Below are 138,014 nucleotides of genomic sequence, written 5' to 3' on the forward strand. Positions count from 1 at the left end.
AGGCAGAGGCTTTTATCCATTGAGCCACCCAGGTGCCCCTTTAAGATACTTTCAAAGGGAAAATGAGTTTTCCACGTTTGGCAGGGTTTAATGAGTTTAAGAGGATCAGAGGAAACGTGAATCATGTCAGAGGACCAGCACCTCACACTCTGTTAGCCAAGAGTTAGAATGACTTTAGCTTCAGTCACTTCTGTTATCATATAATTTTTCTTTTTAAGATTTTATTTATTTGATACATACACACACATGGAGAGAGCATGAGCAGAGGGAGCAGCAGGCAGAGAGAGAGGGAGAATGCAGGACAGGATCCCAGGGATCCCTGGGATCATCACCTGAACTGAAGGTAGGTGCTTAACAACTGAGCCACCCAGGCGCCTCATCTAATGGTTTGGGCAGACAAAAAAGACAATTGGTAAAAAATAACACCTGACTGAGTAGCAAATATAGGAATTTGCCCATTTCATCTAAGATAACTTAGTTTCTTAGCATATAGAGGATTGATATTTGTCTCTAATTCTGTTTATAGTATTCCCTTTATAATCCTTTTATTTCTGTCAGGTCAGTAATCCTTTCTTTTATTCCTGATTTTTGTAATTTGAGTCTTTTTTCCCCCCCCTTGGCTAAAGGTTTGCCCACTTCGTTAACCTTTTTAAATAACCAACTCTTATTTTTCTATATTCTTTATTATTTTTTCATTATTTCATTATTCATATCATTTTCATTATTTATATATTATGCATCTATTTTCATTTCATTTCTTTCACTAATTTCTGCTCTGATCTTTATTAGAAAATACCATTATTTTTGTCCTTGCCTTTGAATGAATGTTTACCTGGCAACAGAATTCCAAGTTGATGGTGCATTTTTAAGTTACTATTCCTTTGCATTAAGCAGTTGTCGTGACTGATGACAAGTGAGCTGTTAGTTTGACAACCTTTCTTTGTCAGCTTTCACCTTTAATCGTTGCTAAGATTCTGTCTTTGGGGGTTCTATAGTTTTACATTACATTGAGAAGTGAATGTGCTTTTCTTTAGCCTCAGGTTCTTCAGGAAGAGGGTTGATATTTGTCTCTAATTCTGGAAAATTCCACCTTTATATCTTTCATATTTTCCCACTCATTCTTTCCCCTTTAAACTGCAGGAGCTCCTATTAGACGAATACTGGAGCTTCTCATTCTCTCCGGTCTCATTTCTTGCATAGTTCCCACTTGTACCTCTCCATGCTGCCCTCCCATTGACTGCACTTGTTCCTCTCACCAGTCTGAGCCAATCTTCACGGTGATGTTTCAGCTTGTGGTTCTTCCACATGCCAGTAATACAAATTTAGACTACGTTTACGTGCATGTGGCCCAGGCTTTGGGCTTTCTCACGAATGCCTGTTTACCCCAAAGTTCCTTGTTGCCACCCCAGGATGGTTGGCAGGGTCTCTTTCAGGATCCAGCTCTCTTTGTTGGGGGTGGCAGGGGGAGGGGGGAGGAGGGGGGAAAGACGCTACTTTTGTAATCCAGCACCTCACAGGCGTCTTCCATCCTTAACTAGAATGCAAATCCTCAGTGCTCTTGCCCCTGCACTTTTGTCCCTAACCCTGGGAGCTGTGTTTGTCATCATCAACTATTACCTCTCTGTCTTCCCTTTCTTTCTTGTACCTCTGTATTTTCTTTCCTTCTTCCTTCCCTCCCTTGCTTTTTCCTATTTTGACCAACATTTGTCAGTACGGTCAATTCAGTCTGATATGTTGCCAGACATCTCCCTAGTTTACTCACTTAAAAACATATATTTTAGAGCAGTTTTGCTCAGATTGGTGAGTAAAACTGAGTGGAAAGTAGAGATTTCCCATGACACACAGCTTCCCCCACTACCACCATCTCCCACCAGAAATGGCTCCGGTGTCACAACTGTCAAACCCACACTGACACATCATAATCATCTGAAGTCCATAGTTTACATCAGGATTGATGCTTAGTGTTTTTCATTCTACAGTTTAGATGAATACAGGACATGTATCCACCATTACAGTATCATACAGAATAGTTTCATTACCCTAAAAATCCTCTGTGTTCTGCCAATTCATCCCTCCTTCTCCCCAACCCGGTTTTTTCACTGTTTCCTTAAGTTTTGCCTTTTCCAGAATGTCATATAGTTGGAATCATACAGCATGTAGCCTTTTCAGATTGGATTTTTACTTGGTAATAAACATTTAAGGGGCACCTCAGTGGCTCAGTTCTTAAGCATCTGCCTTCAGCTCAGGTCATGATTCCAGGGTCCTGGGATTGAGCCCCGCATTGAGGTGGGGGAGGGGGGGGTCCCTGCTCAGCAGGAAGCCTGCTTCTTCTCCCTCTCCCACTCCCCCTGTGTTCCCTCTCTCTGTGTCAAATAAACAAAATCTTTAAAAAAAAATTTTTTTGAGTTTTCTTCATGCTTTTTGTGGCTTGATAGTTTTTTTTTTTTTAAATATTCCATTATCTGGATGCACCACATTTTATTTACGCATTCACCTACTGAAGGACATGTTGGTTGCTTCCATGGTTTAGCAATTATGAATAAAGCTGCTATAAACACCTGCATGCAGGGTTTTGTGTGGACGGAAGTCCTCAACACATTTGAAAAAATACCAAGGAATGTGATTGCCAGACAACATGGTAGGTTTAGACTTTGATGAGTCTGGCTAAAGGTTTATCAATTTTGTTGGTATTTTCAAAGAAAAATTCTGGTTTCGCTGAATTTTTTTTTTTTCCTTTTTAGTTTCTATTTATTTCTGCTCTAATCTTTCTTATTTCCGTCCTTTTACGGGTTTTTTTTTCCCCCAGTCATTTAGGTATAAAGTTATGTTGTTTGAATTTTTCTTGTTTCTTAGGAAAGGCCTATATTGTTATAATCTTCCATCTTAGAATAGCTTTCACTGTATCCTAAAGATTTTAGACTACCGTGTTATCATTTTCATTGTCTCTCCAAGCATTTTTTTAATTTCCTCTTTGATTTCTTGGTTGACTCATTCATTGTGTAGTAGTGTGTTATTTAACTTCCACATTTTTTTTTTTTTTTTTTTACGATTTTATGTATATAGGGGCGCCTGAGTAGATCAGTCAATTAAGCATATGCCTTCAGGTCAGGTGATGATCCCAGGGTTCTGGGATGGAGCCCTGCATCGGGGTCCCTGCTCAGTGAGGAGTCTGCTTCTCCCTCTCCCTCTACTCCTCCACTACTCAAGCTTCTTCGCTCTCTCACTCCCTCTCTCAGATAAATAAATAAAATCTTAAAAAAAAAAAAAAAAAGATTTGGGTCACCTGGGTGGCTCAGTGGGTTAAAGCTTTTGCCTTGGGCTCAGGTTGTGTTCTCAGGGTCCTGGGATCAAGCCCCACATCGGGCTCTCTGCTCGGCGGGGAGCCTGCTTCCCTCTCTGTCTCTGCCTGCCTCTCTCCTTGTGATCTCTCTCTCTGATAAATAAATAAATAAAATCTTAAAAAAAAAAGACTTTTTAAATTTATTTCCAATATAGTGAGTGTGTGTGCGAGAGCGGAGAAGGGGCAGAGGGAGAGAGAGAGATAGACAATCCCCCCTGCCAGCAGACTCCCCACTGAGTGGGAACCACTGTGGGGCTTGATCCCATGACCCTGAGATCAGGACCTGAGTGGAAACCAAGAGTAGAAGGTTTAACTGGCTGAGCCACTCAGGCACCCCCATGTATTTGCATTCTTTCCAGATTTTTTCTTTTCTAGTAATATTGCATGTTCAGAAAAGATGCATGGTAGGACTTTATAATCTTTTTTAATTTGTTGAGACTTGTTTTGTGGCCTAACGTGTGATCTATTCTGGAGAATGTTCTCTGTGCACTTGAAAAGAATGTGTTATCCCACGGGAATGTTTTGAATATAGCTGTTAGGTCCATCTGATCCAATGTGTCACTCAAAGTCACTGTTTCCTTATTGATTTTCTGCTTGGATGATCTATCCATCGATGTCAGTGGGGTGTTAAAGTCCCCTGCTATCATTATATTATTATCAATTACTTCCTTTATGTTTACTATTAGCTGCTTTATGTATTTCAGTGCCTCCATGTTGGGTGCATATTTACAATCGTTGTATCTTCACAACGGAGGATTGTACCCTTTATGATTATATAGTGTCTTTTTTTTGTTTTAAAAAAAGTTTTTAGTAGGCTCCAACAGAACCAATATGGGGCTTCAACTCACAATCCCGAGATAAGACCCAAGCTGAAACCCAACAGTTGGATGCTCAACCAACTGAGCCACCCAGGTGTCCTTAAAAAATTTTTCAGGCATGCCTGGATGGCTCAGTGGGTTAAAGCCTCTGCCTTCAGTTCGGGTCATGATCCCAGAGTCATGGGATCGAACTCCACATCGGGCTCTCTGCTAAGCAGGGAGCCTGCTTCCCCCTCTCTCTCTGCCTGCCTCTTTGCCTACTTGTGATCTCTGTCAAATAAATAAAATATTAAAAAATTAAAAAAAATTTTTTTTTCAGTTGGAGTAAAGTTGATATAACCTTTGCCACTTTAACCATTTTATTATTTTAAGTAATCTCTACTCCCAAAATGGGGCTTGAACACATGACCCTGAGACCAAGATTCTCATCCTCTACCAACTGAGCTAGCCAGGCACCCTCTTTTATCTTTTGTTAGTCTTTCTATTTTGTCTGATAGAAGTATTGCTATCCCAGCTTTATTTTCACTTCCATTTGCATGGTAAATGCTTCTCCAACTTTTCATTTTCAGTCTGTAAGTGTCTTTATTTTATTTTTTAAAGATTTTATTTATTTATTTGACAGAGAGAGATCACAAGTAGACAGAGAGGCAGGCAGAGAGAGAGAGAGAGAGAGAGAGGGAAGCAGGCTCCCTGCTGAGCAGAGAGCCTGATGCGGGACTCGATCCCAGCACCCTGAGATCATGACCTGAGCAGAAGGCAGCGGCTTAACCCACTGAGCCACTCAGGCGCCCCTGTAAGTGTCTTTAGGTCTGAAGTTAGTCTCTTGTAGGCAACATATAGATGGGTCTTGCTTTTTTATCCTGTCACCTTATGTCTTGTGGAATGTTTGTTAAAAAAAAAAAAAAACTGCCAAACTGTCTTCCAAAGTGGCTGTACCATTTTTGCATTCCTACCAGCAAGCAATAGAAGTTTCTTTTGCTCCACATCCTTGACAGCATTTAATCTTGACAGTGGTCTGGATTTTGGCCAATCTAATAGTTGTGTAGTGGTATCTTGTTTTAATCTGTAATTCTGTAATGACATGCGATGTTGAATACCTTTTCAATATGCTTATTTGCCAACTGTATATCTTTGGTGAGGTGTCTCCTCAGGTCTTTTGCCCAATTTTCTTTTCTTTTCTTTCTTTCTTTCTTTTTTTTTTTTTTATAGATTTTATTTATTTATTTGACAGACAGAGATCACAAGTAGGCAGAGAGGCAGGCAGAGAGAGACGGAGAAGCAGGCTCCCCGCTGAGCAGAGAGCCTAATGCGGGACTCGATCCCAGGACCCTGGGATCATGACCTGAGCCAAAGGCAGAGGCTTTTTAACCCACTGAGCCACCCAGGCGCCCTCTTCTGCCCAATTTTCAATCAAGTTGTTTGTTTTCTTTTTATTAGGAGTTGTTTTATTTAAGGTAAGTCTTTTATCAAATATGTTTTTGGCAAATATTTTTTCTCAGTCTATGGCTTCTATTCTCATTTTCTTGATTTTCCCCATTTTTTTAAAGAAAGAAAATGAAAACGTACTAAGAAACTCATAGAAAGCTAGGCATGGATGGGGCACCTGGGTGGCTCAGTGGGTTAAAGCCTCTGCCTTCAGCTCAGGTCATGATCCCAGGGTCCTGGGATCAAGCCCCGCATCGCATCAGGCTCTCTGCTCGGCAGGGAGCCTGCTTCCTCCTCTCTCTGCCTGCCTCTCTGCCTACTTGTGATCTCTGTCTGTCAAATAAATAAATAAAATCTTTAAAAAAAAAAAAAAAGAAAGCTAGGCATGGAGCCACAAAGTGAAAGTAGGGTCTTCTCCAATAATCTCAAAGCACTGAGAAATTTCAGGCACAAATTTTGTTTTTAATATAGAAAGACAGTCTATTTATAAATCTGCTTCCTTTTACATACCATTCAACAAAATGTTGCCCAAGTAAAGGGCCCTGCAACACTGTATAGAAATTAGGTTCTGTCTAGGGGCACCTAGATGGTTCCGTTGGCAGAGCACGAGACTCTTCACCTTGGGGTCATGAGTTCAAGCCCCACATGGGACACAGAGCCTACTTTATTTTATTTATTTATTTGAACCTACTTAAAAAAAATTTTAGTTTCTATCTAGAATGAGTTCAGGGGTACCTGTGTGGCTCAGTTGGTTGAGCATCTGTCTTCAGCTCAGGTTATGATCCCAGAGTTCCAGAATCAAGTTCCACATCTGCTCTTTGCTCAGTGGGTAGTCTGCTTTTCCCCCGTCCCTCCCTGTTCTTGTGCTCTCTAATAAATAGATAAAATCTAAATAAAATAAAATGAAATAAAATAGAATGAGTTCAAGAAACACTATACCATCTCAGAATGGAGTTTCTAAATAAATACAAGGAGATGTAGTGGTGAAGCAAGCAGCCAGCATGCTTTGGGAAGGTATTTTTAAGGGTTACAGAAAGAAGGGCAAGCATTATTAGAAAAAGGGGAACGGAGAGGCCACTCTTCAGGCCGGCTCTCACATAGGTAATAGAAACTGTCTGATGGGAAAAGAGATTTGAATAACAAGACAACACACACACACACACACACACACACACACGCACATCCCTCTATCACTCCAGAAGACTGTTAGTGACTTTTTCGAGAAATCTTACTACCAGGTCCCAGTGAAATTACCTTGCTACTAATACTGGAGCTGCATCTTGCATACTGAATAATAAACTAATAATTCTAACAAGTGTTGCAGTTCTAGAAAGGAAAAGAACTATATCAATATATCAACAGCACTATCTCAAACACAAATTTACATTCATACAAATTTGTTTTTATTTATTTCCCACACCACAGCCCAATCATTTCACACTGACACTGAAAAACAAGGCAAGAAAACAGGAATAAAAAGTGAAGAAATTTTTGTATTATATTCAAGCATTTGTCTTTTCTGATTATATAAGAGAAAATGAGTATTAGGAAATCCAACTTCAAAAGAGAAATTCAAAATTCAAAATGCTTCTGAAGAGAATCAGAAAACTGATCAGTTAAGCCAGAGACCAGTGATCCAATTTGTTTGATTCAGTGGTTTTAAATTCCAGGCCTTAGCCTTACCCTGTGTCCTACCCTCCAAAAACACCAGAAGTGCATTTAAGGACTATCAACACTCAAAGTTCTTCAACACAACCTTGAAGCAGAGGCTGGGCACCACAACAAACTGAAAACTTGCTTGGTTTTCTTCTTCTAAGGAGTTTTTTAAGCTAAACTTTGTCTTCTCACACACTGTCATATAAAATGGGAATTTCTGCTTTGTCCCCTCCATGCCATCACACCAAAATATAAATAAAAGCAAATTCAAAAAGGTTAAATAAAACTAGCTTTTAAAACCAGTTAAAGCAAGTTAAAACGGAATTAACCCCAAAGGGGTTAGGAGATTTTAAAACAGGGAAAAATAAACACAAAAAAACCCACAGGCAGAGTGACAACTTTCTAAGCTGAAATGGCTGGACTTTGGCAGGAGTGTCATGTTTTCCAAAGCTGACTTCTGGAAATCTTAAGCTGGATTCAGAAAAATTCCTAACAAAATGAGCCAAGACCCAGGAATAGATTATTGAGCAAGGAAAATGAGTGATTCCATTTACAAACACATCAACGAAAAGAAGGCACATCCAGGAGAAAGGTTTAAGGAAGGCTCACTCTGTCATAAACCTTCCTACCTGTTGAATTTCACCATGTTCTGATTCTTAATTTAAAAGCTGAAGCTTATTAAAGATCAGTAACAGAGCAAATGTGTGTCGGGGGTGAGGGGTTTAAGAAGAAATCAACATGGGACACTGTAAAGCAACTAAAATATACAGAAAAAAACTATCTGGCCTCTCTCAGGAGGCTAATGAGTGGTTCAAGGCCCCTTTTGAAAGCTTCAAAGCCAACTCCTTCACAGGTGTCATAAACTCTGTCCCCAGACAAGATTAGGTCAGAAGGGCCTGACTATGCCACCAGCTGGTTTTACTACGTGCCTTTCACACTTGCCAGCAATAGCAGTATCTTGAAAAACTTTGCCTCACAGGCCTTTTTATTACCTTTCTCAGTTGCCCAAATAAAGTAACTCTCTACTGTAAGAAACCTGAAATGACTTCATTCATTATCACCTCTGGCGCCAGAAATGGGAACTGCGTAGTCAGCAGAACTTCTGAGGTGTAAGTACTGCTCCCACACGTCTGCACAGGGCACGCTGGCTGCAGAGGCTCCTCGAGGCTCCCCCGCATCCACCTCTCCATCTACGCAGGAACAGTGCTGCCTGCACTTGCTCTACAAAGACCACAAGGCAATTTCCAGCTGATATTTAGAATGGAACTTATTTCTTGGTGCGATCAGGTATAAAAGAGAAAAAAAAAGAAGAAAAAATATCTTATTCTACTGGATCGATGAAAAAAACCCACCAACACAAAAACCCCTTCAGTCTCTGTTGCTCCTGCAGGAGTCGCCGCCAAGTTCAGAACTCTAACCTCCCTAACCAGCCCACAGCCTGGTGGTCCAGTCACAGGAAGAACAGGTTCTCGCATAGTTGGATGGCTGGTTCGTGATGCAAGATTTGTCCTGACAGGAAAGCGAGCTTATGGGCATACTTGCAAGGAGCTGGAACTCTGATGGTGCCAGGCCAGTTCCAGTACATGTGGCACAGTTTGAAAGTCAACCTGTAGGCCAAGAAGAAAATATGATCTGTAGGACTCTCCACCTTCAATCTGGGACATGATTATGAAATGGGTGTATGACACACAGCATACTTTTCAAAAAACCAGGGTACTGAGAAATACATGATGCAACTTTGGGGAATCATTATTTTTAAGTGGAACTATTTCCTTTCCACTATTTATAAGTTAAGAGGACAGGGGTAACATGGGTAAATTCCCTCACTTTAGGTGCCCCGCTTTTAGATCAAAACAAGGTGGGGCACCTGGGTGGCTCCATCATTTAAGTGTCTGCCTTGGGCTCAGGTCATGATCCCAGAGTCTAAGTCTGGCATCGGGCTCCTTGCTCAGTGGGGAGCCTGCTTCTCCCTCTGCCTGCTGTTTGTCCTATTTGTGCTCTCTTCCCCTCCAATCCTCTCTGACAAATAAATAAATAAATCTTAAAAAAAAAAAAAAAAGGTTAACAACAGAACTTTTTTCCTCTCAGTAAGAGGCTGCAGAAGGTAAGTACCACCCCAGCAAACTACTGATATAATCTGAGCTCAAAGACATTGGGTCTCAAAACTTGCTTTATGGGGGACCCTGGGTGGCTCAGTCATTGGACTTCTGCCTTCGGCTCTGGGATCATGGTCCTAGGGTCCTGGGATCCAGCCCTGCATCAGGCTCTCTGCTCAGCGGGAGGCCTGCTTCTCCCTCTCCCACTCCCCCTGCTTGTGTTCCCTCTCTCTAATGTGTGTCTCTCTCTGTCAAATAAATAAATAAAATCTTAAAAAAAAAAATGAAGCTCTTAAAATAATTTTAATGTGCACAAGACAGACCAATCCACCTTCAAAAAGATACCATTATTATGAAAGATAAGAAGAAACTCAAAGGGTCAATATTTGGGGGGGAGGGGATTAACCCCATCTTAGCTAGCTGGCTAGAACTAATTACAAGAGAGAAAGAGTAAATGACAGGTCAGCTCACCTCTGCATGTGATCAGGGCTCAGGTTTGCAGTGTTGAGAACACAGATGTAGTGGGTAGGAATGCCACAACCCTGCCGTACGTGATGAGCAAGAAGGTAGAAGTCTACCCTAGGAAGGAAAAAGTACAAAGGAATGATACGGTCAGATCTGGCTACAGAAAGCTGGAAGAGATCTTGGTGATCATTTTGGTTCCTTTACCTAAGGCTCAGAAAGGTCAAATGACTGGATCAAGGACACACACAGACCACCATGATTACAGTTCAGGTTTCTGGATTCAACAGGCTATTTAAGAGTGGTAGTAGGAACTACCAAAACTGTGAGCAGAAGATTAAAAAAGCATGTACGACCTTAGGAAAAGAATGTGCATTCAGTATTTTATACTGAATATTTATAAATACTTATATTTATTTATATTTATTATATGCATTCATATATTTACATAAATATATTTATATTCTATATACATATATTTTATATATAAAAACTTATACATTTATAAATAACTATTTTATAAATACTGAATATTTATATTTAAGAGGTAAAAGCTTTATTGTTGTTTTCTTTTTAATCCTTTTGAAAATATTTTATAATAGCAAAATCTCTGAGGATTCCATTCCATGTCTCTCTAGGCAACCTCCCCATTCCAATACCCAGGGAACAGATAACTCTTCACACCTAGTCTTATTGAAATATAATGTTTTCCCCCACTTACCACTCACAGCTTGTTATGGTATGATCTACCACAGTCCCAGGGGAGGGAGTCACAAAGTGCTCAGTAGCAGCCAGGTACAGATTAGTGCTGATTTTCTTCTGAACTACAAATACTACCATCTTGGGCTGATAATTCTCAAAAGCTTCAAAACACTTCTGTAACTGAGGAATCTCGTAGTTGGCAACTGTCTTTAGTTGGCCATCAGATACTCCATCACGGTACACCACGATCTTCTCCGGGAGACAGTGATTCACCTGCAACGGACATCACGCTGAGGTGAACTGTGGGGTTAATGACCATAGGCAGGAAGAGGCTCACTCAGTACACAGCCCAGAGATCTGGCAGCAGATCCCTCTGATGGAGGGACCAAACCACCATGTCAGAAGGGAAAGGAGAAAAGATTCTAGTCACTTCTAGACTTCCTCAGGGTAGTAAAACAGACCTGGTACAGAGAAGGTGTTATAAAATATGAAAGCAAAAATAAGCCAGTGATGAGTCACATACTATGGCACATACTCAAAGTTAAAAGGAATGGTAGGAAAATTATGGGGTGAATCAATCTTCCTATGATTTGGATTTAACATGAATTACTGTCTAGGCAAAGAACAAGGTAAACTGGTAGAGAAATGCACATATGACTGCACATCCAACAAATCTACCATTTTCACATTTTTTGTATGTAAGTAACATCCGAAGTTGCTAATTAGTGAAAAGGTCCTTTACTAAATATTATCCTAAAGGATAACATTAAACATAAAGGTATAACATTAAACATTTTTAAGTAATTAGTTGGCAAAAAGTCATGGTAAATTGTTTATGGATCCAAATCAAATTTGGATGCTGGCTTGAAATCAGTTTGAAGAATAATATGCTTCCCATTAGAGAATATAATTATGTTCTAGCTGGATTTGATTTCAACGGTTCAAGAGAATAAGCTGTTCTATCTTAAACTAGAAGTTCCCTGAAAAGTGCTTTAGTTTGACTCACAGTAAGTGGCAGTTTGATTCTAATCGCATGGTATAGGTTATTCACAATTCCCCTCAAAAACCTAAATTACTGAATTAAATATACACACAGACTATACGTTCTTTTTTTTTTTTAACACTATTCATTCTTTATACATTACTCTTTTTAAGTTCAATTCAAAGAATACTCTTTAAACATAATCATTTAGAATATTTCTGGAGTTTAAGTTCAGAACTTCAAATATTTTATAAATGTCCCTTTCTTTCTAACACACCTCAAGTATTTCATTTACAAGTGTGTACTCATCTTCACAGTCCAAAACGGACATTAGTGCTCCAGTTTGTACTACTTTTTTTGTGTGTTATCTTTAGCTGTCCAGCATCTATTCTACCTTTTTTGGTAAGAACATTCAGTTTTCTCTTACCCCCTAAAGGATAAGTCTGGGAGGACTATTAATCCAGGTGCACTCCCCTCCCCCAAGGTTTTTTAGCACTCCTGATCTGACGGGGCTAGATAATTTTGTTTTGCAGGGGCTGACACTATAGGATATTTAGCATTCCTGGCCTCTACCCATTAGATGCCAATAGCAATCGCCTCCTGTTTTAACTAAAAATGCCTCTAGACACTGCCACTGCCCCCAGCTGAGAACCACTAACCAAAGGACATAAAGATGACTCAAGTCACATCAACATTACGTTCCTCCTCGTTCTGAATCTTGAGCAGAGAATGAAAATCACTTGGGGGACTCCTGGGTGGCTCAGTCGATTAAGTGTCTATCTTCAGCTCAGGTCACAATCCCAAGCTCTTCGGATCAAGTCCCACATGGGGCTCCCTGCTCAGTGGGGAGTCTGCTTCTCCCTTTGCCTGCTGCTCCCTCTGCTTGTGCTCACGCTCGCTCTCTCTGACAAATAAATAAATAAAATCTTTAAAAGAAAAAAAAACAGAAGAAGAAAACCGCTTGGATTTTGGACCCTCTGTGGTAGTATCTCTTTAGGTCCTTGCTTCTGGAACTTTAGGAGCTACCCTGGCTCCTGTCCATTTCCCAGCTTGATGCTAAACCTTCTCAGCCGTCCTGAGACTCTCTGTAATTTTATCAACTAATTCCCATTTTGCTAAAGTTAACACATTTCTGTAACTTCTCAAAGTTAAAAGGTGTGTTAAAAGGTGGATACCACAGGTATCAGGAAAAAACTCTCAATTCACAGGTAAGGAAACACAGAGGAAGGACACTGGATCTGGGGTCAGGAGATCTGGGACTGAGTCTGATTCTCCTGTCCCTTGGCTATGATCTTGAACATTGTTTCCTCAGTTGAAAAATGGACATACCACTTTACCTTGTCAGGGCTGTTAAGAGAGATAAAGTAAAAAGTATATATAGTTTACTCTTGAGCAACACAAGTTTGAACTGTGTGGGTCCGCTTATACATTAATTTTTTCCAATACAGTGCAGTATTTTAAGTGCATTTTCTCTTCCTTATGATTTTAACATTTTCTTCTCTCTAGCTTACTTTGTTGTAAGATTACAGCATGTGATACATTTAACATACAAAACGTGTTAAATTTACTGTTTATGTTATTGGTAAGGCTTCTGGTCAATGGCAGGCTATTAGTAGTTAAGTTTCTGAGAAGTCAAAAGTTATACACAGACTTTTGACTGCATGGTGGAGGGAGTTGATGCCCCTAACCCTTGTGTTATTCAATAGCCAACTACATTTATTTATTTATTTTATTTATTTTTTTTTAAAGATTTTATTTATTTATTTGACACAGAGAGAGACAGATCACAAGTAGGCAGAGCAGCAGGCAGAGAGAGAGGGAGAAGCAGGCTCCCCGCTGAGCAGAGAGCCCAACGTGGGGCTCGATCCCAGGACCCTGAGATCATGACCCGAGCCGAAGACAGAGGCCCAACCCACTGAGCCACCCAGGTGCCCCAACTACATTTATTTTTAAAAGCTACTGAGAACGAGCTAGATCAATGAAATACAGGTATTCTGAAGCACAAAGAAGGGACATAATGAGATCAATGGAGTGAAAAATAGAAACAAATTCATCTGAAATATTCACTGATATCACCTCTTTCTTTAAAATTTGCTAACCAACCACTGAGTGTGAGATACTATACTTGGCCCTATATAAGCTGGCAGTAGAAGTGAAAAGACATGATTCCTGTTATCAAGGAGCTTAAAAACCTAATAATAGTTAACAATGGTAACTTTTCTAGGTCATCTAATCCAGTCTCCTCATTCTATAAATGATGATTATGGTCTAGACAAGGGTCAGGACATAAGACAAATCACGTTTTTTTTAAAAGATTTAATTTATTTATTTGATAGAGAGAGAGCACAAGCAGGATGAGCAGCAGGCAGAGGCAGAGGGAGAAGCAGGCTTCCTGCTGAGAGGGGAGCCCAGTGCAGGGCTTGATCCCATCCATTCATTCACAGAACACTCAAAGCCACTAAATACAAGCAATTGTGCTAGTCTCAGAAAATTAAAAAAATTACTTTGATACAACCCAAATATTCATGGAACCCAAAGCAAAACTGGGGAGACAGACATATAAAGTAAATGCTAGTGATAAATTATAAATAACATTATAAAGGTGTAAGCAAAACACTGTAAGAATAGAAAAGCATAAAACATTTGTCATCTGGAGAGAGAAAAATGAACATTATGCCTCAGTAAAAGGTGTAATGAAAAATCAGGAGAGGAGTGCCTGGGTGGCTCAGTGGGTTAAGCCGCTGCCTTTGGCTCAGGTCATGATCTCAGAGTCCTGGGATCGAGCCCCGCATGGGGCTCTCTGCTCAGCAGGGAGCCTGCTTCCTCCTCTCTCTGCCTGCCTCTCTGCCTGCTTGTGATCTCTCTGTCAAATAAATAAATAAAATCTTTAAAAAATATATATATATCAGGAGACAATTCAGACAGCAGAGAAGGATAAAAGGATTCCAGGTAAAACATAAGCAAAGGCCTAGATTACAGCTGGAGAAAGGGTAAGAAAGCTACTAGAGACAACTATATGATCAGTTACACATTGGAAAAACTACTCAGGCAACCATCTGAAAAAACAGATCGGGGCCTAGGTGGCTCAGTCGGTTAAGCATCTGCCTTTGGTTCAGGTCATGATCCCAGAGTCCTGGGATCAAGCCCTGCATCAAGCTCCATGCTCAGCAGGGAGCCTGCTTCTCCTTCTCCCCTGCTCATGTTATCTCTCAATAGTTCTCTCTTTCTCTCTCAAATAAATAAATACAATCTTAAAAAAAAAGTAAAAAAGATCAAAGATGATTAAGAATGGGTATTAGGACTAGAACATTTCAAGTTCAGAATGTCAAAAGACACCAAAACCTTCATTCTTACGGTACCACACAAAAAAATCAAAATATAAAAATCACACTCCCAGGGATGCCTGGGTGGCCCAGTCAGTTAAGTGTCTGACGCTCAGTTTCGGCTGGGTTCATGATCTTGCAGCTGTAGGATTGAGACCCACACTGGGCTCCATACTCAGCTTGGAGTCCTTTGGGTTCTTTCTCCCTCGGCCTCTCCCCCTGCTTGCACAGGTGTGCACACAGTCTCTCCCTCTAAAATAAAGAGCAAATAAATAAACTCCTAAAGGGCGCCTGGGTGGCTCAGTGGGTTAAGCCTCTGCCTTCAGCTCAGGTCATGATCCCAGGGTCCTGGGATCGAGACCCGCATCAGGCTCTCTGCTCAGCAGGGAGCCTGCTTCCCTTCCTCTCTCTTTGCCTGCTTCTCTGCCTACTTGTGATCTCTGTCTGTCAAATAAATAAATAAAATCTTAAAAAAAAAAAACCTCCTAAAAAAAAAATCACACTTCCATATGGAACTATCAAAGACCAGCAGATACAAGAAAGCCTTGATAAACTGACTTGAACAAAGAAGAGCCTTCACAGATGAGCAGTGAATCTCTGAAAGATCCAAGAGACAAACGCCAAGAGCGAGTGTGGGTAGCAGGAAGAGGAGGCCCGAGGCTGGAGAAATTGTTATCCAAAACAGACCAGACTGACAGGATTCTTGGGAGGTGGTGGAGGAGGAAGGATAAGGAATTTGTCTTCCCCCACCCCTCCTTAACAAATGCACTAGCAGAATCCCCCTGATGTAAACGGTTTTAGAGTTCATTGAAGGCTTGCAACTTCTCAGGAAGACTTGGGACAGTGAAGTGCAGGTTATTTCTACTCTCAGTATAAAAGCAGCCCTATCGGGACGCCTGGATGACTCAGTTGGTTAAGCTGCTGCCTTCGGCTTGGGTCATGATCCCAGGGTGCTGGGATCAAGTCCCGCATTGGGCTCCTTGCTCAGCGGGGAGTCTGCTTCCCCCTCTCTCTGCCTCTGCCGCCACTCTGCCTGCTTGTGCTCTCTTTCTCTGACAAATTAAATAAATAAATAAATAAATAAAATCTTAAAAAAAAAAAAAAGCAGCCCTATCCCCATGCTCGCCCACACTTCAGGGCACTGTCCTTTCAATCCCAGGATCTGTGCTCTGATTGCTGCTTCTGATCACGTGCATGCGAAGAGGCAGGCAGCCATTCTTGCTACATCTATCTCTCCAGCAAAAGTGACTTCCAGAGGCTTTAATGGGTAAGTGCCATTCATTTTGCTCTTTCTCCTCTTTTGGGGGTCAAACACTGAAACTAGACATTCAAAAACAACTGCATATATGTAAATAATCAGGAAGTGACAATGCATTCCAGACACAGAAATGTGCAAAAATGAACTTAAAAGACCTTAAGTCCCAGCATAGTCATAACCTGTAACAATCAAAAAAAAAAAAGAAAACTAACAAAAACCAGCAAAGCCCTGAAGAAGGGGAAGAATCTGATTTCCAAAGTTACAACATTATTAGATTCAAATGTCCAGTTTTCAACAAAACTCACAAGCCAAAAAAAGAAAGAGGAAAGTACGCCTAAAGGAAAACATTAAATCAACAGAAACCGTTGCTGACAAAGACCTCATAGCAGTTATGCTGACCAAAGACCTTAAAACAATGGTTTTAAAGATGTTCAAAGAACCAAAGGGAGATGTGAACAAAGTAAACAAAAGTGGAAATATTAATGAAGAGAACACCTAAAAAGTAACCAAAAATAACTTCTAGAGTTGGAAAGTACAATAAATGAAATGAAAATTCCCTAGACAGATTCAAATGCAGATCTGAATAGGCAGAAGAAAACAGCAAACTTGAAGACATGCCACGCAAGAAATGCTCAAAGAGTCCTAGAGGATGAAATAGAAGAATACCTGATAGTAATGTGTAGCTGGGCGAAGAAATAAAGATTTCAATAAAGGTTAAGTATTATTGTAATGATGGTTGGTACTACATTTAAAATTTTTCTACATGATTTGTAAGACTAGTAATTTAGAAAAGAAGTATTAGTCTACAACCTAGTGCCATTTACCTTTGGTTTATAACTCTAAATCTTGTTTTTTTACAAAATTTAAAGACAAAGGTATTTAAAAGGGTTATCAGTCTACGTTTTGGGGTATATTTATTTATTTATTTATAAATAAAGATACCTGTATTTTTTTACATCAAATGTCAAAATATATAATAAATTTTAGATATATTTTTTATCTATCTATACTTATATATAAAGAGCTAGAGACAGACCTGCAAGGATCAGAGCTTTTAATATGTTATTGAAGTTAAACTACTATACATTCAAATTAGAGTGTTAGAACTTTAGGATGTTAAATGTAATCCCCATGCTAACCACATAGAAAATAGCTACTAAACATACATAAAAGGAAATGAGAGCACCCCCAACAAAATCAACCCAAGGAGGTCCATATCTTGGTGTGGATATGTAAACCCCATCAGCTGATTTTTCAGCAGAAACGTTGCAGACCAGAAGAGAGTGACGTGAGATATTCAAATTACTGACAGGAAAAGACCTCCATACAAGAATACTCTACCAGCAAGGTTATCATTCAAAATAGAAGGAGAGATAAAGCGATTCACAGACCAAAAGAAACTTAAAGAAGTTCATCACCATTAGACAAGCCTTATAAGAAGCATTAAATGAAATTCTTTGAGTGAACAGAAAAGGTCATAAGAGCATAAAGAGTATTATGAAAGGGGGATGCCTGGGTGGCTCAGTTGGTTAAGCCACTGCCTTCAGCTGAGGTGATGATCCTGGAGTTCTGGGATTGAGTCCCACATCAGGCTCCCAGCTCCTTGGGGAGTCTGCTTCTCCCATCTCATGCTCTCTCTCCCTCTCTCAAATAAATAAATAAAATCTTAAAAAAAAGTATTATGAAAGGAAAAAAATTCAAAGATAAATGCAAACATATAACACAAGCAGATTAATCACTTATAAAACCTGTATGGAAGTTAAAGCACAAAAGCGATAAAATCAATTATACCTATAAATATCAGCCAAAGGAGTCAAGAAATAAAAGAATGTAAAGTAAGACATCCTATACATACGCTGTGGTTGGTGGGGGGTGGGGGATAAAAATTTAATGTTTTTGGAATGAGTTCAAACCTAAGCAAACCATAAGATGTTATATACGAACCTAACAGCAATGACAAATAGATACACAAAAAAATAAAGAAAATGGAATCCAGGCATATCACTGAAGAAGGCCATCAAACCATACGTCAAAAGAGCAAGAAAAGGAAGGAACAGAAAAGAACTATTAGAACAACCATAAAACAAGTAGGGGCACCTAGGTGGCTCAGTTGGTTTCAGTCAAGGTCATGATCTCAGGGTAGTGAGATTGGGCCCACCAGACTCAGCACCGAGTCCACTTGAGATTCTCTCCCTCTCCCTCTCTTTCCTCCCCTCTGCTCCTCCCCTCACTTGCACACGCATGTGTGGCACACCCTCTCTCAAATAAATAAAATAAATAAAATAAATAAAATCTTTAAAACACAACCATAAAACAAGTAACAAATGTTAGGAGTACATACCTATCAATAATTACTTTAAACTTAAATGGACTAAATGCTCTAATAAAAAGAGACAGTGTAACTGAATGGATAAAAAAAAAAAAAAAAAGACCCATCAATATGCTGCCTACAAGAGAATCACTTCGGACCCAAATACACATGTAGACTGAAAACAAAGAGAAGGAGAAGCATTTATTAGGCAAATGGAATTTTAAAAAAAAAGTGGAGTAGCAATACTTATTAGACAAAACAGACTTTAAAATAAAGACTGTAGTGGGGCGTCTGGGTGGCTCAGTGGGTTAAAGCCTCTGCCTTCAGCTCAGGTCATGATCCCAGGGTCCTGGGATAAAGCCCCACATCAGGCTCTCTGCTCAGCTGGGAGCCTGCTTCCCTTCCTCTCTCTCTGCCTGCCTCTCTGCCTGCTTGTGATCTCTGTCAAATAAATAAAATCTTTAAATAAGATAAAGACTGTAGCAAGAGACAAAGAACACATATAATGATAAAGGGAACAATCCGAGGAGAGGATATAACAATTGTAAATAGTTGTGCACCCAACATGGGAGCACCTAAATGCATAAAGCAACTATTAACAGACATAAAGGAAAAACATGATAATAATACAACAATAGTAGGGGAATGGAAAGACATTCCATGTTCATGGGTTTGAAGAACAAATATTGTTATAAAAGGTCTATACTAGCCAAAGAAATCTATACATTTAGCACAGTCCCTATCAAAATACCAATAGCATTATTCACAGAGCCAGAACAATCCGGAAAAATTGTATGGAACCACAATAGAACCTGGATAGCCAAAGAAACCTTGAAAAAGCAAAGCAAAGCTGGAGGCATCACGATTCCAGACTACTGTAGTAATCAGAGCAGTATGGTATAGAAACAAAAATAGACATATAGATCAATAGAACAGAAAACAAAACCCAGAAATAAACCTATAACTATATAGCCATTAACCCTTGGCAAAGCAGGAAAGAATATCCAATAGGAAAAGGACAGTCTCGGGGCGCCTGGGTGGCTCAGTGGGTTGGGCCGCTGCCTTCGGCTCGGGTCATGGTCTCAGGGTCATGGGATCGAGCCCCGCATCGGGCGTTCTGCTCAGCGGGGGGCCTGCTTCCCTCTCTCTCTCTGCCTTCCTCTCTGTCTACTTGTGATCTCTGTCTGTCAAATAAATAAATAAAATCTTTAAAAAAAAAAAAAGAAAAGAAAAGGACAGTCTCTTCAACAAATGGTGTTGGGAAAACTGGACAGCAACATGCAAAAGAAAGACACTAGACCACTTTCTTACACATACAAAAAAATAAACTTGTAATGGATTAAATACCTAAATGTGAGACCCAAAACCATAAAAATCCTAGAAAAAAGCACACGCAGTAATATCTCTGACATCAACCATAGCAATATTTTTCTAGATTATGTCTCTTGACACAAAGGGAACAAAAGCAAAAATAAACTATGGGGGCTATATCAAAATAAAAAGCTTCTGCACAGTGAAGGAAACAATCAACAAAACTAAACAGGAAACTATGAAATGGGAGGGGATATTTGCAAATGACATATTCAATAAAGAGTTAGTATCCAAATATATAAAGAACTTGTAAAACTCAACACCCCAAAATAATCCAATCAAAATGGGCAGAATATATGAACAGACATTTTTCCAAAGAAGACATACAGATGGCTGGGGAGCCTGGGTGGCTCAGCTGATTGTCTGCCTTTGACTTGGATCATGATCCCAGAGTTGTAGGACTGAGCCCTAAGTCCGGCTCCCTGCACAGTGGGGAGCCTGCTTCTCCCTCTCTGTCTGCCTACCACTCCCCCGTTTGTGCTCTCCTCTCTCTTTCTCAAATAAATAAAAATAAATAAAATCCTAAAAAAAAAAAAAGACATACAAATGGCTAACAAATCCATGAAAAGATGCTCAACATTACTTATCATCAGGGAAATGTAAATCAAAACTGTAATGAGATATCACCTCACACCTGGCAGACTGACTAAAATCAACAACAGAAGAAACAGATGGTAGAGAGGTGGAGAAAAAGGAACCTTTGTGCACTGTCTGATGGGAATGCAAACTGGTGCAACCACTGTGGAAAACAGTATGGAGCTTCCTCAAAAAAGTTAAAAATAGAACTACCCTACAATCCAGCAATCGCACTACTGGGTACTTACTCAAAAAATACAAAAACACTAATTCAAAGGGATACATACACCCCTATGTTTACAGCAGCATTATTTACAACGGCCAAGATACAGTAAGCAGCCCAAGTGTCATCAACTGATGAATGGATAAGATGTGAGATAAAGAAATTTGTATTAAGTTCTTTAACATCACCCATATTTTTTCTAGATAGGTCTCTTCAGGCATGGGAAACAAAAGGAAAATTAAACTACTGGAACTATAGCAAAATAAAAAGCCTTTGCGCAGTGAGGGAAACCATCAACAAAACAAAAAGGCAACCTGCCGAATGGGAGAAAGTATTGGCAAATGATACATCCAATAAGGGGTTTAAATCCAAAATATATAAAGAACTTATAAAACAACACTAAAAAACAAATCATCCAGTTAAAAAAAATGGGTAGATGGGGGTGCCTGGCTGGCTCAGCTACTAGAGCATATGACTCATGATCTCAAGGTCATGAGTTCACTCCCCACACTAGGCATGGAGCCAACTTAAAATTTAAAAAAAAAAAAATGGGCAGAGGATCTGAATAGACATTTTTCCAAAAAAGACATATAGATGGCCAATGGACACATGAAATGATGCTTGACATTACTATTCATCAAGGAAATGCAAATCAAAAACACAATGAGATATCACCTTACACCAGTCAGAATAGATAAAAACAAAAACACAAAAAATAACAAGTGTTGGTAAAGATGTGGAGAAAAAGGAACTCTCATGCACTACTGTGAGAATGCAAAGTGGTGGAGCCACTGTGGAAAACAATATGGAGGTTCCTCAAAAAATTGAAAATAAAATTACAATATGATCCAGTAATTGCACTACTGGGTATTTATACAAAGAAAGCATAAACATTAATTTGAAAAGATATAAGGATGCTTATGTTTATGGAAGCAAAATAGTCAAGTTACAAAGCAATCCAAGTGTCCACTGACAGATAAAGAAAATGTGGTATACACACACACAGGGACACCGAACATGCTGGATTATTACTCAGCCACAAAAACAGATCCTGCCGTTTGCAACAGCATGAATAGACTTAGATGGTATTATGTTAAGTAAGAAATAAGTCAGTCAGAGAAAGACAAATACCTTATAATTTCATTCACAAGTGGAATTTAAGAAACCAAGCAAATGGACAAAGAAAAAAGGGAGACAAACAAAAAAATAGACACTTAAATACAGGGAGCAAATTGGCAGTTGCCAGAGGGTGGGTGGGTGGGGAAGATCATTGAAAAAGTAAAAGGGGATTAACAGCACACTTAATCTGATGCACACAGCATGATGTATAGGATCGTTGAATCATTATACTGTATGTTAATTATACAATTAAAAAATGAAATGAGAGTCTCCCAGAGTCAAGATGGCGGAGAAGTAGCAGGCTGAGACTACTTCAGATTGCGGGAGATCAGCTAGATAGCTTATCTAAAGATTGCAAACACCTACAAATCCAATGGGAGATCGAAGAGAAGAAGAACAGCAATTCTAGAAACAAAATCAACCACTTTCTGAAAGGTAGAACTGGCGGATTCTGAAAGGTAGAACTGGCGGAGAAGTGAATCCAAAGGGACGGGAAGATAAACCGCGGGGGGGAGGGGACGGCTCCCGGCAAGCTGCGGAGCAACGGAGCACAAAATCAGGACTTTTAAAAGTCTGTTCCGCTGAAGGACATCGCTCCAGAGGCTAAACCGGGGTGAAGCCCATGCGGGGTCAGTGTGGCCTCAGGTCCCGCAGGGTCACAGAAGGATCGGGAGTGTATGAGTGTCGCAGATCTTGCAGGTATTAGAACGGGGAAGCTGGCTACAGAGACAGAGCCGAGGACTGACTCTCAGCTCGGGGTTACCTTGAACCGGTCGCAGGCTCGGTGAGCTCGGAGCGTGGCTGGAGGCCAGGCAGACAGGAGTAATTGGACGCTGTTCCCTGAGGGCGCACTGAGGAGTGGGGCCCCGGGCTCTCGGCTCCTCTGGGCTGGAGACTGGGAGGCCGCCATCTTCATTCCCGTCCTCCGGAACTCTACGGAAAGCGCTCAGGGAACAAAAGCTCCCGAAAGCAAACCCGAGCAGATGACTCAGCCGGGCCCCTGGTAAGGGCGGTGCAACTCCGCCTGGGGCAAAGACACTTGAGAATCACTACAACAGGCCCCTCCCCCAGAAGATCAACAAGAAACCCAGCCAGGGGGTGGGTGAAGTGAACCCAGCCAAGTTCACTTACGAGGAGTGCAGTTTAAATACCAAGGAGAGCAGCGGAATTCCAGAGGAGGAGAAAGCAAAGCACGGAACTCATGGCTTTCTCCCCATGATTCTTTAGCCATGCAGTTAATTTTTTTTTCTTTTTCAATTTTTTTTCTCTTCTTCTGCTAAATTTTTTAACTTTTACCCTTTTCTTTTTTAACGTTTTTTAACTAGTTTATCTAATATATATATATTTTTTCCTTTTCATATTTTTTCATTATTGGTTTTCTTTTTTTATTTGTTTCTTTTTTCTTTTTTCTTTTTTTTTTCTTTCTGAACCTCTTTTTATCCCCTTACCCCCTCTCACGATTTGGGATCTCTTCTGATTTGGCTAAAGCATATTTTCCTGGGGTTGTTGCCACCCTTTTAGTATTTTACTTGTTCCTCCATATATTCTTATCTGGACAAAATGACAAGGCGGAAAAATTCACCACAAAAAAAAGAACAAGAGGCAGTACCAAAGGCTAGGGACCTAATCAATACAGACATTGGTAATATGTCAGATCTAGAATTCAGAATGACGATTCTCAAGGTTCTAGCTGGGCTCGAAAAAGGCATGGAAGATATTAGAGAAACCCTCTCGGGAGATATAAAAGCCCTTTCTGGAGAAATAAAAGAACTAAAATCTAATCAAGTTGAAATCAAAAAAGCTATTAATGAGGTGCAATAAAAAATGGAGGCTCTCACTGCTAGGATAAATGAGGCAGAAGAAAGAATTAGCGATATAGAAGACCAAATGACAGAGAATAAAGAAGCTGAGCAAAAGAGGGACAAACAGCTACTGGACCACGAGGGCAGAATTCGAGAGATAAGTGACACCATAAGACGAAACAACATTAGAATAATTGGGATTCCAGAAGAAGAAGAAAGAGAGAGGGGAGCAGAAGGTATATTGGAGAGAATTATTGGAGAGAATTTCCCCAATATGGCAAAGGGAACAAGCATCAAAATCCAGGAGGTTCAGAGAACCCCCCTCAAAATCAGTAAGAATAGGTCCACACTCCGTCACCTAATAGTCAAATTTACAAGTCTTAGTGACAAAGAGAAAATCCTGAGCAGCCCAGGAGAAGAAGTCTGTAACATACAATAGTAAAAATATTAGATTGGCAGCAGACTTATCCACAGAGACCTGGCAGGCCAGAAAGAGCTGGCATGATATATTCAGAGTACTAAATGAGAAAAACATGCAGCCAAGAATACTATATCCAGCTAGGCTATCATTGAAAATAGAAGGAGAGATAAAAAGCTTCCAGGACAAACAAAAACTGAAAGAATTTGCAAACACCAAACCAGCTCTACAGGATATATTGAAAGGGGTCCTCTAAGCAAAGAGAGAGCCTAAAAGTAGTAGATCAGAAAGGAACAGAAACAAAATACAATAACAGTCACCTTACAGGCAATACAATGGCACTAAATTCATATCTCTCAATAGTTACCCTGAATGTTAATGGGCTAAATGCCCCAATCAAAAGACACAGGGTATCAGAATGGATAAAAAAACAAAACCCATCTATATGTTGCCTACAAGTAACTCATTTTAAACCCGAAGACACCTTCAGATTTAAAGTGAGGGGGTGGAAAAGAATTTACCATGCTAATGGACATCAGAAGAAAGCAGGAGTGGCAATCCTTATATCAGATAATTAGATTTTAAGCCAAAGACTATAATAAGAGATGAAGAAGGACACTATATCATACTCAAAGGATCTGTCCAACAAGAAGATCTAACAATTGTAAATATCTATGCCCCTAACGTGGGAGCAGCCAACTATATAAACCAATTAATAACAAAATCAAAGAAACACATCAACAATAATGCAATAATAGTAGGGGACTTTAACACTCCCCTCACTGAAATGGACAGATCATCCAAGCAAAAGATCAACAAGGAAATAAAGGCCTTAAATGACACACTGGACCAGATGGATATCACAGATATATTCAGAACATTTCATCCCAAAGCAACAGAATACACATTCTTCTCTAGTGCACATGGGACACTCTCCAAAAGAGATCACATCCTTGGTCCTAAATCAGGTCTCAACCGGTATCAAAAGATTGGGATCATTCCCTGCATATTTTCAGACCACAATGCTCTGAAGCTAGAACTCAATCACAAGAGGAAATTTGGAAAGAACCCAAATACATGGAGACTAAACAGCATCCTTCTAAAAAATGAATGGGTCAACCAGGAAATTAAAGAAGAATTGAAAAAAGTCATGGAAACAAATGATAATGAAAATACAACGGTTTGGGGCGCCTGGGTGGCTCAGTGGGTTAAGCCTCTGCCTTCGGCTCAGGTCATGATCCCAGGGTCCTGGGATCGAGCCCCACATCAGGCTCTCTGCACAGCAAGGAGCCTGCTTCCCCCTCTCTCTCTGCCTGTTGCTCTGCCTACTTGTCATCTCTGTGTGTCAAATAAATAAATAAAATCTAAAAAAAAAAAAAAAGAAAAGAAAATACAACGGTTCAAAATCTGTGGGACACAACAAAGGCAGTCCTGAGAGGAAAATATATAGCGGTACAAGCCTTTCTCAAGAAACAAGAAAGGTCTCAGGTACACAACCTAACCCTACACCTAAAGGAGCTGGAGAAAGAACAAGAAAGAAACCCTAAACCCAGCAGGAGAAGAGAAATCATAAAGATCAGAGCAGAAATCAATGAAATAGAAACCAAAAAAAAAAAAAAAAATAGAACAAATCAATGAAACTAGGAGCTGGTTCTTTGAAAGAATTAATAAGATTGATAAACCCCTGGCCAGACTTATCAAAAAGAAAAGAGAAAGGACCCAAATCAATAAAATCATGAATGAAAGAGGAGAGATCACAACTAACACCAAAGAAATACAGACAATCATAAGAACATATTATGAGCAACTCTATGCCAACAAATTTGACAATCTGGAAGAAATGGATGCATTCCTAGAGACATATAAACTACCACAACTGAACCAGGAAGAAATAGAAAGCCTGAACAGACCCATAACCAGTAAGGAGATTGAAACAGTCATCAAAAATCTCCAAACAAACAAAAGCCCAGGGCCAGACGGCTTCCCGGGGGAATTCTACCAAACATTTAAAGAAGAACTAATTCCTATTCTCCTGAGACTGTTCCAAAAAATAGAAATGGAAGGAAAACTTCCAAACTCATTTTATGAGGCCAGCATCACCTTGATCCCCAAACCAGACAAGGATCCCATCAAAAAAGAGAACTACAGACCAATATCCTTGATGAACACAGATGCAAAAATTCTCACCAAAATACTAGCCAATAGGATTCAACAGTACATTAAAAGGATTATTCACCACGACCAAGTGGGATTTATTCCAGGGCTGCAAGGTTGGTTCAACATCCACAAATCAATCAATGTGATACAACACATTACTAAAAGAAAGAACAAGAACCATATGATACTCTCCATAGATGCTGAAAAAGCATTTGACAAAGTACAGCATCCCTTCCTGATCAAAACTCTTCAAAGTGTAGGGATAGAGGGCACATACCTCAATATTATCAAAGCCATCTATGAAAAACCCATCGCAAATATCATTCTCAATGGAGAAAAACTGAAAGCTTTTCCGCTAAGGTCAGGAACATGGCAGGGATGTCCGTTATCACCACTGCTATTCAACATAGTACTAGAAGTCCTAGCCTCAGCAATCAGACAACAAAAAGAAATTAAAGGCATCCAAATCGGCAAAGAAGTCAAACGATCACTCTTCGCAGATGATATGATACTATATGTGGAAAATCCAAAAGACTCCACTCTAAAACTGCTAGAACTGGTACAGGAATTCAGTAAAGTGTCAGGATATAAAATCAATGCACAGAAATCAGTTGCATTTCTCTACACCAACAACAAGACAGAAGAAAGAGAAATTAAGGAGTCAATCCCATTTACAATTGCACCCAAAACTATAAGATACCTAGGAATAAACCTAACCAAAGATACTAAGAATCTATACACAGAAAACTATAAAGTACTCATGAAAGAAATTGAGGAAGACACAAAGAAATGGAAAAATGTTCCATGCTCCTGGATTGGAAGAATAAATATTGTGAAAATGTCTATGCTACCTAAAGCAATCTACACATTTAATGCAATTCCTATCAAAGTACCATCCATTTTGTTCAAAGAAATGGAACAAATAATCCTAAAATTTATATGGAACCAGAAAAGACCTCAAATAGCCAAAGGAATATTGAAAAAGAAAGCCAAAGTTGGAGGCATCACAATTCCAGACTTCAAGCTCTACTACAAAGCTGTCATCATCAAGACAGCATGGTACTGGCACAAAAACAGACACATAGATCAATGGAACAGAATAGAGAGCCCAGAAATAGACCCTCAACTCTATGGTCAACTAATCTTCGACAAAGCAGGAAAGAATATCCAATGGAAAAAAGACAGCCTCTTCAATAAATGGTGTTGGGAAAACTGGATAGCCACATGCAGAAAAATGAAATTGGATCATTTCCTTACACCACACACGAAAATAGACTCAAAATGGATGAAGGACCTCAATGTGAGAAAGGAATCCATCAAAATCCTTGAGGAGAACACAGGCTGCAACCTCTTTGACCTCAGCCACAGCAACATCTTCCTAGGAACATCGCCAAAGGCAAGGGAAGTAAGGGCAAAAATGAACTATTGGGATTTTATCAAGATCAAAAGCTTTTGCCCAGCAAAGGAAACAGTTTACAAAACCAAAAGACAACTGACAGAATGGGAGAAGATATTTGCAAACGACATATCAGATAAAGGGCTAGTGTCCAGAATCTATAAAGAACTTAGCAAACTCAACACCCAAAGAACAAATAATCCAATCAAGAAATGGGCAGAAGACATGAACAGACATTTCTGCAAAGAAGACATCCAGATGGCCAACAGACACATGAAAAAGTGCTCCACATCACTTGGCATCAGGGAAATACAAATCAAAACCACAATGAGATACCACCTCACACCAGTCAGAATGGCTAAAATGAACAAGTCCGGAAATGACAGATGCTGGCGAGGATGTGGAGAAAGGGGAACCCTCCTACACTGCTGGTGGGAATGCAAGCTGGTGCAACCACTCTGGAAAACAGCATGGAGGTTCCACAAAATGTTGAAAATAGAACTACCCTATGACCCAGCAATTGCACTGCTGGGTATTTACCCTAAAGATAGAAATGTAGTGATCCGAAGGGGCACGTGCACCCGAATGATTATAGCAGCAATGTCTACAATAGCCAAACTATGGAAAGAACCTAGATGTCCATCAATAGACGAATGGATAAAGAAGATGTGGTATATATACACAATGGAATACTATGCAGCCATCAAAAGAAATGAAATCTTGCCATTTGCGACGACGTGGATGGAACTAGAGGGTATCATGCTTAGCGAAATAAGTCAATCAGAGAAAGACAACTATCCTATGATCTCCCTGATATGAGGGAGAGGGGATGCAACATGGGGGGTTAAGGGGGTAGGAGAAGAGTAAATGAAGCAAGATGGGATTGGGAGGGAGATAAACCATAAGTGACTCTTAATCTCACAAAACAAACTGAGGGTTGCTGGGGGGAGGGGGGTTGGGAGGGGGGGTGGGGTTATGGACATTGGGGAGGGTATGTGCTATGGTGAGTGCTGTGAAGTGTGTAAACCTGGCGATTCACAGACCTGTACCCCTGGGGAAAAAAATATATGTTTATAAAAAATAAAATTTAAAAAAAAAAATGAAATGAGAAAGGAATGTAACCATTTTACAACAAAAAAATGAACTAAACACAAAAGAAGATACCAATACAGTAAATGGAGGACACAAAAAGCTAGAAGGCATACATAGAAAACAAACAGCAAAAGGACAAAATTTCTCCCCTAATTAGTAATTACTTTAAATGTAAATGAATTAAACTCTCCAATCAAAAAAACCGACACCGGCAGAATAGATTAAAAAAAACACATGATCCAAAAAAACCCCCCAAAAAACAACAAAAAAACCCCCATGATCCATCTTTACACTATCTACAAGAGACTCACTCTAGATCCAAAAATACATGTAGATTGAATGTGAAAGAATGGAAAATTATATTCTGTGCAAATAGTATTAAAAAGAAACTGGTGGGGGAGGCGGGTGGGAACCTGGGTGCCTCAGTCAGTGAAGGATCCGACTCTTGATTTTGGTTGAGGTCATGATCTCACGGTTGTAAGATCAAGTCCTGTGTCAGGCTCAGTGTTAAGTGTGGAGCCTATTTAAGATTTATTCTTTCCTTCTCTCTCTGTCCCTCACTACCCCACCTCCCCAAAAAAGAAAGAAAGAAACTAGGGATGTTTATACTAATATCAGACAAAATAGACTTGAAATCAGAAAGAGTTACAAAAGGCAAAGGACATTATACATTAAAAAAGGTTCTGGGGCACCCGGGTGGCTCAGTGGATTAATGCCTCTGCCTTCAGTCATGATCCTGGGGTCCTGGAATCGAGCCCTGCATCAGGCTCTATGCTCGGTGGGGAGTCTGCTTCCCTTCCCCTCTCTCTGCCTGCCTCTCTGCCTACTTGTGATCTCTGTCTGTCAAATAAATAAATAAAATTTAAAAAAAATAAAAATAAAAAAGGTTCCAAAACTGCAAGATGATGTAACAATTCTAAGCATTTATACAGCTGGTAACAGAGCATCGAAATATGTGAGAAGGACAGAATTGAAGGGAGAATTAGGGAAATGCAAAATCAAAAGTACAGTAATATATCACTTCACATCCACTAGGATGGCCAATATAAATATATATACATACACACACACATACACACACACATGCACAGACAGAATAAGTATTGCCAATATGTGGAGACATTGGAACCCTTGTGCACAGTGGGATTATTAAATGGCACAGCCGCTGTGGAATACAGTATAGCAGTTCTTCAAAAACTTAAAAATAAGACTTACCATATGATCAAGCAATTCCATTTCTGGATACAGAGAGTGTTGAAGAGATTTTTGTACACTCGTGTTCACTGCAGAATTATTCACAATAGCTAAAATGCGGAAGCAACCCAAGTGTCCATAGACAGATGTATGCATAATCATAATATAGTATATACATACAACAAAATATTATCCAGTCTTAAAAAGGGAGAAAATTCTGCAATATAATACAACATGGATGAACTTTGAGGTCATTATGCTAAGTGAAAAAAGTCAGTTACAAAAAGACAAATACTGTATGATTCCACTTATGTGAGGTATTTAGTCAAAATCAATAGAGAATAGAACGGTAGTTGCTCAGGAGCTGGGGAAGGTGGAGAATGGAGATTTATTGTTAAATGTGTACAGGGTTTCAGTTTTACAAGATAAAAAGAACTATGGAGATTGTGGTAGTGGTAACTGCACAACATTATAAATGCATTTAAAACCATCAACTGGGGGCGCCTGGGTGGCTCAGTGGGTTAAGCCTCTGCCTTTGGCTCGGGTCATGATCTCAGGGTCCTGGGATCGAGCCCCACATTGGGCTCTCTGCTGGGCAGGGATCCTATTTACCCCCTCTCTCTGCCTGCCTCTCTGCCTGCTTGTGATCTCTGTCTGTTAAATAAATAAATAAATAATCCTTAAAAAAAAATAAAATAAAACCATCAACTGTATTAATAAAAAATAGTTAAGACAGTACATTTTATGTTATATGTATTTTACTCAATTAAAAAAAATTGGGAAAAAAAAAAAAAAAAAAAAAAGAAGAGGCCAGGCAAACTATGGGCAATTGTGGTTACAGGAAGGGCAAGCTGATGTCTGGAAGATTCCTCCAAATAATAATCACTTGCTGGAGTAAGCACTCCACCCGAATCTTGTCCCAATTCAGCTGAGAAAAGAGAAGTGAAGATGGAACTAAAAAGCAGAAAGAATCCACATTCACATAATCTACAGCTGCCTGCAACTTTTCATTCTAAAGGAAATTCCTTGGCCCTCCCCACTCTAAAGTCAAATACTAGCAAAACTGGTCTAGCCCTAGGTAGTCATAGCAACAGTCAGAACCACATCAGCAGCAACAAGGTTGATCAGAGCAGAGTTCCAGCTTCTTAAGCTTAGGCTAAGTAACTGATGAACTTATCATGTGGTGAATACTCATCATGAAAGATAAAGCTGAGTCAAGTGTCAAGAATGTAGTTGGGGGGCGCCTGGGTGGCTCAGTGGGTGAAAGCCTCTGCCTTCGGCTCAGGTCATGATCCCAGGGTCCTGGGATCGAGCCCCACATCGGGCTCTCTGCTCAGCAGGGAGCCTGCTTCCTACTCTCTCTGACTGCCTCTCTGCCTACTTGGAATCTCTGTCTGTCAAACAAATAAATAAATAAAATCTTTAAAATAAAAACACACAGCTGATGTTTAAAAAAAAAAAAAAGAATGTAGTTGGATTTTGATTTTCACACTTGAGTAGAAGGAAACACTGGAACCCATACTCAAACACTAGGTTTCAGTGGCCCCTGAAACACCAAAGTAAAGAGGCCAAACAGAGAGTTGGAGATAAGTCTAGGAGCTCAGATGAACAGTACTGACTATAGAATGTGTCCTTTTGGGTCCCATGTTTCTCTATTGGCAGTCCTTGGAACATTCTAGGAAGTCCATGAAGTCAAAAATATTTTTATACTACAATACTACTACTACACTACCTGTCATTTATCACTGTAATTCTCTCATAAATTATATACTAGAATTTTCCAGAAGTAAATGACACATGACATCACAAAAGACTAAATATAGAATATTTACTTGCATTTTGCTAACCCAAACATTAAAGCCATTTGCAAAAATGTAAAACAATGGCTCTCTTCTCACTAAACATTTTGGTAGTAGTTATCTTTAATTAAAAATGTTGTTATTGGGGGCTCCTGGGTGGCTCAGTGGGTTAAGTCCTCTGCCTTCGGCTCGGGTCATGATCCCAGGGTCCTGGGATCAAGCCCCACATCAGGCTCTCTGCTGAGCTGGGAGCCTTCTTCCCTTCCTCTCTCTCTGCCTGCCTCTCTGCCTACTTGTGATCTCTGTCAAATAAATAAATAAAATCTTAAAAAAAAAAAAATGTTATTGGGGCATCTGGCCAGTGCAGTCAGTAGAGCACGCAACTCTTGATCTCAGGGTCGGAAATTCAAGCCCCATGCTGGGCGTAAAGGTTACTTAAAAATAAGTAAAGTAAAAACAAAAATGTCATGTCATTAACATATACTGAGTTTATACTTATCCTATTTTTTACTAGAGTACAGTTGACATAGAAGACCAGTTTCAGGTGTACAATTTTAATTATTTCATATTTATACATATTGTAAAATCATCAGCAAAATCCATCTTGTTAATATCCATCACCTCATATAATTATAGTATTTTCTTCTTGTGATGAGAACTTTTAAGATCTACTGTTAGTAACTTTCAAATATACAACATACAGTATCAACTATAGTTGCCAACATTACATCCCCATGACTCATGTAATTTTATAATTGGAAGTTTGTACTTTTTGACCCATTTCAACCATTTTGTCCACTCTTCTCACTCCCCAACTCTGACAACTCCAATCTGTTCTCTATGAACTTTTTTTTCTTTTTTTTAAGATGACACGTACGGGGTGCCTGGATGTCTAATGGTTGGTTAAGCTGGTTAAGCTTCATGTCCCACACGGGCTCCATGTTCAGCAGGGAGGCTGCTTGCAGATTCTCCCCCCCACCCCCTCCCGCACTTGTGTGCATGCACTGTCTCTTAAATAAATATATCTTTAAAAAAAGACAACACATACGAATAAACTCATGTGATATTTTTCTTCCCCCGACCTATTTCACTTAGCACAATGCCCTCAAGGTCTATCCATGTTGCTGCAAATGGCAAGATTTCATTCTTTTTTAATGGCTGAGTAATATTCCATTATAATATATATACCACAGTTTCTATATTCATCCACTGATGGGCAATTAGGTTGGCCCATCATATCTTGGCTATTGCAAATAATGCTGCAGATACCATTTTAAGTTAGGGTTTTCATTTTTCTTCAGATAAATAGCTAGAAGGAGAATTGCTGAATCATATGGTAGTTCTATTTTTAATTTTTTGAGGAACCTCCATAATGTTTTCCATAGTGGCTACACCAACTTACATTTCCATCAACAGTGCACAATTTCTCTCCACATCCTTACCAGCACTTCTTTTCTTATTTTAAAGTACACTCAAAAACATTAAACATTTCCTCAATTTTAACTCTGAATATGATAAATATTGATATATACTACTTAAATAAAAACTCACTAATATTTAAGAATGTAAAGGGTTCCTTAGACCAAAAGTTCAAGAATGGCTGGACTAAAGATATAAATCTAAATACAGACATGAAATCAAACCATGAATGAGATTAAAGCTTGCCCGCAAGATGTGACACTTGAGACCAGGGATTCTGAAAAATCTTACAACTGAAAAGCTGGACAAAGGACATACACATTAGGTGAAGGCCTTAAATCCAGGCAACATCAGCAGAAGAATGGAGGCGGAGACAAATGAACCAGAGGATTTTGTATCTGTTTCTCCCATGCCATCAGTTGCTGGTTTTGCTGATATCACAAGAGCACCTAAAAGGCTAGGTTTGGAAGTGCTTTTTTTTTTTCTTTTTTTGAACAGTTTTATTTGCTTTTTAGTTTGCTATGCCTTAAGGTCACTCTTTTAAAGTATAGAACTCAAAGGTTTTATATTCATAGAATTTTGCAACCTTCAAGAGTTATCTACTTTTTTTTTAAAGATTTTAAAGAACGCTGCTTAAACTGTTTAAAGAACCCTGTGTTCAATCTTTAAAGATTTTATTTGAGAGAGAAAAAGAGTGTGCATGGCTAAGTACACAAGTAGCGGAAGGGCAGAGGAAGAGGGAGAAGCACAAGCAGACTCTCTCCACTGAGCAGGGTACCTGGTGCTGGGCTCCTTTCCAGGACTCTAGGATCATGACCTTGTACATGGATCATGATGTACTCCCTCTGCCCCTCCCCCATACTCATGCTCTCTCTTCTCTCAAATAAAATCTTTTTTTTTTTAAATTTTTGATTTTTTTTTTTTTTTTAATTTGAGACAGAGAGAGAAAGCACAAGTGGGGAGGAGAGTCAGAGAGAGAAGCAGACTCTTCGATGAATAGGGAGTCTGATGCGGAGCTCCATCCCAGGACCAAGATCATGACCTGAGCCAAAGGCAGACACTTAACAAACTGAGCCACCCAGGCGGTCCTCAAAGAAATAAAATCTTTATTTATTTTTTAAAAAATTTTATTTATTTGACAGAGAGAGACACAGCAAGAGAGGAAACACAAGCAGGGAGAGTGGGAGAGGGAGAAACAGGCCTTCTGCTAAGCAGGGAGCCTAATGAGGGGGTCCCATCCCAGGACCCTGGGATCATAACCTGAGCAAACACTTAACGACTTAATGACTGAGCTACCCAGGTGCCCCAAGTAAAATCTTAAAAAAAAAAAAAATACTATTTTTAGACCATTTATAAGTTCACACACACACAAAAAAACAAAACATGAGATGGCAATACAGAGTTCCCACATAACCCCTCTCAACCTACAGTTTTTCTCCAATACCATATTAACTATTAAGGTAGTACATTTGTTACAGTTAATGAGCAAATACTAACACATTGTTATTAACTAAAGACTATATTTATATTAGGGCTCACATGGTGTTGTACATTCTTTAGGCTTTGAAAAATGCATGACATCATGTATCCATCATTACAGTATCACATAAAATAGTTTCACAGCCCTAAAAATCCCTTGCACTCCCCGTTTGTCCTTCCCTTCCTCACACTCCCAAACCTCTGGCAACCACTGATCTCTCTACTGGCTCCACAGTTTTATCTTTTTGAGAGTGTACTATAGTTGGAGTCATGCAGTATGTAGTCTCCCAGATGGGCTTTTTTCATTTTGTAATATGCATTTAAATTCATTGCCTAGATACACTGCAGTTTACTTTTCATTTCACCTACTAAAGGAGATCTTTGTTGCTTCAGAGTTTTGGCAATTGTGGATTAAGCTGCAATGAACAACTCTGTGGAAGTTTTTGTACTGCCATAAGTTTTCAACTCATTTGGGTAAATACTAAGTGCTACTGCTGGATCTTATGGTGAGAGGGTTATTTTTGGTTTTTTTTGTTTTGTTTTGTTGTTGTTAAGTAGGCTCCATGCCCAGTGTGGGGCCTGAACTCACCACTCAGAGATCAAGAGTCACATGCTCTACTGACTGAACTAGTCAAGCATCTCAAGAGTCTTTTTGGGGGTGAGGGGCACCTGGGTGGCTCAGTGCGATAGGCATCTGCCTTTGGATAAGGTCATGATCCCAGGGTCCTTGGATGGAGTCCCATGTTAGGCTCCTTGCTCACCAGGGAGTCTGCTTCTCCCTCTCCCTGCTACTCTCCCTGCTTGTGCTGTCTCAAATAAGATATACTTATAATATATAATCTTATACTAAATAAGATATATTTATAATAAATAATCTTACAATAAATAAGATAAATTTATTTGAGACAGAAAGAGAGAGCGCACTCATGCACTGGGGGAAGGGTAAAAGAGAGTGAGAGAAAATCTCAAGCAGACTCCATGCTGAGTGCTGGGCCCAGTGCGGGGCTTGATTCCACAACCTTGAGATCATGAGCTGAGCTGAAAACAAGAGTCAGGCGTATAACCACATTGGGCTCTGCGCTGGAAGTGGAGCCTGCTTAAGATTCTCTCTCTCAATCTTCCTCTGCCCCCACCCCACCCTCTCTCTTAAAAATAGAGTTTTGAAAGAATCTGCCAAATTGTCTTCCAAAGTATCTGCACCATTTTGCATTCCTACCAGCAAAGATGAATGAGAGTTCTTTCTTCACATCTTCACTGGCATTTGGTATCATCTGTGTGATACCAAAGTTTGGCCATTCTAATAGGAGTATAATGGTATCTCATCATTTTATTAATTTATAACTCCCTAATATTGTATTATATTTTCATATACTTATCTGCCATTTAAAAATCTTTTTTGGTGAGATGTCTCTCAAGTCTTTTGCCCTTCTTTTAATGAGATTGCCTTCTTGAGTTTTAGGAGTTCTTTGTATATTATGGATAACAATGCTTTTATCAAATAGGCACTTTGCAAATATTTTCTTCCATTCTGAAACTTTCCATTCTCTTAGTATCTTTTTCACAGAGAAGTCTTTAATTTTTCAAAAAGTCCTGTTTATTTCAATAATCTCTACACCCAAACCTTGAGTTTGGGGGCTCAAACTCACCACCCCAAGATCAAGAGTTGCATGCTCTTCCAAATGAGCCAGCTGGGTGCCCTGAGAAGTTTTAACTTTTAATTAAGTACGACTTATCCTTTCTATTATGGATTGTGCTCTTGTATCTAAATAAGTTATCGCTGAAACTCAAGGTCACCTAGATTATTTTTCTGTTACCTTCCAGAAGCATTACCATTTTGTATTTATTTATTTAAAGATTTTGTTTATTTATTTGACAGACAGAGATCACAAGTAGGCAGAAAGGCAGGCAGTGAGAGAAGAGGAAGCAGGCTCCTCAATCCCAGGACCCTGGGATCATGACCTAAGCCGAAGGCAGAGGTTTTAACCCACTGAGTCACACAGGTGCCATTTATTATATTTTACAACTCCAGAATTTCTGTATGGTTCTTAAAATTTTTAAAAACATCTTGTTATTGAGATATAATTCATATACCATATAATTCACCAACTTAAAGTATAAAATTCAATTATTTTTAGTATATTTATAAATATATACAACACCACATTTAGTACATTCACAGATAAGTACAACATCACCACCCCATCCACCTTTCTGTCCTCTCAGCCCTAAGCAAACACTGGTCTCTCTAGATTTCCTTCTCCTGTATATTTTTTATAAATGGGCTCCGTGGTCTTCTGTGACTGGCTTCTTTCACAAGGTGTAACATTTTCAAGATTCAAGGATTGCATGCTATTTTTGTCTCAGCTGTTTCACATTCTTTTTTTTCTTTCCTTTTTTTTTCTTTTTAAAGATTTTATTTATTTATTTGACAGGCAGAGATCATAAGTAGGCAGAGAGGCAGGCAGAGAGAGAGAGGAGGAAGCAGGCTCCCTGCGGAACAGAGTCGGATGTGGGGCTCTTTCCCAGGACCCTGGGATCACGACCTGAGCCAAAGGCAGAGGCTTTAACCCACTGAGCCACCCAGGCACCCCTTTCTTTCTTCTTTTAAAAACATTTTTTATTGTTTTATTTTCTCTCATCTTGATAGCTATATACTTATTATTTAAGGCCTGATCTAGAAATAGATCTTCAGCAAATCTAAGTGTAATATAAATTATTACTTTCATCTTTTACTCAACAATTCAAGGAACAGCATTAGAATTAGAATTGCATTTACTTCTTCTTAATATATGTACTATTGTCATTAATTGAAATTTATAGACATACACAAATACATATCCATTCAGGAATTATATTATTTTAGATAGTATGTATTCATTCAAATTTATCCCATACTTGCCACTTTTATTCCTGTAACTACTTCTATGTTTCTCTCTAGGATAATTTGCCTTCTAGATGCAGAATGCCATTTATTATCTTCCTTCACTGTGAGTTTGCCAGTGACAAAGTCTGCCAATTTTTTGTTTGCCATGGAATATCTTTATTTCACCTTATTAGAAGTCATTTTTCTTTGATACTAGATTCTACATTGTCAGCTCTTTTCTCTTCTCTCTTAAAGAATCTTTTTTAATCTCTGCACCCAGTGTGGGGTTCAAACTCACAACCCTGAGATTAAGAGTTCCCAAAGCTATTATTTTATTACCTGTGGTTTACACTTTTTCTTTTGACAAGTTAGCTATTGGTCCATTTGTTGCTCTTTTAAGGTAACCTTTTATATTCCTGACTAGTCTTAAGGGGTGTGTGTGTGTGTGTGTGTGTGTGTGTGTGTCCAACAGTTTTATTTATTATAATGTACCTCTTTTCAGATACTTCTTCTGTTCTATACCCTCTTTAACTTCCTTCTGGGCCAATTGTGCCTATTTTATATTTTAACCCCATACCTCCCATGTTTTTGTACCTCAATGCTTCAGTTGTTTGTTTTTTTTTAATCTTTCAGTTGACTTTTTACTTCCTCGATTAAGTCTAAACTACTGTTACCCATTTTTATGCATAGAGCTGTTTCCCCAAAATTTGTATGTTAAAGTCCAAACCCCTAGTATCTCAGAATGGGACTGTATTTGGAAATAGTGCCTTTAAAAAGAGGTTATTAGGTTGAAATGAGGTCACCAGGGTAGGGTGACCTACCTACCTAAATATAAATATGACTTGTGTCTTTGTAAGAAGAGGATATTAGGGCACAGATACACACAGGATGAAGACCATACGACAGAGAGAAGACGATCATCTACAAGACAAGAAGAGAGGCCTCAGGAGAATCCAGCCCTGCCAACACCATGACCTTGGACTTCTCGTCCTCCAGAACTGTGAAGAAATAAATCTCTTTGCTGTTTAAGCCACCAGGTCTATGGTACGTTATGGCAGTCCTAGAAACCTAATACAACCATCCATTGAGTATTTAATTTTGGTTGGCATAAATTTCAGTTCTAGAAATTCCAACTTTTTCTTCATAGTTCCCAATTCTTTGCTAAAATTCATAATGTCTTTTATCTCTTTAAACACATTAAGTGTGGCTATTTTTTTTTTTTTTTTTAGAAGAGGGTAGAGAGAGAGGTGGGAAGAGAGAGGGAGAAAGAGAATCTTAAGCAGGCTCCATGCCCAGCACAGAGCCTGATGCAGGGTTTGATCTCACAACCCTGAGATCATGACCTGGGCTGAAATCAAGAGTCCAATGTTTAATCAACTGAGCCACCTAGGTGCCCCAAGTGTAGCAGTTTTAAAACACGTCTGATTACTCAATTATCTGAATCCTATGTGGACCAGAATTAATCATCTGGTTTTTTTGGTTGTTTGTTTTTAGTTCCTTCATTTTCTCTCCTTGTGTTATTAGTTATTATTTACTGACTGGTAGGCAATGTGGAAACATTTGGATGCCTAACATAATGTTACTCTTCTTCAAAGAATTTATATTTGCTCTGACAAGTGGGCCATGAAACTAGCAGTAGAGTTCACATAAATTCATATTCAGGGACTGACATGATTCAGAATCAATCTACGTATGGTTCTTCTTATTCCTAATCTGTAGCCTTTTAGATTCACAACCCAAAGCATGGGAAGTATACTCAGGACCACAGATTTGGGGACCCTGGTCTCCTGTTTTTGATTCTTAGAGGCTTTCAAAAGTGCTAAAGCTTTTCAACATTTTAGCTGCCGCTTTCAGAATTAGCACATGGCCCTAGGCTCTAGGCCCTAGCCAACCATATCTTGGCTTTCTTACTCTTTTTTCTTCATTAAGTCTTCAATTAAACACAATTAGATTTTATACACTCTCATGTATGCATTTACATATATGTATGTCGATTTATATATGTATGAATACATATATATGTATATATAACTATACCTACCCATACATGCACGTGTGTAAACATGTACATATGCATATATAATAACATATAATATATTCCTTTCTCAGAATAGTATGCTAAACATAGCATTTATAAATAGTGTTAATAGAAATTAGGTGAAGCCTGCAATGATATTTCAATACACAGAAGACTTAAGTTTGTTTCTTCCAGAAGTCTGTAGTATTAGTGCTCTGAGAAACTAGGGAACACTAGTATTCTGGGTCATTGTATCTGATTTTGGAAATAGTAATAATTCAAAGATGAGCTGTAGTTTAATCTAAGGGTTTACATACCACTCCCTCACCCTTATTCCTATGATGTAGCTGTTTAGGGCACCAAACCAAAATGTTGGAGGTTTCCTAGTGTCATCTACACTTAGTGAGTTCTAGACTCTAATCACCGTCCACCTGGAAACTGCAAGACTGTCAAAAGTACTCCTCAGGAAATTGAAAGGGAAAGAAAGGACCTTGAAAAACCTGCTCCTCCATCAAAGTAACAAGTACACTGCAAAAATGGTCAAAATCAAACTTCCTGGAATTGTGGATACTAACCGGAGGTTTGCAACAATCTGAGTAGCATTTACCCAATGAAACCAGCTGACTCTCACAGCTTTACGGTGTTTTAACTTGCTCTAACTCACATCTTCCTTTCTCTGCAGTAGCTGCAACAAACATCTGTAGCCTCACTACTATGATAATTGTGAAAATAATGTAGCAGTCACTGAAAGGGGCAGAACAGGCATTCAATGAAATATCTGTCCAGTCAGTAACTGATCACTAAGTTAACCAAGGGGAAAAATTTTCAATGCTACTCATAATCTAGATTACGGAGATTATAGAATCAGGCCAGGAAAACCACCAAACAAAGAATAATAATTCCTGGGAGTGGAGATTTAATTTGAAGAGCTGTCACGTTATATTAAAAATGTCTAGTTTCCAATAAAAGCTTATGAGACACACAAAGAAATAGTAAAATACGGCTCATTCACATAAAAAAGTAGTCAATAGAAACTACCTGAGATAACCCAGTTGATAACTTTACTGAACAAGGACTTTAAACCAGTATTTTAAATACTGTTCAAAGAACTAAAGAAAACCACATCTAAAGACCTTAAGAATTGGAAATGTCTCACCAAATAGACCATCAATAAAGAAACAAGTTATAACCAAGAACCAAATAGAAATTTTGGAGTTAGAAAGTGTAATGACTAGAATGACAAATCACACTAGAGGGGCTTAACTGCAGATCTGATCAGGCAGAAGAAATAATCCATGAACTAGAAGATAGGTCCCCTGAGATTATCCAGTACAAGAAAGAAGGAAAAAGAAAAAAAATGAACAGAGCCTCTGAGACAGTAAGATGACATTACACATACCAAATACAAATAACTGGAGTCTCAGTAGGACAGATGAGAGAGAAAGGGTCAAAAAGAAAGCTGAAGAAATAGTGGACCCCAAATTACTAAACTTGGTGAAAAATTTAACTTATCCAAGAAGCCTAAGGAATACAAAGTAGGAAAAACTCAAATTTGATCTGCAACATCAGCTATTCCCGGGGACTTCAGCCTGCTGGCCCCTCTGGAGATTTTGAACTTGCCAGCTTCCATAAATTATGTGAGTCAATTCCTTAAAATAAATAAACCTCTCTCTGCATGCACGAATGCAAATGCGCACTCATATATACACACACACACTCCTGACTCTGTTTCTTTTTTTTTTTTAAGATTTTATTTATTTATTTGACAGAGAGAGATCACAAGAAGGCAGAGAGGCAGGCAGAGAGAGAGGAAGGGAAGCAGGCTCCCCACTGAGCAGAGAGCCCAATGCGGGGCTCGATCCCAGAACTCCGGGATCATGACCTGAGCCAAAGGCAGAGGCTTTAACCCACTGAGCCACTCAGGCACCCCCAGACTCTGTTTCTTTAGAGAACCCTAATACAGAATTAGCACACAAAAAGAGGACGAGAATAAAACTGTATAAGAACAAAGTTTTTTATACATTACTGAAATTAATTTGGTATTACTATGAGTAAGTTTTATAAATTAATATGCAGAAAAAGCATTTGATAAAATCCAACACGCTTTCAACATAAAAATGCTCAACACCTGTCAAAAAAAAAAAAAAAAGAGAGAGAGAGAGAGAAATGTTCATCAAATTAGGAATAGAAGGAAACTTCCTTAACATAAGAAAGCATCTGCCTTCGGCTCGGGTCATGATCCAACGGTCCTGGGTTCGAGACCCACATGGGGCTCCCTGCTCAGTGGAAGGCTGCTTCTCCCTCTCTCCCATTCCCCCTGCTTGTATTCCCTCTCTCACTGTGTCTCTCTCTGTCAAATAAATAAATAAAATCTTTTTTTAAGAAAGATTTTTTTAAAGATTTAAGATTTTTTAAAAAAAGATTTTAAAAAAATCTTTTTTAAAAAAGATTTTTATTTATTTATTTGACAGAGAGAGATCACAAGTAGGCAGAGAGGTAGGCAGAGAGAGAGAGAGAGGGAAGCAGACTCCCTGCTGAGCAGAGAGCCCGATGCGGGACTCTATTCCAGGACCCTGACATCATGACCTGAGCCCAAGGCAGCGGCTTAACCCACTGAGCCACCCAGGCGCCCCATAAATAAATAAAACCTTAAAAAAAAAAAAAAACGAGAAAGCAAATTTATGGAAAACTCACAGCTAACATATACTTAATAGTGAAAGACTTAAAATTATTCTCCTACAAACATCAGGAATAAAATAGGATGCCTGTTTTCATCATTGCTATCAGTGTTGTACTGGAAATTCCAACCAGAGTAACTGTGCAAGAAAAAGAAATGACAGACATCCAAATTGGAGGGGTACCTGAGAAGCTGACTCAGTTAGTTAAGCATCTGACTCTTGGTTTGGGCTCAGGTCATGATCTCAGGATCACGGGACAAAGCCTTGCACTGAGCTTCATGCTCAGCTCAAAGGCTGCTTGGGATTCTCTCGCTTTACCTCTCCTCCTCCCCTCTGCCTCTCCCCCTGGCTCATGTGAGCGTTTTTTCTCTCTGAAACAAACAAACAAACATACAAATAAAATCTTATTAAAAAAAAGTAAAGTATCCAAGTTGAAAAGGAAGAAGTATAATTTGTCTATTTGGAGATTCCTTGATTCCATAAATAGAAAATTTCAAGAATTTTTGAAAAAAGAAAAAGCCCTAAACCTAACAAACTCAAAAAAGTGGTAAGGTTAAAGATTAATACATACAAACCAGTTATGTTTCTGTATACCAGAAATGGACAATTCAAAAATGAAATTAAGGGAACAATTACATTTATAATTGCATCTAAAACAATAAAATCCCTAGGAATAAATTTAATCAAGGAGGTAAAATATTTATATATGGAAACTATAAAATGCTGCTGAAAGCAATTAAAGACGACCTAAAAAAATAGAAAAAATATTCTCCGTCTATATATTATAGGACTAAATATTATTAAGATGGCAACACCTGCAAAGCAATCTACAAATCCAATGCAATCTTTATCAAAATTCAAATGGCTTTTTTTTTCAGAAATGGAAATTTCATATGAAATTCTAAGGGGCCCTGAACAGCTAAAACAATATTCAAAAAAGAAAACAAACCTGGAAGACTCACACTTCCAGATTTCAAAACTAACTATAAAAAGAAACAGTAATCAAAACAGTCTTATACTGACATTAAGAATGACAGACATACACGGACAAAAGAAAAACAGATAAATTGGACTTCATAAAAATTTAAAATTTTTATGCATCAAATTAACATTATCAAGAAAGTGAAAACATTCCACAAAATGGGACAAAATATTTGCAAATCATTTATCAGACAAGCATTCTGTATCCAAAATATGTAAAAAACTTTACAATTCAACAACAAAAAGACAAATAACTCAATTAAGAAATGGGGAAAAGGGGCACCTGGGTGGCTCAGTCAGTTAAGCTTCTGCCTTGGCTCAGGTCATCATCCCGGAGTCCTGGGATTGAGCCCAGAATCGGGCTCCCTGCTCAGCAGGGAGTCTGCTTCTCCCTCTTCCTCTGTCCCTCACCCCACTCAGGCTCTCTGTCTCTCTCTCAAATAAATAAATTCTTTAAAAAATGGGGAAAAGATCTGAAAGGACTTCTTCAAAGAAGATATACAAATAGACAATAAGCACATGAAAAAGATGTTTGACATCGTTCGTTATTAAGGAAATGCAAGTTAAAATCACAATGAGATACCACTTCACAGTGGCTACAATTAAAAATGGAAAACAAAGTCTTGGCAAGGATTGGGGAAATTGGACACTCTGTACATTGCTGGCAGGAATGAAAATGGTGTGGCCACTGTGGAAAACAATTTGCTGGTTCCTCAAAAAGTTAAACACAGAATTACCTTATGGTCCATCAATTTCACTCCTAGGTATATACCCAAAAGAAATGCAAAGAGGTACTGAAACGAATACATATATAAGCATATTTACAGCAGTATTCACAATAACAAAAGGTAGAACAAGTCCGAATGTCCATCAATAATGGACGGATTAACCAACTGCAGAATACACACACAATGGAATATCATTCATCCATAAAAAAGAACAAAGTAGTGATATATACTACAACTTGCATGAGCCCTAAAAACATGCTCAACAAAAAAAGCCACACATAAAAGGTCACATATTTTGATTATTTCTATAAAATGTATCCCAAATCAGTAAATCCATAGGGACAGAAAAGCAGAGTAAACATTACCAGTAAATAGAGTAAATGGGGAATAATTACCTCCCTCCCAAACCAAAAAGACATTGGACATGGCAAGTAGATATTTTGCTGTGCTTGCTTGAGGTGAAACCTGGGTCCATGAAATGAACGGACACTGGAAGACTGCAGCAATGCAGAAATGGATTGAATCGACATTTCTCTTGCACACTCTGAAGTGCACACCAAGAATTGTTCTGCCTGATAAGAGGAGATAACAGAGAATGCAGATGGCTCTGGGATAGATTCCCTGAAGGGAAGGCCCTGCACATAGGTGGCAAGTTAGACTATCCTGGTAGCTCCTGACATAAACAGACATCTATTGTGGACTGGGCTATGCATACCTCCTGGTAGATATAAATGCTCAAAATACTAAAAAAAAGATCTACAACAAAAGATACTGTTTCAATTTGGACTGACAACTCACATTTCCTCAGATCGAAGAACACATTTTCATCCTCAGAGTAACAGTTTGATAGTGAACAGAATGGACAACTGAAACTTTTTTTTTTTTTATCTAAAATGCAGAGAATAAAGGCATGAGGGTTGACTTGCAAGATTTCATGAGTGTGTACAGACACTCAACATGAACAGGACCCAGAGGATGTCTCTCCCTTTCTCTGGGAGATCCAGAGAAGAGAGGGTGGAGAAAGATGCTGGTATAACAATATTTTTTTGTTTTCCTCACATGACCTCAACACTTTTTTTCCTACTGGTTCTCAGACCAGAACTGCAATTGCAGATGCCCAAACTGGGATAAACGGTATATCCGTTCTCTAGGGCTGCATACCAAAGTACACTAACTGAGTGGCTTCAACAACAGATAGGTATTGTTTCACAGGGGTGGAGGCTAGAAGTATGAGATCAGGGTGTTGGCAGGGTTGGTTCCTTCTGAGGGGTATGAAGGACAATCTGTTCCATGACTCCTTCCTAGCCTCTGGTGGCCTCAGGTGTTCCTTGGCTTCTACACGGCGATCTCCCTGTGTCCTCACGTCGTCTTTCCTCTACGTGTATCTGCCTCTGCGTTCAAATCTCCTCTTTTCATAAGACACAGTCATATTAGATTACGGCACACTCTAATGACCTCATCTTAACTCCATCATCCACAAAGGCCCTATTTCCAAATACAGTCACATTCACTAGTACTATGTGTTAGAATGTCAGTAACTTGTGTGTGTGTCGGGGGAGGGTATAATTCAATCTATAACAATCTCTAAGCAAAAAACTGTAACTATACTTTTAAACCTTTATGATGAAATTCCTAAGGGTCTGATGGGGTAGATCAGGCTTTCACCCCTCTAACAAAATTGAGGTTCACAGGAAATGCAGCTAAACTGCCTAGTGGTCAAGAGAGCTCACTAATTCTGTACCTGTGTAGCCCTCCCTATATGAATGGGGGAAAGCACCTACCACACTAGAATTGCTATCAGCAACCTATACCAGCACAGGGGCCAAACCTAACATTCCTTCCAAAGGAAGAAAAGTTAAGGTATAAATGGAAAGAAGGAAGAATGGTAGCTGAGGATAAAGGAATGAATCAACAGTTATGCAATGAAGGGAATCCAGTATTACATTCATTGGTATCTCAAAACAGGCCTAGAACAAGAAATAATAATACTGCCTGTAGCTTAAGTGTACCACATGCCTGAAAAAGTAGAGCCACGCTGTTGAGACTGTTCTTGCTTTTAGAACCTGACAATGTCAAATGAAAGCCTGCAAACAAGTGGCATAGTTCTGGGAGATCTTTTGGTCATGTAATATGACAGTGAACCGGAATAATTACTCATGCCTGAGTGGAGCTGTAGTAATGCCTCAGTATCTTCTGATTAATATTTCAGGTTGTATTTACTACCATACTGCAATGTGATGGGACACTAACCTTGTTGGTTAAGAATCAGTTCTATTACTTAAACAAGTATTATAATAATACTGATGTTGACAGTCAAGTATATTTGGAAACTGGGTTAATGCTTCTTCAGGATATAATACTGATGCAAGAATGAATGGCCTGGGGCACCTGGGTGGCTCAGTGGTTAAGCCTCTGCCTTCAGCTCAGGTCATGATCTCGGGGTCCTGGATCGAGTCCCACATTGGGCTCTCTGCTCTGCAGGGAGCCTGCTTCCTCCTCTCTCTCTCTCTGTTTGCTCTCTGCCCACTTGTGATCTCTGTCAAATAAATAAAATCTTAAAAAAAAAAAAAAAAGAATGAATGGCCTGAGAAAGAACTGGATTAGTTAACCACCAGATAAATTGTATGCTCAAGAGTTCTGCACAAATTTAGTGGAAGGAATAAACAGTGGCAAATCGAGGGGGAAAATGTAACTAAATTAGTATAAACAAATGAAAATGTATGTAACAGTTTTATAGGCAGATCCATTATTTAAATCTATCCCATCCCCACACTGGATCCTCCAAATATTAGGCATTTTCATACTGAGACTACTGGACAAATGAAACGCAGTGAAAATGATACTGCATGACTTTCAAGGGTATGGTATAAAGGCAATGTGATTTCCACCTGGCTCTAGTTTCTTGGAATACTCACACCTTGAACTGTGTCCCACCATGCTGTGAGGAAACCCAAACTAACTCATGTGGAAAGACCACATGAGGGGCACCTGGATGGCTCAGTCGTTAAGCGTCTGCCTTCAGCTCAGGTCACGATCTCAGGGTCCTGGAACTGAGCCCCACATTGGGCTCCCTGCTCAGAGGGAGACCTGCTTCTCCCTCTCCCACTTCCCCTGCTTGTGTTCCCTCTCTCACTGAGTCTCTCTCTGTCAAATAAATAAAATCACAAAAAAAAAAAAGAAAAGAAAAGAAAAGAAAAGAAAAGAAAAGAAAAAAGAAAGACCATATGAAGAGTCACCAGAGCTGACTGCACCCTGCGCAACTTCTTGACTTCTTGACTTCAGAATCCTAAATGCTCACTGCATGTCACTAAGTTTTAGGGTAAATTTGTTACATGGCCATCAATAACCAAGCAGTGCTCAAGTAATTCACAGCCCAGAGAAAGATAAATAAGGATACAAGGTAAACAAGGGGACTTGGAAAAAATAAACAAAGGAAAAAGGGGCCTTGGAAGAGGAAGGAACATAAAGAAATAAGTCTAAGGTATGGAGCACTGGGGAGGGGGTGCAGAAAAGGCTTCAAAGAAGGAATCTTTGAAAATCTAGCACCTAACAGAAGACCTTGAAGGAAAATAGTGCCAACAACAAGAAAAAGGAAGGTGTGGTAGGACTTGGTGACAAGGTAGTATATATATAGATCTCCTTAGAGACAAAATTCAACTTTTTTTTTTTACATGATCACAAATATTCTTTCAGTAAAGAATATTAAACTATTTGAAGGACAGTGTAGGAAACAGTCTAAAAAGAAACAAGTTGGCGTTCTATTGACTGTGATCATATGAAATAATTAAATTTCTTGCTGTTACTCTCCATGCAAAGGGCTAACTCTGACCCTAAGACATGAAAACCACTTATCAGCACTTCCTTTGATGTACTGGCCAAGGTAAAACCCAGTACTTTGCTTGCTCATTGTGCCAGACCCAATATCAGTTTAATGACAGCAATTCTCCACGGTTAGCATTCCTGGGAGTTCTAGGGGTGATTTACAGGGAGGCATTTGTCTTGAACCGAAATGAAAAGTACCTAGTAATAGCCATAAAAAGCTGAGTAAATTCATAAGCTGCTTTAATTGCTGAAATTTACCCCCACTTTCCTGATAAGGGCATGAAGATTATGTCTACAGACATCAAGCTGACAAACTGGGAATAATCATTACTTACCAAACAAAATCAAAGTATTTATCTCTTGTATAAGTAGAAGCCTGAAAGCAGTCCCTTTGAGATGCCTTTGCCAATTGCCAAAGTTGCCAATGACTAACTTTTCAGTCTGTTTAGGAGATACCTTCAATTTGGGACCCCTCCCACTAAGTCAGACTTCCTTTTAAAGTGGTCAGATAGGCAGTCCTTAAAAACCCCAAACTTTATAAAATTTCTGTTCTGGAACACCTGAGTGGCTCAGTCAGTAAGCGTCTACCTTCAGCTCAGGTCATGATCCCAGGGTCCTACTCAGCGGGGAGGCCTGCTTCTCTCATTCCCTACCACTCCCCCTGCTTGTGCTCACTCTCCCTGTCAAATAAATAAATCGTCAAAAAAATAAAGAAATAAAATAAAATTTCTGCTCTCCTCACCTCATAAAACTTTTTTAAGGAGCCCACCAGGCACAGCTTCAGGCTATCCACAATCTCCTGATGAGGCATCTGGAATACCACTCGTGAATACCATTTTGTGAGAGTGCTGGGGAAGAGGCAGTAAGAGAGAGACAGATGAACACACACTCGCAGAGGAAGGTCCACAATCTGAATGTCAGTACACACAGGCTCCTCTATGCACCAATACAAATACCTAGTAAATGCATTTGTGTTATAGGTAAAAACACATGGCAATACAGGGAAAAATATATGCCACATATAGAATGTAAAAATATAGACATAATTGTGATATTTGCTACAAAACCACTTCCAGCTGAAAAAATTTAACCACCTAGATAACCACCAACAGAAGACTAAATAGTGCTCTAGCATACAATAAATTCCATGCAGTAGTTAAGAAGAATTGGTTGAGATTTATTTGTATGGGCATGATGAAATGTCAGCAATATATAATTTAAGTACATAAAACAAGCTAAGGAATAGTATACACAATAATATGCCATTTTGTATACATATATACACCACCTATATGTGTTACTATGTGCGTAAATGAGAATCTAGAAGTATATATACATCAAAATTTTGGCGATAGTTACTAAAAGATGGCCCATAAGTTACTTTCACTTTGTAAATTTCTGTAGTTATCTGCATGAGCATGCCTTGTTTTTACAATCAGAACAAAAAAAATTCCTCATTCCTGGGGGAAAAATCCACTAAGACACAGCCCCCATTTTGAAGACGATTACACCACAGCCAGGGGAACAAACTTACAGATCTGACAAGTCTGGTAAATAGACTAGATAAACTAATAGGAAGATAAAGGAGGAAAAAGTTAAGTATACTTTCGTAAAGTATACCTTTACTATAATACAAAATATTAGAAAGCATTCCCTGGATTTATAGTAAGACTGGCATCAAAATGAGGTAACTGAACAAAATGGCACACTATAAGTAGTACTTACAGATTGATGCTTGCAACGAAGCCAACCACAGATCGCATGCCTCGGCTAGGATCATGGTAAACATCCATCCCAATCACCATTAATTGTTTCTGGGTTAGAAAACAAAAAACAGACCCCAAACAACAAGCAATCCATCACCCCATCTTTTTGTTATCTGTACCCCCAAAAGCAACATATGAAAATAAGTTCTGGGAAAGGAAGAGAAAGACTGACATCAACTTGACATTTTTTTGAACACTATGAATGAGTCAGAGATCTAGAACAGGATCAGCACACTTCTTCTGTAAAGGACTAAACAGTAAATACCGTTGGGCTCTATGAGCTACACAGTCTCTGCAGGAACTCTCCAGTTCCATCTGTCGTTACAGTACGAGAGCAGCCGTAGCTAGTCTATAAAGAAGTATGGTTGTATTCCATTAAAACTGCACTTAAAGACACTGAAAATGGATTTTCAAATAATTTTCATGTGTCAGGAAATAGTAGTCTTATTTTTATTGGTTTCAACTGTTTAGATTTATAAAAACCATTCTCAGCCTGTGGGCTATACCAAATCAGGCTATGAACCGCTTAGACTACTAAGCATGGAGAATAAAGATAACTCTATGAGGAAAACAACTAGGTAGGAGTCTCTGGAGAGCTAAATTGAATGAAGACACATCTCAGCATCACTCACCAGAGGAATATCCACTCCCCAGAGCTCACCACCCAATTTACAATTAATCTGAAGTAAAATTTTCTGCGCCACACTCCGAAGCCTGGTTGGCTGACCAATGGTTCGGACATTGATGACCTATAACAAAGGGGTGTGGGGAAAGAGGACACTATCAGCTTGTCAGACAATGTAAACAGGCCTAAAGTAAACACTACATTTGTTTAGGAAACGCCAGTTAGCAGATAATACACTTTGACCAGTTCTCTAATTCTAGGATTTCTAGGCAGGCGTTGCACTCACACATACACGCTCCCCACAAACACAAAACAAAACAAAACAATAATCAACTAAAAAACAAAAACTTTCAAAAGAATCTCATACAGGATGATTTTTTTTAAACCTACTAAGGAAAAACAGCTTTCCCCTTTCAGAGGGAAGCCTATACTCTCAGAACCCAGTCATGTGAAACCACCCAGCAGCTCACCCACTGAACCAGCAAGAGTAACTCATTTGGGAACAGGAAGGCAGCATTTACCAAGAGCATCTGCTTTTAACCAGGTTACTCTAATAAGGGGAATGTTCCACCAGACAGCATACACATATGGCTTCTAATAGTTACTTCAGTCTTTTTGAACACCTGTATCCCTCTTTTCAAAGCCTCAAGAGAGGCTAGAGTTTCCATCTGTGCCTTCTGCCCACCTCCCACTCACCTGTGAGGGCACAGGAGCCTGCACACAGCACAGCTTTTTAATGGCCCCATAGAGATCGTCACGTGTGCCCATGATGATGCAAACAACCATCTGTATCTTCCCCTTGAGGAGATAAAGTACATAAGTCAGGCATTGAAACTCTCAGGGTTGGGGCGCCTGGGTGGCTCAGTGGGTTAAAGCCTCTGCCTTTGGCTCGGGTCATGGCCCCAGGGTCCATGGGATCGAGCCCCGCATTAGGCTCCCTGCCTGCTTCCTCCAATCTCTCTCTCTGCCTGCCTCTCTGCCTCCTTGTGATTTCTGTCTGTCAAATAAATAAATAATTTAAAAAAAAAAAAAAAAAGAAAAGAAAAGAAACTCTCAGGGCACCTTGATGGGGCTCCAGCTGGGGGCAGTCTAAGAGCCTGCAAAATCATGGGACCTTTAAGGCGGAAAAGTACTGAAACAAAGACGGTAGACATTCCAACCCCAAACAGGTCTTTGAACCTTTGCTGGGTTCAGGGCTTCTTTGCACAGATATGGAATATGATACCATAAATTATCTAGAGCTGGTCCTGACCAACTGACGTCTTTCTTAGGACACTTAAGATGCCTGGAAAAGGCAGGCTTGAAAATTTGCAAGGGTTACTTAGTTGCTGCTTTCAATTCCCTATAATGCTTTTTACCATTCTCTTCAGTAAACTAACCACCTTATTACATTCATACCACAAAACTGAGGAAACATGGAGTACAATACCACAAGAAACTATTAGGAGCCGAACACAAACAAATGAAGCTACAGCCAAATCCGTAAGTGGCTCTTCCTTACTCTCTGGTTACAAGACAGTATAGTATCGCCAGCAGAGTATCTCATACAAGCATCCTTGACCCCTTACTGTTTAATAAGAGTTCCAACACCGGAGGGGCGCCTGTGTGGCTCAGTCGTTAAGTATCTGCCTTTGGCTCAGGTCAGGATCCCAGGACCCTGGGTTCGAGCCCCACATCGGGCTCCCTGTTCATCGGGAAGCCTGCTTTTCCCTCTCCCACTCCCTCTCCTTATATTCCCTCTCTTGCTGTCTCTCTCTGTCAAATAAATGAATAAAATCTTAAAAAAAAAGAGTTCCAACATTGGAAACACAGGACCTTTCAAAGTCTGAATAAAGAAAAGTGAAATGAAGGTGAAAGTGAAATGAAGGTGCTAATCCTTTATGCCAGAAAGAGGTACTAATGGCAAATCAATAGTATATTATTCCAAATCAAGATTAGTATTAGATTAAGACCTCTCTGAGGGACGCCTGGGTGGCTCAGTCCGTTAAGTGCTTGCCTTTGGCTTGAGTTATGATCCCAGAGTTTTGGGATCAAGTTCCACATCTAGTTCCTTGCTCAGTGGGGAGCCTGCTTCTCCCTCTGCATGCCTCTCCCCTTGCTTGTGCTTGCACTCACGTGCTCTCTCTATGACAAATAAATAAGCAAAATCTTAAAAAAAAAAAAAAAAAGACCTAAGAACACATTCTAGTAATCACATCAAAGAACTTCCAAAGTCACAGAGAACACAGGCTGCACATGGGAGCCTATGGGCTGGACCTACCAAACATGTAGCTTTTTAGTCCCTACAGTGACTTACATGTGTTGTTTTTTATTAACATTTTTTACAGTTTATTATTATTATTATTTAAGATTTTATTTATTCGTTTGACAGAGAGAGACACAGCGAGAGAGGGAACACAAGCAGGGGGAGTGGGAAAGGGAGAAGCAGGCTTCCCGTTGAGCAGAAAGCCTGATGTGGGGCTCAATCCCAGGACTCTGGGATCACAATATGAGCTGAAGGAAGAAGGTCATCGACTGAGTCACCCATGTGCCCCTATCATTTTTTTTTTTTAAGTAGGCTCCATGCCCAGTGTGGGGCCTGAACTCATGACCCTGAGATCAAGAGTCACATGCTCTCCCCACTGAGCCAGCCAGGTGCATCCCTCCCTTTTTAAACTAACATTTAAACACATAAGGAGGGGCACATACACACAAATCCAGATTTTCTTGCTTCTACTGAAAAAGGAGTAAATTAAAAATTAATTTGATAATGCTGTGCTTTTATAAGCAGTCATAGGGTTTACTCTCTTTAGTTCACTACAATCCCCTCCCAGCTCATTTCACTTGCATTATTCACCTGGCTCCCGCAGACATCTGAGTTTGAGACCCCTAATAAATAATACAACAGCATGCCCTGAAGACAACAGAGACAAGACCAATTATGAGTTAAGTTCGGTAAATATGATGAATGAACATCGTATCCATGCTGCATGAAAACTGATAGCAGTATACTCTCCTAAAGAGAACGTGGCAAGTGGTGTGATGGGGGAGCTGAGGGTTAATAACACAGGGTTATTCTTTTGAAAGCAGAGCAGAATTATCAATGATCAGGCGTAGGGGGAGGCCACACCAGACTACAAGCGTGGGAAACCAGGAAGAAATTACAAAGAGAGACAGAACACAAGGGTGCTGCTCTGAGTGATAACTTAGAGTGGGGAGGGGCAGTGATAAGAGAGATCCCAAGACAATCTCATTCCAGTACTGCTCTCCCAAGAATGGACTCTTCCAGTCAAAGACTAATTACTTTTGTTGAGGGCCCTCCTTAAGCTTCTTCCTGTTTCATGTACAAACAGGTAAGAACTGCAGGCCTGAACTATAGAGTTACGAGTGCTGTGACCTGCTCAGCTCCAGTGGTCCTGATCAGCTGTCAGGACTGAGCTGATGGGCCAGGTGCCAAGTTCATTGCCAGAGCAATTCAAATCTTAAGCCAGACCAGACTGTGACAGCTAAATACTGAATCGTGCAAAATGGCACTGGGCCCAAAAAGTTGCTTTCTGAGCACAACATGTTCTATATAGATAACGAACTAAAGTTAAGTCAGCTATTCGGTCTATTATGTGAAAAAAGAACACAAGAGTGAGGCTGCCAACATAGAATGAGAGCAGCAGAATTAACCAAAGGGCATAAAGACTACTTAGTTCATTATTTCATGTGTACATGAGTAACAAACTGGTTTCTGGGCATCAAAAACAGTAGACTGACAACCAAGATCATTTAAAATCAAGTGTTCAAGTATTTTAAAACAGGCATTCTATAAATATACTCAAATTAAATTAATTTATTACCTCAACTCCTAGCATGGATTGAATGGTTCTGACATAGGTTTCTATTCGATCATCCTTTAGTTCAACCCAGGCCGGTGGGCTCATGCGCATACCAATGGGGCCAGCTATCTTCTCCAACATGTTAACCAGTTCTCGGGCCTGATCCATTGCTCTCTTTGGATAAAACAGTGCCCAGAAATGCATGGGGACCTAGGAATAACCACAAGCTATTTTTAGTACTTCTCATAACTTAAGACACTCCAGAGTCACACCCAGGAGGTATTATTCTAGAGAATAAATCACTTTTAACTCTCTCTGCTTGAATCTTTTCTAAGTCCTGTAACTAACACAGATGTATACAATTAAGTAAACTCGGGACTACTTTCACAGTGGAGTAGTATGCAGCAATGAGAATGAAAGACCTACAACTATATCTAACAATATGGATGAAACCACCAATCAAGGCTAAAGAAATTAAGCCAAATATAAAAGAATATATACTGTATGGTTTCACGTATACATCAAGTACAAAAAGCAACTGAAATAAATCTATGCTGTTGGATAGTGACTCCTCATATTGTTTTTAAGGTTGAGAGGTAGGTAGTAACGAGGAGCATGAGGGATGGCTTCTGGGTGATTGGTAAAGTTCTCTTTCTTAACCCTTGCTGTGGATTCCATAGGTTTATGAACCTTTGAAAATTCCTCAAACTTACACTTGTAAATACACTTTTTCTTTAAACATATTTCAATAAAAAGTTTTAGAAACAGATGTGTGTATTTTCCACATGGCCCAAAAACATTTAAAAATAATTATATACCATTTTGTTCTTTAGTTCCCTTGGTGGGGGCTGTTTTAATTACACTTCTTTCATGGATAAAAACATCCTTCCCCAGGGAAAACCGGGGAAAAATAAAGGAACATAAAAGGGAGAATGGGTAATAGGCTGGCACTGTATGAGTTACCATAGCAATCTATTTCCTTTTCCTAATTCTATAGCCAACCAAAGTGCTTACCTCTAACAATTCATCAATTTGCTCTATTTGAAGGACCCATTTAGTAGATAATGCAGGATAGGAATTCAGGTGGTACTCTCCCTCCAAAAGAAGACACTGAATCCTTCCTGCTTCCTAATTTGCATACTTATAGGAATACTGGTCCTCTCCTCACCACCTCAAAAGTCACTTACAGTCAAGATGGAAAGGTCCCTGGTTACTTCCTTAATCCAGTTTAGTTCCTGAGATGTGATAAATGAAGTATTTCTTAAGTTAATTCTTTCCATTGGGAGAACACGTCCTTCGATCTAAATACAAAACAAAGTACCCATGACATGAGCCATCTGCAAACACTATTTAAGGAAAGAACAATGATACTGTTCTCTCTTGGGCCAACTCCACTATATAAACCTGTCCAGGTTATAACCTCTTAGAATGGCACAAAAATGAAACTGTAGCAGTGAGTCTAGGCTAATAAAACCCTGGACAAATACAGGTAAAATTTTTATAGGCATGGCTCTTTAATTATTGAAGCTTCCAACATGGTCTCCCAAGAAAGGGATTAGAAAGCACTGCCTCTTTAAAAGTAGAGAATGCATGTAAAATAACTACATTTCAAGATAAATACTAAAATAATTTTTAAAAATATTTTAAGGGACAAACTGAAAGTAGAAAATTAAAAGTAAAATTTCTTAATAAGGCTGAACATTAACTATTACACTTTAAAATGAAAAAACAGGGAGGAAAATGCATAAATATAATGAAAGAACAAATTACCATTAGGAATAAGTCAATCAAATCTAAATACCCAAAAATAGGAAAATAATTAAGTTGATATAACAACATGATGGACTATTTTGCAATCATTAAAACCACTTTCCAGGGGCGCCTGGGTGGCTCAGTGGTTAAAGCCTCTGCCTTCGGCTCAGGTCATGATCTCAGGGTCCTGGGATCGAGTCCCGCATCGGGCTCTCTGCTCAGCAGGGAGCCTGCCTCCTCCTCCTCTCTCTCTCTGCCTGCTTCTCTGCCTACTTGTGATCTGTCAAATAAAAAAAAAAAAAAAAAAAAAACCACTTTCCATCTAATATGATCCTGTTTTTACAAAAAATAAATAGTAATATATGCATCAATAAAAACTGAATGAGTCTATATTTAGTGGTGATTATCTCTGCAGATATGTAATTATAGAGGATTTTTACTTTCTATGATCTCTACCATTTGTTTATTAAAATTAACAAATACTGGGGCTCCTGGGTATCTCAGTTGGTTAAACACCTAACTTTTGATTTTGGTTCAGGTCATGATCTTGGGGTTATGAGATGGAGTCCCATGTCAGGTTCCATGTTCAGCGAGCAGTCTACTTGAAATTCTTTCCTTCTCCCTTCTGCCTCCCACCGCCCCCCGCCTTTTGCACATGTGCTCTCTTTCTCTCTCACTCTTGCTCTCTCAAATAAATCAATCTTTAAAAAAATACTTATTTTATCTATAACCAAAAGAATGTAATGAGTTTATTAACATAAGTAACAATTTCCATATTAGCAAGAAAAAGGAATCAAACTCATGATATGAAAGTAAATTTTTAAACCTTTTTAGAGGGCAATTGGCAATATACAACAAAAGTACTAAAAACAAATGTCCTCTGACATTTCCACGTCCATAAATCTATGAAAATAAACAACATTACAAAGACTTAGTTACAAGGTCGTTAACTGAGTAACTACTTCTAATTAAAAAATACTAAATTCTGGGGCATCTGTGTGGCTCAGTGGGTTAAGCCTCTGCCTTTGGCTCAGGTCACGGTCTCAGGGTCCTGGGATCAAGCCCCACATGGGGCTCTCTGCTCAGCAGGCAGCCTGCTTCGCCCTCTCTCTCTGCCTGCCTCTCTGCCTACTTGTGATGTCTGTGTCAAATAAATAAAATATTTAAAAAAAAATACTAAATTCTTGGGGCACCTGGGTGACAGTCAGTTAAGCATCTGCCTTCAGGGGTGCCTGGGTGGCTCAGTGGGTTAAACCTTCTGCCTTCGGCTCAGGTGATGATCCCAGGGTCCTGGGATTGAGCCCTGATTCGGGCTCTCTGCTGAGCGGAGAGCCTGCTCCCCGCCCCCCCTCTGCCTGCCTCTCTGCCTACTTGTGATCTGTCTGTCAAATAAATAAATAAAATCTTTCAAAAAAAAAAAAAAGCATCTGCCTTCAGCTCGGGTCATGACACCAGGGTCCTGGGATCAAGCCCCGCATCAGTCTCCCTGCTCAGCGGGGAGCCTGCTTCTCCCTTTCCCACTGCCTGCTACTGTCTGCTTGTGCTCTCTCTGTCAAATAAATGAATTAAGTCTTTGAAAAAATACTAAATTCAATTTTAATGTGAAAGAATAGAAAATTGTTAATAAACTGTCTTGTGGCCATTAAGATACTTAGAAAAATATTAAATTACATAGAAAAACATTCTACATATACTGAAGGGGAAAAGGAAACTATCTGAATACATGCCATGTGAGAATATGCATAAGCACGCAAGCATGCCCATGTACACACACACACAAATCCACTGAAGGGTATGTATAAAAACGTTAACAGCGGTTATCCTGATACAGAAAGATGACCTTTTGGGGCACCTGGGTGGCTCAGTGCGTTAAGCCTCTGCCTTCGGCTCAGGTCATGATCTCAGGGTCCTGGGATCGAGCCCCACATCGGGCTCTCTGCTGGGCGGGGAGCCTGCTTCCTCCTCTTTCTCTGCCTGCCTGTCTGCCTGCTTGTGATCTCTCTCTGTCAAATAAATAAATAAAATATTTTTTTTTAATTTTTTTTAAATTTTTTTTTAAAGATTTTATTTATTTGACATTGAGAGAGAAATCACAAGTAGGCAGAGAGGCAGGCAGAGAGAGAGGAAGAGGCAGGCTCCCCGCGGAGCAGAGAGCCTGATGTGGGGCTCGATCCCAGGATCCTGGGATCATGACCTGAGCCGAAGGCGGAGGCTTTAACCCACTGAGCCACCCAGGTGCCCCTAAATAAATAAAATCTTAAAAAAAAAAAGATGAACTTTTTTCTTTCTTGGTTTAGATTTTCTACATTCTCAAATTAATATTTAATAACACAAAAACATGTTTTAAGATATAATATTAAAGGAAAAAGATGCAAAACCATACACAATACAATCACAGCTCTGTAACAAAAAGATTTATAATCACAGAAAAATGTGTGGATGAAGGATATATATTGAAGTATCTTTCATATGTATCTAAAATAAATCACTGAGATATCTTTGGATGATGAAATTACTGATGTTTTTATTTCTTTCTTTACTTTTTGTAAGGTTTCAACATTTTCCTTATTGACTATCCATTACTTTTATTTAAAAAAAAGAAATTTTTAACAAGGAGTCAATTAAGAGTGTAAGAGAACTAGAGAAAAGACAGAATTAATTATTTTGGTATAACCTCAAAAGAAAGGTGAAAAGTAGTAATGACTAACGTTTACTGAGCACTTGCTATGTGTCACATATGATGCTGAAAATGTTACCATTAAATTCTTACAACTCAATTATCATCCTTATTTTACAGATAAAAAAACCAAGAGATGCTAAGCAATTTGCTCAAAGCAACTACAATGGCAAGTGGTAAAACTGAGATTCAAAGCCAAATAAGCAGACACTGAAGGCCAAGGACTCTGCCACCATCTCACACTGCCTCTGCCCTATGGATCATGCCACACAAAATACAACACAGGAGGCTCAGGCAAAATGCAGGCAGAAAGAGCCATAAGAAAATCAGAATGGTGTAAGTGCAAAACTCTCTATGCCTATAGAAAGAATGTCAAGAGCATATTGAAAGAATCACAATTATTGGAAAAGAAAAAAAAAAAACTTGGAGAAAAAAAAGGACATACAGAACCTTAAGAATTATTTGGATTGGAAAACTGAAAATGAGGTAATTTTTTTAATATTTATTTTTTTATTTTACTGGGTGGGAGAGTGCATGTGAGCACGGGGATGGAGACAGGAAGGAGAGAGAGAATGCCAAGCAGAATTCTTGCTGAGAGAGGAGCCCAGTGTGGGGCTCGATCTCACAACCTTGAGATCATGACCTGAGTCAAAATCAAGAGTTAGGGGCACCTAGGCAGCTCAATCGTTGGGCGTCTGCCTTCAGCTCGAGTTGTGATCCCAGGATCCTGGGCTGGAGCCCCACATCAGGCTCCCTGCTCAGCGGGAGGCCTGCTTCTCCCTCTCCTACTCTGCCTGCTTGTGTTCCTTCCCTCACCGTGTCTCTCTCTGTCAAATAAATAAATAAAATCTTTAAAAAACAAAACAAAACAAGAGCCAGAAGATGCTTAACCAACTGTCCCCCAAGCACCCCAAAAATGAGTTAAATTTTAAGTCAATATTCCTTTTACTATCTATCTGACTGAAAATTAACAGCTCAGATCTCTGCAAAATACGGAAGAAAAATCTCTAATAGATACTAACAAATTAAGAGAAAATTCAAATATTGTGCCTAGGACCCCCCCAACAAAATAGAGCAAAACCCCAAAATAGAGACCAGATAGGAAGCTATCACCCACTTTCACTCTGCTCTTAAAATCACTGATGAACACTGTTTCCTATTTGACTACATCCAGTTTACCTTATGTACATCCTTCTGAAGGCAGAGTCCCCAGCGTGTCAATTCATTGCTGGCTGTTTCATTTTTTGAAATTCTCTGCAGCAAGCATTCCAGAGCATTATGGTGTTGTTTGGGGCTCAGGTTGATCTGCTGGGTCAAATCCTAAATAGATTTAAAATGCAGATAATAGGTTCTAATTATTAGTTTCTCCAATATGAAATTAAACCCCAATATGTCTAAAACATTTCCAAAAGAAAACATCCTTTCCACTGAAATGGGAGACATTTTTTTTTAAGATTTTATATATTTATTTGACAGACAGAGATCACAAGTAGGCAGAGAGGCAGGCAGAGAGAGAGAGGGGAAAGCAGGCTACACGCTGAGCAGAGAGCCCGACTCGGGGGCTCGATCCCAGGACTCTGGGATAATGACCGGAGCCGAAGGCAGAGGCTTTAACCCACTGAGCCACCCAGGCACCCCTGAAATGGAAGACATTTTTAAATACTCCAAAGATTTTAATAAATATCTCTCAAGAATGTGAAGGAAGTACAGGGTTAAAATTTTAATCATAGGGTGGCTCAGTCGGTTAGGCATCTGCCTTCAGCTGGGGTCATGATCCCAGAATCCTGGGACTGAGTTCCACACCGGGCTCCCTGCTCAGCAGCAGGTCTACTTCTCTGCCCCTCCCCAGCCTGGTGATTTCTTTCTCTTTCTCTCTCTCTCTCCCTCTGTCTTGCTTGTGCGCACTCACTCTCCCTCTCAAATAAATAAATAAATCATAAAAAAATTAATCATAAAATAATTTAAAATGTTATTGTTTCTTTCTCTCATGAGACAGCTAAATCTTACCTCTTTCTCAAAGCCATGTTCTGAATTTAAAATTCCTAAAATAATTCAGGGACACCTGGGTGGCTCAGTGAGTTGAACATCTGCCTTCGGCTCGGCTCAGGTCATGATCCCAGGATCTGGGATCCAGCCCTGCATGGAGGCTCCCCGCTCAGTGGGGAGTCTGCTTTTCCTTCTCCCTCTTCCTTTGCCCCTTCCCCACTCCTGCTCTCCCTCTCTCTCTCCCCCAAATGAATAAAATCTTTAAAAATATTTCTTAAGAAATTCTATGAAACAGAAGGGGCGCCTGGGTGGCTCAGTGGGTTAAGCCTCTGCCTTCAGCTCAGGTCATGATCCCAGGATCCCAGGATCGAGCCCCACATCGGGCTCTCTGCTCAGCAGGGAGCCTGCTTCCCTTCTTCTCTCTCTGCCTGCCTCTCTGCCTACTTGTGATCTCTGTCTGTCAAATAAATAAATAAAAATCTTAAAAAAAAAAAGAAAAAGAAATTCTATGAAACAGGAGCAAAGGGGGCTTGATTACACCTATTTAATATTTGGGGAAAATAGTGGGAAAAATGTCCTGTGCCAGGCAGAGCCAAACAAAACAGAATGGAAAACCAGATCCAGTCTTAAACTTCATGTGATACCACTACTGTATTTAATGTTATCATAAGACACTTTTTTGTCTAGTGTTTGGTCCATAATTTGTGCTTTCTAAATGTTACTGTTAAATGAAGACCCAAAGGTGTATATGAAGATTCTGAAGCACATATGTGAGTTCTTTATTCTTCTGAGACCAAAGAACTATACAGTTGTTGTTCCTTGTGAGACAGTCATTACCACCTGTCTGCAGGGTGGTACAGACAGCTCTGTGATCATGAAGTCTTTAGGTGACTGAGTGTTGTAAAGAAGGAGCCTTGACCTACATGCTGAATGCAGAAGGATCGAAGGTAAACATGAAAGACATCTCTTATAGCTTCACTTCGGCTCTTTATGATGTTACTGAAAACAGTCTGCGGCATCAGAGATAGGCAGGGTCCGAGGGTAACGGACATGCACTGGGAGAGTGAGACAGCACAGGAGCTCAGGTGTGGAAAGCCCCATGCACTGCAGACAGACTAGAGGTGAAGTGCTTGAGTGCCAGACTCATGTTGCTGCCCATGTCTGAGCTGCTCAGCTATTTCCTATAGGGACTCAGCCCAACACCTCCTGGACACTCCACACCCCACACCATAACCTTCTATCCTTTTACCTCAGTCTCTAACTTGTTGATTATTCTTTGCTACGTTATCTCCCCCGCCCTTTTAAATAGACTGAAGGCTTTTAAGAATGCTAGAAAAATTCAGTGCTATCAAAGAACCTCACTTATGATCATATGACCAGTTTACAGTCATCCATCTGATTGGTGGGGGTGAAGACAGAATTACTTGTTTCCTTTTATCTCATGATCCAGGCACTCCACTGTTTTTTGTTTGTTTGTTTTTGAATAATTTTCAGAAGGTAGCTCCGATCAGCTATTTCACAGTGTGTGGGAAGGGACATGGAACATGTTTGGCAGAGAGAACTGGAGTCTGGAAAAACAGACCTGCCCAGGTGATGACATAAGCCTGCCCAGGTCTAGCTCCATTCAGGACATGAGCCTAGACATAAGCCTAGCCCAGGTCTAGGCCTTCCATTCAACACGTGCATTTCTCACCTTCATGGCTCTGAAGTCCTTCTTCATCTTCTCAGGGATTCCAGTCATGAATGAAAGCTCAGGCAGCAGCAGGATTTCACCTTTTAGCAGCTTTGAGGAGAGAATGGAGAGGAAAAATAAGGCAGTAAAGATGGTCTTGTTCCTCTGACCTCACAAGACATGCCATGCCCAGAGCTGGGCCAGCAAGGACATTATTGGCACGATAAGGAACATAAACCCCAGAAAAGAGGGCAGTGAAACACTACAAGTATTTTACCCTTTTCCCCTCAGTCACAATACTCACAGATTGTTCACAATACAGCCTGCTGTATTAGGTAAAAGGGAAAGTGTTGAAATGGTCAAAAAAAGGGGAAAAACTGGGGGGGGGAGGGGACAACCTCCCTCTTGGGCCTCCAGGCAAGCTAAGGCAATACATGCCATCCAGCTGGGGTCTCCAGATCGTATCTTAGCTGGCTGATCTTCAGCCTTCTCACTTAAGACAGAAAAGTCAGTGTCAAGGCACTTTCCCTGTCTCTGGTCCCTGTTACCTGTCTAAAACTTCCCTAATAGATCCAGTGTTTTACTCTTTAGCAGAAAATTCTTCTTAATCCTTAACCTACCTTGCTCATACGGATAATTAGCTTCTCCTTATGCGGACGTCAAAAGCAAATCCTACCACATGAAGTGACACTACTGGCTAGATGAGACAGCCCTGCAGTCTTCCCCAATCGCACCGTAACACTGCTCCCCAGCTCCCAGCACCATGGATGAAGAGCTTAAGCTAGAAGTGCCAATCTGACACCCCTCCACTCACCATCCCTTGGTTATTCTGTCTCTCACTGGGCCTGTGGATCAGCAGTGGCTGGTCGTCTTCCTTAATTGTGATCCCATAGTTTTTGCTAGAGCAGGGCAGAGGCAGGAAAACATTTCAGAAGCAGCATCCCTGTTCTATGGCAACACAGTCTGGGTCTCTTAACTAGCACTGTGGTACACAATTTGCATAACACCCTTGGTCAAGGATCCAACAGAAACTCCTTATAGCATATTTATAATGAAAAGGAAGACTCAAGTTAACACTGCAATGAAATGGAGGAGAAATCATCTTAAAGGTCCAGGGGAAAATATGCTTGAAACTGCATCAGGTTGGAGTGCCTGACTGGTTCAGCCGGTTAAGTATCCAACTCTTGTTTTGGCTCAGGTCATGATCTCGGGGTTGTGAGATGGAGCCCCAAACAGGCTCCATGCAGAGTCTGCTTGGGATTCTCTCTCTCTACTCCTCTCCCCCTGCTCATGTGCACTTGCCCCCACCCTCAAATAAGTAAATCTTAACAATAACACAAAAAACAAAAAACTGCATCATGTTGAAAGGCTTGGACAACTGGAAAGGCAAAATGATAGTCAAATGATTAAAACGTGAATTTAATCTTTCCAACCAGACTTCTACCTAAACCAACAAAAGAAATATAATTCAAAACTCTGGTATTAATTTATAAAGTAACTTCCAAAATTACTAAAACAAATGAAACTGTAAGGATAGCATATCCAAGTGAAATCCCACAAATAAGCTCATTTAATCTTAGGTGCATTACCAATCCAATTATTTTAAAAGTGTCCCAGTGTAAGCTACTATGGAACTCAATATCCTGCTACAGAATGGTAGACTACATCCCACACCCACCCAAAGGCCCAAGCCCAGTCTCTTCTTTCCACCTGTAGTATTCCAAGAATGTGATCTCCTTCCCGTCAGACATTGTGAAGCTATCTTTTGGTGTCTTATTCCAATCCACGTCATCAATACGATAGGTACGATTGTTGTATCGGGTTATAACAATATTGCCAACCAGAAGCTTAGTGCACTCATTCTGGAAGTTTTCTTTGTTCTGCTGATACATGGCATGCCTTTGGAAAGAGACAAAAGACTTTTGAATCATATCTGTATACAGAGAGCACAATGAAAAGGATGGGGGATGCAAAAAAGTGCTTCAGGGATACGATCACAGCTACACTGCATTAGAAGGCTCCAGTTGTCTTTTTTAAGAGATAAGACTCTCATCTCTTTTCAATACTACCAAAAAAACTCAAAATCAATAAAAAATAGTGAAAAGAGGGGCACCTGAGTGGCTCAGTCGGTTAAACATCTGCCTTCAGCTCAGGTCACGATCCCAGATCCTGGGAATGACCCCTGTGTCAGAGTCCCTGCTCAACAGAGAGTCTGCTTCTCCCTCTCCTGCTCTCTCTGCCCCTCCCCTGCTCTCTCTCTCTTTCAAATAAGTAATCTTTCAAAAAATCGTGAAAAAATAAAAATAAAATTAAAAACAGTAACTAGAAATTAGTAACATTCACAGTTTGCCTTCAAATAAGGTACTTTAATCATCAAAATAATTATTTAGTATTACCATTATTAGGGTAGTTTAAGGAAGGACAACAAAACATTCTCTAAACTATATTTGCCCTTTTGAGCTAATGGAAGGGATTACCAATACCTATCATTAGACAGCACTGCTGAAGATGCTAAAGATGTAGATGAACAGACTCACCATAGATAAATGTACCCTCACGGTAACCTCTAAACAGTGCTGTGAACAAGCCAACCTAGGAAACTCGCAGAAAGCATGTCTGAATATGCCCATGGATTCAAGGAACGTTTACAGAAGCAGCTGATGCTTGAAGGAGCAATCTGCCAAGCAGAAACGCTAGGGCAGAGGAATGAGTGAAACTCCAGGCAGAGGCAGCAGTATGCAGGGCATAAGCAGGGATCTGGGGAGATGGGGAGGGCAAGCAGGCTGAAGAGGGACAGAAGATGGTAAGCATGGGCTGAAGACCGGCAGGGACCAGATGTAAATGTCCTTTAAGTCAAGGATCAGAGCTTGGACTTTTTTCTGAGTCAGTGTCACCCAGGGCAGATTCTTCAGGAACACTGGTCAGAGGTTGTGAGGAGGTGTGAAAAAGGTTCCACAATCAAAAAAGTGGAGTCCATTGTGCAAGTTATAAGCCGTTCAGAGACTCACAACATACATAAGTACCTCAGACTGCTAAAGAAACATATTTACCTTTATTTACCCCCAGTGTATTTAACCATGGATTCTTCCCACCGTTTTCCTTTTAACCTCACTGAATGAACATTTATTGCCATCCTGGGCAATTAGTATCCTGCAGAACTTGACTTGAAAAAAGACTGTAGTAATTGATGAAAAACCATCTCAGAGTTTAAGCAGTTCAACCCTGACAACAGACCCTGGAGGCGAATGCCTGGGTTCAAATCTTGTGTCTTTCACTTACCGGCCTCAACTCATAGAGTTGAGGGAATGCCATGACTTCATAAACGTGAAGCACCAAGAACTGTGCCTAGCACAGAGAACGGAACTGTGGGTTTGCAAATATCATCTCCATCATTGTCGTCAGTGCCTGACACATGCCAGATGCAGTGTGTGTGTGTGTGTGTGTGTGTGCGCGCGTGCGTGCGCATGCACGCGCGTACATATGTATGCATGCGCATGCGGGGGGGCGCTCTACTCTCTCTGCAGGTCAAATACAGAGGAGAGACAGCTATAAAGATAGTTCACTTCAGGGGAGCCTCAGTGGCTCAAGTTGGTTAAGACTCTGACTCTTCATTTTGGCTCAGGTCATGATCTCAGGGTCGTGAGATCAAGCCTGGTATCAGACTCTGTGCTGGGCACGGACCCTGCTTAAGTCTCTCTCTCTTTCCCTCTCCCTCTGCCCCACACCACTTGTGTGCTCTCTGTCTCAAAAAAATGTAGGTTAGCTATATATATGTAGTTGTGGAAGTCAAAAGCAACCACTAGTATAGAATCCATATTAAAACACTTTTTATTTATTTTTTTAAAAAGATTTATTTATTTATTTGATAGAGATCACTAGTAGGCAGAGAATCAGGCAGAGAGAAAGGAGGAAGCAGGCTCCCCACTGAGCAGAGAGCCCAACTTGGGGCTCAATCCCAGGACCCTGGGATCATGACCCGAGCCAAAGGCAGAGGCTTTAACCCACTGAGCCACCCAGGCGCCCCTTAATGACAGTTTTTAATATTCTCTCACCAAATCCCTTTCCCCTAATCACTGTCTTTTGCATTAGTAAAGGCAGGAAGCTGACATGGAGGAAGAAAGCACAATGAAGAAAAAAACTAAAAAGGGACTGAGGAACATAGCAGATAACAATATAGGCCTATGTCTTGTTACTACAATATACAACATTGAAAAGTAGATAAAAATCAATATTTCTTAACTGCAACTATTTCACTTTGACTTCTATACTGGGATTGAAATAAAAAATTAAAATTAAAAAAATCATGCTGAAAAGAAGGAAAACCAAACAACAAACAACAAAAAATGAGTATATACCGTATGATTCTACATATACAGAATTCTAGAAGATGGACACTAACTTCTAGTGACAGAAAGCAGAACAGGGTTTGCTGCCTGTGGTGGACAGAGAAAAACAAAGGTAGAAGGAGGTCTGAAAGAGACATGAGTAAATTTTATGCGGGCAATGGATATGCTCATTATCTTCATTATGAGATTACATTGGTATATAAGTTAAAACTCATCAAATTGTATACTTTGAATGTATGAGGTTTATTTTCTCAATTGTGCCTTACTAAATCTGAAAAAAGAAAAGAAATTAACAGAATAAAAGATCTCAATGAGACTGAAATACAGATTAGGATTGAGTGTCCACTAATTACTAGTGGCATTTCAAGTTAGTGGGGGAAAAGGACCATTTAAAAAAAGGGTAAGAGGGGAGCCTGGGAGGCTCAGTTATTTAAGTGTCTGCCTTTGGCTCAGATCATGATATCAGGGTCCTGGGATCGAGCCCTGCATCAGGCTCCCTGCTCACCTGGGAGTCTACTTCTCTCTCTCCTTCTGCCATTCACTTCCACTTGTGCTCTCTGGCTCTGTCAAACAAATAAATAAAATCTTTTTTTAAAAAAGTTTTATTTATTTATTTGAGAGAAAGAGAGAGACAGCAGGAGGGAGAACATAAGCCGGAGGAAAAGGAGAGGGAGAAGCAGGCCTGCCAACGAGCAGGGAACCTGATGCAATGCAGGGCTCAATCCTAGGCCCCTGAGAACATGACCTGAGCTGAAGGCAGACGCTTAACAACTGATCCACGCAGGTGCCCCCCAAAAAATACACGTTTAAAAAAGTGGATGAAAACTTGCTATCCATTTAAAAAATAAATTCTTCATCAATTTAACATTAATGTGTAAGAAATTAAACAATAAAATCAGGTGAAAATGTAAACATTCATGTGTTCCTGGGAATTAAAAAATCACAAAACTTTGTAAAAGATATATTGTTTTGCAGCCATGGTAACAAGGAGCCATAAAATCCAGGTTTGTTTGTTTTCTTAAGATTTTATTAAATTCATCTGAGACAGAGAGAATAAGCAGGGGGTGACCCAGAGAGAGAGGGAGAGGCAAACTCCCTCCTGAGCAGGAAGCCCAACCTGGGGCTCGATCCCAGGAGCCCAGGACCACAACCTACGCCAAAGGCAGATGCTTATTCAACTAAGCCACCGAGGTGCCCCCATAAAATCCAGTTTTAAGGGGCGCCTGGGTGGCTCAGTGGGTTAAGCCGCTGCCTTCGGCTCAGGTCATGATCTCAGGGTCCTGGGATCAAGTCCCACATCGGGCTCTCTGCTCAGCAGGGAGCCTGCTTCCCTCTCTCTCTCTCTCTGCCTGCCTCTCTGCCTGCTTGTGATCTCTCTCTCTGTCAAATAAATAAATAAAATCTTTAAAAAAAAAATCCAGTTTTAAACCTGCTTAATACATCTATATCAACTCACCTCAGCAACCTACTTTTCCAAGCTATCCAACCAGAGTCATCCCCTTGTTTCTGTATATCGGCCAATCCAGGAACAACTTAATCCAATAAGCATCACAAGGAGTACTACTCAATCAACAAGGGACTACCTTAGCAACCATGCTTCTGGGGCTTGCCCCTCTGCAAGACTGCCGTCCTGAACTCCATACCTCTCCAGTACTTCTCTCTGTAAGATCAGCAGTCTCTTCTCACTGCAATAAGCAATCAGCCTTCTCTTTATGTCAGACAGAACAGAGGTCTCATCATCCTTTGACATTTCTGGAGGTCTCACCACAGTAACTATGGAAGCTCTTCCTTGGCAAAACTCCTAGGAGTTTCATACCCACAGATGCACTCACTGGGTCCCTTGTGCTTAATTCTATCTGTCCTTCAGATCTGCTGCCAGTGAGTCAATCCCAACAACTAGCTGAGCTCAGACTAGTTTCATTAGGCTTTAGCTGCTTATCTAATGCGCTTTCAGGTTGGAAGTCATTGTTTGGACCCAGGTCTTTGTATGAGGTCTTCAGACTTTTTGTTTTGAAGAAATTTAATTTGAAAATTATTTTTGCCATTAACTTGATTATTCTTTATCTGCTTACTTTGCTTTTGCTGTTATTTGTCTATATGCATAAAATCTTCTTTCACGTGTTTTTGTTTTGCTCTGCATTTCCTTCTTTCTGTTGAATGTACAAGAGAGTGTTCTATAGGTAATAAATGGAGGCATAAGCCAGATAATCCTCTAAACCAAGCCAGTCTATTCCAAAGACATCACAGTTGGAGGTCCATTTGATCAGAGACCAATTTGTAAAAAAGCAAGTGGTCAAACATTAGGAAGGCACTTCTTGTCTTGGCAATTTGTGAAACAAGATCACTGTGTTTATTTTAGTTCAAATTCCAGGGTCAATGATAGTTGGGTCACTGATCTCATGGCTCTTCCTATCTGTGTTTGGAACCTGTTGTTGTTCACAAACAACACATCCTTAGACAACTTTAGTGCTTCTCCTTCTTGTTGTCACAGGTTTGCCTCTGCCAAGGTCTCAAACACCCGGGGAGAATTTCTGTTTCCAATATAAAGGCGTACCATAGTCCTAATTCTGGCACTTTCCTTAGCAAAAGGTAAAAATAAAATCACAATGTCCAAAGTGTACACAGTACATTCTCCAGTGTAATTCATATGCTAGATCGTAAAATCTCAGTGAATATAAAGGATAGAAATAATACAAAGTGAGTTCTCTGATCACAACAGAAGAAAATTCAGGAAACTCACATACATGTAGAAAGTGAACACACTCCCTTAAATCATCAAGGGGTCAAATAAGAAATCACAAGGTAAATTAGAAAATACTCTGCTTTAGAGGTAAATGAAAACACAACATACCAGAACACACAGCTACAACATTACTTGAAGGAAAATTTATAGCTGTAAAAGCCTATATTAGAAAGAAAAAATATCCCAAATAAACTAACCTTCCACCTTAAGACACTGGAAAGAGAAAAGCAAACTAAATCTTAAGTATGCAAAAGGAAGGAAATAATGAGTATTAAGAGTGGGAATTAATGAAATAGATAACAGAAAAATACAGTCAACAAAACTAAAACACTGGATTTTTTAAAAGGTCAACAACACTGACAAACCTTTAGCTAGACCACCTATGAAAAAAGGAGACTCCGATTTCTAAAATCTGGGATGAAGGAGGGGATGTTACAACTGGGTTCATAGAAATAAGAACTGTAACGGAACACTGATGGTAGTATGTCAACAAACTAGATAAACTAAATGAACTGGACAAACTCTTAGAAAAACACAAATTACCAAAAATAAATAGAAAATCTAAAAAATATCTAACAATACAGACACTGAATTAGTAATTTAAAAACTGCACACAAAGTAAAACCAAAACCCAGATGGCTTCTCTGTCAAATTTCTACCAAGCTTTCAAAGGAAAACGAATTCCAATCCTTCATGAACACTCTCAAAAAAACAGAAGAGGAAGGAAATACTTTCCAACTCTTTCTATAAGACCAGTATTACCCAGATATCAACACCAGACAAAGGTAACACAAGAAAAATACAGATACTGCTTAGGAATATGGAAAAAAATCCTCAACAAAATATAAGCAAACCAAAACCAGCAACATAAAGAAAAAATTATACATCACAGGGGCGCCTGGGTGGCTCAGTGGGTTAAGCCTCTGCCTTCAGCTCAGGTCATGATCTCAGCGTCCTGGGATCGAGCCCCACATCGGGCTCTCTGTTTAGCGGGGAGCCTGCTTCCTCCTCTCTCCCTATCTGCCTGCCTCTCTGCCTACTTGTGATCTCTCTCTATCAAATAAATAAATAAAATCTTTGAAAAAAAATTATACATCATGGACAAGTGGGTTATCCCAGGAATGCAAGGTTGATTTAATATTGAAAAATCAATTTAAAAAGCAGGATGTTTTGGGTTTTTTTAAATGATCAAAACCCAATTCCCTTTCATGATAAGAACACTCAATAAACTAGGAATAAAATGGAATTTCCTCAATCTGACAAATGGCACCTACAAAACACTCACAGCTAATATACTTACTGGTGAAAGACTGGATGGATATTTTCTTCCTAATATCAGGCAAAGAGGACAAGGATGTCTACTCTCACCACTTTTTTTTTTCCTAGTTGAATTGTCTTTATTAACAAAGGGAATATCCAAAAACACTACATTGAGGAGGGGCGGGGCCAGGGCTTTTCTACCCCTCACTTTCTCCACTCCTACTCAACATTTTACTAGAGGTCCTAACAGGATAACTCAGCAAGAAAAAGAAATAAAAGAGATCCAGATTGGAAAGGAAGAAATAAAAATATCTTTATTTGCAGATGACATGATCTCCTATATAGAAATCCCAAAGAATCCATGAACAAACTGTTTTAAGGAGTACTTGGTTCTGTGTGGATCCTTAGAAGGATGCTATTGAAGGACCACAGAATTTAGGACAGGAAATCTTTTTTTTTTTTTTCTAAGATTTTTAATTTATTTATGAGACAGAGAGAGAGAGAGAGGGAGCACAAGCAGAGGGAGAAGCAGGCTTCCTACTGAGCACAATAAATTGTCTTAACTAATAAATGACTTCACAGGGGTTGTAGGATACAAGATTGATATTTAAAAAAATCAGTTGTTTTTCTATACACTTGCAAGGAACAAACCAAAAATGAAATTTTAAAAAATCCATTTACAAATGCATCAAAGAGAATAAAATTCTTAGGAATAATTGCAAAACCTATACTCTGAAATCCACAAAACATTGTTGAATTAGTGGTAAGTACATATAAAATTATATACTTAGAAAATGAAGATAACTTTTTTTAAAGATTTTATTTATTTATTTGGCAGAGAGAGATCACAAGTAGGCAGAGAGGAAGGCAGAGAGATAGGAAGGGAAGTAGGTTTCCTGCTGAGCAGAGAGCCCGATGTGGGGCTCGATCCCAGGACCCTGGGATCATGACCAGAGCTGAAGGTAGAGGCTTTATCCCACTGAGCCACCCAGGTGCCCCAAAGATAATTTTTATATGCAAAATAAGCCATTGTGCAGGTAACAAAACCAATCCTACACATACTACATAATTCACTTATAAACAGCTTTTGTGTAGTAATAAAATGTGACAACTTTAATGAAAGTAAATGAAACTTTAATGAAAGTAAAACTTTAATAAAAATAAATTTCAGTAAATGGAAAAATATGCCATTCTTGTGAATAGGAAGATTCACTGAACATTCTCCCCAGTTGATGCCAAATAAAATGCCAACTGACTTTTTTTTCTTACTTTCATTAAATTAGTCAAAGGATCACATGCAAAAATAAACGGGTGGCATTTACTATGAAAATTCTGAAAACAGATTCCTTGACAAATATTAAAAGCTAATAAGATTACAATAACTAAAACACTGTTTTAACAGTATCACACTGATTTTAACCATGGATCAAAATAGAATATTCAGAAATAAATCCAAGTATTTTTATTTTTATTTATTTATTTTTAGATCCCATTTATTTATTTGACAGAGAGAGCGACAGAGCACAAACAGGGAGAGCAGCAGAGGAAGAGGGAGAAGCAGGCTCCCGGATGAGCAAGGCACCAGATGTGGGATTTAATCCCAGGACCCTGGAATCACAAGCGAGCGAGCAAGTTGAAGGCAGACGCTCAACAACGGAGCCAACCAGGGGCCCCTATATTTAGTATTCTTTATCTGTTCCACAACTTAAAATCTAAACAGAACAATGGCCAATCTGTATTCAGCTATTACTGAACTTTCCAGAAAATTGTTAGCTTGTTAAAAGTAAATACCATCATTCACTCACATGACATCCAGTACTGAATCATTCCGAATGACCTTATGGGAGACATCAGCTAGGAGAAAAAGACCTCCATCTGTCCTTCGGATGCTAGCTGCATAGCCTGGCCAGATCTGCAACCTGAAGAGACAAGAGAGCTTTACCTCAGGGTTCTAAAAAAACCACAGATACTTCCACGCCCCCATTTGAAATGGTTGAGCAAATACCGCCCCCCTCCCCAGTAATAGTGAGAAAGCACCACAAAATAAAGTAAATCAACATCTTTGTGAACTTACTAAAAAACTAAACTATGGAACAGATTTAACTGATAGATTGTATTTACAATCATAAAATACTGTTGAGATTTCTGTACTACATATGGTAATCACAATGAAAAAACTGTTTCCAGAACATTCAAAAGTGAGGAAAAGAACACTACTGACCTGTGTTGCTGTAGTACCATAGCACTTGTAGGGTCATAAAAGTTTCTCCCCACAAGCTTCATATCTAAAAGTTTCATTACCCTGAAATGAAGAGCAAAAATGGGTCTTCTAGAGAAGAATAAAAAAAATTCAAGCTCAACTACTCTGAATTGTATTTTCCATTTTTTTTTCTGTATTTTCCTTTTGAAGCCTAAAGTGTCAGAATTGTTGGTGCCCTTTGCACAATACACCTTTTAGGCTGAGAATACTGTTGCCAAAAGAAAAAGAAAAAGAAAAATTATGGAAGTATTTATCTTGAGGTAAATACAACTGACAACAGCTTGTCCTACGTTGGGTGACCAAAAACGGAGTTGATTTCCCAGGTTCAATTTACATTATTTTTCACCATTAACTAAAAAGAATGCAAGAGTCAATTTCTGTTTGTAAAGAAGTCTGTTCCTGGCACTTCACCTTACTAAGGAGAAATTGAGTTCTGTGTTTCATTTAAAAAGAGGTGGTATAGGAGTAAGTTTTATGAAAATCTAGGTCTTATAAAAAGTAAAGACAATTATGAGCTGTGTGAATCCAAAAATCAAGAGACGTGGAAAAAAATTCTTCCAGCAAAAATTTTTGCACCCTACCACATTAAGTAGCCCCATCAGTAACAACATGAAATTATGCAATATAAACATCTGCTTTTAAAGTTCACGAATGATTCCAAAGGAACCCAACCAGCCACCTGAAACCTACCTTCATTTTACCCAAATCTTACCAATCATTTAACATAACTTTTCAGTAAGTTAGCCTCAATACCATCCATTTATTTATTAAATGTTTCCAAACTCATCTTTATATGTGTGGGGTATAACACCATCCAAGCTTCTCGAAGAGCACTGTTACAAATATAAGACTGAGATTAAAGAAAATAAGCTGTTTCCTCACCGACGGAAAACAACATTGTAGAAGGGAATGCACAAGTCCGAACAGGGCTCCAAAATCTTTGTCAACTGAATCTTAATGTTGATATCGGCGCCATCAGTTTTCCTTTGACTTTTTAGCTCAAGAACCTAACAAATAAATATATGCAAGTTAAAAAAAAAAAAAAGACAAAAACTACCAAGCCCTAATCTAATTCAATCGTGTTCTAGAAAATACTAAAATGTCTGAAATATATTTTCTACTTGCCCCTTATTTGCCTGTCCACACTGGCCCAAATCATCGCATAACAACTAGGGTTTTTAAAAAAAGATTTTGGTGGGGCACTTAGGTGGCTCAGTGGGTTGAGCCTCTCTGCCTTTGGCTCAGGTCATGATCTCAGGGTCCTGGGATCGAGTTCCTCATCGGGCTCTCTGCTCTCTGCCCGCCCTCTCTCTGCCTGCTGCTCTGCCTACTTGTGTTCTCTCTCTCTGTCAAATAAATAAATAAAATCTTAAAAAAAAAAAAAAAAAGATTTTGGCAAGAGGACTGACTAGCAATAGATGCCTTCCCACCATCTCAAATCTTAAGCCATTCTCTGTTACTGAGGTCAAAGGCTTCCAACCACTCCTCTTTTTTTTATTTTTATTTTTTAAAGATTTTATTTTTATTTATTGGACAGAGAGAGAGATCACAAGTAGGCAGAGAAGAGGCAGGCAGAGAGAGAGAGAGGAGGAAGCAGGCTCCCCGCTGATCAGAGAGCCCGATGCGGGGCTCGATCCCAGCACCCTGGGATCATGACCTGAGCCGAAGGCAGAGGCTTAACCCACTGAGCCACCCAGGCGCCCCACCAACCACTCCTCTTATGTGAGAAGAAACTTCTTGAAGAATTCAGATGAAAGTCTTTTAGTCTGACATTTCTTTTTTTTTTTTTTTTAAGATTTTATTTATTTGTTTGACAGATCATAAGTAGGCAGAGAGGCAGGCAGAGAGAGAGTGGGGGAAGCCGGTTCCCCACTAAGCAGAAAGCCTGATGCGGGGCTTGAGACCAGGACCCCAAGATCATGACCTGGAGGTTTAACCCACTGAGCCACCCAGGCGTCCCTTGTCTGACATTTCATTGTTATGGAAAAGCCTGTCTTTCCTCTAAGAATAGCTAAGTAAAACTCAAACATCAGGATGTCTATGATTTTCTACCACTCAAAGTGCCAGAACTCTCTTAGGTTTCAATCCAAAATCTATTTCCTCTTTGGTCTTACTTGTTGAAGTTTAATAGGCAGATAGAGAATGGACCCATCAAAAGCAGTAACATTTCCGGTGACAGCTTGATGGTCCTTCAACATGCCAAACCTCATGCTTTTGCACTCCACATTGGGGCTAGAAGACAATAGAGAGGATTTACTTCAGTTTCCTTAAATGGCCAGCAATTTTTACTACTGCTCTGTAACAGGTTTGGTAGAGAACCAGTCAATTGTAACTACTGCTCCATCTAGTGGTCATATTAAAGTTCAACTATATCGACTATGAAAGGAATTTCAACCCAGTACCTGCTCACAGGAAAAAAACCTGTAATTCCACCACCCAAAGACAACTGCCTTAACATGCCAGTGTACCGTCTTCCTGACTTTGGACAAGAGGTCAGAAAACTTTCTCAGTAAAGGGCATGATAGCAAATATTTGTCTTTACAGGCCACACAGTCTCTACTCAACTTGGCCAACATGCCTGAAAGCATCATCGACAATATGAAAACCAATGGGCCTGGTTATGTTCCAGTAAAGTTTTATTACGAAACAGGCAGCGGGCCAGATTTGCCCTGTAGGCCAGCCATACTCTGCCAATCCCTGCTCTAGAGGCTGCAGAAATATACACTTTAAAAATAACTTTTTTTTCACTTGTGGCAATTTCTACTTTTTATTGATTCATTGTCACAAATCTTACAGCTTTGAAAAGCTCCAGTAGCTACTTAGTACAATGGCTGTCCCATTTCAGATTAATAACATATACCCTTGTTGTACAACTATAAAGTTTAAACAAATCTAAGGCTAAAAAGGGTTAAGTATGTTTAAGTACATGATGAAAGATTAAAAAATCAATCAATAATCCAATACAGCTGTCCCCAAAAGTAAACATTCATATGCTAGTATCACATTTCAAAATGCTTCTCCAAAAATTCATCTACATGAATGGTGCTATGCCCTAAACACAGTATTTTAAATTGTCTCTCTGGACTTCCTTCACATAATACAAGGAAAGCCATAGGATAACCAGTCTACTACAATACATCTTCTCAGTATCCTCTCAATGGTCTGGCATGCTCTTTATATCATGGCTTCAAAGGTCCAGACCTACGATCTTGAAATTTATAGAATCCATGTCTTCTCCATTGTCCCGTCAATGGAGAGACCTGTGAGGACTCACATTCCTTTCTGCTTCATTAACATTTATCAATCCATTTCCAGAAAAAGGTTCTTCCCTCTCATTAATGCTCATCTGTTTATGTTCCAGAGCAGGCCCATTTCTACTACCCTTCTCTCTCAGGGGTTAAATTTCACCCTTTTTTTTTTTTTTAGCTCCTTCTCTTCACCTACCACATGTGCTCAGCTTTAAAGCAATCTTGCTACTCTCTTTAATTATCAATCCATTTCTCATTTCTCTTACATACTTGTTATGTAAGTGGCCAATTCACTGGCTATTTCCCATTGCCTGTGCGCTCCTTGGTTCTTTTAGTCTAGTTTTTTCTCCATAACTCTAACAAAGCTACTAGAAAATCAGCAAGGGTGTTCTTCAGAGCAAATTCAGTAACTTTTTTTCTGAGGCCAAAATCAACAACCTCCTCTTCATTCAAAGGAGCTGTCTTTTGTCTTTATAATTTATCTTCAGGATATTTCCCATAACTGTTCCTTTCTTTTCTCCTTCACTCCACTTACTCCTCTTACACCAATTAGCACCTGTGCTTCAAAAATCAGTCTTCCATCTTCCTATTTTCTCTCCACAGATACTCTAAAACACTCATTCATTTTCACAACTCCAGCTAATATTCTCTAGCTAATGACTCTCCTGAGATTTTAACACAGGACTTGAATTCACAACCATGAAGTCAAGACCTGAGCTGAGATCAAGAACTGGATGCTTAACAACTGAGCCACTCAAGTGCTCCCTTCCTGAGATTTGAAAAGAGAACTCAAACTGACATGAATTCTTAATTTTTAAGAAGTATGAGAAACACTCAAGGTATTACTATAAGATTAATGTTATTCTGATTTTTTCACCCTCAAATTTCACCCTAGACTGTCACTGGAAAGCCAGTGGTATGGTATGAGACTTATGCAAGCAGGGTCCAGGTTTTGTGGGGTATGGGTCTTATACCAGTGGGGTGGGGAGGAGTTCCCCTTTAAGAACAGGAATATAATATTGCACATATAAAATGGGTTAAAATATTATGGAAGGGGTCTATGCAAGTAAAAGGCCCTGAACTTAAGCTTCACCAACTTCACAGCAAATCCGCCTTACAGGTGTATAAAGTGGCACCTACTAAGTTAAAACCTGAAATGGTAATAGAGCTAAACACGAATAATTTAACACTAAATTTATCACAAGGATCTGAGTTTGTGGAGGGACATTCATCAGGAATCACAGAGAAAAATACTCAGTTATCCCAGGGAAATTATTTCATTAATTTTCTCTAAAAAGTGAATACATAGAAAAAAAGTTGTGCATACCTGAAAGTCACATGATATTGATAAACTGCTTCATTATGACACTGTATTTTGATAAGGTTCAATCCCAAAGATTGTGGTGTTCCTTTTGAGCCTTGCTTCACAAAAGGCTCTCTGGAAAATAAAACCAGGTATATATATCAAAAACAAAAATGCAAACAACTCATGCCACAAATTTAAAAAGAGAGGAAAAAAAAACTAAGTAATACCTTACACTTAGCTTACACAAGTCACACAAAAACAAGCTTTGAAGGCTAGAGACTAAGTTCGTAGCAATCTCTAACTAGAGAAGCAATATCACCCTCTTTGCCTTGGTAATATCAATGGAATAATTGAGGCCAGCTAACTAAGAACACAAGAATTAGTTCCACTAAAAAAGATGAACTGTTGAAATATCTTTCCTAGATGATTTCCTAATCTTCGACGTGACAAAGAACTGGCTATGTCTGAATTGAGAAGGAAATGAAAAATCATTTGAATCTACTCTCTGGTACATACTACCTAAACCATCAACCCCGTTTCAATTCATCAGGAATTCTCCCACCTCTTTGTTATTCTCCCCACTGGCACAAACCCCCCAAAAACCAAAATAAACAACCTTGCAGTACCTACCACCCACAAAGGCTTTTAGACACAACAGAAAGAATGTTTACAATATTATGAGAAGGTGAGAAGGCCTCCTCCCACATCATTATCAAGCAGAGAAGGTGGTACTCCAGGCTTACTTTTCCTTGTGTTCTACAGTTCCAAGTAGAGAGTGATCCAGAGGGTGTGGTGAGGATGGGGGCAGACGTGGTGGTGATGACAGCGGGGTAGGATCCCGAGAAGTCAGGCTGAGAGCACCAGGAGCCTTGTATACTCCTCTGCCTATACCACCAGCTGTTCTTCCCAAAGGTAAGAAAGATGTATCCGAATTCCCTCTTCCAAGCATTCTGAAATGTTGAAAAGAGAAGCAAATCAAGACTCTCTCAACCATGCTACTATCTATACCCCATCTAAATGATTCCTCCAAGTTTACATTCTTTTCCTGAAGGAGTCAGCAAAAAGGACCCAAATCTTGGGATTCTCTCCAGATCCAAATATGCCTATTCAACTCATTCACTAATTGCTATTAATACTGACTCTCAAAGTCAATTCCCATGGGCAGAATTGAGATGGAAGAGTGAATCAGGTTAAAGAACCACCAGAACCATGTTAACTTAATAGGGCAAATGGAGTTATAAACTGCCCAGCAAAGGACTGCTTTTTACCCTTTTCCTGTGACTGAATGGATCAGTGGCTACTGATTATTCTTGGAAAATATCCATTCTTTAATATAAAACCATGCACTGTTTATAATATGACCCTTTTCAGAGTTTCTCTTTGGGCTTATAAGATATTGCATCTGAATCTGACAATTACCCTTGAAAGCAACCTTACCCACCTATTCCAACCAACGCAGGCCTCTGCTATCTTGCTACCCCCAGCTGCCAACACAGAAGGATCCGGAAAAGTGGGATGGGGTTCTTCTTTGTCCTTGCGCACCATACTGGTAGACAAACCTCGACCTAAAATGCCTCTACCTGAAAGGAAGGGCCAAAACCCAACTATCACTGTGAGATGAAGGTGTTATAAAGTACAATTTTTTTTTAGGATAAATTGTATGTCTTTGAGAACAAAGCAATCATACATACACACTACCACACTTCTTTTTCAAGTTAGTTTTCCACATACCTAAAGGAGGTATTTCCCGTTTCAGAGGGGTCCAGGACACTGTCTCAAGGCCCAGTCCTCGGAACATAGAGACCAAACCTACAGATTCCTATGGAAAGTTAATAGGTAGAGTTACTCGAAAATATATTTCAACAGTTATTCTAAGATGTGGAATGTGTTTCATTTCTAAGGTGAAATAACAGTGTTAATTCAATGACTGCATGTGACACACATTCTGTAACACACGGAGTGAAGTGTTTTAAGAAGACATAATAAAGATGTTTCTAACAAGACACCCAGAAACACTGATGGTTTTCTTAAAGTCTTGGTAAATAATAATCATCTTTGAATGTTATACATGTTATAATAAAGGATAAAAATACCTCATACATATTATTTAAGTAGTTTTTTTAGAGGTCGGAGGGGCAGATAAAGAGAGACAGAGAATCTCAAGCAGATTCATGCCCAGCATGGAGCCCAACACGGGGCTTGATCTCACAACCCTGAGATCATGACCTGAGCTGAAACCAAGAGTTGGAGCTTAAACAACTGAGCCACCCAGGTGCCCCTTTAAGTAGTTTTAATAAACACTTTTAATACTAACTATGTCATTGTAGGTTTTTAAGCATAAATACAAGTATAGTCCATGATTTGATGTACAGAGTAATTTTTTCTAGTTTGTTTCCTATATATCCAAGGTAACAGGGAACATGTGTACTAGCTAATAAATTTTCAGAAAAAAAAACAGACCATTGGGGCGCCTGGGTGGTTCAGTGGGTTAAAGCCTCTGTCTTCGGCTCAGGTCATGATCTCAGGGTTCTGGGATCAAGGCCCACATCGGGCTCTCTGCTCAGTAGGGAGCCTGCTTCCCCCTCTTTCTCTCTGCCTGCCTCTCTGCCTACTTGTGATCTCTGTCAAGTAAATAAATAAAATCTTAAAAAAAAAACCAAAACAGACCATTTAAAAGAACCTAAGGTTTGGGTTTTTTAAAACAACCTGCAACAAAACTTGCTACTGTTTTCCTGTGGCAGTCTTGAAAGTTTACTGGTGTTATACCAACTAGAGCTGCCACCAATAGACTCAAGCAAGTCATCAAAGAAAAAAATACAACATGTCATCTTTTCTTCTGCCTACAGAACATTACATTTGACACTGTCTACTTAAAACTGTCATAACTGCATTATCAGGTTCTCCCTATATTTGTTAACTCTTTATTCTTTGAGATTTCTTAATTATAGACAAATACCATTCTTAAAATTACTATAAATTAGAAGATTAAGAATGTACATACATGCAGTTGTACACACATTAGAAGCATAAGCTGAGGATCTTTTTCTTTAAGATTTGGGCAGAGCCCTCTAAGAGGAAACTCCTTAATAATTATGACCTCAGAAGCAGGAATGGCTGCTAATACCATAGAACCAAACTCAAGGGAAAAATCTAAACACTCAAAAGCAGTATCTTCAAACCTGTCATTTATGTACATATATATCTCTATACCTATAGAAGCTAGAGGACTGAGGTCCATACCCAAGTCTATCTAGCATTCTTTATGAGGCACTTTTTCTAAACTCACAACTCTAGGATTTGAAATATATGCCCAGAAAACAAACAAACAAACAACCCAACCAACGAATGAACAACAACAAAAAAAACCCCAAAATTTTTTCATATAGGGCTGCACAGTTATTATAAACCTGTTATTCCCTCTGATGATAAGCTGTATGCTGCTACTGTGCATCCAGACAGGGTCTTACCCTTTGCGCTGGCCCACTCCGTGGGCTTGGTTCCCCTGGCTTTCCAAACACATGGCCTCTGCCTGCAGGTCCTGCCCTGCCCAGAGCTGAGTCCAAAGGTTTAGGAGCTTGCAGCCAAGGGCCCGGCATCCGTACAGAGTGAGATGGGTGCACAGAAGTGCCCCTGAAGGGTGGTCGGACAGGATCCATTGAAAGGCTGCAGAGAATACCGATGTCAATCCTGTTCTGATCAATTACCTGCCGGCATTTTATAAAGATTAAAGATTTCCAACTGTTTTCCTCTTCCTTCAAGACAGACTCACAAAGCATTAAAAGGTTTCTTTAGGTCAGACCAGTAATACAACCAACCTCTTATATCATATTCACTTCAAAAGGTCTATTTAGCCTGGAATATTCTAAACACTCTATCAGCAAGCCCTTAAAAGCCAAGCTCTTGTCAAAGTTACATATGTTTTCTACCCAAAGAGCCTCTCAGAGAACTCAGTCCTGTAAGTTAACCACCTGTTGTACAAGGAAACACTTTTTATGTATGAACATGATTTTGGTTTATGAGCCAGTTCACATTAAATTATTCCCATCTTCCCCTTGGATCTCTGTAGTTCCATCTCTGAATCTTTATCCAATTCCTCTCTATAAAACTCCTTTTTCAAACTCTGTCAGAACTGAGGTCTCTAGGATGTAGATCCACTAAGCCTCTTCAAAACCACTTTGTAACCTATAGAATTCAGGAGTCCTTCTTTAAAGAGCTCCCTTCACCGCCCTGACCCACTCGTGAGCCCCAAAGAATCCTTAACTGACAAACCTCTTCTTAACATTTGCAAACCTGCCTTAAGCATTAGCTACAAAAAATCATGCCATCTTTGTAAAGACAAGACCGACAGAATTCCCAGATCAATATTAAAGGTGGAAGCAGTTCAGGATCTGGCCAAAAAAAAAAAAAAAAAAAAAAAAAATTTTAAATTTTTAACTGGACTATTCTCTTTTACACAAAAATGGCAGGATATACCTCGCTTCCCTAAAGGACACCATAGTTCTCTCCTTTAATGCTTAAACTCCTTTTCGGTCAGCCTGGCCTCTTTGCTCACATCTTCCTAGCATCACCCAAAGAATCAGTTGCCCAACTGGTACACACTGAGGGGCGCTGTAACACCTGCCAATTACAAGATCTCTGGAATCCTCTCTTCTCCACTCCTCCCTCACCTCTCTATCACTTCTATGGATTCTGGCCCGTCCTCCAAAAGGCCCTCCCTAAATGTGGACTTTTCTCCTTTGATTAATTAGCAGAGTTGGCTACCTAAAATGTGCAACAGGGAAAGGCCTGGGGCCAGGCCTGCCTTCCCCACCTCTCCAGGTGCCAGCTCCAGGCTGGGGCACTATGATTGGGGGCCTAACCAGAAGGGAAGCCCCTAAAGGCAAATCCTACCCTAGACCCCCACCTCAGAGGAAAGTCCTAAAACCAAGAGCTTTGCTGGGGTTCCCACCCACTGTTCCATCCAAATAACTCTCCAGTTCACTCAGACCCAGCAGGAGTCCCCTCTCTCCTTGGGCCACAACCTTTATACCTTTTTCCAGGTCCTGCGTTTCTCCTACACACTGGGCGTCAAATAACGACTTCCCCCGTCTGGCCTGGTCCCACCTAGGGCCCAGTCTCTCGTGCCGGGGTGGGGGTGGGGTGGGGATAGGGGTGGCAATGGAGTGGGGTGGGGATGGGGCGAAAGTGGGGGTGGGGGTGGAATGGAGGTAGGGGCGGGGGTGGGGATGAGGTGAAGGTAGGGTTTGGGGTGGTGGCGGGCGGAGGGTCCGTACTGGGCCGGAAGGATCCCTGCTCGCTACCGCGGGATTGAGCGAAAGGCCACACAGCCTGCAGCGGGGCTACCTGGCCTTCCCTGGCCTTCTAAACCTCCGTTCGGTCCACACAGCAGGCTCGAGCCGTCGCCAGGGTCCCCTGGCCCTCAGGAGAACACAGCGCTTAACGCACCAACACGCCGAAGGGCCAACATGCTCCAGGCCAATTTCCGGTCCTCTCGCGGGGCTTCAGGGGCTCACCCCATTGGCCAAACGACGTGCCACTCACAGGATTCATCCATCTCATTGGCTCCTCTTTGACAAGAACCTCTCCCTTTCTAGCAGCTTTGTTCTACAGAAGTTTCATCCCCAAAAGGGTGTTTGAGATGGGGATCTGGAAGTTAGGACTAAGCCTAAGCATTGAAAGTATTATGTTTCCAACATCTGAAGTCTGTTCTGTGGGCAACTTCCATAAATACATTTGCTCAGGGAGGTCAGGGTAGTTTAGCCGGTTAAGTGTCTGCCTTTTGCTCAGGTCCTGATACCAGGACCCCCCGGATGTGGAGTCCTGCATCGGGCTTCTTGCTCAGCAGGGAGTCTGCTTCTCCCTCTGCCTGCTGCTCCTCCTGCTTGAGTGTGTGCTCGCTCACTGGCTCGCTCTCTCTTACAAATAAATAAACTTGTAAAAAAAAAAAAAATTGCCCATAATGAAGTCGACTTGCCCCGTCTTTCCCAGAGGATATAAGACTATAGGCAAGGGTAAGCTTGAGTTTACGTTCAAATACCTAATTATCTCTGAGCCTCGCTTTCTTTATAAAATAGGAATAAAAGCATCCGTTCATAGGGTGTACGGAAATGTACATACATTAATAAGATGATGTACATAAATTACCACAATAAGAAGGATGCCTGCAATAAATGTTGCCTGCTATTCTTATTTATTGATGTCTGAATCTGTAAGCCAAGAAAAGCTTTCTCCAAACTATATAAAGGTATTAGTGGTTAATTTTGTAATTACAGAGTATTTTCACCCAAAGAAATAAGGACTTCTCAACCTTCTCCAAACATTTTGGCAAATAACTATACACCCTGCCAACCCCAGGTTTTAGGAGGTGGTTAGGGTCAAGGTTCAAGAAACCTCGGCTGATGCTATAGAGACAGGCAAATGCTCGGCATGGACTAGCACTAGAGGCTTTTCCAAACCTCAGATTCCTCATACCTTGCTTTAATCCATACATTCAAGGAGTCTCCTCTTGTCAAATCAGAATAGAGTTTGAAAAGTACTGGCGCAGGAGGATTTACAAAGCAGGGATCTAACTAGCAAGATACCCATTTACTCTTTGAACGTATTTTTGTTTAAAGTTAACATTTTAAGTTCTTCTACTCTACAACCTTCCTACCTTTCAATGTTACAATATTTTCTTCTATTACATAGTAGGTAGAATTTTGTTGCCCAGGCAACTATTAGTAGCAAGTATGCTCAAAAACAGCAATACAAATTGTTTTGTAACCTTAGTAAAGTCCCAGCTCTCTGTCCTTTTAGGTACTTTGACCAAACTTTTCATGAAAGATTCATTCTGTGCCTAGAAAACAATATCTTAGGGGAGGATTCAGAAGATCTTCACAATAGCAATTCTCAGAAAATGTTCTGAAGCTGACAGTTTTGGAACATAAACCAGGAGCATCATTACAGAGAGTAATGGTAATATGCAGTACAAAGGGAGTATCTAGGGTCCCCTAGTTTTCTATATCTTGTCGTGCAAGAGTAGGTGGCTCTGTACAGTGTTTCTAGCCAATTCATACATTATAAAGAAAAATCCATATGGTATCGGTGTTGAGTGGAGATAAAGACGGTCATAGCTGTGTAAGGTGTGGACATCTGTTTAGAATCTTTCAAAACCTAGTCAACTTCTCCTGGAGTTTATATTCCCCATCGGGGTACTTCAATTGCTAATTAACCATTTCTAGGATATTGATTAAAAACAGCACACATACATCATACTGTTTTAAGTATTTAAAATTAAATTATCAATGATATTCTCATAATGTTCAATTCTGTCCACTTGGCACTGCCAGGCTCTAAGGCTAGTGGGGAGGATGACCCTGTAACTATAAGCAATCTGGATTTTTCCCAGGCAATCATTGTAAGGTAACAAAGCCCAAATACAAGGGGGGGTCAGGTCTCAGGTGGAGATAACAGAGCCTGAATGCAGGGATGAGTGCAGTCAGGTGGAGACATCCAATCAGTAAAGCACGCGTACTGTCTCCCTAGCTACCAAGGAGTGTGGGCCCCGCCTTTTGGGCGCCAATTCTGACTAAGGTGATAGGCTAGTTCAAATTGCTACTATGGGGTGAATTGTAATTCAATTGGCCACCCATGTGTGACCTAGCATGACTGTGCAGCTTTCTCTGTGTGTTACAATCTCATTCGCCACCTGTGTGTGGCCAGGCCCAACCATATGGCCTTTGCTCTATAAAAGTTAGTCTGTGAGGCAGGGAGCGGTCGCCCTCTCTGTAAGGGGCGGCCCCGACCGGTGTGTTTGACAGTCGGTTTGATTCTTGATGCTTGGCGCGAAATAAAGTTTTGCTTGACCTTCGCTTTGTATCAGTCTTGCTCCTTTGTCCATGGACCCATTATTGGGGTACCCAACATCATGACTTCAAATACTCTGGCCCTTTGTCCCCGTAACTACTTCCATTCTGACCACATTTCCAGATTATTTTTGTTCATAAAATAAAGTCACCACCGCCACAGCAAGATCAAGGGCAGAAAATTACATTGCCTGTTTGGCCTAGAAACTATATGGAGGATTTAAGTGGAAGTAGACCTATGTCTGCAGTACCTCTGGGTTCCAGGTAGGGGTAAATACAGATCCTCCCGGGAGAAATACAGCTTCAAACGGGCCCCAAAGCTCCCATAAACAGTGTCAATAGATATGAGGTCACAAGAAAAATAAACAAATCACAAAACACATTAGAATCAATAAAATGGGTGAACTGTTCTTTTGTTTTTTGTAATTTAAATTTAAAATATACGAGTGCACATTTAAATACACACATTCACTAGGCTCAATTAGGAGACAAAACACCCCATTAAAAAGTGGAAGGTGGGGCTCGTGGGTGGCTCAATTAAGTGTCTGCCTTTGGCTCAGGTCATGATCCCAGGCTCAGCAGGGAGTCTGCTTCTCCCTATGCCCCTGGCCTCCTTGCAGCTCCTTCTCTCTCAAATAAATAAATAAAATCTTAAAAAAAAAAAAAAAGTGGGCGTTAAGTGATTAAACTGATCTTTCACCAAAGAAGATACAAAAATAGCTAATAAGCACATGAAAATATGCTCAATATCATTAGTCATTAGGGATATACAAACTAAAACCACAATGAGGTATCATTTCATACCCACTAGAATGGCTATAATAAGAAAAACAGATAATACCTGTCATGGTTAATTTTATGAATCAATTTGACTGTGCCATCTCTGGAGTGCCTAAAGATTTGGTCAAACATTATTCTGTGTTTTGGATGGGCTCAACATTTGAACTGATATCTGAATAAAGCAGACTGCCCTCTGTAATATAAGTGAGCCTCAGCCAATCAGGTGAGGGCCTGATTAGGACAAAAAGGCTGATTCTCTCTGGAATAAAAAAATTCCTCTTTACCTGCATGCTTTTGAACTGAGACAGAGCTTTTCCCCCCCTTCAGACTCAAACTATAACACTGACTTTTTCTGGGTCTTGAGCCCGTTAGCCTTCCATTTGGAACAGCCATGTGTGTATCCTAATGGTTCTTTTTCTCCAGAGAACCCTGACTAATAACAGATTTTGGAACCATGAAGTGGGATGCTGATGTAACAAGTACATAGAAACGTGACTTTGGAACTGGGTGGTTGATGTAGACTGGAAGAGTTTGGAGGTGCATGCTAGAAAAAGCCTAGATTGCCCTGAAAAAAACTATTGGTAGAATTATGGATATTAAAGGTGCTTCTGGTAAGATCTCAGCCTGAAATGAAGACCACGTTATTGGAAACTAGAGGAAAAGTGATTCTTGTTATAAAGTGGCAAAGAACCTGGTTGAATTGTGGTCTAGTGTTTTGTGGAAGATTGAACTCATAAGCAATGAACTAAGCAAATTCTAAAATTTGCTTCTAAGCAAATTCTTAACTCTAAAATTCTAAGCAAAATGTTGAAATTGAGACCTGACTTCTCCTTCCTGCTTCTAGTAAAATGTGAGAAGAGAGAGATAAATTGAAGGAAAAATTTAGTGAAAAGGAATCAGAACTTGAAGATTTAGAATGTTCTCAACCTATCTATATTGCAAAAATGAGAAAACTGGTTCTGGAGAGGACACCAAGGGTGTGGCTAGACAATCCACCCCATTAGGAGATTATCCATAATTATCTGTGGAGATAATCAGCTATTTTAGCAGAAGCTAGGAGTAAAGATGGGATTATATCCTCAGAGACACTGCCAGTTTGAATCAAAAGGAAAAGAGATGGGCTGAAAGAAAGAAGACTTTTGGACTTCTGGGACTCTAGAGGACAGGACAATAGAGCTATTCAGCATGACTTATCCTTTAAGAAGAAGAAAGAATAAAAAAAAAGAAAGGGAAGAACCCAAAGGTGACTCAGAGACCGTCAGGGCTGGCACTCCCACCCCAAGCCTGGGAGGCAAAGCTGTTTCTTCTTTATACGTTTGCAGCTGGAGAAGAGTATTACCTCAAGATGAATGAAACCTCACTTGTCACCCCTACCTGATTTAGATCCAGATGAGACTTTGGACTGGGGTTAATGCTGGAATGGGTTAAAACTTTGGGGGGCATTGGGATAGGGTGAATATGTTTTGCACGTGAGAAGGACATGAATTTTGGGAATCCATAGAGCAGGAAGTTATGGACTGAATTTTGCCCTCCCTAAATTCTTATGTTGAAACCTGCTGCCGAATGTCACTGCATTTGGAGACAGGACAGAGATAATTAAGGTTAAATGAAGTCATAAGGGTAGAGGCCGCATTCTGATAGGATTAAGAAGAGGAAGAAACACCAGAAATGTCACTTTCTCTCCCTGCGAGCCAAAAGGAAAGACATTGTGAGGACACAGCAAGAAAGTGGCTATCTCTGGAGGCCAAGGAAGGTTTTCACCAGAAAGGAGTTTGCCAGAACCTTGATCATGCACTTCTTCTTCTTCTTCTTCTTCTTCTTCTTCTTTTTTTTAATATTTATTTATTTGAGCAGCAGCTGGGTGGTTCAGTCAGTTAAGCGTGGGCCTTTAGCTCAGGTTGTGAACTTGTAGTGCTGGGATCAAGCCCCATGGTGGGCTCCCTGCTCAGTGGGAGTCTGCTTCTCCTTCTCCCTCTCCCTCTGTGTGTTCTTTCTCTCTTTCTCTCTCTCGCTTTCACTCTCTCTCAAATAAATACATTTTAAAATCTTTAAAATTAAGAAAAAAAATTTTTTTTAAGATTTTATTTATCTGAGAGAAGGAACACAAGCAGGGAGAGTGGGAGAGGGAGAAGCAGTCTCTCCGCTGAGCAGGGATCCGTATGTGGGGCTCTATTCCAGGACCCTGAGATCATGACCTGAGCCGAAGGCAGGCACCTAATGACCGAGCTACCCAGGCACCCCTAAAAAAAATTTTTTTAATTAAAAAAAAAGATTGAGAGTGTGTGCGCACAGCACACAAGTTGGGGGAGCTGCAGAGGGGGCGAGACTCTCCAGCAGACTCCCTGCTGAGTGCAGAGCTGGTTTGGGGCTCAGTCTCAGGACCCTGAAATCATGACCTGAGCGGAAATCAAGAGCTGGCGCCACCCAGGCGCCCCTTGAATGTCTGCGTTTAAGCACCGCCTTCACCACCCCTCACATCTGTGGTATTTTGTTGAGGAAGATCTAGCTGCCTATAATAAATGTCAACAAGAATGCTGAAGTGTAAATACCTGACATTAAGCTTTTGATTGCTGAGGCATCCATTTCAAAGACATGCATCTCAAACTAATTTTATTGCCAGATAAACAACTAGATAAGGAGCCAGGCTGTCTGCATCCATGAAGTTCCCCTTTGGAAAGCCTTGTCCAACTCCAACTTCTTGAGTGCTCCTGGTTTTCCCTACCTACTCCCTATTTCCTGCTCTTACATTTTGTTTTTGTTGAAGATTTTTTTTTTTAAGATGTTATTTATTTATCTGCAAGAGTGAAAGAGAGCACAAAGTGGGGAAGAGGGGAGGCAGAGAGAGAGAGAGGGAGAAGCTGACCCCCAGCTGAGCAGGGGGGCGGACATGACTCTGGCTTGATCCCAGGACCCTGGGATCATGACCCGAGCCCAAGGCAGACATTTAACCAACTGAGCCACCCAGACACCCCAAAGATTTTATTTTTAACTAATCTCTACATCCAGTGTGAGGCTCAAACTCAAAACCCTGAGATCAAGGGTCCCATGCTCCACCAACTGAGCCAGTCAGCCACCCCATGCTCTTATGTTTTAAATTCACCTAATAAAGAGTAATCCCACAAAAAACCCACCCTTGATCCTAATAAGGACAGAACCCCGGGTCCCCCACCCTCACCCCGCCACACACACACACACACCTCATCTATCTCCTTCCTCTCTGTTCCCTAGACCTTGCTGTGTGGCTCTCGGGCATACTGTGTACCCTCCAGGACTTGTGGGTAATAAACTTGGGGCTTTTTTTTTTTTTTTTTGTCCCTTAATGGTTGTTGCTGAAATGGGTCTTGAAATCCTAAGAACCACAAGGGTTGGTCCAGCCACAATACTGGCTCTAGTCAGGGAAATATCTGTGGGGTTTTGCCACAAGTAGTACAGTGAATGCCAGGTGCCCCCAGGCATTCCTAGCTGAAAGCATCACAGTCAATAGGTTAAGCCTGATGCAAAACAGATGCGGTGAAACCAGAACCCTCATACAGTGCTGCTAGGGATGTAAAACCGTGCAGCCACTTTGGAAAACATTTGGCAGTTTCTCAAAAAGTTGAACAAAAAATTACTGGAGGAACCAAAAACTTCACTTCTTGGTAACTACCTAAGAGAAATAAAAACATATGTCCACACAAACCGTGCACACGAATGTTCATAGCAGCATTATCGATTAGAGCCAGAGCTTAAAAACAGCCTGAATGTCCGACAACCGGCGAATGGATAAGCAAAATGTGGCATATCTAAACAATGGATAAATTCAGCAGGAAAAAGGAACAAACTATGCCACATGCCATGGATGAACTTCAAAAGCATTATGTTAGTGAATGAAGCCAGACACATACCACATATTATATGACTCCATTTCTAGGAAAAGTCAAGAAAAGACAAATGGGTAGAAACAGAGTGTAGAATAGCAGTTGCCTGGGGCTGGGAGTAATAATGAAGATGAACTATTATTAATGAACCCAAGGGATCTTATTAATGTGATGAAAATGTTCTAAAATTGATTTATGGTGATGTCTGTACCACTCAAAAAATTTACCAAAAATTCTTGAATTGTACACTCGAATAGGGTCAATTTTATGATATGTAATGTATACCATAATAAAGCTGTTTTAAATACACACATTAGGAAACAAGCAGAAACTGCAATGAATAGAATCGGACCCACAAATATCTCAAAACAAGGATCACTGGATACTATAAATAAATCTATGTTTTAAGAAGTAAAAAATGACAATTAAAATCACGAGGAAAGAGCAAAGTCTATCAAAATTGACTAGGAAGACTTGAAAAGAACTAAAATAGAGCTTCTAAAAATGAAGAATATAAAAATTGAAATGAAACACCTAGGGGAGAATATGCCACAAGAGAGCAGACACGGCTGAGGGGGGCCCATAATGAATCACTAGGGTAATCTGAAAGAATTACCCAGAATGTAGCACTGATGGAAAATATGAGAGGTTGAGACACATGGAGAACAAAGTTAGAACAAAAGATTCAACAGACTTTGAGAAGGAGGAAATATAGAGAAAAGAGGAAAGATACATTTAAAAGAGTTAATGGCTAAGAATTCTTCAGAATTGATGAAGGATACAAATCTCTGGAATCAGAAGCCCAAGGAATCTCTAACAGAAAAGTAAAAAGAAATCTACACTTAGCATCACAGTTGCACTGCACAATATCAAAGCCAAAGATAAGATCTAAGAAAAAACACATTCCCTACAAATGAAAGAAAATTGGCTCAATACAAGAAGCCTTGAAGACAGTGGTATGATATATCCACAGGCCTGAAAGGTTAAGGAAAAAACAACACATTGCTGTCAACAGAGAAATTGCATTATCTAGTGAAATTTTCTTTCCAGAACAAGAGTAAAATAAAAATTTTTGAGAGAAACACAAAAGAGAGATTGACCTCCAGCAACTAAATAATTTCTAAACACTAAAATGAAGAAAAATGAAAAATCTGAGAAAAGGAGTCATAAAGTAGTTGGCCGAATAAAATAATAATAATAGGGGCACTTGGGTGGCTCAGTTGGTTAAGCGGATGCTTTCAGCTCAGGTCATGATCCCAGAGTCCTAGGATCCAGCTCTGTTCCCTGCTCAGTGGGGAGTCTGCTTCTCCCTCTGCCTCTCATCCCGTTCGTGCTCACGCTCTCTCTCTCTCTCTCAAATAAATAAATAAAATATATTTTTTTAAAAAGTAATAATAATAATGTCTAATAGGTGGGGAACCTAGCAGGAACTCCTCTGAAGACAGAGCCTAAGATAAAAGTTTCAGTGCCAGGATTTTATTGGTCTGTGTGTGATCCCAGGGAACAAGAGTAAGGGATGGAGGAATGATGGAAGGCAGGAGTGCTCAATCAAAGATACATGATTAATTTGGCCACTGCTACAAAGTTCTGGTTCTTCCATCATTCAGGACCATTTGAGAAACCATACGATGTACATATCAAGACTACTCATCCTGGGGGATATTCCCGCAAAGAGTACTTGGGATGCATGTATCCATTGATTCTCTCCTCTTCCTTGGTCAAAGGCTCACCTCAAAGAGTGTTAACCCCTTATATTTTCTAGGTGCACCATGGTGTCCCAGTGCTCTTCTATGCCTTGGCATCAACATAGATGCCTCAGTATGGAAGGCAGGAGATGCACAGGGCAAGCCTGAGGCTAGGCATTTTCAGATTCTATCTGTGTAGACCTGGTGAGTGCCCACAGAGATGTTTACCACAGAGTGGCTATATAAAGAGAGGTAAGGTTGAGAGGATTTGTAATGAGGCATAGAAGTATTCAATACAGTGAACTTAAAAAAAAAAAAAAACAGACTTCGAGGGTGAAGAAAAATAACATATAGGGATGCCTGGTGACTCAGTTGCTTAAGCATCTGCCTTTGGCTTTGGTCATGATCCCAGGGTCCTGGGATCAAGCCCTGCATCGGGCTCCTTGCTCAGTGGGGAGCCTGCTTCCTCCTCTGTCCACCCTCTGTTCTCTCTCTGTCTCAAATAAATAAATAAATAAATCCTTTTTTTTTTTTTTAAAGAAAAATTACATATAAGTAAAGAGGATGTTAATTAGAATTAAAGCATTATAAAGTTCTGGAGGAGGGTAAAAATAATTAACTCTATACTCTGTAAGTATGCATATTAAAATTTTTAAAAATAATTTTTATGGGGAGTGGCTGGGTGGCTTGGTCAGTTAAGTGCCTGACTCTTGATTTCAGCTCTGGGTCATGAGATCAAGCCCTGTGTGGGGCACCATGTTCAGTGGGGAGTCTGCTAAAGATTCGCTCCCTCTCCCTCTCCCTCTGTGCTCTCTCTCTCAAAAAAGTAAATAAATCCTTTAAAAAAATCATAATTTTTATTGGAGGTGCCTGGGTGGCTCAGTAAGTTAAGCATCTGTCTATTGATTTTGGCTCAGGTCATGACGTCAGGGTCATGAGATTGAGCCCTGCATGGAGCCTACTTAAGATTCTCTCTCTCTCTCTCTCTCAGGGTGCCTGGGTGGCTCAGTGGGTTAGGCCTCTGCCTTCAGTTCAGGTCATGATCTCAGGGTCCTGGGATCGAGTTCCGCATCGGGCTCTCTGCTTGGTGGGGAGCCAGCTTCCTCCTCTCTCTCTCTCTGCCTACTTGTGATCTCTGTCAAATAAATAAATAAAATATTTAAAAAAAAAAGATTCTTTCTCTATCTCTCTCTCTCTCTCCCTCCCTCTGTGCCCCCCACCCAGCTCATGTTCTTTCCCCTTTAAAAAGATATAATAATAATTTTCATTGAAGCTTAATTAACATAAATTTAAAATTTTAATTAAAAACTAAGGTATAATTGAAATAAAACTTTATGTTAGTTTTGGGCATACAACATAATGATTTGATATTTGTATACACTGTGAAATGATCACACAATATGTCTACTCAACACTTCTCACCTTATACAATCACAAAAAACAATTCTTCTTGTGATGAGAACTTATTTACTTTCTCAGCAACTTTCAAATACACAATACAGTATTATTAACTGTAATCAGCATGCTGTACATTAAATCCCATGACTTATTTATCTGATAATTGGAAGTTTGTATATTTTGACACCCTTCATCCATTTCTCCCAACCGCCATCCCCTTCCCCATCTCTGGCAATCACCAGTCTGTTCTCTATATCTAGCCCATTTTTTTAAAAAAGATTTTATTTATTTATTTGAGAGAGAGAGAGAGAGTCTGCTCGGGCACAAGCAGGAGGAGCAACAGACAGAGGGAGAGAGAGAAACAGACTTGCCTCTGAGCAGGGAGCCTGATGTGGGATTTGATCCCAGAACTCTGGTATCATGACCTGAGCCAAAGGTAGACATGTAACCGACTGAGCCATACAGGCATCCCTTGCTTGTTTTTTAGATTACACAAGTAAGTGAGATCATATGGTATTTATCTTCCTCTGTCTGACTTAGTTCACTTAGCATAATACCCTCCAGTTCCATGCATGTTGTCACAAATGGCAGGACTTCCTTCTTTTTTATGGCTGAATACTATATATGCACGCATATGAAGTTGCAGATCATATGGATCATGTGGTAGTCCTATTTTAAGACTGTTTCTCTCCACCTGTTTTAAGAAGGGTTTAAGGAAATAAAATGCATATATTTCCAATCAGTAAGAAAAAATGAGAAAAAATTCAATCAATCCAAACAAAAAGGCAAGAAAGAGGAGCAATAAATCACAGAAAAATCTGGACAAAGAGAAAGTACCAATTAAGTGGTAGAAATAAATTGAACAGTATTAGTAATAATGATAAATATAAATAGACTGAATTTTCCAAGTAAAAGGCAAGGCTTATCAGGCTAGATTTAAAAAACAAAATCCAGGGGGCACCTGGCTGGCTCAGTGGGTTAAAGCCTCTGCCTTTGGCTCAGGTCATGATCTCAGGGTCCTGGGATCAAGCCCCGCATCGGGCTCTCTGCTCAGCGGGGAGCCTGCTTTCCTTCCTCTCTCTCTGTCTGCCTCTCTGCCTACTTGAGATCTCTGTCTGTCAAATAAATAAATAAAATCTTTTAAAAAACTCCAATAATATGACATTTAATTAAATAGAGATAGACATAAAACATAATAATAGAGAAAGTTTGGAAGTCAAATGTTAAAAAAAGAAAAGAAAAAGGAATCTCGTGCTGCCGTATCAATTTCAGCTAAAATAACTTTAAAGTGAAAGTATTACTAGGGAACAAGTGGGTCAATGAATAATGATGGAGGATTCAAGGAGTTTTAACCATTCTGAAATTATGTGCACCTAATAACACAGCATCAAAATACATAAAACAAAAACTGATGAATAAAAAAAAAACGCACCGACAAACTGGAAGTTGACAACATACATCTCCCAGTAATTGATTGATCAAGCAATCCAAAAAACCAGTAAGGTTAGGGAAGACTTGGATAACACAGATCACAGGCTTTATTGGTTTTGTTTATGTGTTTGCTGTTTAACAAATACCCATATAGAGTTTATTATGTAGCAGGTGCTATTCTGAAAGAACTTTTGTCAAGAACTGGAAAGAAAGGGTTCTTATCTGAATATCTTCCAGAGGCAAGGTGGTGTCATTGATCACTTCAGCTAATTTCAGAGACAAATTTCACGGTACTTTTTCTAATAGGACAATTCCTATCATGAAGATAACTTCCTACAGCATGCACATACATGAATAACAAGCTGGTTATCTCCAAGTAATAAATGACATCCTCATTTTGAAGAGATCTCTGCTGTTGTCTGAGAGCCACAGGACCTACTGGTAGCGTTCTTACGGTCTCTTATTACTCACCATTAAGTGCAAGTCACCATGATCTGGGGAGGCAGGCAAGTTAACGCCTGGCTTCCATGAACCAAAGGTGTTCACGGTGCTCCTGGAAAAAAAGAGCATGATTTACAACTGCTGGGTCCCCCAAGTAGGACCCTACAACAGTCAGGGGTTCAGGCTGATAATATCTCCAATGTAGCCTGCCAGCAGGATTGGAATCCTTAGGGTTCTTAGTGTTGTTCCAAGAATCAAACCTAGCCTTTGTTTCTAGAGGAACTGCTAGGCGGCAGTCAGTTCACCCTCCTCTATCTGTCCATACCACCAGCCAAGTGGCATTCATCCATCCACCACACAAAACACCATCCATCCATCATGGGATAACTGATCAATGGCTAGGGGAATGATGGTGAGATGCAGAGGTGCTATTGGGTGTTTTGTGTGGAAGGGGCAGCGCTAGGAGCGGATTCTGCTTTTTCTGATAGACTCTAGCTAAGATTAAAGGGAATGGTGATCGAATGGGAGGCCAACTCAGCAGTCAGTTCAGTGTCAAGGGCTTGCAACAGGTGGAGAGAAGCAGGATGCTTTTCTTTTGTGGGGAAGCTTTAGAGGCAGTTCTGGAAGACAAAGATCATTAATGTCCTGCCCTCTCCCATGCCTTCCACAGGACTGAAGTGGTTCCTCCCTGGTGCCTAATTCATTATTCTCCCCCCACTGTGTGCCACTCCAGTAACTATAAACTTACTATTTGCCACACCCAGACCATTTGTCCAGAAGGATCCGGTACAAGAGGGAGAAGGGTATTTTTATAAAATTTAATCAGTTGTGTTCCTAGTGTCTGAGTAATTTCTTTCATAGCAACTCAAGACAAAAGAAACACTTAAAAATCCCATTATTAATTTGTCAGGTCCAAATATCTTTTTTTTTTTTTATTTGTCAGAGAGAGAGAGACAGAGAGCACAAGCAAGCAGAGTGGCAGGCAGAGGCAGAGAGAAAAGCAGGCTCCACACTGAGCAAGGAGACCAATGCGGGACTCGATCCCAGGACGCTGGGATCGTGACCTGAGCTGAAGGCAGCGGCTTAACCGACTGAGCCACCCAGGTGTCCCGGGTCCAAATATCTTAATACATATTTATTCTGTCACCGCTTTATAGCCATTTGAAAAAATAATACATATAAATGGAAAGAAAAATAATACTTTTATTCTATTTTTAAGCAACCATAATTACTTGCTAATGGGACATGCTGGATACTATATGTGTTCTTAAACCTTGGCATCAGATTGAAAATCTCTCACACAGTTAGTGCCTTTTATCACAGCAACAGCAGGAAACCCAACTTTGCAAAGATACGACCCTACTAATAGTATAATAATTCAATGTTGGAACCATGATCGACTTTATACCAGTGGTTCAGTTTCCCACAGATGTTGAGGATCACAGTGCTTCCCTAGAACATTTAGAATATTCTCTGGTGGCCCATGGGCTTACTGCAGCACCCTGCCATGCATGATACAGTTTGGGAACTGTGGGTCTCACACGGAATTGTTTAGTTTGGGACACAATGTCCTTGGCGGGGAAGATTCAAAATCAGATTGTCACACTCGATATTCCTTAATGGTGTGAATGTTAACAAACTGTATAATAACATTTTTAAATATATTTTTTAATGTATTTGACAGACAGAGATCACAAGTAGGCAGAGAGAGAGAGAGAGAGGAGGAAGCTGGCTCCCCAGTGAGCAGAGAGCCCGATGTGGGACTCGATCCCAGGACTCTGGGATCATGACCTGAGCCGAAAGCAGAGGCTTTAACCCACTGAGCCACCCAGGTGCCCCTATAACAACATTTTAAACACTTGATCATCAGCACTCAACTTGAATGCCCTAGGCCTCCTTTCAGCTGGGCAGCCACCAGAGGATGAAGCTGCCAGGTCCGCTGGGGTTGCCTTCAGGAGAAAGAAACACCACATGCATCAGGGAATCTCAAATTCTCAAAATACGTCTGTGTAACATCCCACCTTTCCCCTGGTTAGTACCAGGGAGTGGCCACGAAGAAATGATTGCTTTCTGAAACAGTCAAATTCAGTGACCACACTGCCTTACTAACTTGCTCTGACCAGGAGGAAGTGATGGAGGCCGGGTCAGAAATGGTTTTGAGTTGATTTTTGAAGAATCAATTCCAATGTGCCACAGTCCCAGATTCCTGTGGATGGTGGATAGTACCGAAGGTCCGTGAGATACCTCGAGTAGCTTGAGAGCCCACTGTGATCAAAGCTGCATCGTGGTCAGACCGCAAATGTCTGAAAACCCAGAAATAGAACAAATACCAGTTTCAAGGGCTTCAAGGAGCTAGCCAACAGTCAGCCGATTGGACTGAACACTGCAGCAACATTGCAACCCGAAAAATGATCAGCGGGGTGAGCTGCCACCAGCAGCCCTGGGAGGGGATCAAACGTTCGATGGACTCAACTGCCTCGCCCTGTGCAATGGTCTCCCTCTCCATGAGGTAAATAGTTCAACTTTTATTATGAGTTGCAGGCCTGGTATGCAGTCATAGCTGATGCATCTGAAATACAGAGTTTTTCCTCGGTGCCCAGTCTATGCTGGTGGGTGTGCTGCGTGTCTTCTTTAATGATGGGTCCAGGCAGCGAACGGGGCTATCTGGGCAGGGCAAGCTCGATCTGCAGCTTGAATCGGGTCGATCTCAGAGGAAGGAGCCTCACCATGAGCACCTGCCCGAGTGACCCAAACAGTTCCATCAGCAGCCATGATTTGTTCCCACGGTTCGTGACCCCAAAGAGGGAAGAACCTGCCAGTCTGTAGTTTTCCGAGCAGTAGATCGAATGGCTAGGCCATTGTCAACAGCCCAAGAGGCAGTAAAAACGTAACAAGTTTCTTCAGCGATCCCCCCCTGGAGCTGTGAGGATGGCTCTGAGCTCTGCCCACTGAGAGCAGCGAGCACATCTGTTTTCCACTCCACATCGTTGGCACCGATGCGCACCAGCCACAGCGGCCCAGCGGCCATGACAGGTTTCAGCAGAGCCAGACCATCAGGTAACCAGGCCCAGGCATGTGGGGGAACCTGTGTGGACTGGGAGCCCCATGAAGCAAGTGGCTTTCCTTCAGCTGTGGAGTGGAGGATAACCTTTCCCCCAAAGGGAGAGCTGCCTTTTCTTCATGTAAAGCTGAAAGTGCCACCGAGGCCCCTTAGCGGTAGACTTCAATATACCATTTGCATCCAAAAAGTGAGGCTTCTCAGGCCCTTTCCCACATTATCCGTTGTTCAGTCTGAGTTAACCTACTCCCTCCCCCCACAAGATAACAATCACAGGTATGTGTTTTAGCCCCATCAGGTGTTCAGCTTTGACAAGAACCCCACATAAACTAAGAGCTGCTTTTCGAAAGAGTTGTACCTCTTAGCCACATGAGGGAAGCAAACCTTCTATTCCCTCCCCCTGCCACAAAAAGGGGTGCCTCCTGGTGGAGGCCGCCTCCCTGGTAAATGATCCATCAGGAAAATGATGAGTCAGATATTTAGCTTAAAGGGGTCATAAGGTTGTGGAGTCCCCAAAACACTAGCACTTCTTTGATGCAGAATTCCAGATTGATCTAATCCCTCCAGGCATTTCTGAGCATTCACAGTGCGTTCATGGAAAACACTGATGCCAATTACACACTCAGCAATGAAAGCCACCAGAACAGTACACTGACTTGGCCTAAAGCCCTGCCCACAAGGTCAATAAGATCCTTTCTTCTCTCCGGAAAAGTGAGGGACATTCTTGAAGCCAGGAGACTTGCAAAGTCCTTTTTTTGCAATTGCTCGGAAATGTGGACCAATTCTTCAGCACACACCTACAACCTACATGAGAATAGCCTTCATTCTTTCAACAAATATTCATTTGGTACCTATTATGTGCAAGGAACTATTTCAAGTTCTGGGGAAACAAAATAAACAAATGAACAAAACAGTCTCTACTGTCACGTAGCTTATGCTCTAAGGGGAAAAAAGGGAAGTAAAAAAATACGTCGGGTGATGATAGATGCTATGGAAAAAAGGGAGCAGGAAAAGGGTCACTAGGAGCGTGGGGGATGGGACCTCACTAATTTCCACACTAATGTAGTGTGGTCAGGTTATGTAGTCTCAGAAACCTGAAGGAGTGAAGGAACAAGACATGAAGAGATCCGGGGAAGTGGGCTCTAGGCAGGGGTTAAATAATGCCAAGACCCTAAAGCTGGAGTCTGCCTGCTTTGTTTCGAAAGTAGAAAGGCCTGTGAGGCTGGGGTTGGGTGACCCAGGAAGGTAGGATACGAGATCATAGAGGACACACGAGGATCCATGAGGTCTTCGTAGATTGAAAAGACTTGGCTTTTACTCTAAGTGAGGTGGTAAGTGGCATGATATGGCACATTTTACCAGGATCTCTCTGGCTGTGTGTTGAGAACAGACTGGTGGCTGGGGGAGCTAGGGTAGGGGGGTATGGGGTGGCATAGTAGAGGCAGGCAGATTGTTTAATAGGCAATCATAAAAGTCCCACAAGAGAGGATGCTGGGTGGGTCAATAGTGATAATGCTGAAAGTGTGGTAAGAAGTGATAACATTCCAGATAAATCCTTTTTAATTATGATTTTGAAAAATAGAATCACAGCACCATTATCACAGCTTAAAAAATAACAATAAATATTTAATATTATCAAATATCTAGTCAATACACAGATATACAAAATTACCTTTTTTTTTTTTTTTACATTTGTTAGAAATGTCAAAGATAAAGCTGGATAGTAGTTGAAGCAGTGAAAACAGATCTTATTCAGTATTCCCTGACAGTAGGCAAAAGAGCTGAGCTCCATTCTGATTTGTGAAGAGGCAACAGGGCATTTTAAACGGAGAATGAAGAGCATAGCCTCACGCTAAAAATTATAAAGGGTTGGTTACTGTAAATGTGATTAGGCCAGCAGTGTCTGCTATCTGGCAATTATGGAAGTTAGGAATCCATTTTCCCAGAGACAGGGAGATGAAAGACCTCTTCTTCCTGATTATACTTCAGAGGAATGGCTTTCTGGTCCCTGAGACAGACATTCGGAAGTTACAGAAGATACACAAACATCTTGAAGGGACAGAGGAAGGATTCACAACTGCAAGCCCTTTTTAATGAGTGCTCTAAGAAAATGAGATGGGGCCGATGCCGGGTATTAGCTAAAACAAACAGCAATTTTTTTTTTTTTTTTTTTTTGACAGCTCTGAGCTTTTCCAAAAGGGAACTCAAAAGGAGCTGGGTTGTCCCAGGGATGAGGCCTTCGGCTGCTAGAAGGCATGTTAGAGTTCGGTCAAGCCTCAGGGTGAAGGTTTAAAGGGAGCCTTCATACTGAGAGGTTTTTGCAGTTCTCAGAATCTATATCAGATAAGGTCCATATATTGTAACTGACTGACATTCTCTCTTAAATTTCTTTTAACCTATAGGGCCCTCCTGATTCTTCCTTTTTATCCCTTACGACTTGTTTGTTGAAGAAATGGAGTCATTTGTCCTGAGACACAATCAAGATTTTGCTTACTGGACTCTCATGGCTTATTTTAACATGTTTCTTGGGTCCTACAGTTCTCTGAAGTTGGTACTTAGGGTCGAGTTGCCTAGTAGACATACAAAAAGAGATGGGAGAGTAGGCAGCTGGATATGAGGTTGGGAGACAGGAGGGATCCAACTGGCAACAATAAATTGAAAGTCATGGGCATAGAGAGTTTAAAGCCAATTCCAGATGTGAAAGGAGAAAGCTGAGGGAATGAGAGGACATGAGAAACCCTCAAAGCATTTAGAGGTGCGGAGATGGGGAGGTACTGGGAAGGATGAGGAGCACATTCAATGTGAGGGGAGTGACCCCGAAGCCAAGAAAAGAAGGTACTTAAAGGAGTGCTCAACTGTGTCAAATGTGGTAACAGATTCTATCAAATAAGGATTGCGAATTTCTCTTGTTTGGTAAAGACGTCACTGGTGACCTTGAGGAGAGCTCTTTGGAATGGGTTCAAGAAAGAATCAATGAGAACATGGGGAGACATGTAAAGACAACTCTTTCAAGACATTTTACTGCAAAGGGAAGCAGAGGAAAAAGGCTTAACTGGAGGTCAACACAACCTTGAAGGAAAATTTGTTTTCAAGATGGATCAGTAAGAGCCTATTTGTATCCTGTGAAAATGATCTAATAGAGGAGGAAATTGGGGTATTGTGTAGGGGGGTTGCTGGAGCAATATCCTTGGAATAGGAAGAGGGGATGGAATCTAGTGCCCCAGGGAAGGGTCTGGTCTCAGGGAGGAGCAAGACAGTCCATCCACAGTAATAGGAGGTGACGCTGTGCACTGGGACACAGATGCAGACAGAGCCCTCAATGCCATAGAGGGACCCTGTGTTCTAAGTGCTCCTGCTTGCTTACTGCAATAAGAAACAGGGTTGTCAGCTAAGACTGAGAAATGGAGAGCTGTTGGAGGTTTGAGGACACAGGAATAGTGGTTAGCTGGTACTCTCTGGGGAGTGAGGAAAATAAAAAGACTAAGAAAATACAGATTATTGGTCTTAAAGTGAGACCATCAGCTTGCCGGGTGTTTCTCCAGCCAAGTTTAAACTCTCAGAGGAAATGCAGAGTAAGCAGAGATCTACCTAAAAGTGGGATTTTTTTCCCAATGAGTAAGACAGGAAAGAAGAGCAAGGGCACTGAGGGTGTATGCAAGGAAGTTGTTATAATGACCACGCATGATATCTACAGAGGCAATTGAGGGTTTGCTTATGTAAGTGATGTGCCTTAGAAACTCTTTCCTGTCACAACTGGGACCAGCAGTTCAGGTTTGTTTGTTTTTAAGTAGGCTCCACCCAGCATGAAGCCCAGTGCAGGGCTTGAACTCGCAACCGTGAGATCAATACCTGAGCTGAGATCAAGAGTCAGTGCTTAATCGACTGAGCCATCCAGGTGCTCCTGTTCAGTTATTATTAAAGTAAATTAAGCAGATGTGACAAAGTGTACTCGTTGTTCCACAATATCCTCTTGTTTCCTTCTTCCATGATCATGAACTTTGACTCTTAGGAGGGTACATGCTCATTCAAAACAAAGACCATATTTCTCAGCCTCCTTCAAGGCCAGGGGTGACTATGTCTCTACTTTCTGGACAAAGATATATAATCATCAATATTACAAGACAGCTCCCAGGAAACTCCCTAAAAGGAGATATGATACACACTTTGTCCTTTAGCAAAGGGGAGGGCTATGAACCTTTCATTTATCTGGCTGCCTGGGGTGGGGATGCAATGACTAGAGCTCTGGTCTTGCACTTAGAACATGAGGATGAGGTCCACACCCTAGACACTATAGGGAGATAAGCTGGAGGAACCCTAGGCCCTTTGCTCTTTGTGGCCCAGAGCTGCTATCCATACCAGTTCAGACTACATTTTAGAGATTTTACAGGAGAGAAATAAAATCCATTTTGTTTAAACCACTGTTTTTGGATGGCTCCATTTCTCATAGCTGAATCTAATGTTAACTGATACTCTGGGGAACATTCCTAGTAAAAGAAACCTAGCTATTTTAAATATTTTAACTTGACACTTATTAACGGACATTCATCCACTGGTCTTTTGGTGTAGGGACGAGTCCTTCTCTTTGAGTAGGGTTCCACTAATTAGCATCCCACAGAAACTACACATGCCCATGATGCACTGCTAAGATCACCAGTTTGGATTTCTCCAAAAGCAGAATACAAAGGCAAAGTCTTAGGGAACTTGTGAAGCCATGTGAATGCAATACCCTGGATGTTTACAATTACTCCCATCTTTATGTCTTCCTTGCCTACACCTAATTCAACAGTATTTTTTATTGACTCACTTTTATTAAGTCTTTCCACAGCATTTGCTTTGGTTTAGGAGAACTTTGTTTTAGCATTCGCTGTTCGTCAGTTTATATAGTATTTCATTACATATTTACCTTATTTTCATCAGAAGTACTTTCTTTTAGCCATCATATTTTATTAGTTTATGCAATGTTTAACTGAATTCCACAATTAAAACAGTGAACACAACTGGCAGAAGCAAGCTGGGGAAAACATAACTGACTTTGCACATAACCCAACTGAGGGAGCAGTGCATTCTTCCCAGCATCAATCCTCTCTGATGTTTGTTGGGAGGGAAGAGAGGGAATGTTAGTTACCTGTCCACTTGAGTACAGGTCAGATCTGCCACTCAGCCTCTTTTTACATTTATATAATTTAAAAGAATCTCGATGATACATTTAACTTTACAAATGCAGAAACAAGTCTTTTTTTTTTTTATGCAGGAGCAAGTCTTACACACTGTTGTTGGGCATGTGAAGGCATTCTGGAGGACAGTATCTATCAAAGCCTTAAAAATGTCATAGACCTGACTCAGCAAAGCCATTTTTAATAAAGAATCCTACCAAAATAATTGAGACATTTCTGAAAGAATTCCTATGATTATCTTGCCCTAGGAAAAGGTTTAAGAGCCACATGGAGTATGGCTAGTTTTATGTACCGACTGTGCTTTCATTTGGAATATATGGTTTTGAAGGAATGAATCAGAGAGAACTGTAACTTTGGATTGGCACCATGACATGGTCACAGAAAATTTTTATTAAAATCTTGGATCCTTAAGCCAACTGTGATGAATACAGTTTATGGGAGCTCAAGTGCTACCTGATTACTGGGGTTAGAAAGGGAATACCCCCCAATAAATAAGTAAATAAATAAAAATAAAATAAATGAAAGAAAGGGAATACCACATTTCCCCAAATCTCTTGTGCTGGGGTTCTGGATGTGAATCAGTTTCCATCAATTGAGATGTGAAAGGTGGAAGGCAGGCCACCTTCCTACCATTGTAGCTGATTCCTGCCAAAGTTGTGGAGTCTGATTCTTCTTTCCCTCACACCCCACCTTAATATCAGCATAGCATGCTGGCTCCACCTTTGAAGGAACTACCCAGAATCCATGCACTTCCTAAAACCTCCCCTCTTCCCACCCTGGTCCTCAGCACAACCAACCGTCACCGGGATGACTGTAGCAACCTTCAGACGTATCTCTGCATCTACCTTTACCTCGACCCGGCAGTTCCAGTGAGCCTTCCAAAACCCAGGTTAACACTTGTGACAGTGAACCATTTCACTTAGAAGACAGCCCAAGTCCGCTTGGTGGCCTAAAGACCAGCTGACCTGGACCACCCACCCCACACTTCCTTTGCTGCGCTGCAGTTCTCCCTCCTGGTTTCAGCTCTAGCCAGCCTCCTTTGCTGCTCCTGATTCTGGCTGTCCTCACCCCCTACTGGTCCTGCCAGTTCACTTCCTCTAGTGACACTTCCTCAACTATGAAATGCTGAGCTACCACCTGGAGACTCCCTCTCCCATTTCAAAAAATTCCCAAGTGCCTGTCACCTTCTAAATACCACACAACTTATTTTTGTTTCTTGTCTGTCCCCCCACTAAAATGAAAGTTCTGTCAGGACAGACATCTTCCACCTTTGTCACTGTCACTAAGCTGCAATGTGCCTAGCACTCAGGAGGCATTGTCTGTGGGCTTTTTCCTTCAGGTGTCCCAGGGTCCAGTCTTCAGCTCTGTGGTTCTCCAGAGGCAGCTGGAACTGTGGGGATTCGATCACTGGACTGCAGCTATGGGGTGTTCTGTAACTCAACAGCTCCACAGCCGGATTCTCCACCCTCCCCACTATCACTATCGTAGAGGTCATTGTAGCGGTCGTAGCACCCCTGGAGGGAGTTCTCTGGTGTTCAGATTCCTGGAGGCTCAACCTATTACTCACTCCTCCAGCTTTCCAATGAGTCTATAAACACTTATTTTCCTGTATTAAATGCTTCTGTTTAGAATAACTGGAATGGCTTTTATTTTTCCACGGAACCCTGAAAATTACACAAGGTAGAGCTGTCGGACGAATGACAAAAAAAATGACTGCATTTTTTTCTGACTGACTGGGTCTTAGATGTAAATGAGCCAAACAGAAGAAAGCCCTGCCCCTAACTCAGTCCTTGGGGAGTTCCATCAGTGACTGCTCCAACACAAGGGAACAAAAGAAACTCTTCAGAAGAGCTGAGTCAGAAGTTGGCCACACAGAGAGTTACTAGAGTTGGCTTTCTCGCTCCATTTTTTTCAGAGGATACCCCTGAGATCCAGTCCCTCCAGTCCCTACCCTCTATTGGTAGAACTTTGGCAGCTGAACCATATCCAAGAGGAGCTGTAAACACCACATCTGTCACTAGCTAGAGCCATCTGAAGAGGGGAAATGCCACAACTGTGAATGTCCTGCATTAGGATGAGGGTTGCAGCACATGACTAACAGGCAGTGGATGTCATTTTTCACATAATACCTAAGAAATAAGCCTCCTTTCCTTTAAAGAGCCAAGTGTTAAGTGGTCAATTTAATTGGACCATGGAGGTAGGTCTAGGATTAAAAGACCCTGTCTTTAATTCACTCAGCCAGCTCACATAGATCTGAACTACAAGATGCTCTTTAACAAAGAATTGTATGTATTTTTAAGATAAAGCACATGATAAGACAACATAATATTTTTACCATTATTTTAGAGTCTGAAAAAGAATATGTACTAAAATGTTAAACTGATGTATTTAGAAGAAAACGTAATTGGACATTTAAAAAACTCTACCTAGATATACTTCAACTCTTTGTCATTCCTACAAATAAAACTCTGTTTCAGGAAACAGGTTGCCAAAGGCCCAGGGATAAACTGCTCCATCCATCTGCTTGGCAGCACCGCATCTAAGGGTGGGAACGTGACCCAGCTCTGTCAAAGAGACACAGGGGCAAGTGTCTTTGGGCTTCTGAAGGATACTGCCAAGAGCACAGTGAGGAGAAAGTTCCTTTACCACTGCCCATTTTGCTTCCCGCTGTGGCTTTGGACACTCATTTGGAGAAATGATCCTGAGCTGTGGCAGCCGCTTTGCAACATGGAGGCTAGCAGAACAAATGGATCTAAGCAAATCTTGATGACATTTTGGCTGCCACCCAACTCTAGAGCCATTTATCTCTAGGCTTCTGGTTACCGGCAATAACTACACATCCTGACTGCTTACGCCACCATCAGCCTGACTTCCTGTTATACTTGTGCTGCTCAGACTACAGAGCCACTCTTCTGTCTGGCACCAAATGAATGCTTTATGTTCACTCTAATTTAAAGATCTATTTATTTATTTATTTATGAGAGAGAGAGAGAGAGAGAGAGAGATCACAAGTAGGCAGAGAGGCAGGCAGAGAGAGAGGGGGAAGCAGGCTCCCCGCTGAGCAGAGAGCCCGATGCGGGGCTCGATCCTAGGACCCTGAGATCATAACCTGAGCCAAAGGCAGAGGCTTAACCCACTAAGCCACCCAGGCGCCCCTGTTCACTTTAATTTAAAAACAACCCTATTAAGCGGCTACTGTTACCTCCTGTTTATAGAAAACAAATAAAACTGAACTTAGGGAGGCTAAGTAATTTTCCCCAAAGTTACTGGTAGAGTTGGATTCAAACCCAAGCCTGGCTTTAGAGCCCACAGTGTCACTCTACTCACACAGTTAAAAAACGGACATGTCTATAGTTCTCTCGTTTAGAATTGTAACAAAATGCCTACACACAGATGCAGGTAGTAATAAATTTGCATACATTTACACTCACACATATGAATTTGGACTTTAGGATTTTTCCTCCCGTTATTTGCGTTTATATGCTGGTAGGAACGTATGCTTCAGAGGCTTGGTCAAGAAAGCAGACTTGTTTCAACTTTTTCCCACACTTTCACTGATGACATCCATTCTGTGTATCAGGGATACTGAGACAGGTCATGGGGACTCTGATGCAGGGTCATAACAGTCAATTCCCAAGATACCTGTAATGGAGAATGGGAAAGTGGTACATGCTCTTCCTCAAGCCTTCCTGGGAGAGCTGAAGATGGCAAAATACCAAGGGTTAACAAGGCACGGCCTTTGAATTAGCCCAGAAAAACAGAACAGTGTTTCTGAACTGAAGAAACAGAAGAGAAACAGAGGACTGCAACAAAGGCCCAGTGACAGATCATCACCTCTCAAAAAGAAGAAAAGCACCTGAGCACAGAGAACAAAGCTCAGCCTTCGACCAAACAGAACTTCCACGGTTCATGTTTCCACAGAAGGCTTCTGTCCCTTACAAGAGACCAGAACAATCTGACAGATGGAGCGCATGTAAGCTCTTAGCTACAGGAGGGGCAATGTTCAATCCCCCTCACAGCTGCTGGCTAGGCAGTTTGAGGTGCTCAGCATAGGCAAACCACAGTCGTCATGAACAAAAAGCAGACTCCATGGGACAGAAAGGTGAGACTAAAGGAAGGCATACCCATCCTAAACCTCCAAGTCAGGAAGAGGCAGTCTTCCTGAGCCTGTGTGGTCCATCGCTGTTCAAGAGGTGGCTGGCTAAGCTCACAGCAAAGGGAGCTATGACATCAGTCACATGTCTAATGACCAGACACTGCTGCAAGCAGCTTTCCCAACCCTTAAGATGACTCCCACCATTGAAACAGGGAAAAAATCCCCAGTCCTGTGGACAGGGGATGAGGGAGAAGCTGCTCCTCCAAGAATGACACACTGGAACAATCAAGAGCATGATGATTTGGTAAAAAGAACAAGGTCACAGACCCATGAACTAAAAGGCCAGCAGGGATTAGGATGCGAACCTGGTGATGGCAGGACAGGAGGAACAAGGGCACCTCTCGAATTCAAAGCTTTTGAAGCGGGAGGCCATCTGTCAAGCATCAAAGAGGCCACTACACAATAAATCCCTAACTGCTGTCTTCCTAAGGTTGTTTTTTAGCAGTATTTGAGAGTGCTTCTAATTCTGAGTGCTCACAGGGTTCTGTTGGGAAATATTTAAATGGAAGCCAAGAATACCGCTAGTTATTGCAGGGCTTGGGGGGGCGGGATGAGTCCTGGGAACCCCTGCCCCGCCGATGTCTCCCAAAGGCAAGTGTAGGGTGCTGGAAGGAGTCTCTGACTACCTCCGGTAGAACCTGCAGCTAGCACCTCATCACACTGAACAGGTGGCACTTAGCTTAGAGTGCTCAGGAGAAAATGGGCAGAGCCGCTGAACCTGTATCTTCAGAGCTTCTGGGCCCAGGGGGATGGCACGTGCAGTCAGGAGGCAGGGAGAGAGCAGCTCTAGACACGTCTTCTGAGAGATTCCCGGAGTCTCTATTTTGTTTGAAAACAGACTCAGGCAAAGGGAAGGGAAACTAACATTTATTGAGTGCCCACTGTGTTTATCTGGCCTTGTGCAAGGAGTTTTCACCTACAGCATTCCATTTCATCCTCACACCAACCCTGTGAGGTAGGTATTATCCTCATTTTTGTCCCATGAGGAGTATGAGGCTCAGAGAGGTTAGGTAGTTTTTCCAAGGTCGCACAGCTAGTAACTGATGGAGCTGGGATTGAGCACTGAGTCCCAGACTCAAAAATTCCCTGTTCTCTCTCCAACACTGCTTCTTGGGAAAGAGAAGGGAGCAAAAGCAGCAACAGTCCTTACGCTTCCTACCCTGAGAACAAGTCAGTCAGCAAAAGGAGCATGGACTTTCCCACAGACCCTCCCCTCTCTACCTGGGGAGGGTACAGTCGCTCGAAGAGATAAGACATAAATATAAAAATAAATAGAAGGGACAAGTCCCCCAGCAGCGAGGATGTGCAGGATCCATGCTGTGGGAAGGCCACTGTGCCATTCACAGCTGCCGTGGGAGGGAGCCACGTGGGCCCTGTGGGGGAAACTGGGACAATGGCTGCCAAAGGCTGGAGTGGGTGGGCTAAACGGGCCCCTTCTGGGTCGCACAGATTTGAGAACAAAACGTCTGGAGCAGGCAGCAGCCGTGGGCACAGTCACCATCATCCTCCATCTGCTCATTTTACCGGTGTTTGTGATCCAAGAGGGACTCAAAATCGGGGGAACATACAAGTTTGTGCTTTATGTGTCCCAGGACCGTCATCTCACCGGTCCGACTGTCTCCAAGGCCCACGGACACGAGCTCCTGCCAATCAACAGAGACAGCGATGAGAACCGAAGCTACACGGCCTGTAACTCAGTCCTGATTTTCATGCGATAACCCCGAGAATGTGTCTCCCTTGGCGCGGACCCCTCAACACTCCTTACCTCTTAAGGAGCCCCTACTACTACCCTTACGGGCTCTCACCTGCAGAAAGGAACAGGCGGTTCCCATTGTTACGTCTAGGGTCACCTTGCCCAGGAGGAGCTGCACCTTTCCTGACTTTCGGATGAGCAGCTTGCCAACCTGACCCTCTGTCAGGTCAGCCAGGGTACACGCATTCTCTGCCAGCCTGGCTTCCTGCGGAGAGAATCAGAAGACAGAAACAGGGTAAGGAGCTGCTTCCTCCATCCTCCATGAATGACACCTTTTCCAAAGGAAAGCATCAGCAGCAGAGGTTAGAATGAGCTCCCCCAGATGACCTTTCCCCAGGGATCCCTGCCATTGGCTGAATGACAAAACCCAAAGCAAACAGATCAACAAATGGAGAAAATACTGGTAACTGCTCCGGCGGAGGGACGGTACATGAGCATTTATGTTCTCTCATCCATGTATGTTCAAAATATTTCATTATAAAAAGTAAACACGCATAATAGGAGTTGAAGTACAAAGCCCCAAGTCCCTTGTGGGTAGAGAGAACAAAATTTTGGCTTGGGTGGCACACCTCTGCTTCCCCACGAGCTCACTGTTTCCCTTCCTGGTCCCCCTGGCATTTTCGCAGAACTCACTCCCGTGCATACCCGGTCTTTCTCCTGCTTTATAACCACCATCTGGCCATCCTCACTCTGCACCTCTGTCTTGATAGGCTTGATGTCCTGAGTAGGCGGCTGGCCAGGGAGCGTGTCTGGCAGCTGAAGGAAGAGCAGCTCTTCTTCCTGGGTGAGGCTCAGCTCCCTGAGCAGCTCTGCCACAGATACATCCTTTGGGAGGCCCGGGGTCTTTCTGGCTGTCCTGGGAGGAGCCTTGATCTTGGCCTCCTCCTCCTCATCTCTGGGCTCCTCTTTCACTGCCCAAGGAAACACAAATAGAAGGGCGATGAAGTGGCCATCTCATTGTACCCATCCCTTCATCCCCCTCTGCTTCACTGTCACTCAGCCACGAAGTGGGAGGGAATCACTGGTTATGAAGAAGGATCCAGGAGTTGTGTGACTTATCTAAAAAGGAGCATCTGAGGCTAGGCCCACAGATCTATGTCAGCATGAACCTTCTGAGAGTGAGAATTCAATGTCCCTGTTCAGGTCATGTATTTTATAGCCAGAATGGGAGAGGACCTGCTTATGAATCTGGAAGGCTCATTCCTGGAGAGGAGTCCTGGGGGCCAGCCACAGGGAAAGGGAGGAGACATTAATGGACACAGAGTACCTTTCACAACAGGTACATCCACCTCCATGTCCTCTTCCTTGGGGCCAGCCAGCCAAGGTTTAACATCTGGCTCTTCATTCTCTTCCTTAAAAAGCCACCCTGAGTGGGCCAGCGGCAGCTGCACAGGCATGTTTCGAGTGTCATTCCTCAGCCCAGGGTCATCGATGAACTACCAGGGAAGAGTCAGGGGTCACATGGTCTGGCTAGCATGCATACATACCTGGACTGCAGACCACCACGGCCTCCTCTGAATGAAGATTCCTGCTGTTCACAGGCTTCCAGGATATCAGAGAGCTCTTCTTCCCCCAAGCCCGGTTCCCCAGAGCCCATTCCTCCTGGCCAAGTGGTACCTACATCATCCTTCTCCAGCATGCGCAGGATCTGTTTCGTTTCTTCATCTGTCTCCCTCTTTTCTTTTTTGATGTTGATGATATGAGAAGGTCCCATGTCTGACACATCCACTGTCTTATCCCAGTTCCCTGTGGGAAATCATTCAGTTCACCAGCGGTACGGAAGAGGCCAACAGCAAGGAAAACTGAACTGGGAGCAGGGGAATTTTACTGCCCTTGCCCTTCTCTTGGGCAGTATGGACTGAAATCCACTGATTCCTTCCCCCCGGAACCCCAGAAGCTCTGTACCCTTTTTCTTCATCATTTCAGCTGGACCCTGCTCAAAGATGGAATGGGACTGGATCACTTCTGGGCGGCCCCGGCCCCGTCCATGCCCTTCTCGCTGTCGGTCTCTATCCCTGTCACGCTTCTCCTTCTTGATGGTTACTTCTTCCTTGGGCCTGGAAAACAGAATGGAGTTAAGGAAACCACTCACTCACTCTGTCTCAGAGAACTGGTCTTACTTTACCACACAACTCTACTCCACCTGAGTGGAGAATTAATGAGACAATAACTGTAGCAGAAGAAGCAGAATTAGACCCTAAGTCTAACACCTTTTTTATTTCCTTGATGGGGCAGTGTCCCTTCAGTTTACTTTACATTTTACCTTCTTGCTTAAGAATATGCATTAGAACTACAACTCAAAAACTGAATTACAGACTGCCCCAAAATGTGGACTTTTTAGTATTGCTTGAAAGCAAGAAGGTTGTAATACAAAAGAACGTAAGTGAAAACCTGACCCATTTTTTTATCTAAACTAGTGCCTCTCAACTTTAGTTGTAAAAGATAATCATTCTGTTTCATTGCAAAAAAGTAAAATCTACTATTTCTAGAGACAGACTTCCAGGCCATCAGTGTTTTTTTAAACTTGCACATTAGAATCACCTGGGAACCAGGGTCCAAAAATCACTAGTGAAAAAAAATTAATACACAAATTTAGATTTCTGAGCCACATCCCTAAGTTATTTCCCAGAAGACCCAAATTCAGAGCAATAAGGGGAAAGTTTTTAGAAGGCCCAGCTACTTACTCTTCCTTGATTTTCCGACTGATGATATTTGGGGTGAAGGTTTTCTGAAAATAAAATACGGGAGTCACTGATTTGATAAGTTCTGATCCCAAAGTAGAGAGAAAAATGAACATTCTCAAAGGTCATTCTACCTTCACCATGGTTGTCAATGATTTAAAGAGACAGACATGTACCTAAAAGGGACAAACACCCTGTCCGGATAGCTGTGGACTTACACACAGAACAGGGCACCAAAACCTATTCAAGCTAGCAGCCTCAGCTCTGCCCTCTCCAAGGAGAGCCCTGAAGACTTTGAAAACTTATTTGTCTTATCTCACTTCTGGTCATCAAATTGCTATAGAAACCATAAGGTATCATAGGGAAGAGCACTAGCAGCAAGGTTCAAGTAGGAAGTGAGTCGGCCAACACTCCCAAACAGAATACTGCAAGACTGCCACCAGCATTTCCAAAGGCAAACAAGTCTTTGAAAACTGGCTGCTTTATGCTTCTATTACAGCGCCCACCCCAAGGGGTGGGATAAATTTCAGGGCTATACTTACATCTACAGTCATAAACACAACAGAAAAGGACACAGAGCCTCCAATGTCCTGCCTAGGATTCATTGCCTGCTGGCCTTCATGGGTTTCTTAAAGGTGTCCAAAACACATTAAAAAAAAAAGGGGGGGGGGGATAAGCACTGCTCAAGTTGCTTGGGAAGTAATTAGGATTCTCTGCCCTTCAGCCATCTCTGAGAACCAGGTCAGCATCTCGCACCCAGTATCCGGACCTGAAAGCAGGCAAACTCCCTAGAATCTGTCAGCAGAAGTATGGGGGCGAGTTTCGTTAGGCCCAATACCAAGCCTGGCACACGGTAGGCCCTACGTGAACATCAGCTGAACCCCAGGGTCCCGGAATTCAAGGTAGTAGGGTTTCTTTAGAAAGGTGCCATCGGGGTACCTTCTTGACTCCTCCAAGGGTGAGGTCCCTGGAGCGGATGGAGGGAAGGCGGCCTGGAGTGAGTGGAGGCGCCGGCCGCCGCCCGATAAGCCCCCGTCCCCCAGAGAGGAGGGGGCGGGGACCTCCCGGAGCACTCGGCTCGCCCGCAGCGTTTCCTTGCGACATTTTGCCTGGGAGAAAGAAAGGAAAGGGGCAACAGAGTCACTCGAAGGGGCGGACACACGGATCCTGGGCGGAACCCCACCCACGTGGCCTCCCGCCCCTCAGTCAGTGCGTCCCTCCCTTTCCACGTGGCAAGACTCCCCGGACCACCCACTCAGAGCCCTTGGCTCGCTCTCAGCCCAAGCCCCCGGCCAGGCACGAGGCAGAGACGCACCCCCGTGTACCTGGGCTGTGGCTCCACACCACGCGCGTCCCGACTTCACCTCCTTCGCGGCCCACAGAACGCCCTGGGTCTCTGCGCCCGGCGGAAGTCTGCGTGGCAGGGCCCGGGCGCCGCCATCTTGCCGCGGGGCGGAAGTGAGGTCGGTGGGCGGGGCCGGGCCACAGTATTTATCCGGCGGCGCCTCGCTCCCCTCCGCCTTCTCTTCCCGGTTCTTCCCGGAGTCGGGAAAAGCTGGGTTGAGAGGGCGAAAAAGGAAGAGGGGTCTGGTCTAGGTTACGCTGCGGTGCCGCGCTCGGGGGTCTTGGCCCGGGCCAAGGGGGCAGAGGCGCCCAGCTCCGAGTCCGGGGGCTGTAGCGGCCGCTACGACCCAGCCTGGGGATTCGCCGTGGCGGAACCTCTGGGAGCAGTGGGGTCGCGGCTCGGCTCGGCTCGGCTGGGCGAGGGGCGAGGGGCGAGGGGCGAGGGGCAAAGGCGAGACCCGGACTCAGAGTTGAGTAGGCCTGGGCCCGGCGGAGCTGCGGCTGTGGGCTCGATGATGACCTTGGAGTGGTCACTCTACTCTGGGCTGTGGCCTCGCCCTCGCTTGGGGGTCCTTCCCTTGGGCTGCTGGTGGGATCCTGGGGTGGGGTTGTGGGCGCAGCGCTGGGGCACCCGCCCTGGGCTCCTGACTGCTTACCTTTTTGCGCACCCACGTTCCAAGCCCTGAAACCGAAAAACGAAATTTGCTCCATTGGGAGGGACGAATTTAAAGAACTTTCATGGTGACTGCGGCATTTGTAATTTAACATTAAAAATGCCTTTACTGTTCTCCGTAATCCCAAACCATGTAAAAACCACGTAACATTGCCGAGAGTTTGAGGGGAGGAAAATATTTCTGCTACAATTCCACATAGAATACTACTATTAAAAAACTTTTGTAATATATTGCAATCCCCTTGTAGAGCTGTCATATTGTACCACAATTTTGAATCCTCCCTTTTGAAATAACATTTCTCTGTTGCTGCATCAAATGAGTAATTCTTGGGTCTATGTCATGATTTGCCTATTTTCCTATTTGGACACTTAGATTGTTTTCCCCCACTGCTGCTGTAAATAACGCTGTAGTGAACATCTGGTGCATTTAAGGTTTTTTCTTCTTTTGGATTATATCACTAGGACAACTTTTCAGACTTGTGATAACTGGCCAAGAGAAGATGTACTTTATTTTTTAAGTAAAATTTTTGAGAAAATAGATCACATGCAAGGCCTTTTTTTTTTTTTTTTTAAGAGCGAGAAAGAGAGGGAGAGCAGGAATGATGAGCAGGTTGAAAGAGGGAGAGAAAAATCTCAAGCAGACTCCACGCTGAGCTGAGCGCAATGACCCCCACACTGGGCTTTATCTCATGATCCTGAGATCATGATCTGAGCGGAAACCAGGAGTCAGATGCTTAACAGACTGTCACCCAGGTGCCCCAGATGCACATGTGGTTTTAAGAAGTAATACAGAGATCTCAATTTTTTTTCCAGTAGAAACATATCCTAAAACTATAGTACAATATCACAACCAGAATATTGACATTGATACATTAGAAATATAAAACATTTCCACCAATGCAAAGATCTCTTTTAGTTGTCTTTTTATAGCCACACCTCCCTCTTTCCGCCCACCCCTGGTAACCACTAATCTGTTCTTCACTTTCATACTTTTGTTATTTCAGAAGTGGAACTCGTTCAAAAACGGAATCATACAATATGTGACTTCTTGGGATGGCTTTTTTCACTCAGCATAATTCCCTTGAGATGATCCAAATTGTTGAATGTATCACTAGTTCATTCCTTTTTATTACTAAGTATCCATGGTTTGTTTAACCATTTGTGCTTTGAAGGACATCTGGGTTGTTTCCAGTTTTTGGCTCTATTATAAATAAAGCCCCTATGAACACACATGAAACAGTTTTGTTCTTTACAAAGATACCTATTCATTATAGAAAATTTGGAAAATTTTAACAAACACCCAGAAGCAAAGGAAAGTCATCCATTACATGCTTGAAGTTGTTTTCCTAGGCACGTGGCTTTTTAAAAATTGAGATGTTTTACACAAGGTTCAATAATCTGCTTTTGTTTCTCCTAACAATATACTATAAATATTTTTGAGTTACTGAATATTCTTTTAAATTATCATTTTTAATGGCTAAATAGTACTCCACATTGTTGTCTTGCACCATAATGTCTTTAACCAGTTTCCTGTTAACCAGGAAACCAGTTTCCTTCCTGAAATGCTGATTGGATTTCTGCAAAATTTTTCACCCCAACAGGACAAGAGGAGAAGACTTAAATCAAGACTTCCATCTTTAACATTTTGGGGCTTGCTTCCTAACAACAATTACTCTAATTTCCCATTAAGAACATTCTCCTGTGTTCCCTCTAATTAGGCTAATATACCTTTGGCACCATTCTCCTTTCTTTCATCTTCTTCTTCCTCTACTTCTACTTCTTCTTCTTTTTCTAGAGAGAGAGAGACAATGTGCACCCAAGTTGGGTTGAGTAGGTGAGGTGGGGGAGGGAGAGAGAGAACGTCCAGCAGACTCCTTGCTAAGGGCAGAGCTGCAGGCTTGGCACAGGGCTCAATCTCATGACCCTGAGATCATGACCTGACCTGAAATCAAGAGTCAGAGGCTTACCCGACTGAGACACCTAGATGCCCCACACTATTCTCTTTTCTTTCTTTACTTGCTCTAACACCTCCCTCTCTGTTTTCTTCCAAAGGCTATATTCTTTCATCTAGCCTCAAAAGAAACTAGTAAATCCTTACTAGCTGAACCCCACGTCATCACATCTGTGATTCTAGCAGTTCTTAATTGTCATTAATAACAGTTTGTTTCGGGGCACCTGGGTGGCTCAGTGGATTAAAACCTCTGCCTTTGGCTCAGGTCATGATCTCAGGGTCCTGGGATCGAGCCCCGCATCGGGCTTTCCCCGCATCGCATCGGGCTTTCTGCTCAGCAGGGAGCCTGCCTCCTCCTCCTGTCTCTCTCTGCCTGCCTCTCTGCCTACTTGTGATCTGTATGTCAAATAAATTTTAAAAAATCTTAAAAAAAAAAAAACAGTTTGTTTCTACATATTCATAGCAAAGGTGATCATCTCATTGTTGTCTCATTGATTAATGAAATTAATAAACTCTTAAGAGCAAATACAGTTTGTTGTTGCTGTTGTTGGTTCCCAAATGCAGAATTCAGAAGATGTAAACAGATTCTGTAAAAAAACTGTTTCTGTGAACTCTTATTGGGCATTGGGAATACTAAATGAATAGGGAACTGTTTTGAATATGTATCAGTAGAAGAAAAGGAATGTGTGGTATGAAAATGCTATCCAAGCTCAAGCCATTACATGTTCTCTCTGAGTAATTTCTCCTGATTTGTTTACATCATTTTGCAGGCCATTATTTGCTGGTTCCTCCTCGTCTCCTTGACCTTGACACTTTGGAGAGCCCTTGGATTCAGTCCTCAGAACTCTTCCCTTTTTTCTCTATACTTACTCCTTTGGCCCTGTTCAGTTTCTCGGCTTCAAACCCTGTGCTGAATGATGATAATCCTCGGTGCCTATCTCAATACGGACCTCTCTGAACACCAAATGTGTATTTCTGCCTATCCCCCACTTCCACTTTGATGTCTACAAGGCATCTCAAACCTATGTCCACATCCAAACTTTTGATCTCCCTCCTCAAACTACTTTGAAATGTTCCCCATCTCAGTATGTGGCATCCCTCAGGCTGCTCAAGTAAAAAAAAAAAAAGAAAAAAAATAATATTTCATTTATTAATTTGACAGCAAGAGGGAGATCACAAGCAGGGGGAGTGGAAGAGGGAGAACCAGGCTTCCTGGCGAGCACGGAGCCCGATGTGGGACTTGACCCCAGGACCCTGGGATCATGACCTGAGCCGAAAGCGGACGCTTAACGACTGAGCCACCCAGGCGCCCCTCAAGTCAAAATTTTGCAGTTATTCTTCACTCCTGTCTTGCTCTCATGTGATGCCTCCAGTGCATCAGTTTTTCCAGATATATCCAGAATCTTACCACTTCTCATCACATTCACTGACATGCCACCCTGGGTCTGGCCACCATAATTTTTTGGGGGGGCTGTGATTATTTTAATAGCCTCCTAACTGGCCTCCCTGCTTCCACCTGGGTCCCATCAGTTTAGTTGCAACATAGCATAATTAATGTATTTCACATCAGGTCACGTCTCTGCTCTCTACTTCCTAGAGGCTTCCCATTTCAGAGTAAAGACCAGAGAGTTTTTTTTTTTTTTAAAGATTTTATTTATTTATTTGACAGAGAGATCACAAGCAGGCAGAGAGGCAGGCAGAGAGAGAGGAGGAAGCAGGCTCCCTGCTGAGCAGAGAGCCCAATGCGGGGCTCGATCCCAGGACTCCGAGATCATGACCTGAGCCGAAGGCAGCAGCTTAACCCACTGAGCCACCCAGGCGCCCCAAGACCAGAGAGTTTAGACTGCTCTACACAGCCCTACATAATCTGTCTACCTACCTACCTACCCACTGTCTCTCTGTCCTTAACTCCTACCACATGCCTGTCACTCACTTTGCTCCAGCGGCACTGGTTCCTTGTAGTATCTGGATCAATCTGGGATGCTCCCTCTTCAGAGCCTCTGTACCAGCTACCCGGAATGCCGTTCCCCCATGGAATTCTTTTTTTTTTTTTTTTAAGATTTTATTTATTTATCTGACAGACAGAGATCACAAGTAGGCAGAGAGGCAGGCAGAGGCGGGGGGGTGGGGAAGCAGACTCCCCGCTGAGCAGACAGCCCAATGCACCAGATCCCAGGACCCTGGGATCATGACCTGAGCCAAAGGCAGAGGTTTTAATCCGCTGAGCCACCCAGGAGCGCCCTGCCGCCCCTGGAATTCTGCATGGCTCTCCTCCCGTCCTCAACCAGGTTTTTTTTGTTTTGTTTTTTTTATCCCAAAGTCACGTTTTTCAAGAAGGCCTTCTCTGATGGTATTCAAAATTGTAACCTCCCCCATGACATTCCCTATCCCTATTTACTGACTTTTTTCTCCACAGTGCCGTGACCTAGTAGACTCCAGAGTTTATTTGCCTCTCCATCTTCTCCCCACCAGAAAGTAAGCCCCGTAGGAGTAGGGACTTCTTTTCCTCCTCCCCTGCAGTATCCTCACTGCCTGAAACAATATCTGACACAGAGTCAGCACCCAATAAATTTTTGTTGAATGAACAAATGAATTCCAGGCTGCGTTGAGACCAAGGAGCGAATCCGGATGTGTATTAGAGAAATAAAAAGGGTGGATTGTTTCCAGGTGGATTATACAAGTGATTGAAGTTTAGCACGGCTGAGGTAAAAGCCATCCTTGCATTGCACGTCCATATGTCTTCTCTGTAGGTTCTCTGTGTGCCAGTTGCTTACGTGCACAAGTAAAGTAAATGCTGAGGGAGTGGAGGGAAGGCTTTGAGGCATGAGGGCAGTTTCTGGATCCGCAGCATCGAAGTCTTGTCCCTGAGATCTTGCTACGAAGTGCCCAGTTGTATTCCATACCTTCTATGTTGTGCTCTTCCCCTTCGGGTACAGCTCAGTGACTATGCCAGTCTTGTGGATTCATCCTATCGGTCCTTCCACTTCTCACAAAGCTTGTGATTCTTTCTTCATTGTTCTTGAGCTTTGTCCCTTGAAGTTTCTCTTTGCCCTTCCAGTATTTCATTAGTGTCTCTTCTATAGCTTTTCAGGGTGCTTAAATATAATTCAGCATTTTTCCCGTTTTAAAATTGTTAAATATTTAAGTAAAAAACAGCTAAAAACACTTTAAAAGTTCAATGGAGTGAGAGTTGTAAGAGGTCTAATATAATTTCAAAATGATAAAGCAAATAAGCGCCGAGAAATCCATACGGTTCTTACACACAGTCACTGCCCTTTCCTGTCACTGCCAACACATTGTAAATGAACAAAGTGGTTTTTATGAGCTGTCTGGATGTGTCTGCATTCATGGGCTCTTGAGATCCTTACACTTAGCTCAACCATGGGGAAATACATGTAAACATCTTGAGTCTATAAAATTTACAAACAATATTAAGACTGTAAGTCTTTTTTGCTTACAGCTTCTCTCTATTGCTTCACACTCTATATTTGCTCTATGTCCTTCAATTATGAAGAATCCAGCCCTTGTACTCAGACTTGAATTTGAATCAAATTTTACATCTTATGGGCTGAGTCTCATTTCCCACCACCAACCCTACTAAGATAAGGTTGAAAGGTCCACCTCTCAGGGCTGTGGTGAGAATCCCATGCCTAGGGTCTTGGTGCTTAAGAATAAAATAATAAAATTAACAATAATAATAAAATAGTTTTTGTTATTATTGTAATCATACCCTGGATATAATATTAAATATGGAGACTTCCAAGCATGCACAAAAGTGCAGAGGATAGCTTATTGGATCTCCAAGTACCCAGCTTCAAGAATTATCTACCCATGCCAATCTTGTTTCATCTGTCCATCTCATGCCCCTCCAGATTATTTTTATTTTTTCCAGATTATTTTTAAATAGTCACGGATACCATGTCACTCACTCATAAATATTATAGTATGAATCGCTGAAGGATATTCTTTTTATTTTAATTTTATTTTTTTATTTTAATTTATTTATTTGAGAGAGAGAGAGAGAATGAGAGAGAGAGAGAGAGAGAGAGAGAGAAAGCACGAGAGCAGGGAGGGTCAGAAGGAGACCAGACTCCCTGCCGAGCAAGGAGCCCCGATGAGGGACTTAATCCTGGGACTCCAGGATCATGACCAGAGCCAAAGGCAGTCGCCCAACCAACTGAGCCACCCAGGTGCCCCAGGATATTCTTTTTAAAAATAACCATAAAGTATCTTTATCAGAGTATCATTCTTAAATACTATCAAATACCCCCTTAGCATTCAAATTGCCCAATTGTCACACAGGGTGTTCTTTCTTTTCTTTTTTTTTAAGATTTTATTTATTTATTTGACAGAGAGAGATCACAAGCAGGCAGAAAGCCAGGCAGAGAGAGAAGGGGGGTGGGAAGCAGGCTCCCTGCTGAGCAGGAGCCCAAAACGGGACTTGATCTCAGGACCCTGAGATCACGACCTGAGCCAAAGGCAGGGGCTTAACCCACTGAGCCACCCAGGCACCCAGGGTTTTCTTTTTTAATGGTTCAAGTATCCAAATAAGGTCTATACCTTTGAATATTTTATTGGAGATATAATTAAGGTGTGGCAGAGTTTTTGCTGTAAAAATGTTCCTTGCAGTGTTGTTTAGAATGGAGAAAATGTAAAATAATCATAGTAGAGTAGGGGATTGGTGTGTGATCTGACAACAGAACATACTCAGCAATTTAAAACAATACTGTAGAAAGACTGTGTCATGAACAGAAAAGGTATCGGTAAGTGAAAAAGGCAGGTTACAAAACAATATTTACACTTTCTATTTTTGTTATTAAAATATGTATCTGAACGGTGGGGGAAATGAATGATTTTAATTCTCCCTTCAATTTTAGAATCAAAATTTCTCATCTTTTTATAGTGATCATGGATTCCTTGTGTAATAAAAAGCTATTAAAAATAAAAATGCAGCAGAAGGGCATCTTGGCGGTTGTCTGGTTTCATACAGAGTTAGTTCTATTTGGGTTGTGAAGCTTTCTCCTTACCATGTGTTCTCTCATGTGATCTGAGGAGTAGTCCTCAGAGACAGGAAGCAGCAAAAGCCCTGAAGGGGTCTGTTGCTTCCCCGGAGGCTATCACACAGCTCCACAGAAGCGCATACAGATGGCTACTGTTCACCCTTGGGACACATGATCTCATGCACCCTCCGAGTGCCATCCCGGGAAGGTGGGAGGCAGAGGTGTGCTAGGACACGTCTTCCTCTTAAGCAGGGAAACCGAGTCACAGAGAACCTGACTTTTCCTCACACCACCCCTCAAGGTAGTTGTGGGGCCAGGTTTGGGTCCAGATGTCTGGCACTGGCCATAACCAGGAGATTACGTTTTGCACCCCTTCAGAATTGCGACATTTCAATGTAGGTGTGCGAGGGGCGGGACCTAGGTATGTTTGGCTGAGGCAGTGCTTAATCCTGTCTCAGTGTACTGCACCACACTGCATTCTGTGGTTCAGGATCTGACCAGACTTGCTGGGGTTCTCCACACCCACCCAGGGAAGGATTGGCGTCTGCTTGTCCTTGCTCTCTGTAAAATTTTCACATTCTGTCCACTGTCACCTCCTCTAAACTTTGCTGCCTGCTGATGTCCGCAGTCCCCAAGTCCCTCTCGGTGAGTGTCCCTTGCATTCAGTTCATGCCTTCTATGGCACACTGAGCCCTCAGGCAGGAGCTGAGAGGTCTGTCCCTGGCTCCTGCCCCAAGCCCTCCCCACCCCCCACCACACTCCTGTTTCCACGGTCCCTTCTTGGCTGTGCTCTGCCTGGACTCAAGCTAGTTTTGACTCCTTCTCTGAATCCCTATCTGTACCCTGCAATTTAGTTGTGTATTTCTTATTCTCTATGTCCACCTCCCCCCGCCCTCAACAAAAGACCATGGGCTCCTTGCAGGCAGACACGAGTACTAATGATGGCAATGACAACAGTTCTGATGGGTCACTGGGCCCTTCTTGTGTACCAGCCCCACAGCTGAGTGATTTACACAATTTCTCATTTAGTATTTATTATCTCACTCAGCAGATGAAGAAATTGAAGCTCTGAGAGGTTGAGGAACTTTTCCAAGATCACCCAGCTAGAAAATGATAGAACAGGAATTTTAACCATATCTGACTGTAAAGTCCGTGCTTTTCCACACCGTGCATACTCTTTGTCACTGTTGGTTGTTTGATTCAAATTTCCTTGAGTGCTCTTCACAGCGGCGTCCCTGGGGTTTTCATGTGGTGGTGGAAAAGCCTCCTGTCAATAAGAAAGCTGATAGTATTCTCCCAAGCCCAGATGGTTGGTTGGGATGAGAACACTCCAAGCTCTCTGTGTGTTCTTCCCACCCCCACTTTCTTGCCTCTGCACACCCTTCTCTGCCCCACAACCTCTCTCTCTCTCTCTCTTTCTCATCCCTTTCCCTGGGGACATCTGAGCAGCCAGAGGACTCTCCCTAGATGATCGAGGATTGTCAGCGGGTCTAACATCTTGTGATAGCTTTGGTAAGAAAATGGAGCCATGGGTCAGCCAGAGTCCCGAGGAGAGAATCCAGACTGAAGACCGAACTCCCATACCCCGTCTGGACCCTTTCCCATCACAGCTCCCCTTCCCTTCCCCGGACTCAGAATCCTTGTCTGGGACTCCAAAGCCTCTGGGCTCAGCCTCACCCCTCTCCCAGCATCCTAAAGTTTGGGGGCTGCATTTAAGTGAGAGATTTCCAAGTTGAGGTGTGTTAGAGAGACTTCTGAGGGCAGCTTGTCCTGCAAGAACAGGGGAAAAGTGGCAGCCACCGCTGCTGTGTCTGAGGACATCAGCGGAACTTCCTGGGAGACCCTCTGCCCTTTCCCCTCCCACCAGCCCAGGGAGCGGGGACCAAGCTTGCTTATTGTCACCTGACGCTGGGCAGCCACTGATCCCATTGGTGGAGCCAGATTCGGTCTGGCTCTCTCGTTCTTTCTCGCCTTCTCTGCCTCTCTCTCTCTCTCTCTCTCTCCTCCACGCTGCTTTGATTTCGCTCTTGCCTCTCCTTGCACTCGGCTGGGAACATCGCCTCTCTGGGGGCAGCAGCCTGCGTGCGCTGCAGAGCCAGGAGGGAGCTGCCTGCGGGGCATGGAAGAAGCCTCTTTGGCAGCCTCGAGAGGAGCGAGAGGAGCGAGAAGAGCGAGAGGAGCAAGCGAGCGCCACTGCCTGTGACCCAGGCGTCGCCGCTGCCCCTCTCCCTGGGGAGAGCACGTCCACACAGAGGTCTCTCCCTTCCCTCCCTTCCAGGTCTTCCTCCGCAGAGCCCGGTGGAGCCAGGTGAGTGCGAGTCCTCCCCAGAGCATCCCTCTGTCAATTCTGAGAGCGACTCAGGTGGCAAGGGGCTAGGAGCTGGGGGCACCAGGGGCCTGCCACCGTCCACAATGCCCACCTAGATCGCCAGGGCCAACGACCTTGTCCCCCGTCCCCCAACCCCCAGGGCCTTGGCAAAGGGATTAACAGCTGGATCCAGTCCCCTGGGGCACCACAGTCAGTCACCCCGTGACCATTCTGCTGCAGTCAGCTATGCCAACGGGGACAGGGGGTGGGGGTCAATGTCCCCCCTGGCCGGGGGGGGGCTTTTCTGGAAGGGCCTGGGCAAGGGCTGTCGGTGTGTATGGCACGTAGGCATGCTTGCGAGGAGACTGGAGGTTTGCTTGCGTAGATAGTTCTGTATGTACGCACTTCTGCTCTCCTGTGGGCTTCCGCCGCTGGGGGGCCTGTTTAGGGACATATGTTTCTTGTACACGTGAGCTACGTGTGTGGGGGCTCACTTCTCTGAGTAGCCTCTGGGTTCCGGGGGTGGGGGCAGTGTGAGGCGGTGTATTTATGGAGTGGACATATCCTTGTCATGTGTGTGGGAGGACATGGTGAGGAAGGGATTGCATGTAACTAAAGGGTTTCTATGTGGGGAGGGGCAACTCCGGAGCAGAAAGGGGTAGGTAGGTGGAGAGTGTGGGCAGAAGCCACTGTCTGTGCGCAGACCCACGTAGCTGTGCAAACCTGTTGGCATGTGGAGGATCGGGGCTGGCAGAGTGTGGCTAGGGACAAACCAGATTTTCAAAGTCTGGCTCTCTGAGCCTGGAGAAGATTTGAGAGAGGCTACCGGGATCTGGGCGGGGGTGGACACGTGTGTGAGTGTGCGTGTGTGTGTGCAAGCTGGCGTGTGAGTTGCGTGCCTTGCGTGGAGGAAGCACAGGTGCCTGTTGGCGTCTGTGGCTTTCTTTTTTTTCCCAAATATGGCTTGCAACTAGGTGTGCATGCCTATGTGCGTGTGTGAGCCTGTGGACTTCAACATGTGTGGGTCTGGGTGGAGGTGTGACAGCTCGTAGAGGGAAAACTGAGGGACATTCTTAGACTGTGGAAGGTGGCGGAGGCACCTGAGTGCATAGGTGAGTGCGTGGGAGCGAGGTTGTCTGAGGAGGTGTGGGCAGCCCTTGTGTGGCAGGTGTGGGTGGGCACATTCGGCGCATGTGTGTGCGTGCGTGTATGTGTGTGCACTCATGGGCCTGCCTGTGTGTGGGTGTGTAAATGCTTGTCTTGGCAGTGTGGGTGTTTCTCAGGTGCTGTCTCAACCTGTCCCTCACACCCTGACGTTCCCCAGGCACCTGGACTTGGAGAACTGGGGCTCACACCCACCCTCGGTCCACCCTGGCTTTGCTGTTCTCCCAAGTGTCACTCACGACCACTCTCCCAGGCTAGCACAGGGGGAGTAATCTCAGCGCTGCTAGAACTGTAGAAAGGAAATGATGAGCCAGCTCCTGGAGTCTGCACCCCCCCAAAATGGCTGCCCCTCTCTCTGGGGGAGAGTCTGAGGAGAGGAGTACTGAGGCAGGAATAGGTGCCCACCTGTGAGGTAGGCAGAGACTGAATCTGCTGTGGGTGGGAGGTGTTCACTCAGGCCCTCTGTGGGGTAGGAGTGTGTCTGTGTTGGGGTGTGTGTGTGTGTGTATTTGTGTGTGTGTCTGTGTGCATATGTGTGTCTCCCTGGGAATCTCCTCACTGGAAGCCCAGAGCATACCAAATCCCCAAGTCTCCACATCTGTCCCCATGAATTATAAACTGGTTTATTACACAGTTGTTTCACAATCCTATCCTGCTTTATTTTGGGATGGACCTGGTACACCCCCATGCTTGTTTATCACAGGACTCCCTGTGCACAAGCCACTGACGTGTGGCTGAACTTCATGACAGGTAGGCTTAGAGTAGGAACCCAAGATGAAACTCAGGCTCAGGGAGCATCCTGGAACAGGTAAAAGCCATCACCCATATCCTTCCCTCTGTGCCTGCCACTCAGGCGCCCACGGATGAATTTAGCCCACCAGGCTCCACAACAGGCTTTAACTGACAGGCAAGTGTGGGTTGGATCTTCTGGAAGCTATAAATAGAAGTACCTGCTTTTGAAGGCACGAGGTACCCTCACCCTTAGCACCTGGGAAAAAAGAGGAGAAGAAGCAGAAGGGGGAGAAAAGGAAACAACATTCCAGAAACCTGAGGTGTGCTGGGATGGGGCTTTAGAAGGAACCAGGAAGGCACAAGCTCCACTGGGCACTAAGCAAATGGCCGGAGGCAAGTCCAACCCACGTTCATGTTCTTGTCCCAGAGACAGTCCCGCCCCTCTCCCTGCCCCTCTCCCTTTCCACCCTGTTCCCCAGAGCTCATGAGCCAGGCCACAGTCAAGGCCAGCGTTAGCTCTTGCTAGCTAAAGCACAGGTGAGTGCCAGTGGTGTGGTCCTCTGATCCCTGAAACAGCAGCCCGGGTGGAAGCGAAGTGGTGAGAGAAGAGGAAGATGAGAGAAAATGTAGTTACTCAAAAGGGAAAGACAGAAGAAGAAAGGTAACAGTAAAACCATGTGCACCGATGCATATACACATGCCATGCACATCACACACACACACACACACACACACACACACACACACGGGGATACAACCTTTGTTCAGTGACTAAGAGTTTGGGCTCTGGAGTCAGATGTGAGTTCAAATCACTTCCTAGCTGCATGACCTCTGGCATCTCAGTATCCCCCCAACCTCAGTGAACCCATCTGTAAAATGGGGATAATAATAGTACTTACCTATGGTGAGGCTTGCTTGAGATGATGCTTGGGCAATTATCACCACAGATCGGCCTGTCGTGGATGGCAAAGGTAAAACGAATTATTCAAACGAGTCGAGCAACAGAGGATCAGCTGAGAGGAAAGAGTGACAGTTGAAAAGTTGGGGGCGGAAGAAGAGCTATGGCTGGTGCTGGCCCCTCCCGCCACTGGTATATCCATGTGCATCTCCATGGCGCTTGGACTCCCAGCCTTGCATCTTGGCAACCCTCCCTGAGTCACGCTGAGGGAGGAGGGAGGTCTGAGCCCGAGCGGCCTGGCACCCTTGGCCTCTTGGCTACTGGGGCCCTCTGCCCACCTCAACCCTCACGCTGGTCTCCTCAGTGGGTGCTTCCTGTCTCTCCTATACCGCCTCATACAGTTCTCTCCACCCCCGCCCCCTTCTCTTTTCACGCCTGCTGGCTGAGGCTCCCCCCCTCGGTTCCATCTGCTGCGAATCTGTCCTGTCGGCGTTTGCAGCATTCCCACTGCCTCGGCCACCTGGCAGGTGCCGTCTGCTCTGCAGACCCCTCTGAGGAGAGCCAAGAGCCCCCCCAGGGGGGGACACCCCATCCCACCCTTGGTCCTACCCCTCTATCTTCCCATGCACTCTTCCCATCTGATGCAATGAGGCGGGTGCAGTCAATGGATTCCCAAGGTTCCAGTTTGCAAAGCATGTTGGGAACGAGACATTCCAGAAAACTCTGGTGGGGAAGAAGGGGCTAATTCTTCCTCTCCCCTCAATCCCCACAGGAGCCAAGCTAGAGGGGAGCATGGAGCTGCTGTCCACGCCCCACAGCATCGAGGTCAACAACATCACCTGTGACTCCTTCCGCATCTCCTGGGCCATGGAGAACAGTGACCTGGAGAGGGTCACCCATTACTTCATTGACCTTAACAAGAAGGAGAACAAGAACTCCAACAAGTTCAAGCACCGGGTGAGTAGAGGGTGCCCAGAGGGCCTCTCGCTCATACCCCTCCTTGAAGGAGGCAGGGTAATGGAGTGCTGTGTGGTGATTGTCGGGAGTCAGACAGGCCTGGTTCAAACCCAGGCTCTTCTCAGTGTGGAAACTTAGGAAAGTTATTTAGCCTCATTGAGCCCAAGTCCCTTCACTGGTAAAAAGGGAATAATAATGCCAGCCCTCACGGGCCTGTGAGAGGCTTCCGTGAGGTAATGTTCGCATGATGTCTGGCTTAGGGGCCCAGCTACCATGAACACCATGATCGGCCTCACGACTGGGCCTTCAGACGGGGTGGGAAAACCTGAGGGGGGGCCACAGACACCACACCTGGGGCTGGTGTCTCAGGGAATGACAAAGCTGCTGACTCAGGAAGCAGCTTTGTTGTTGACTGTGTGGGTGACACGGGCCATGGGAGGACTGGGGCTCTTTGCTTGGTCCTCACTGACCCCTCTTAGACTGCTGTGATCCTCTCGGCCCCCGGCCCTCTGGCCTACTGGTGGCTGGGTTGAGGAGAGCAACATGGCCGAGTCCTCCGCTGACTGGGGTGTCCTTTCCCTGGGTTAAAGCCGGTGTGGGGGTGGGTGGGAGGAAGGCTCCCATCTTCTCACGCTGGCAGAGGGGAAGGGGAAGAGTGAGGTGGGAAGGAGCTGGTTCCCACGACGACTGCATCATGTGGGTTACTCACCCTCTCTCTCTTTGGAACTGGCTCTCCTGATCTGGGTGTCTTTTGGCAGGCCAGTTGCCACGGTGACGTGAATGTTCAACACCACCCCCTTAACCCTCCCCCCCCCACAAAGAATAAGGCATATTTTCCCTTCCTCCCTGGCTCTCAGCATTTGCTGTTGCCGTGGAGACGGCACTGCAGTGTGCAGAGCTCTCGAAGTCTCCCTCGAAAACAGAGGTCTCAACGTCCTCAACTTTTCGGCCTCCACCCCCGTAGCCTTTCTCCTTAGCTCCCAAGAGAACAGGCATCAGGGGGCCATAACGAGGGGTGGAGGCTGGGGGTTATCTGTATGGCCTTTCCAATGGCCACTGCTTGCTTCCGCAGGAAAATGGTGGCCAGGGCACTGAGCCATTGAATCATGGAGATTTTGGCCCTCCTCAGGCAGCCTAGAGGCTGGCTGGGGAGCATGAGGCCTGGCGGAATGCCAAGGTTGGGAGTGACCCCCTCTTTGACTCTAGGCTCTCTGCATCCCATTTCTCAGGATGTCCCCACCAAGCTTGTGGCCAAGGCCGTGCCACTGCCCATGACCGTGAGAGGCCACTGGTTCCTGAGCCCCCGCACGGAGTACAGCGTGGCTGTGCAGACGGCAGTGAAGCAGAGTGACGGGGAGTACCTGGTATCTGGCTGGAGCGAGACGGTCGAGTTCTGCACCGGGGGTGAGGCCCTGCTCTCCCGCTGCTTTGACACATCAGGCTTAGTTAGGGTCAGGAGGGGGCTGTGCCTTAGCCCTGCAGCCGCTTATGAACACCTCCTGAGGGCACCGGGCGGCCCCCATGGAAGAGACCCACCACGCCTGCCCCGGACAATCCTGCGGTCTGACACAGGAGGCAGACGTCAGGGCTCCTAGTCATGTTGGCAAAACCACTTCCATACGGGGATGACCTTCTCTGGCGCGGGGCAAACATACTGTTTTGAATTGCAGTAAAATATACATGACACAGAGTCTCCCATTTCAACCAGTTAAGTGTGTGGGTCGGTGGCATTAAGTCCGTTCACAGTGGTTGTGCGACCAATCTCCAGAACATTTTCATCTTCCCAGATTGAAACCCTATACCCTCTACATGACAGCTCCCCTTCCCTCCTCACTTCAGCCCCTGGCAACCACCATTTCACTCAGTGTCTTCTGTAGCTATGACTATTCTTGGTATCTCCTGTGAGGGGAATCATGCAGCATTTGTCCTTCTGGGACTGGAGCGTTGGCTCTGTCATTTTACTCAGCATCCTGTCCTCAAGTTTGGTTCATCCGTGTTGAGCAAGTGTCCAAACGTCCTTCCTTTCTAAGACAGAATAATAGCCCGTTGTATACGTAGACCGCACCTTGTTTATCCATCATCCGCTGATGGACAGTCAGTGAGTAGGAATAATAATAATAATCCCATTTGCTCGTCTCGAGTCTCCACTTAGTTGGGGAACATGACCCCTATTCAGGGGTCCTGCAAACCCTCTTAGCAGAATTTCGTTGGCAAATTCCAGCACGAATAAGCACCAGTCTTATGTGTCCCCACCTGGTTTTGGATGACCCGGGATCTGTCCCACAAATAGTCCACTCTTTTGGTGTCCACAGTGAGAACTGCTCCAGATCTCTCTCTGTCACAAGGAGAGGGCAGGGAATATTCTTAGCCCCAGGCTTTTGAGGCGGCTGGCTCCATCCTCTGCCAGGGCCCGTGCCCTAAGTCTCCTTGACTTGCCATTCTCTTTCAAGCAGTGCTTTTCCTTAGCTTGGCTGTAAAGCCCCACTCTGGGGTGCTCTTGCTCCCTGCGGGGAAAGCCTCTTGGTTTACCCCAGAGCCCCACCTGCAGTGGGAGTTTAATTCAAACTGGGGAGCTGGGGATGGCTGCGGTCCAGTCCCCACTCTTCTTGCCAAACCCAGCACCCTGGCCAGGGCTGCATCTGCAAAGGAGGAAAGGGCACCTTTTTCTAATCTGTACAAAGGACCTGTCTTGGTTGGCAGCAGCTCTGCCTGGGCCCCAGGACTCCTCTTCACATGAGCATGGCCGGAGATCACAGCTCCTGGGCCCCCTGGTATGACTTTGTAACTGGGCAGCCCCTGACCCTTTTGGACTCAGCGACACTGAGTCTCTGTCAATGGGAGGGCAGAGGTGATGAGGACAAACAGCATCCAGCTGTCCATGTTCCCAGCTGGGCCCCCTGGCCTGCTCCTATGTGGTCCAAGGTGCTGTGACTATTTGGTGTCCCCTGTTACTCTGAGGACAGGGGTGGGCTGACATACTCCGTGTGCAGTGGGCGAGTGTGGGGGCGGGGTGAGGCTGTGATACCCAGCCTGACCCTGGGCTTACCAGCTGGGACTCTTGCAGATTACGCCAAGGAGCACCTGGCGCAGCTGCAGGAGAAGGCCGAGCAGATCGCAGGCCGCATGCTCCGCTTCTCTGTCTTCTACCGCAACCACCACAAGGAGTATTTCCAACATGCCAGGTACAGCATGGCCCCCGGCAGGCCCCCGGTCTTGCTTTCCACCCTGCCTCTGTTTTGCCTGGAGGGTGCTGGCTGTCTCACGTCACGCCTACCTTGTCACTGCCAGCCCCTCCTAAGGAGACCCTATGATCTCTTACCCCAGGCTGGCTGCTGAGGACTGGGCTCCAGGGAAGGAAAGGGCTCTCGGGTTGGGGCTGCATGGGGGAACCATGGTATCTGGCCTGGGTGAACAAGATCTGGGGTTTGCTCTTTCTTTGGGACAGTTCCTTTCACTGGGTTCTGATGCCAAGAGTCAGCTGTCTTTCCAATTCAGGCCCTGGGTCCTAGGGGAAGGTGGTGAGGGGAGCACAGGGCGAGAGGATTCTGTGCATGAACGGTCCTAGTCTTCAAGCTGTGTACTGTGGAGCCTGGAGTTTCCAGGGAGGTGTTGCAGGGCATTTTAGGGGGGTAATGAGGGGTCATGGGGAAAATCAGGGGGAGGCTTGGTGGGCCCCACACCTGTCGTTCAACTGAAGTAGCTTCAATTTCATTGCCTATCGACTGCCTATGTATAATACCCTTTGGGAAAGAGAGGGGCTCTGTAGTCCAAAAATATTTGATCCAATTGATGATGATCTGGTCCAACCCACCCAGCCTACAGATGGGGAGCCTGAGGCTCAGGGAGACAGTAAGTCACCAGTCACCTGGGACATCCAGGACACAACAAGGGTGAAGCTGTCTGGGGCTGCCCATCCCCCCAGGCCTGCTGACACTGCTCCAAGTCTATGCCCTTCTAAGGCTGGGCTAGGGCAACCTGCTAGTCTTACTGTCTTTGTCATTGCATTCAGCTGGGCTGGGGTGCTCCCACCTTACCCCAGGGTGGCAGGGAGCTGGTGGGGTCTTTGGTTTTTATACTAAAGAAGAGAGGCAGCAAGGTGAATGGTGAGCACACTGGCCTAGTTCCAGCTCCTCTGTCAGCAAGCAGGCAAGAGAGGGAAAGCACCCATATGTGCCAGGATGTAAAGATGAATAAAGGATAGAGTCCCCCTCTTGAAAATTTGAGAGTCTATCAGTGGGACAGTACAGACAGACGGAATGTAAGAAGTATGTGTGATTGTTGGGTAAAATTCAGTGTCTGCACACAGTAGGCAGTCAAAATTTTGTGGAATAGAAGTGCCTGATGCTCCTGGAAGATTCTGGGGAGGAGGGGACACCTGTGCGGGGCCTGGAAGGATGATTAGGAATTTACCGGGCCAGGTGAAGACAGGTGGGAAAGGCAGTCCAGGCAGAGGGAAGAGCACTGCAAAGGCACAGAGGCAGGAAAGTCGGGGTTCGTGTGTGGCTGGAGGATGTTACTTGTGGGTGTGGGGATGGTGGGAGGTGGGGTCAGAAAGACCAGATCTTGATTCCCTTGCTTTTCATGAAAGCGCCATCAAATGGTTTTAAGCTGGGGAGTGGTAGTTTCAGACCTCTCCTCTATGAAGGAGTGGGTTGCATCAGCCCATCTCCAGGGCTCTCCCCGCTCTCACATTCTAGAATGTTCTATTTGCGATGGATGGAGGCGGCAGCTGGTGGGAAAGCTGGGAGCTGTGCTGGCTCCTTTCTCAACCACACATAGCAGCCAAGGCTCAACCCAGCTAACCAGCAGCATTTTCTCTTCCCCTTGGCATTTTTCCCCTGGGATGGGTAGGACCCACTGCGGGAACATGCTGCAGCCCTACCTGAAGGACAACAGCGGCAGCCATGGCTCCCCAACCAGTGGCATGCTCCATGGCGTTTTCTTCAGCTGCAACACAGAGTTCAACACAGGCCAGCCTCCTCAGGACTCCCCCTATGGCCGCTGGCGCTTCCAGATCCCCGCCCAGCGCCTCTTTAACCCCAGCACCAACCTCTACTTTGCGGACTTCTACTGTATGTACACAGCTTACCACTATGCCATCCTGGTGCTGGCCCCCAAGGGCTCCCTGGGGGACCGCTTCTGCCGTGACCGCCTGCCCCTCCTGGACATTGCCTGCAACAAGTTCCTGACCTGCAGCGTGGAGGATGGGGAGCTGATCTTCCGCCACGCCCAGGACCTCATCCTGGAGATCATCTATACGGAGCCCGTTGACCTGTCCCTGGGCACCCTAGGGGAGATCAGCGGGCACCAGCTCATGAGCCTATCCACTGCTGACGCCAAGAAGGACCCCAGCTGCAAGACCTGCAACATCAGTGTGGGCCGCTAGGGACTCCTGGGGAGCTGGGGGGCTAGGGAGAGATGACAAGCAGGGTGGCGATGGGTGGCATAGGTTCAGGGAGCTGGCTTTCTCTCCCCTTCCCCCCCCCCGCTCCCTCCACGCCACGGCCTCCCCCTTTCCCACCCCTTGGCGTTAGAGGCAACAGAGGGTGTCCCCTTGGTAGGCGTGGCCTATTCACACCCCCCCCCACCCCGCCCCGGTGGACTTGGTAACGCTTCTTAGCCTCCGTAGGTTGGTGGAAGGAGGGTAGATTTCCCCATTCCTGGTTTCCCTCAATCCTGCTGTTTCTTGCTTCTTCCCAGCCTCCGTCTCATGGAAACTTACAGCCTAGGGGCTGTAGCTGAGCAGCCACCCCGGGCCAGAGCCCGCGTGTTGCTTGCCCGCTCCCATAGGCGCTGCAGAGAGCTGCAGGGCGCTTGTCTTTAGCCCCGCCCACCGCACTCAGGGCCAACCACAGAATATTCCCTCCCCTCTGTGCGGTCCCGGGGGCTGCAGACACCAGGCCTGGCCCTTTCCCCTCTATACATAGTCTCCTGCACCGCTCTGACCCCCAGCTGCTCCTTGACCCCCCAGCACCCTCTTCCTGCATGGGGAGAGCTGTCCTTCACCCCCCCCTTCTCCACCTGCCCTCTAGAAAGGGGCCCTCTTTTTCCTCTTGGCTTTGGGGGTTCCGGGCTGTTGGGACTTTTCCTTTCTCGTCTGGAGATGATGTATACCCCAGCGTATCTTCTCCTTTGCTCAGAGCACTGAGGTCTGCACTAGCAGCCACTGGGGTCGAGGAGGGGGACAGAGACCCCTGAGACCCAGAGGTACCCCTTCTCAGCCGGAAGTGGGCCGCCTGAGGGGACCCGGTGTGGAACTATAGTTGTAGGGTTTCCGAAGAGCCCTGGCACCCTGCCTGACTGTGCGCTTTGCTCGCTCTCTCTGCCGCGGTGCGGTGACTGCACTGTGCCTGCGTGTGATCTGGACTGTGGCTTCCCTGCCACCGCACCTCACGTCCCGCCCACTGGCACTGTCTGCTCCCCACCACTAGCCTGTTGGCGGAGAGCCCCTTCCCTGGGGAGTTCTTCGAGAAGTCTTCCTGGGCCTCCCAACGTTTTCGCCTATCTCCTACTTTGGTACGGTCATGAAGGTGGTGAGGGTGGACCCCTGGGATAAGCAAAGGGGGTGGAGGGGCAGGTGGAGGTGTGGATGGAGGCAGCTAGCTGTTTGGGAGGATGGTGGAGGTGATGTCAGGCAGAGGACAGCAGCCCCCACAGTGACAGCCAGATTTCTGTAGTGAAGTACAGAAGGGGCCAGAAGGCCAACAAGGCCATATCTCAGTAAGGGCGCAGGTGGGACAGCTGGTCGCCTCTTGTGTAGCCACAGGGAGTGGTGTGGTCAGCTGTCTCCATGGCATGGAGTAGGTCTGGAGGCCCTGGGAGATGCATGGAGGAGAGGACATGGGCCCCCAGGCCTTTTCCCCCTCTGCTGACTGCGTTGCTGTGGGGGGTGGCCCTCTGCTCTCTCCTGGCCCTGTGTCTGCCCTGAGCTGGGGGCACACCCGCCTGTGTTGTGCTTGCGACCGTGCATCAATAAAGCGCCATGGCCTGAGAGCCTGACTCTCTGTGAGCTCTGGGAGGGGTGGGGAGTTGTACAGTCACAGAGGAACTCACCCAGGGACATCCCCCAGGACGAGACATCTGGAACCGTCTCTGAGGGTGTTCCAAATCTTGCTGCAGGAGGCAGGGCTCAGAAAGCAGAGCCCTGTCTCTAGCTTGGAAGGGATTTTGGAGGTCTTTTGGTATTCCCCTGCACTTTGCAGAAGGGGAAACTGAGGTCTCTGAGAGGGGAACCTGGGGCAGTCTGGAGACACAACCAAGGTCCCCTCTTTGGAACCCTTCCCCATGCAGCAGCCTGCCACCGCCTCAGACCCAGATGCTGGCGAATTTCCCTCCCCCAGAGCCCAACTCTCCCCTCCCCAGCAGGGCTCCTCATTTGCAGATCTGAGTCACCTCTGCATCTATTATTATGGACTTATTAAAATGATCCTCTGCTGGAGTAGAAAAGCTCCAGAAAAATTACAGTCACCTTGCTGACACTGCCTGGCTGAGGACCAAATGAACATGTGTCATTCAGAGCTTGGGGCACAGCCTCCTTGGGCTAGGGGAAAGCTGAAGGGCAAACGACCAATTCCGGAGGGCCTGCTATGGGCCAGGCATTTGGCCAGGTGCTTTCACACACATCGGTTCATGTGTTTACAATGGCCCTGTGCCATAGTAGTCCCATTTAACAGATGAAGAAACTGAGGCACAAAAAGTTAAAAGGCTTGCCCATGCCTTCCAGCTGGTAGGCAATGATGCCTGGATTTTATTCAGGAGCTGGAATATTCCCATTCCACTGTCCTGCTTCGCCTAGTGTATGCCAGGAGCCACCTGAACAGTGTGACACTGACTGGCAGTCCGGTCTCAACACATGGCCCTTGAAAGGGTCTCCCCTGGACAGCTCTTCTGGCTGATCAAGGCTGCACCTTGATCTTGAATAACACCAGGGGGGGCTGTGGAGTCACAAATGCCAAGGTGCCTTCTTTTAAAGGAGTGGTGAGCAACACTGGGTGTCTAGAATTCCGCAGATTGGGAATGACCTCCAGGGCCCATCCTTCCCTCCTCCGGTCAGGAGACCCCCACCCCACCCCAGAATCCTTCAGAGTTGCAGTGTTTTCAGAATCCTTCCCGGATTAGTCTTCCTTTTGTGGAGCCAACAGAAAGATTGGCTCCCAGTGTCCTCTTAGTGGGGGATGAAGGCAGCCAACTGAGGTGGGGGTGGGAGTGGGGTCACTTTCCTTGCTCTCTCCAGATGGCCACTCTGCTCCGCTCGCCGGTTGCTGGAGGCGCTTGTCAGAGCTGGGTCAGGGCACCGGCTGGAATCTGGCTGCCTGGAAGTCCTTTCTGGCTCGTGTCCCTCTAATCTGACCTGATGGAGGGAGAGCGGTCTACATGCAAGCGAGCGCACGTGTGTGCGTGCCACACACACACACCACCTCCCTAGACACACTTGGCTGCCACAGAGAGCTACAAGGTAAGGGACGACCCTGAACTGTAGCTGCCACTGTCCAGCCGAGGGGCCGCCCGACTTAGCCCTGCTAGCAGGCAGAGAGGGAAAATGAGGCAGTGGCCACCAAGGGGTGCCTTCAGGTGACAAGTGGGGTGTTCTGCTGTGGGGGCACAAATACAAAGACACACCCAACAGAGACACATGGTTGCATGCCCTTATGCCCCCAGCTGTCTGTTTCTGTCTCTCTGCTGGCATCTTTCTTTTTGTCTTGGATGGATGACAGTATCCCCAAGGTAGTGGGTGGGGAAGTGCCAGTTCTGAGGACCCTCATGGTTTTGTGTGGTTTTGGTATGTGTCTCTTTTCCATGTTAGGAAAAAAGGTGGCATCCCTTTCCAAGGAAAGGGATGAGGAGGGACCATTCCCCCAAATGGAGGGAGGCCTTCAGGAAGCTGAGCTGAGGTGATTGGCCATAAAACAGCTTGGCCACAGCATCTAGAGGAGATTGGAACCAGATGTTCCTGAGGTGGGGGAGGGGAGGCTGTGGGGCCGGGAGGAGGTTGGAGCAGGAGAAGCAGGCTGGTCAGTAGGAGGCTGTTATTGGGGGCCTCGTGTCTCTCTGAGGAAGACATCTGGCTGCCCTCTCCCCACTCCCCAAGTCAGACACTATTTTTGCAAACTGGAGCAGCAAATCTTTTCACAGATTCTAGAATCAGCCCTGTGTGTAGGGACAGTCAAGCACAGGGTGTGACTTGGGAGGTGCCCAGAAAGGCTACCAGCTAGCCAGAAATGTCTCCTGCTGTCCCACAAGGCCCCGCCTTGCTGTGGGCCAAGCATGGCCTTCTCTGGCAGGACTACTTCTGCCCTAAGCTCCTAATGCTTGACTGGAAACTAGTGTACCCAGAAGTTTCCTTTTTGCATAGAAAGAGAATAGTCCAGGAACTGGAAAACTGTCTGGCAAAGAGAAAGAAAAGAAGGCCCAATATACAGAGAGCCTCCTATTTGCCAGGCACTGTATCAGGATCTCCTCTCAGGGCATCTCATTGTTTCCTTGAAACCCTGTAAGATGTTGTCATTCCATGTGTCTGGATGAAGAAACTGGGGCTCAGAGAGTTTAAAGGACTCACCCAGGGGCACGCAGCCACCAAAGGGTAGAGCTTGTACTCGAAACTGACTATATTTGCATGCAAGCTTATGACCTTCTGAAGAAAGAGAATCATATAGGGTTAGACGGAGGGGAAAGGAAAAGGAGGAAAGAGAAGGAAGAGGGTGGTGGTGTAGGGCATGTGACTTTCCTTCTACTATAGCTGAGCCACACTTGGCCCTAGGAGCTCCCCCGCCCCCTTACTGCTGAGGAACCCCACCCTTGGGCTGCTTGGAGCCTAAACCCTGGGTGTTCTAATCCACCTCAGCCATGGCAGGAAGGGTTGCCGGGGACAGGGGAGAGGCTTGGGGATCAAGGGCTGCAGGGAGGATACAGCTGGCCAGCGCCATTGGACAAAGGATGGCAGAGCCACATCTCCTGACTGCCAGGCTAATGCTGTTGCCCCAGCCTCTGGCCTCTGTGGGCTAGAAAAGCGCTCCCAGAGGCAGGACCCTGAAGGTCCATGGTGTGCGCTAATCTCAACCTGGGAGCATGGTCTGGGGCAGGTCCATCTCAGCTTTTCTACTCCTGGCCATGTACTCGGGAGTGAGGGAGCCCTCAGGGACTTGAAGATAGTTGGAGGAGCAAGGGTCCCTTCCCCTGACATGGAGTCAGCTCAGCTGCTGGGTGGATAGCTGCACTGGAGTCGGCCTAGTCTAGAACCCAGAAGGTGAGGGTGGGTGGGGCTCTGAGGGCAGGCATGCTGATTAAGTTCTGGAATTTGTATCAGTGGTCTGCACCCAGGTCCCAAGCAGCCTCTACCACTCAGTGGCAGCCTCTGAAGACAGGCCCTGGGCAGACATCGAGGGCCCGCCAGCATGGTCCCTGTGTCATTAGAAGGGTCTGGGTCTATGGTAGTGATGGAGTCTGGGGACAGGGGCCTGGGGTGGCTGCCTGAGCTGCTCCTGCCTGTGGCATTGCTGTTCCCAGAGCCCTTATTCAGGGTGAAGGACCAGCTGCTCTCTGTGGGCTGGAGCCCTGAATTCTGCATGGGGTTTAGGATCCTGGCTCCTTCTGGACATGTGGCTAATGACCTGGGAGCACGGTCCTTTGAGCTTCCGAAAAACCTGGAGGGCTGGTGAGGAGAGCTGTGGCCATGGACTACAAATTCCACTGCCGAGGAGCTGAGGCCAAGTTGGTTGGCAAAGTGTCTGGGGGATATGCCCAGGCAGCTGCCACAGTTTGGGGGCCTTTCCACTCTACTCATGGCCTCCGGGGCGAGGTCGGAGGAGGTGGGGGTAGGGAGGGGTGGCTGTGATGTCCTGGGCTGTGACCTCACTGGAGCAAGAGACAGTAGCCCCTCGGACCATCACCCCCTACCTCATAGGACCTCAAGGGCTCCGCTGCCATCAGGACTGGATGAGAGAGCTGCAGCCTTGTGGTGGGAGCAGGCTGGCTTCCTGGAAGGAGAGGGTCCTGCCTACACATCAGATGCCCGCAATGCATCTGGTTTCCACGACGGCGTTCTGCTGAAAGGGCCCATCTGGGGTGCACCAGGCGATGCTGCTGCCTGGGGGTAGGTCCCCTCCCACGGTCCAGGGAGCATCTGGCACAACACGTGCCTCAGCAGTGGGTGGGGTGAGGGGGCGGCACGCTGGAGGCCAGTGAAAGACCTACAGACCCACCGAAGGATCTCAAGGAGCCCCAGGGCCAGGAGCCAGATGCCTGGCTCTCTCTCAGATACGGTAGTGACCAGCCCAGGCCGGAGAACCCGGGTCTTCTCCCTGCTTTCTTTGCCCTTGAGATCCGTGAAGAGAGAGGGGAGAAACAGGTTCATTTGAATAGAGGGTGCAGGGATGTGACTTCTCTCCTCCTGGCCTCTGGGAAACAGGTCTGGACCTCACAGCTGGCTGGGGAGGGAGGAGGCAATAGCGGGAAGGAGGAGGCCAGATGAGACACAGCCTTGGGAGAGGGGGCCAGAGCTGGAATGTTTGCTCAGTGGCTGCTGAGTGTCTGGCTCTTGTCTCCATGAGAAGAGAAGGACCCGCAAGGGGCCAGCACTCAGCGTTTGACCTTCAGGAAGGCAGAGTTTAAAGGCGTTTGTGGACCTGTTCCGGCTGATGCCAGTGTTCTGACTTCTGGTGGGTTCCGTAGGACACCCTCCAGCCCACCCACCCCTTTCCCCAGACAGAGACAGAAAACCTGGATGGACACCAGCTGGACAGAGGCATGCCCGTCCCCTTTTACATACCTCCCCCTCCCTGC

At 43.0% G+C, this 138,014-nt stretch overlaps 3 protein-coding genes across 7 annotated transcripts; 1 reads left to right on the top strand and 2 right to left on the bottom strand.

The window, feature by feature from the left end:
- Positions 1-7,829: 7,829 nt before the first annotated feature.
- On the bottom strand, positions 7,830-82,407 carry PIWIL2 (piwi like RNA-mediated gene silencing 2). 5 transcript variants are annotated; one of them, XM_032855855.1, is made up of 23 exons: positions 82,295-82,407; positions 80,419-80,614; positions 78,683-78,770; positions 78,393-78,531; positions 77,695-77,901; positions 76,973-77,083; positions 74,512-74,629; positions 73,280-73,404; positions 72,359-72,439; positions 71,943-72,056; positions 63,499-63,687; positions 62,603-62,687; positions 61,810-61,899; positions 59,310-59,450; positions 54,889-55,002; positions 53,723-53,911; positions 50,595-50,696; positions 49,906-50,022; positions 49,233-49,321; positions 48,250-48,355; positions 10,519-10,772; positions 9,807-9,914; positions 7,830-8,846 (listed from the first exon to the last, which is right to left on the bottom strand). In XM_032855855.1, exons 2-23 carry the CDS (start codon positions 80,605-80,607, stop codon positions 8,690-8,692), a joined length of 2,913 nt encoding a protein of 970 aa, XP_032711746.1. In that variant the 5' UTR covers positions 80,608-80,614; positions 82,295-82,407; the 3' UTR covers positions 7,830-8,689. The 5 variants fall into 5 exon arrangements, with proteins under 5 accessions (XP_032711746.1, XP_032711743.1, XP_032711747.1 ...); XM_032855852.1 differs by having other exon boundaries at positions 80,419-80,655; XM_032855856.1 differs by lacking the exon at positions 82,295-82,407 and adding an exon at positions 82,225-82,231 and having other exon boundaries at positions 80,419-80,655.
- Positions 82,408-107,626: 25,219 nt separating this feature from the next.
- POLR3D (RNA polymerase III subunit D) lies at positions 107,627-112,671 on the bottom strand. Its single transcript, XM_032855858.1, has 9 exons — positions 112,535-112,671; positions 112,149-112,318; positions 111,213-111,256; positions 110,434-110,585; positions 110,150-110,274; positions 109,796-109,964; positions 109,174-109,439; positions 108,581-108,733; positions 107,627-108,418 (listed from the first exon to the last, which is right to left on the bottom strand). Exons 2-9 carry the CDS (start codon positions 112,311-112,313, stop codon positions 108,296-108,298), a joined length of 1,197 nt encoding a protein of 398 aa, XP_032711749.1. The 5' UTR covers positions 112,314-112,318; positions 112,535-112,671; the 3' UTR covers positions 107,627-108,295.
- A 9,525-nt stretch (positions 112,672-122,196) lies between these two features.
- On the top strand, positions 122,197-131,812 carry PHYHIP (phytanoyl-CoA 2-hydroxylase interacting protein). Its single transcript, XM_032855859.1, has 5 exons — positions 122,197-122,485; positions 126,043-126,236; positions 127,466-127,640; positions 129,301-129,418; positions 131,088-131,812. Exons 2-5 carry the CDS (start codon positions 126,072-126,074, stop codon positions 131,620-131,622), a joined length of 993 nt encoding a protein of 330 aa, XP_032711750.1. The 5' UTR covers positions 122,197-122,485; positions 126,043-126,071; the 3' UTR covers positions 131,623-131,812.
- The last annotated feature ends 6,202 nt before the right edge of the window (positions 131,813-138,014 follow it).

The sequence above is a fragment of the Lontra canadensis genome, unplaced genomic scaffold, assembly GCF_010015895.1.
Source record: "Lontra canadensis isolate GAN:19392208 unplaced genomic scaffold, GSC_riverotter_1.0 scaffold10, whole genome shotgun sequence".
NCBI lineage: Eukaryota > Metazoa > Chordata > Mammalia > Carnivora > Mustelidae > Lontra > Lontra canadensis.

Bases quoted from the DNA above. Each gene is read 5' to 3' on its own strand.
- POLR3D (XM_032855858.1), bottom strand. From the start codon at position 112,313: ATGTCGCAAGGAAACGCTGCGGGCGAGCCGAGTGCTCCGGGAGGTCCC. The intron at 110,586-111,212 runs GTAAGTAGCTGG...TCTGTTTTCCAG, and splicing joins AGTCGGAAAATCAAGGAAGA to GCCCAAGGAAGAAGTAACCA. The intron at 108,419-108,580 runs GTGAGAGCCCGT...GTTGATTGGCAG, and splicing joins CCGCCTGTTCCTTTCTGCAG to GAGCTCGTGTCCGTGGGCCT.
- PHYHIP (XM_032855859.1), top strand. From the start codon at position 126,072: ATGGAGCTGCTGTCCACGCCCCACAGCATCGAGGTCAACAACATCACC. The intron at 127,641-129,300 runs GTGAGGCCCTGC...GGACTCTTGCAG, and splicing joins GGTCGAGTTCTGCACCGGGG to ATTACGCCAAGGAGCACCTG. The intron at 129,419-131,087 runs GTACAGCATGGC...TGGGATGGGTAG, and splicing joins GAGTATTTCCAACATGCCAG to GACCCACTGCGGGAACATGC.
- PIWIL2 (XM_032855855.1), bottom strand. From the start codon at position 80,607: ATGGATCCTGTCCGACCACCCTTCAGGGGCACTTCTGTGCACCCATCT. The intron at 72,440-73,279 runs GTGAGGAAACAG...TCTTCATTTCAG, and splicing joins TACAATGTTGTTTTCCGTCG to GGTAATGAAACTTTTAGATA. The intron at 10,773-48,249 runs GTGAGGAGAGCA...TGTCCGTTGCAG, and splicing joins CCTTAAAAAAGTTTTATGAG to GTGAATCACTGTCTCCCGGA.